The 136,998-nt window shown below is 55.1% G+C and overlaps 5 protein-coding genes and 1 long non-coding RNA gene across 14 annotated transcripts; 4 read left to right on the plus strand and 2 right to left on the minus strand.

The window, feature by feature from the left end:
- Positions 1 to 6,189: 6,189 nt before the first annotated feature.
- On the plus strand, positions 6,190 to 79,484 carry ELL (elongation factor for RNA polymerase II). 2 transcript variants are annotated; one of them, XM_004760945.3, is made up of 12 exons: positions 6,191 to 6,369; positions 52,793 to 52,840; positions 59,317 to 59,438; positions 59,884 to 60,047; positions 62,101 to 62,375; positions 65,825 to 65,949; positions 69,827 to 69,923; positions 71,052 to 71,526; positions 74,806 to 74,872; positions 75,136 to 75,307; positions 76,458 to 76,502; positions 77,152 to 79,484. In XM_004760945.3, exons 1-12 carry the CDS (start codon positions 6,235 to 6,237, stop codon positions 77,266 to 77,268), a joined length of 1,842 nt encoding a protein of 613 aa, XP_004761002.1. In that variant the 5' UTR covers positions 6,191 to 6,234; the 3' UTR covers positions 77,269 to 79,484. The 2 variants fall into 2 exon arrangements, with proteins under 2 accessions (XP_044937434.1, XP_004761002.1); XM_045081499.1 differs by lacking the exon at positions 62,101 to 62,375 and having other exon boundaries at positions 6,190 to 6,369; positions 59,849 to 60,047.
- Positions 79,485 to 79,576: 92 nt separating this feature from the next.
- ISYNA1 (inositol-3-phosphate synthase 1) lies at positions 79,577 to 85,684 on the plus strand. 4 transcript variants are annotated; one of them, XM_013060535.2, is made up of 12 exons: positions 79,577 to 80,065; positions 81,872 to 81,919; positions 82,603 to 82,731; positions 82,880 to 83,041; positions 83,342 to 83,474; positions 83,582 to 83,775; positions 84,004 to 84,153; positions 84,237 to 84,452; positions 84,584 to 84,748; positions 84,843 to 84,956; positions 85,030 to 85,247; positions 85,385 to 85,684. In XM_013060535.2, exons 1-12 carry the CDS (start codon positions 79,856 to 79,858, stop codon positions 85,584 to 85,586), a joined length of 1,941 nt encoding a protein of 646 aa, XP_012915989.1. In that variant the 5' UTR covers positions 79,577 to 79,855; the 3' UTR covers positions 85,587 to 85,684. The 4 variants fall into 4 exon arrangements, with proteins under 4 accessions (XP_012915989.1, XP_012915988.1, XP_004761001.1 ...); XM_013060534.2 differs by having other exon boundaries at positions 79,577 to 81,919; XM_004760944.3 differs by lacking the exons at positions 79,577 to 80,065; positions 81,872 to 81,919 and adding an exon at positions 82,383 to 82,496.
- A 217-nt stretch (positions 85,685 to 85,901) lies between these two features.
- SSBP4 (single stranded DNA binding protein 4) lies at positions 85,902 to 101,018 on the minus strand. Of its 5 annotated transcripts, none has more exons than XM_045081507.1 (18): positions 100,740 to 101,018; positions 94,002 to 94,074; positions 93,569 to 93,630; positions 93,394 to 93,478; positions 89,722 to 89,811; positions 89,165 to 89,230; positions 88,880 to 88,939; positions 88,725 to 88,794; positions 88,505 to 88,572; positions 88,351 to 88,418; positions 88,005 to 88,050; positions 87,866 to 87,901; positions 87,692 to 87,746; positions 87,530 to 87,600; positions 87,357 to 87,435; positions 86,918 to 86,946; positions 86,532 to 86,755; positions 85,902 to 86,275 (listed from the first exon to the last, which is right to left on the minus strand). In XM_045081507.1, exons 1-17 carry the CDS (start codon positions 100,769 to 100,771, stop codon positions 86,546 to 86,548), a joined length of 1,200 nt encoding a protein of 399 aa, XP_044937442.1. In that variant the 5' UTR covers positions 100,772 to 101,018; the 3' UTR covers positions 85,902 to 86,275; positions 86,532 to 86,545. The 5 variants fall into 5 exon arrangements, with proteins under 5 accessions (XP_044937442.1, XP_044937439.1, XP_044937445.1 ...); XM_045081504.1 differs by lacking the exon at positions 100,740 to 101,018 and adding an exon at positions 100,563 to 100,725; XM_045081510.1 differs by lacking the exon at positions 100,740 to 101,018 and adding an exon at positions 100,563 to 100,723 and having other exon boundaries at positions 86,648 to 86,755.
- Positions 101,019 to 113,270: 12,252 nt separating this feature from the next.
- LRRC25 (leucine rich repeat containing 25) lies at positions 113,271 to 117,015 on the plus strand. The gene is made up of 3 exons (XM_013060541.2): positions 113,271 to 113,392; positions 114,010 to 114,803; positions 116,580 to 117,015. Exons 2-3 carry the CDS (start codon positions 114,019 to 114,021, stop codon positions 116,716 to 116,718), a joined length of 924 nt encoding a protein of 307 aa, XP_012915995.1. The 5' UTR covers positions 113,271 to 113,392; positions 114,010 to 114,018; the 3' UTR covers positions 116,719 to 117,015.
- Positions 117,016 to 120,347: 3,332 nt separating this feature from the next.
- Positions 120,348 to 123,109, minus strand: GDF15 (growth differentiation factor 15). The gene is made up of 2 exons (XM_004760947.3): positions 122,782 to 123,109; positions 120,348 to 121,260 (listed from the first exon to the last, which is right to left on the minus strand). The coding sequence occupies exons 1-2, from the start codon at positions 123,023 to 123,025 to the stop codon at positions 120,617 to 120,619; spliced, it is 888 nt and encodes a 295-aa protein (XP_004761004.1). The 5' UTR covers positions 123,026 to 123,109; the 3' UTR covers positions 120,348 to 120,616.
- LOC106006617 lies at positions 120,946 to 123,585 on the plus strand. The gene is made up of 3 exons (XR_001180812.2): positions 120,946 to 121,026; positions 122,214 to 122,316; positions 123,470 to 123,585. It is a non-coding gene; the product is annotated as an uncharacterized LOC106006617 (long non-coding RNA).
- The last annotated feature ends 13,413 nt before the right edge of the window (positions 123,586 to 136,998 follow it).

Below are 136,998 nucleotides of genomic sequence, written 5' to 3' on the forward strand. Positions count from 1 at the left end.
GATTACGTTATTATTGGGCACAGTTAACTTTAAGATATAGAGATAATCTGGGTGGGTCTGACCTCATGGGTTGCAGATGAGGAAGCCAGAGAGACTTGAACTATGAGAGAGATTCAACATTCAAAATTCTTCCTCTCAAGAGAGGCAGACTCTTTATTACTGAGGTGGAGGGGGCCACGTGGCTAGCACCTGAGAGTGGCTCCCAGCCGACAACAAGGAAATGGGGACCAGAGTCCTACAACCACCAGGAAATGAGTTTCACCCACAACCTGAAGAAGCTTGGACATTGGGCGCCTGGGTGGCTCAGTGGGTTAAGCCGCTGCCTTCGGCTCAGGTCATGATCTCAGGGTGCTGGGATCGAGTCCCGCATCGGGCTCTCTGCTCAGCAGGGAGCCTGCTTCCCTTCCTCTCTCTCTGCCTGCCTCTCTGCCTACTTGTGATCTCTCTCTGTCAAATAAATAAATAAAATCTTTTTTTTTTTTTTTTTTAAGATTTTATTTATTTGTCAGAGAGAGTGAGCGAGAGCGAGCACAGGCAGACAGAGTGGAAGGCAGAGGCAGAGGGAGAAGCAGGCTCCCTGCGGAGCAAGGAGCCTGATATGGGACTTGATCCCAGGACGCCGGGATCATGACCCGAGCCGAAGGCAGCTGCTTAACCAACTGAGCCACCCAGGCGTCCCAATAAATAAAATCTTTAAAAAAAAAAGAAGCTTGGACATTGAGCCTTGGGATGAGGATGTAGCCAGTCAACCCCTTGCTTGCAGCTTCATGAGACCTCAAGCAGAGGACCAGTTAAGACATACCAGACTTCTGACTCACGGAAACTGCGAGATAATAAACATTTATTGTTTTAGACCTAAGTGTGAAGTGCTTTGTTATGCAGCAATAGCTAGCTAATGTGTATTGACAGCAGCTATGTTAGCAACTGCTGACTAACAAAGAGTGGGTATTCATCTCAGTGTGGTTGAAAAACACATAAATAAACTGCAAGCGACATAAATAGATGATAGAAAGGGATTAGATAGATAAATTATCAAAAACTCATTAATAATAATGATTTCTGGGGCATCTGGGTGCCTCAGTTATTAAGCGTCTGCTTTCAGCTCAGGTCATGATCCCAGGGTCCTTGGATCAAGCCCTGCATCGGGCTCCTTGCTTGTTGGGAGGCCTGCTTCTCCCTCTCCCACTCCCCCTGTTTGTGTTCCTGCTCTTGATGTCTCTCTCTCTCTGTCAAATAAATACATAAAATCTTAAACAAACAAACAACGGTTTCCATGATGTTACCATTTGCCGTTTGCTGTGCTTATCCCTATTTTATGATTGTAGGCACACCGAGGAGGGCAAGACAAGTCCCAAGCCAAATAGGGAATGAGGAGCTGATGAGGGTCATAGAGCTAGAACTTCTGCAATGAGCTTGGCAGGTGGAGTGCTTGTCCCGGGTCATCCCATGGTGATCAACCAGCTTCCTGGGGTTCCACTGGGAGCCACTGGGGCATCAAGCATAAAGTGGAGAAATGCTTGTTGTGAAGCAGCACAGCCCATGGCTGTGGTGTTCTTAATTCCTTCTCTCTTTGGGGGGGGGGCAGTAAGGAAGGAAGGGAGAGGGGTCAGTAGGGCCAGAGGGAGAGAGAGAGAATGTTAAAGCAGGCTCCACCCAGCACGGAACCCAAGACGCAGCTTGATCTCACAACCCTGAAATCATGACCTGAGCCAAAATCAAGAGTCAGACACTTGACCAACTGAGCCACCCAGGTGACCCCTTTCTCTTTTTAAAAATATTTATTTAAGTGTCTCTGCACCTAACCTGGGGATTGAACTCACAACCCTGAGATAATAAAATCACACGCTCCCGCAACTAAGCCAGGCAGGCACCCCTGTTCTTAATTCCCTTAACTTCTCCAAGCCTTGGTTTCCTCATCTGGTGGATGAGTCCAAACCACTGTATTTACTCCAAAAGGTGGTCTTGGATGCCAAGCACTGAACACAGAGCCCGGTGCATTTTAAACATTCAGTGTTACTACTGTTTATGAGCTAAATTCACAGAGGCTCAGAAAGGGGTCCTGCCTTTCCCAGTGTTATTACACAGTGAGCTGGTCAGCCCGCAAAGATGGCTCCTCCCATGTTCTCCATTCAGCAGTCCAGCTGTCTCTATCCTCCCCATCCTTCTCTCCAGACTGCCCACACTTCAGCCACATTATTCCTGCCCTTCTGCAGTGCAGGGCAGTGCAGCCCTGCCTGCTCCAATATTTATCTGGCCTAGCCCCTGGATAAACAGCTCGGCCCAGACAGCGGGCAGAGGGCTCAGTGTGTCTGAGCAAGTGCTGGCATCTTCCATTTAGGAGGGACTGATCCCAGGTGAAGGGTGGGGGATTCCAGAGTTTTGACCCTGGGCTTAGGCAGTCTGGAGTTGGAATCTCTGCAGCAGCGTGTGAAACCATTCTGAGCCTCATTCTCCTCATCTACAAAATGGGCTGATATCTGTGTTGGGAGAATTAAATGATATCATTTATTCATTCAGCACATATTTCCTGAACACCTAGTTCATGCTAGGTGCTGTGCTGAGCGTGCTCAATGAGGAAATATACAGAAAGGGACCTGGGTACCAGAGGCAGAGTGAAGGGGAATCAGGGAGGCTCTGGGTCAGAAAGATTTTAAGTTTAAGTTCCAGCCAGCCAGCTCACTGGTAGTCCCACTCACCTTGAGTCCTGAGTCCTAAGTCCCTCTGGACCTTAGTTTCTCCATTTGTAAGTGGAGATATTAATGGCAGGTATGGGAGAATGTTTCAAGGAATCTGTCATTGCCTTGGGCTCAGCATTTTATGGTTAGGGGGTAAATGAATAATAGTGCCAACTTGGCAGTGGTGGGCAGAAATAAGGAGGTCACCTTGGTAGAGATACATAGGTGCCTGAACTTCACCTTCCTCTCTTACCTCAAAATCTTTATCTTATGACCACTGTCTGTAATTAGATTGAAGGGGAAAAGAAAACAAGAACTTCCCACAGGTTAGGAGACCCAGGAGTCCAGGAGAAGCTTGCCTGGGCAAGTCAGTGCTGTTTTCCAGCCTCAGTTTCCCCACCTCTAAAATGAGAGATTGATAAAACTGCACAGTTCCTGTGGAAGAAAATCTGGCAGGTCCTTGAAAAGTTAAACATGGAATTACAATAGGACTTAGTAATGTCACTTGTAAGTATAGACCCAGGAAAAGGGAAGACATTCATCCACACAAAAGCTTGAACATGAGTGTTCACAGCAGCGCTACTCATAATAGGGAAATGGTGGAAACAATCCAAATGGCCATCGATGGATGAATGAATAAACAAAATGTGGTCTGTCCACACAATGGGGTATTACATAGTCATAAAAAAGGAATGAAACAGGGGCACCTGGGTGGCTCAGTGGGGTAAGCCTCTGCCTTCGGCCCTGGGTCATGATCTCAGGATCTTGGGATCAAGCTCAGCGAGGAGCCTGCTTCCCCCTCTCTCTCTGCCTGGCTCTGTGCCTATTTGTGATCTCTCTCTCTGTCAAATAAATAAATAAAATTAAAAAAAAAAAAGGAATGAAACATTGATATATCCTATAATGGGACCAGCCTTGAAAATACCAATCATTTTTTTTTTAGTTCTTTAAAAAAATTTCCCCCCCAATTATTTTTATTTTATTTTTAATTTTTTTTATATTTTCTTAATTAACATATACTGTATTATTAGCCCCAGGGGCTCATATGTGTGAATCCTCAGGCTTACACACTTCACAGCACTCACCATAGTGCATACCCTCCCCTATGTCCATAACCCAACCACCCTCTCCCTAGAAAATACCAATCTTGAAAATAAAACAGCAAGTTATTTTACCGGCAAAATAGTTTATTCAGGAATAGCAGAGGAATGGCAACTCAGGACACTCAAGCTATGACAAAACTCTTGGCAAAATGGAACAAAGAAGTTGAAACATTACCTCATGGAGGAGGAGGAAGTTGGAAGGGGCTGCTTTGGAGGAAAGTAAGAGTTCAAGGTAGTGACAGTTTCTCATTGGCTGAGTTGCATTAGGTTCGTTGGCTGGGCTATTGCTGGGCCAGGGGAAAATCATCCTTCATCTTGCCAGGGTAGCAAAGTAGACTCCTTCCTGTTGGGGTTTGCATTTGAAAATGAGTCAGTAGGGCACAGAGCTCCCTCTTCTGACTTCCTGACTTCATTTATTTACTGAGAGAGAGAGAGAGAGAGAGAAGGGGCAGGGAGTGACGGAGAGAATCTTAAGTAGGCTCCATGTCCAGTGAAGAGCTCAACTTGGGGCTTGATCTCACAACTCTGCGATCATGACCTGAGCCAAAATCAAGAGTTGGACACTTAACCCACTGAGCCACCCAGACGTCCCTGACTCGATTTTAAATGAGGTTGCCTTCATTCAGTTTCAAAAAAACATCATGCTGGGGCGCCTGGGTGGCTCAGTGGGTTAAGCCTCTGCTTTCAGCTCAGGGTCCTTGGATGGAGCCCCAAGCCGCGCCCCCCTCCAAGTGCCCCCCAGTCGGGCTCTCTGCTCAGCGGGGAGCCTGCTTCCCTTTCTCTCTCTCTGTGGGCCTTTCTGCCTACTTGTGATCTCTCTCTGTCAAATGAATAAATAAAATATTAAACAAACAAACAAACAAACATATGCTGAGTTTTTCACTGAGTGCCAGTCACAGAAAGTCACATATGGTATGATCCCAGTGATATGAAATATCCAAAATAAGTAAAAGCATAGACACAGAAAGTTGGTTAATAGTTGCAGGGGCTGGGAAGGGAGGAATGCAGAGTGACCATTTTGGTGGGTAGGGGTTTTCCTTAGCGGTGATAAAAATTTCCCCAAATGAGATAGTTGTAGTGGCTGCACAGTGTTCTAAATGTACTAAATGCCACTGAATAGTACACTGTATTTATTACTTATTTAAGATTTTATTTATTTATCTGACAGAGAGAGGTACAGTGAGAGAGGGAACATAAGCAGGGGGAGTGGGAGAGGGGGAAGCACGTTCTCCTCATGCCAGGCTGTATCTCAGGTCCCCAGGATCATGACCCCAGCAGAAAGCAGATGCTCAATGACTGAGCTACCCAGGCTCCTCTGAATAATATATTTTATTTATTTTTTAAAAAGATTTTTATTTATGGGGCACCTGGGAGGCTTAGTGGGTTAAGCCTCTGCCTTCGGCTCAGGTCATGATCTCGGGGTCCTGTCAAATAAATAAAAATCTTTTTTTTTTAAGATTTTATTTATTTATTTGATAGAGATCACAAGTAGGCAGAGAGGCAGGCAGAGAGAGAGAGGGAAGCAGGCTCCCTGCCGAGCAGAGAGCAGGACGCGGGTCTCCATCCCAGGACCCCGAGATCATGACCTGAGCCGAAGGCAGAGGCTTAACCCACTAAGCCACCCAGGGGTCCCCTGAATAGTATATTTTAAATGGATTTTTGGTAACTTATGATACCTAAATGCTTTCTTAAAATGCGAAAGCTGGACAAACACCATGTCTCAGGAACCTCGAGGATATAGAATTTTATTCTATTAAAACTGTACTTTTATCACTAGCAAAATTTACCTCCTCCCCAACATCCTTAATGCCCCAACAGCCCCGGGCAGGGAATCCCATCTGCTTACCTTAAGAGAAGCTCCGCCAGCCCCACCCAGCGTCCAACGCGCACTCGGTTTGCATAGTCACGCCCATTCACCCCGCCAGTAGCCGGCCCCGCCCCCCACGTGTTTTGCACTGGCCCCGCCCCCTTCTTGCGCTGGCTCTCAACAGAAACCGAGGACGAAAAGCAGGGAGCGATCTCATAAATAATGCATCACGTCAGCAGGCAGTGGGGCGTGGCTTCGGTCATTGCCTGGCGGAGCCAGGGTCATGAATTATGCATCTTGAGGCGGGGCCTGAAGGTGTGCGCGTGTCGGGGCGGAGTCCGGGCACGGAAGTTGTCCCCTCTGGGGCCTTGAAAGGTGGGGCCATCCACGCCTCATGAATATACAGCACCTCGGGGCGGTGACTGTGAACTTCGCCAGGCCTATAGGGGGCGCGACCAGCTGCATTCATGAATAATACAACAATCGGCGGGCCGTGCAGAGATGACCGTGGGCTTCACTAGAGCCATAAGGGGCGTGGTCAGCCGCGTCTCATGAATAATGCAGCGCGTCAGCGGGCGGCGGGGCGGGGCGGGGCTGGCGCGCCGGCGCTGGAACCGGGAAGGGGGGGCGGGGGAGCGATGGTCGCAAGATGGCGGCGCTAAAGGAGGCTCGGAGCTACGGGCTGTCGTGCGGGCGGGTCAGCGACGGCAGCAAGGTGTCCGTGTTCCACGTGAAGCTCACCGACAGTGCCCTGAGGGCCTTCGAGAGCTACCGCGCCAGCCAGGTGAGCGGAGCGGTGCCCGGAGCGACCGTCGGGGACGTCGAGGCGCAGGCCGGCCTCATGCGCCCCTCGCGGAGGCGTCCTGTCCTGGGGGCGCGGGGTCCAGTGTCCGGCGTGCTGCTCGCGGGTCCCTGGACCGACAGGTCGCGGGGTGAGCACCTGTCCGGCTTGAAGCTCGGGGAACCGCGTTCCCTCACGGCTCTGGGAGGTGACACCGGCAGGTGGCCCGGGGCGGCCAAGGGGCTCCGAGCTAGCGCATCTGGTCCGCGGTGGGGTGGGGGGGGGCGGTGTTTGCGACTGAGTGGGCACCTGGAGGCGTCCGGAGCCTTCTTGGCTCACCCAGCCTCTGAGCAGGAACTGAGCTATTCACCTGGCTGGGGGGTGGGGGAGAAGGTTGGGGAGGGTTGAGGTTTTTCTGTCCGGGTCCCAGGCAGGGTGGGTCAGTGGGGCCCCGCTGTTGGGACACCTGTGGAGAACCTGTTCCGTCTGTGTGGGGAGGCTGAGTGTGCACTTGAGGGGGCTTTAACACCAATGAAGCCCTTGAAATTGGGCTCACTCTTGGCTCGTGGGAAGGGGAGTTTGGGCAGAAACTGACAGCTTGTTTGCACCTCCCCTGCTCCTCGCAGGTGACTCTGTCTTACTGGACATTTTTGGAGAATGGGAGTGTTTTGGTTTGGGGGAGAAGCTGTGCATGTGTGTGGGGGGGTCGCTGGCATGGTTCCTTTCCCAGGCTGGGAGCTCTTAGTGGGCACCTGGGAGGGAGCTCTGGCCACCGCACCTGGCCGCTGACTCTCAAACTTCTCAAGGGCCAATTTGGGTCCATCTGGGGGAAGTTAGAGGCGTTTCACTTCTGCCACCTGGCCCAGGGTACGGGGGTTGTGGGGAGGCTGCTGTGCACCTTCTTTCAGGCTTGATTTGCGGACACATCTGGGGCCCTGGTCAGAAACCTGCTTCTTCCCGTTTCTGTTTGTCATGGTGCCCTCTTTGTCGGGACAGAAGTTGCAGGTGCCCAGAGTGGTCAGGGCTTGAGGGGAAGTGGTTTGGGAGCCCTTTTTCTTGTTGTCTGGAAAGTGGGAGCTTTATAGTCATGAAATGGCTGGGGAAGGGTCTGGTGTCGGGCTCAGGGAGGCCCTGCTCCCTGTGTGTGTGTGTGTGTGTGTGTTTGTATATACTGGGAATGGGGGGGCTGAGGGCGGGTGAGGAGAGAGACTAACTAGGAAGGAATGTGGCTTTCTTCCTGCCCCAGACTTGTTCAGCACCATTAGCTAAGTCGGGAATTTCTTCCCCTGTTACGTTCCCACCACTTTCCTGGTGCCCACCTTTCCCGTGCTTCTTCCCACTTTTTTGGGGCAGTTTCCTTCCTGTCCTAGTATCTTGTATCATAGTTTCCCATTGGTAGAAGAGGTCTTCTTTTTCTTTTTTTTCTTTTTTCTTTCTTTTTTTTTTTTAGAAGAGCGAGTTCTTCCCTTGTCAGAAGGATTCCTCAGGATGAGGCTAAGGTGCCCTTGCAGGTGAGAAGTTGGGGTGGGGGAACAACATACATTGTGTCCAGCTTAAGTTGCCCTTCCTTGTGGAATTCCAGTGTGGAGTCTTTTCCCTAGGCAATTCTGACTTGTCCTGCAGGAAGGCAGGCTTTCCTAGAAACAGCTGGGGGAGAGCTCATGAGTCATGTAAATAAGGTGAACTTGGTACCTGGTCACTTATGAGCCCCGCCCTCCCTACCATGCTGCCCTCGCTTGATCTAGTTGTTAGGAAGGCCCGCCTGTGTGTCCACCTCATGCTGTCACACGGCTATTTTTAATTTAGGGTGTTGGTTACATCCCCTAACTAAGCTGGATCTTCCTCATGTGAGGGTGAAGGTAACTGCAGACTCTAAGTAGCTCATCCCACTGGGAGCCCAGCTGTGGATATCAGCCAGGAGGGGCTCCCTTGAAGAACTTCTCCAGTCCATTTGGGGCATCTTGGCCAGCTGGGCTAAACTTTGAGGGTGACCTAGTTTGCATTTTTCTCCGAAGCTGTTTCATTTTTTTTTTTTTTTTAAAGATTTTGTTTATTTATTTGACAGAGACCACAAGTAGGCAGAGAGGCAGGCAGAGCGAGAGAGAAGGGTTGAAGCAGGCTCCCCGCTGAGCAGAGAGCCCGACGCGGGGCTTGATCCCAGGAACCCGGGACCACGACCTGAGCCAAAGGCAGTGGCTCAACCAACTGAGCCACCCAGGCATCCCTCGAAGCTGTTTCATATTTAACATTACTTGTTTGGACATTGTAGTGGACTGAGCTAAAGTCAGGGCAGCTTAGGTGCTTTTGGGTGGTGGGGATAGGAAAAGTGACTTGAAGAACTGGTTTGTGTGACCAGAGAAGTGTATGGGTAACAAAAGAAGAGGTAACAAAACCTCTTCCGCACAGCCGTCAATAGTGTCTGGAGTTTTCTGTCCTGTAGCACTGTGGTTATATGGTTTGCCAATGGCAACTTGTGGAGAGGATTTTTATTTTTACTTTTAATTGCAAAGAGGCTTTTGCAGATTCAGATGTGGCAGGGACTGGAGAGGAAGTTCCTGTGAAACTTTCTCTGTGGCTCAAGAGAGCCTGTAATCCTAGCTCTTGGAGGAGCCTGAGTAAAAGTCCTCCATGGTTTCTCTCTCCAGAGTGGTGTGGCATCTGAGCTGCCTTTGTGCAGACCTGGTGGCCAGCCTGGATTGTGGCAGAAGGTAACATATGCTGCCACCATTGACTTGGACTTCATGCAGTTTCTCTTTGAATTTAAAAAACTCAAGTGAGTCCTGATGTGGCTCCTCCTATAGATCTCCCTTTTCACTGTAATGGGCTACTTTTGGGAGAGAAGAGAGAGGAAGCATACACCTATCCTTCCAAGATAGTGTAATGTGCCTGCTCAGAGAAGTGTTCCCTGGCCACTCTGAGGAAGTGTCCCTTCCTGGGGCGCCTGCTCCAACCACCTGGGTATTTCATTTTTGGATTTGGTGGGCTCTGTTGCTTAGTGACCTTCTCCTCTCCTGGTTTATAAGCTCCTTGGTGGAGAGGAGCATATTGTTGTTCAGTAAAAACTGAGGACCCAGGGGAGGGGCTTAAGAAACCTGAGGATTGTAGCCTAGCAGGGTTTAAATCTTGATTCTATCTGCTTGAGGCCTCGGGCCAGTGCGTGGCCCTCTCCCAGTCCCGATCTTCCCCTTTGGAGGGGAGGATCCCAGTGTCCAACCCTCTCCCAGCTCTGGATCCTTCCTGTCCTCAGGATTGTACACATCACAATAGTTGACCCCTCCCAGCCCTGAGAGTCCTTCTGAGAGCGTCCCAGTGCCCTGTCCTCTTTGAGCTCTGGATTCTTCTCAGGTCTGGGAGGGTCCTACTGCCTGGCCATTTCTGAGCTCTAGATCCTTCTCTTCAAGCCTGTGAGGGTCCCAGTACCCAACCCCTCCCAGCTCCAGATCCTTTTCTCAGGGCTGTGAGGGTCCCAGTGCCTGGCTTCTTTCTGATCCCTGGATCCTTCTCAGGACTATTGAGGGTCCCAGTGCCCTGCCCTGTCTAAGCTCTGGCTCCTTCTTTTCTCAGGGCTGTGAGGATTCTTTTGACACATGTGTGGCCATCAGTGCAGCCCTGACACCTTCCCCTCCCCCTGTGTTCTCAGCATTTGGTTCTGTACCCAGAGCTGGTTCCCACCTGGAGGTTTGAATAGAGACTGTGAGAGACAGGGAGCCTGGGCTCCTGCATCTGCCTCGGTCTGATTGAGCACCTGGTTTGTATAGGGCTCCTGCTCAAGTGTGGGACATTCAGGAGTGACCAGAATGGGCCCCTAGCATCATGAGCTGGTATTCTGGAGGCAGGAGACATAACGTGAACAGGGCAGCACAGAAATTGGTACAAAGAACTTGTCAGCAGTCAGCATCAGGAAGGAAATAAAATGGGGTGATGTGAGGGTGCGGGGCGGTGTGAAAGGATACTGACTGAGAGAGCTGATTCTAGGATATGGCCAGAGCTGAGGTCTCCCTGGTGAGGGGTCCTTTGCAGGGAGGGGTGGGGGTTCCAGGCATGCTGCCTTCAAGCCTTAAGACACAAGAGGCTGGGGAGGGTGTTGGGGCATAGAGGGCGGCTGCTGGGGTTCTGTCTTGGGGAACGGTGTGTGGGGAGAGGAGATGGAAGAGGCCTGGAGCAACTAGCCCATGACTCTTGCAGAGCTGTGCTAGGGGCTGCTCGCCTGCTGCTAAGGGGGCGGCTGTGTGGATGTCATCTCGGGCACTGGTGGCAGGAGGAGCCTTAATTTAGCCTCTGTTCCCCTCCCACAGCGAGGCTCCAGGAGGTAGGCTTGTCTCCCCTTTCTGGGGTTGGGGGTGTGCACTGGGTCCTAAGCAGGGCAGCTTCTCACCAGCGCTGCCTGCTTTTCAGACTGGCCATCTTTAGGAATAGTCAGGGCTGCTCCTCTCAGCTGTGGGCCAGACCCCTCTAAGTCCTTTGTCCAGGCCTCTGTCATCTTGTTAGTGACCTTGGCAAGAAGGCTAGTTTATTGTTTTCCCTATGCATTGGGGGCAGTTGGAGCTCAGCGGGTCCTTTTCTACCTCTCCAAGATCACTCAGACTGCCTTCAGTGGCCTGGGCTGCTTCTTGAGTTGGGGGAGATCTTGGGCTACTGGGGTACAGCTAGGAAAGGGGGTCCCAGCATGGTCTCAAGTTCTTGTTAAACAACAGTGTTTTGGACTCCTGCAAGCACCGGTGACTTGAGTGGCCCTGAAAATTCCTGAGGTTGCTGTAGTGCCTGTACTGTGCCCCCTGCCCCCGATGGTGATAACCAACATCTGTGGATCACACCCCACATGCCAGCATGGGCCCGAGCTGCTGCACACACTCATCTCACCCCTGTCTGTCAGCCCTGCAGTGGGGAATGGTTCCCACCTCTCAGGTGAGGAAAAGGGAAGAGACTCTAGGATGCCATGTCACTGGAAGGAAATTCCCAGCTGGGTCGGGACTGAGAACCAGGCATCAGGCTAGAATGCCACGTATGGCTCCAAGCGCTACCCCCTCTGAAGGGAGGTGGTCCGGTGGAGTGGGCCAGCTGCAGCAGCCTGGCCCACTCGTGTTAGGGGCATGGCTTTCTGTCTTCTGTGCTCTGGCTGTAGGGGTTCAGTTTACATGTGTGTTTCAGAGTGGGCTCTTGGTAGTTCTGGGTGGGGTGAGTCCTTCCTCGAAGGTGTCTGTCTCATAGATGCTGTGGGAAGATGTATGAGTGACCTGACGTGTGGGGTAAGTGATGGACGTTTCTGCAAGGCAGCCAGTGACGCTGTGTGTGACGGGCCAGACCCCGCCTCAGCCACTGTGACCCTTGACTAGGCTTCCGGCTTGCGACACGGTGACTGTGGTGATCGTGTGTAAACAGCAGGCTGCTTGGCGGAAACCCACCCTCTGTTGACTCATCGGCAAGGCCAGAGTTCATCACCCTTGAAGCAGTTTTGACATCATACCCGGATTGTGACATCTCTGGGGAGTCTTTGAAAATAACACTGCTTCTCCCGTTCCGAGTAACTGTGGTTGTAGAGCAGACACGGGAGATCTGCTTCTGGGGCAGCAGACCTGCTTGATGCAGCCTGGCCAGGCCCACGCTGGCCCTACCTGTTGTGCCTTGGGGATTTGGCCTCCTCTGGATCCTTCATTTTTAGGGCCTTGCTCCCCTGCTCCCTGGCCTGGTGATTTTCCCTTTGGTCTGTGGCAACCATGGTCTGGAGTTGTCTGAGATCTTACTCCGGCGATGTGTGGCCGCTGAACAGACGCCAAGTGCCCAAAGGGACGCCTTTGAGACCAAGTGACCTCTGACCTGTAGGCGCAGTGAGTGATAGACAACTACAATGTGTAGTTTTGTCACTTTACTCTTCAGTAAAAAAGCTGGTATCCAAATGAACCATCTAGAGAGAGACCTCCTGTGCCCACGCCAAGTGGCCGTGCAGGAGTCTGATGCTAATTATATTCTCTGGGTCCGTCCCTCCCTGGCCACGTTGTGACGCGGATCTCAGCTGAGTCACCAGGTCACCGGGGCACATTTGTGACTCCCCGCAGCCATTCTGGGGGGGAGTGGACCTCACATGTTTGTGAAGTTCTTGGGGTCACCTAGCTATTATTTAAAAGTAATACATGTTGAGAAGTTTACTATAAAGGGGAGTATAGCTCAGCGTAGAAAACTTGCAAAATACCTGAAAGGAGCCATTTCCTGTTCCTATGGGCATGGCCGTGGGGCTGTTGTTGTCACCTGGGCACCTTCCTCTGTCTTGTGTCCGGGCACCTCATTATCACAGTGGTATCCACGTATTGTGTTAGATCTTACTTCTTCCCTGACACCCTTTTAACTGTTATTCCATATAATCGTAAGCTTTACGTTTTAGTGACTGCATCTCCCTTGCAGTGTTCACCCTAATGGGTCAGTATTCCTAAGTATATGTTCCAGGCATCACACAGCTGCTGGGGATTCCCATGTGCTGGGATCCTTGTCTGCTGTCCCATGCCGAGGGCTGTGCAGAGGCGCCGAAGGGCAGTGAGGGGCGTCCCTGCTGTGCCGGTGCATCAGAGCGGACCATGAGGGTGCGTGGGGCTGAGTGGGTACAACTGTATGATGAATTTGAGGCTTGGGAAACATGTGGTCTGGCCCGTGGTGTGGTGGATGGTCCAGGAGGGACAGGGCTAGAGGTGGGCCAGGGAAGGAGGCTCTGAGGGCCCGAGCTGGGGTGGCACTGGGGAATGGGCCAGGGGACAGGTGTGAGAAGTGTTTGGGCAGCCACCTATGGCTAGTTGGGGAGGTGGACATTTCTAACCTTTCCTGATTCTGGCCATGTGGCAGAAACATCTTCATACTCAGCTTTATTGTTGTGCCTGAGCTGGGTTTGTGAGAGTAGCGTTATGTGTGGCTTGAGATGTTGACAGTTGCCCCTGGAGTGACTCTGGACTGGAGGACGGATGAGGGCAGCTGATGGGAGAGCTGCTGCAGGTCGGTGGCAGGTGCCCGTCATGTCCCCATTGATGTCGAGGAGCCGAGTGGTGGATGTGTATACCCTGCCTTATTGATGCCGGCTCTGGAGCCCACACATTTCTGGGTTGCTGCTTTTGTGCTCAGACATGGGTGTCATGTGGTTCTTTCAAGTGTCCTGAGTGTAATTGGAAGGTGTTTTGAACTGATGTGGCAGCTCTGGAAGCCAGCAGCCCTTTTTTCCCCAGTTCTTAGATTGTGTTCTTTGCTCGGGGGTAGTTGGATGCCAGCTTTCCCTTATTGTGCTGGTGTGACCAGTTTCTGGGTAATGGGTGCTCGGGATATTGGGGGAGCCAAGGCTGGACGGAGGGCAGGTGATATGGTCCAAAGCATTGAGAAAGTTGGGTTGAGGGCCTTGTGACCACTCATCACTTCCCAGCTTTCTCAGATGTGCTGTGGCACAGGTGGCCTTGGATCACCCCATCCTTGAGAAGCTCCTGAGCTGCCTCGGATTGAGGACTGGGTTAGTCCTCCACGCCGTCGTGCCGTTGTGGGTGTTCTCACTGTTCTTTAGATGGGGAAACTGATGCTTGACTCGGGACACCTTTCCTGAATGTGTGCCCTTCCAGTGACCCCCAACTCCTACCTTGGACTGTCAGTGGGTGTCAGCTCCTCAGTGTTTGCCTTGCTGTCCTCATGTCCGTCTTAGACATCTTAGGGGTCCTAATAAGGAGGTGCCTCCCTCAAAGGATGCTGAGGACCAAGAGTTGGGGTCAGGTAGACTGGCTCTAGCTAGCTCCAGCTGACAGCCTGGAGACCCAGACTTCCTCCTGAGCTTCAGTTTCCCTGGGTTGAAGCAACACCTACGATGGTAGTAGGCACCCCAGGTCAGAGGGTCCTGCCATCCCATCCCGTCTTGTCGGTTCCTCCCCTGCCCCTCCCTGCCTTGTATGCATGTTACTATACCATAAGTTTAAAATATCCACTCATTTGTTTCTGTTGTTAAGGGTTTCTTTATTTATTTTAAAAAAGATTTTATTTATTTATTTGACAGATTACAAGTAGGCAGAGAGGCAGGCAGAGAGAGAGGAAGGAAGCAGGCTTCCTGCCGAGCAGAGAGCCCGATGTGGGGCTTGATCCCAGGACCCCGGGATCGTGACCTGAGCCACCTGAGTGCCCTGGCTTTCCCCAGATTCTTTATCAGCCTTTCTGCCAGGAAGCCCAGGCCCCTTGTGCATGTCCCCCTTCACTATCCCTCGAGCAGCCTCACCAGGTGGTGGTGATGGAGTGGGCAGTGGGCAGGGGCCATACAGAGCAGAGGAGGACCTAGGAAGTGCTGACTGAGTTTCTGACGAGACTTCTGACCTGGCCTGGGGGCCACTGCTGATGGAGTATGAGGAGTCAGGCCCAGAGCTGTGGATGCCATGGCTCCGTCTTTACCTTCAGGTTGCATGTGAACTCAGGGCTGTTGGGGAGTCACATAAGGGCAGTCTCAAGGGCTAAGCCCCCTCTCCACTGGAGAATGCTATTCCTTAGGGACGGGAGGTGGGGGTCTGTTTCCTCTATGGTCTACCTTGGGCAAGTGGAGCCCCAGTGTGTAACGGCTGAGTAACAGGGGACACCCCCTACATTTCCCCATGCTCCTTGGCCTCTTTCTGATACGGGGACACGTCCACCACAGCCCTTGTGTGGACATGTGCATGTGGCATGTGGCCTCGTTGTCCTGTTTATTAGAGTGACTTTGGATTTGGTGGTGGGTTGAGGCAGGCCAGGTGCTGTTCTGGGCCTGGGGGCTTCATGATGAGCAGGCTAGCCAGGCTCCATCCTAAGGTCCTCATATCTCTGGGGGAGGCCCATTAAGAGCATGGTGGTGGTGGTGACCATGGGTGATGACTTCTGGGGGGGAGAAACACAGCCGGCTGTGGGCAGGAGGTGCCGTGGGAAGTGGGGCAGGCGGAACCGTCTGGGAAGAGGCTGAGATTGCCGAAGTCTGCGTGAGATCTGAGAGGGTGGCCACAGGAGGGAGGCTGGGGTAGTAGGGCAGCTGGAGGGCGTGGGGGTAAGGGGTGCCCAGGCAGGAAGTTGGGGTTAATTTCATCATTTAGCTGACTGAGGAGTTGTGACTGCAAGGACCTAAGCGGGTATAGACAAGCTCCATCCCCTGTCTAGGCTCACTGTGGGGGTACTGACGCAGTGCTGATTTCATTCATGGATAAACATTTTTTCTGGGGGGTTCCATCCTGTGACTGGCCATGGTCAGGAAGGCCTTGGGAATGCTAAGACCAATCAGTAAGTCTTTATTGGAACCTCTTAGAGTCTTTCTTAAATTATTTATTTATTTATTTATTTATTCATTCATTCATTCATTCATGCTCCTTTCCTTCATTTTGTCCCCTTGTAAAGGGAGATTCAAGTTTCTTGGAGCCTTTTAATAAAAATGGTGGTGAGAGGCGCCTGGGTGGTTCAGTGGTTAAGCCTCTGCCTTCTGCTCAAGTTATGATCCCAGGGTCTTGGGATGGAGCCCAACAACAGACTCTCTGCTCAGCAGGGAGCGTGTTTCCCCCTCTCTCTGCCTACTTTTAATCTTTCTCTCTTTCTCCAAATAAATAAATAAAATCTTGAAAAAAAACTAGTGAGATATACATAACTTAAAATTACCATCTTAGCCGTTTTTTCCCCTTCTTAACCGTTTTTTGTTTTTTTTTTAAGGTTTTTATTTATTTGACAGACAGAGATCACAAGTAGTAGGCAGAGAGGCAGGCAGAGAGAGAGGAGGAAGTAGGCTCCCTGCCGAGCTGAGAGCCCGAAGCTGGGCTCGATTCCGGGACCCTGAGATCATGACCTGAGCCGAATGAAGGCAGAGGCTTTAATCCACCGAGCCACCTAGGCACCCCTCTTAACCGTTTTTGAGTGTACCGATCAGTGGTATGAAGTGTGTGCACAGCCGTCACCGCCATCCCTCCCCAGAGCTTTTTTGTCTTGCCAAACTGAAACTTGGTCCGCATTGAGCCATAACTCCCCCTTCCCTTCCTCAGCCTCTGGTGTCTGCTGCTCTGGTTTTCTGTCTTTATGAATTTGATAACATTTGGGATCTCATATAGCGGAGATCATATGGTATTTGTCCTTTTAAATTTTTTAAAACTTTGTTTGTTTGTTTATTTAAATAATCTTTACACCCAGCATGGGGCTTGAACCCATGACCCCAAGATCAAGAGTTGCATGCTCTGAGCCAGACAGGCGCCCTGGTATTTATCTTTTTATGACTGGTTTCTTTCACTGATCGTAATGGGTCCAAGGTTCATCTGTGCGGTAGCATGTGTCAGTTTCCTTCTGTTGTAAGGCTGACTAGTGTTCCATCATATGGGGTATACCACATTTTGTTTATCTTTTTGTCTGTTGATAGGCGCTGGATTGTTTCTATTTCTTGGCTGCTGTGAATAATGCTGCTGTGAACCTGGGCATAGAAACATCTGGTCAAGTCCCTGCCTTTTTTTCCCCTCCTGGTTTTATTAAGATATATTTGAGATCTAGCACTGTACACTGTATAAGGTTAAGGTGTATAGCATAATAATATGACTGACATATATCATGAGATCATGACCATAACAAGTTTAGTTAACATTTAGAATCTCATGTTGATACAAAAACAGAAAAAAAAGTTTATTTTTTTTAAGAACTCTTAAGATGTTTTCTTTCTTTCTTTCTTCCTTTCTTTCTTTCTCTCCCTTTCCCTTCCTTCCTTTCTTCTCTCTCTCTTGCTTTCTAACATTTTATCTATTTATTTGAAAGAGGGAGTGAGCGGCAAGAAAGAGCATGACCAAGGGGGTTGTGGGTAGGAGCAGAGGGAGAGAGAGAAGCAGATTCCCTGCTGAGAAGGGAGCCCTACACAGGGCTTGATCCCAGGACCAGTGGTCTTGACCTGAGCTGAAGGCAGACACTTAACCGACTGAGCTACCCAGGCACCCCTAAGATCTACCGTCTCAAGATCCACTCTTCACAGGGAGCCTGGGTGGCTCAGTGGGTTAAGCCTCTGCCTTTGGCTACGGTCATGATCTCGGTGTCCTGGGATAGAGCCCCATATCTGGCTCTCTGCTAAGTGGGGAGCCTGCTCTCCGCCCCGCCCCCCCCCCCGCCTCCTCTGCCTGCCTCTCTGCCTACTTGTGATCTCTGTCAAATAAATAAATAAAATCTTAAAAAAAAAAAAAAGATCTACTCTTCACAATTTTCCTGTATATCACATAGCCATGTTAACTGTAGTCATCAAGTTATGTATTACATCTCTGGTGCTTATTTATCTTATAACTGGAAGTTTGTAGCTTTTGATCCCCTTCCTCCATTTCCCCTCTCCACACCCCCTGTCTTTGGTGACCACAAGTCTGATCTCTTTTTCTGTGGTTTATGTTTTTCTTTTCTTTTTTAGGATTCTGCACATAATTGAGATCTTACAGATCTTTCTCGGTCTGAGAGAAAGAAACTTGAGTCCTTGAGTCCTTATTTTCAGTTCTTTTGAGTATATATCCAGAAATTGAGTTGCTAGATCATATAGTAATTCTGTTTACCTTCGAAAAACTGCTAAGCTGTTTTGCACAGTGGATGTCCCATTTCCCCTTTTACATTCCCACCAGCAGTGATTGAGGGCTTCAGTTTCTCCAGCCAGCCATCCTCACCAACACTTGTTCTTTTCTGCTTTTTTGTTTTTGTTTTTTTTTGTAATAGCAGTACTGATGGGTGTGAAGTGGTCTCTGAGCCTTTAAAAGTACGTGACTCTTCAGTGAGAGTTAAGGTCTGTTAGGATGCTGACACCTACTGCATCATTGATGGGCTCAGGAGTCTCGTCTTAGGTGACAGAGAGCTGGACCCCAGTGGAAATCAGGCCATGTTGGCTCTCACACTTGAGATGGACTTGGGCTAGTTTTAGGTTCTGCCCGAGGGAGGATCTTGATCAGGGTCACCTGGGTGCAGAAGGCAGGAAGGACAAGAAGAGCTGTTACCATACCCCAGCGCTCCCAGGGGCAGGACTTCTGTGTCCCTTCTTGTCCTCAAACAGGGGCCCTGAGGGTGATGGGCAAGGCTAGGTTCCGCCCTTTAGCACCTGAGGCTGCTGAGCCTGGCCATAAGTTCAGATGGGGCAGAGTTTGTGCTTTGGTGAATTTACCTCTTTGTGTCCCATGTTGAATCACAAGGTGACTGGTGGAAAATGGGCTTTCTTCCAGATAGGAAGTGGCTTGGAGGCCCCTCAGGTTGGGTGCTGCACTTTGGGGGGTATTAGACAGGTAGGGAGCTATACCTTTGGCTTGGCCTTGGGCCTGGGGTCTGTGCCGGTGCCCAAGATGGATGGGAAGCAGGAGTGTTTTTTTTCTGACCCTGTGGGCAGATGCAGTCCACTTGTCTCAGGGCTTTTGACTCCGGAGGCTGTGCTCCTTGCCTCTGTCCTGCTCCTGTCTCCCCTTCTCCTGCAGGATGTGCCTGTGTGTCTGGGGCTGCACACTTGCTTTCAGGCCCCATAGGTAAACATAGGCTGATCAGAGCCCAGCTGAGGGACTGGGCTGAGGCAGCTGTCCCTTCATGCTGCTCTTCCTGGCGGTGTTGGTACTGCTGGGACCCAGGGGCCTTTTGGAGCAGCATCGTCTCCTGCCATTGGCCGGAGGAGGATAAGTGGGCTCAGAGGTTCCCTTTTTTATTTTCCTCTTTTTCTGCACAATGACTTTTTGGAGGAAATTCAGCTTCCTGATATGGCCCTTGTGGTTCTCCCCACATCTGGAGGGGATGATTTAAGGGTCCTATAGCAACACTTACACTAAGGAGAATGCCCACTGAATGAAGTCAGGACAGCTAGGTTTGTAGTAGCTGGGGTAGAACATGAGCTTAGTATGGCTTTCCCTTTGACAATGGGTGCCTCCTGCCTGTGACCTCCCTACCATGTTGTTCTCAAGGTCCTGACAGGGATTGTGCACCTTGTCCCCATCCTGGCTGCTCTGTTTCCTCCCTCCCTTCCTTCCTAGATTTTATTTATTTGAGAGAGAGAATGAGCACATGCATGAACAGGGGGAGGGGCAGAGGGAGAGGGAGGAGAAGCAGACTCCCTGCTGAGCAGGACCCTGGGATCTTGACCTGAGCCAAAGGCAGGGGCTTAACTGACTGAGCCACCCAGGCACTTCTCTTTCTTTTTTTTTTCTCTTCTCTTCTCTTTTCTCTTTCCCTCCCTCCCTCCCTCTCTTCTTCTTTCTCTCTTTCTTTTATTTTTCAACATTCATTTATTTTTTTTAGAGAGCGTACATGGATATGAGTGGAGTTGAGGGGATGGCGGGCAGAGGGGAAGAATCTCCAAGCTGACTCCCGGCCGAGCGCGGAGCCTGATGCAGGGCTCTATCTGTGGACCCTGAGATCATGACCTGGGTCAAAATCAAGAGTCATCCAACTGAGCCACCCAGGTGCTCAGTTTTCTGGCTACTCTGTTTTCTGTACCATTAGTGGTAGAGCTTTCCCCATACCATAAGTGGTAGTGTGAGGTCTGCTGTGCCTGGTGGTGCTGCTGAGGCTGCGAGACCCTAAAATGAGGGCCTCAGCATGTTTGCTGCCATGTTAGGGGAGCAGAATTGGATAAGGATGCCAATGAAGTAGACTGTTACAGCATTCTCTTCTTTCAGTGCCAACCTTAGAATCTAAAACAAGTTGGTAAACCATGACCCAGGGGGCAAATCCAGCCTGCCAAGTGTATTTATATTTTATTGGGACAGAAGCATCGTTTATGGCTGCTTTTGCTGTATGAGAGCATCTGAGTCTTTGTGACAGAGATTGTCTAATTCTCAAAACCTGTGGTTGATTCTCTAGCCCATTACAGACAAAGTTCAAGAGCTGTGGTTTGGAATGTTGGGATGTGTGTGTGGCATGAGAACTGTTTGTGTTAGTGGAATGTGCTGTCCAGACCTCACAACCTGGGCTCCTGTGCTGTGACCTAACACCCTGTGGGTCTTGGCTTCCTGTCACATCTTGGCTGGACTGAGATCTTGGAGCATCCTTTTGGTCTGGCCCCTTCATTTCACTGATGGGATGTCTAGAGGATGCTGGCTGACTTGAGGGCCTATGGTCAGTGTAGATTAAATTGCCTCAAACCCAAGGGTGTCTGCTCTGGGACTACCTCCCCCTCTCCCCACCCCTGATTCCATGCAGACTTGCAATGCTTCCCACCCCATGTGCGAGTCCCTGGGGTTCCCAGGAGTTTTTCTCAGGCACATCGTCAAGACTGACAGAGCCTTTGGTGGGCCTGACTTTTTATTCGTGACCTGCTGGTGAGCTCTGGAAACACATTCACACATAGCCTGGCAGGAAGGGCCAAGCATGGGTGTCCCGGGTGGAGCTGGGAGGGCATGCATCTGCCTCCCATTGGAGTTAGGCTCTGGGGGCAGCATCCCCCTCCCCTCCCTTCCTCTTCTCAGCCTCAGTTCCCTGGGGATACAGTGGGACCAGTGTCATCTTCCAAGGGAGGATTGTGCTCAGTTAGGGGTTCGTTGTTTGTATGGGTGCCTGTCAGATGTGTGCTTCATGGCAGGAGAAACAACCAGATGACAGTGGCTTCGGATGGGTCCCTTGTGTGGAGACTGGGCAGCAGGTGTCTCCTGTTCCCTAAGAGTGAGCTTTCCATGGGCTGGGGGGCCTTGGTGAATCTTGCAGAGCTTTCTCAGCTCAGGATGAGTTTCATCTATAAATGGCTTCTGAATTAGATACCAGCAGCCTGAAAAGCCTGGAGAAGGCCTTCTCAGAAAGGCCTCTCTGCCAAGGGGCTGAGGTTTCTGGGTTCTGTCAGCAGAAATGGCATGATTTTGGTGTTCTTTTCTTTTTTTCTTTCTTTTTAAATATTCTTTATTTATTTATTTGAGAGAGAGAGAGAGAGAGAGAGAGAGCGGGTGCACATGATGGGGGTAGAGGGAGAGAGAATCCTGAAGCAGACTCCCCACTGAATGCAGAGCCCATGGGCAGCTTGATCTCGGGACCCCGAGATCGTGATCTGAGCCAAGATCAAGAGTCGGGCATATAACCTACTGAGCCCCCCAGGTGCCCCTGCTGTTCTTATCATTTGACTTTTTTTCTCCCTTTTCAGGATCAGGTGGGTGTTGAGCAGGTGTGGGCTGGGTGGGTGGGGGGTTACAGTATGGTGGGGAGGATCTGGCGGGGATTTCCCTGTGTGCAGGGAGATGTCTGAGGCAGAGACAGGTCACAGCTAGAAGAGTGTGTTCCTTCCTCCCCTGGTCACACTATTTTTGGTGTTGGACGCTCACAGATGTCTGCTTGTTCCAGTGAAATGTGCTCAACTCGCAGTGGATCTGGCAAGTGGGATGAGGACAACCAGCACTGTGTTCAGCTTGTCTCTAGCTCGCTTTGGCACTGGGTTGAGGCCTTGCTGGCTCCCTTACCTGTGCACAGGGTCCTGCTGGTTGGGAGCCTTGTGCACAGAGCCTCATGACCCAGTGATCTGTGCCAGTTCCTCCTGACAGGAAGTGGAGCTGTGTCAAGGATTCTGAGACAGGCTTTGGCCTAGAGTGTAGGATTGACGATACTGGCCCTTCCTTCCTTCCTTTAGCTCTGCCAGCTAGTGTCTCTGTGAGGAGGGTCCTGTCTTGTCTCTGAACAGATGAGGTTAATGCCACCACCCCATCCGCTGGGTGAGCGTGGTCTGGGAGAATGTGGCCAGAGGACCAGGTTCGCTTGTGCCCAGGTATGCAGGGCGAGGCTTGCAGGCTGTCAGCAGAAGTTGGGCTGGGCTGATGCTGTTCCAAAAAGACCTGAGGCTTTGGACCCCTTTCTCCTCAGGGGTGGATGCCAACTCCCAGGGGTCTGTACCCCAGAGCAGTGGCTCTGTTTAACATTCATTCTCAGATCTTCTCATGGCCTCGGCCACCTGCCTCTCCTCTCCTCTTCTCTTGGTCTCTCATGTGTAAATTCACTGAGGCCCCATGCTCTCGGGTGATAGGAATTAGTGAGCATGTGATCTGCTAGGCACAGCTCAGCTTTGGGGAGTGGCTGGTCTGAGTGCACATGGTATTACCTCTGTGCTCCCTCCTTGGGGCTCATGGTGCTGTTCCTGGGGTTCAGCCAGTCAAGAGCAAGCACCCTGTGTGTTGCACGTGTGGGCGTCCCTCTGCTGCTGTGAAGCTCAGGGGGCGGACAAGCTTGTGGGGGACGTTGCAGGCAGGTCACTGGGGGGTGCAGTATGTAGGACTCAGGCCGGGGGTGGTAGGACAGGATGCCTCACCTCGACTGAGCTGGGGCCGGTTCTGAAGCAGCCTGCAGACCCAGGAAGTTGCCACTGCCTGGAGTTCATGTGGATGTCTGGTGTGCCCAGGTTCCAGCTCTCTGAGCTGCTGTCCCTTGGACAGCTGAGGACCAGGGTAGGGGACAGACTATATTGCTTCCAAACCTTCACATGTATTGACATGGCTAGGTGGCTGCGAAGTTCAGAGCAGGACACAGGACAGGGAGGAGGAGGTGAGAAGGGGCTGGCTCTACAGCAATACCACCCTTTGGGGCTCAGATTACCACCCTGCGGGGTGGGGGTCATCATTATATCGTGTGTCTGTGTCTTCCTTACATGCTGTAGCCCCGGCTGTCTAGGAGAATAATTAAGGCCTGCGGTGTCTCAAAGTCAGGACTTTGCTCTTGGTTGAAACACTGGATGAAGGGTCTCCTGAGCACAGATGCCACAGACCCCAGGCCAGCCGGCTCCATGGGTGCTCAAGGCTGCAGGGTCTGTGTGAGTCCCCAGAACCTATTGATTGGACAGGTTGGTGGCAGGCCTCAGTGGTGGCTATGGAGGGCTTCCCACTGTGGGCGCTGTCTCAAGATAGCCCGCAGAGCATGTTAGAGGAGGGGTGGGGACACAGCTCCTGGGCAGACACTGTGGGGCTTTACGGGGGGATGTAGCCTGGGTAGCTCTGTTTGTGTCAAGTTGGGCCTAATGTTTCTTGTTACTTTTTAACCTATTGATTAAAGCTGTGGGTGGTGATGAGCTCATTTAGGCTTGACACATGGGGTTGGGAGGCCCAGAGACTGAGCTCTGCAAGCTGGCCACTTCTGGGGAGAGGAGCATCGCTGTTCTGAAAACCAGGTTCCAGGCTTGAGTGTTGGCTTTTCTTTCTTTCTTTCTTTCTTTCTTTCTTTCTTTCTTTCTTTCTTTCTTTCTTTCCTTCTTTCCTTCTTTCCTTCTTTCTTTCCTTCCTTCCTTCCTTCCTTCCTTCTTTCTTTTTTTTTAAGATTTAATTTATCTGTCAGAGAGAGAGAGAGAGAGGGAGAGGGGCAAGTGAGCACAAGCAGGGGGAGCTGCAGGCAGAGGAAGAAGCAGGCTTCCTGCTGAGCTAGGATCCCTATCTAGGACTCGATTCTAGGACCCCAGGACCATGACCTGAGGTGAAGGAAGACCCTTAACCAGCTGAGCCACCCAGGCATCCCAGGCTTGAGGGTTCTGAAGCCTTTAGCTGCTTCCCCTTGTCTCTGCCCCAGTCATAGATGAACATGACAGAAATCTGATGTGCACAGCAGTTTTCTGTTAGGAGTCTGGGAGGAATCCTGAAGTCTGCGGAAAATTTAGGGGAAATTCAGAAAACCAAGCCCCGTGTCATCGTTTTTACTCAGGATGTGTGTTGAGATTTGGGTAACCCAGAGAGTCACGCGATTACGCTTAAGAAACAGAACAGGAGTGGCATCAGTCCGCCCACACAGGCAGATCGCTTAACAGAGTAGCTCCCCTCCCTGTCCTGTAGCCACTTATGGGGCCGGGCCGGCCTTCCTTAACCCCTGTGCCACCCTGGCCCACCTGCACGGTGGATGAGCATCCCCCTACCCAGGGCCTGAAATGAAGCCATGTGTGCCCATCTTCACACTGTGGCCACCTGGTAAGTCATCCCAGACTCTCCAGCCCAGGTGAGGCCATGGGTGATGAGTAAGTGGGATGTGTACATGTGGGGTCCCAGTCAGGCCTGGGTATCTGGCCTCCAAGGTGTGTCCTTAAGCTTGGCGAGACTGCAGCCAGACCCCAGGTATGACCACGAAGCAAGCAAACAGCCCTCTAGCACCTGGCCTTGTGCTGGGCAGTGAGGATCCCAAGTGAGGAGTGACAGTCTCGTGGGCTCTAATCCTGCCTGTGGGCCAGGAGAGCTCCCCGGAGAGAAGATATTTGTCAGGACCTGAAGGAAAAGTGGTGTTCCTGGGCCATGAGCAGGTGGTGGGGAAGAGCCTATACCCTGAGGAGGCCTGGAAGGATGTGCTGAGGGAGCGCCTGGCCCTCTCCCTTGGGTACCAAGGTCAGGGTGGGAGGGTGGCCAGGACATGCTGCACCACAGGGCACCACATGATTCTGGGCTTCAAGACATAGTGCACCATGTCCACACCTGGAATGCTCTTCCTCCAGGTCTTCCTGGCCCTCTCCCTGGCCCTTCTATTTCATCTCTGGCCAGAGGGCCTCTCCTCCACGTGCCTTCCAGCACTCAGTGTGTCCCCAGAGGTCAGCTTCTGTCTCAGCATGCAGGGGTGCGGTGAATCATTTGTTACCGCATGAAGGTGTCGGGGGGCCACATCAGGGGAGTGACACAGGTCCTGTGTGATCTCCTGGCCCAGTTCCCCTTGCACAGTCTGTTCTGTTGTTCCAAAGGTGAACGTCTTGGTTGGGGCCTGGGTACGAGCAGCTCAGCTTCCATGGTGGACCCCTGGCGGCTCCTGGTAACTCCTCTGTAGAGGCCTCTCCATGTTCATATGTTTGATTTTGTTGCTGTTTTCCAGCTCTGCCAGATTCCTTTTCCAAAAAGAAAGCCCTGCCACCTCCTTTTCACTTGCATTATCCCGGTTCTCAGCCCAGACTGGTGGTGGTCTCTCACAGAGCATCGTGCAGGCGCCTCTGAAATGGCCTGTGGCAGCTTGGGCCCACAGGGCAGACAGGGTAGTCGGACGTGCCCTGAAACGGCTGTTCACGGCGTCTTTCTGGTCGTAGGCCTGTGCCTGGGGTGCTACACGTATTTTTACACTTTTCTTGTTGAGTTGAGTTTCCTTTTTACCAAGTAAACCCGGGTGTAAAGTGCTGGTTCATGAAGAAGGAGGCAGGAGTGGGGGCAGGGAGTCTCACAGTGTGGCCTGGCTCTGTCTAGGAGCTGGCGGCCGGTGGCGAGTTCTTGGCCTTGTGTGGTTGCGGGCAGTGCCTTCCCCTGCGGGGTGCTCTCAGTACGGAGAGCTCCCTCTTCCTTCCCGTGGGGGGGCCCTGGCCCGCAGCATCAGGGCTGTTTGCTTGGGGCCCCGGCCTGTATGTTCCCGCAGGCAGGCTCGTGCCCGGCATTGGCAAACCTGGTGAGGCTGCTGAGTGGTTTCCCCAGGCAGGGGCTTTGGATTCTGCATTTATGGTCTCTAAACTTCTTCCCTAACTTGGTTCAGAAGCAGAAAGAGGTCATTGGTTTTCCTCACAGAACACCGACCATGCTGTATTCCCCAGATGCTGGCACTTTGTGATGTAACAAGTGGCAAATGTCATCACTGACGTTTGTCTTCCTTCAGAGATCTGGTTTGGGGGCCTCCCATGTTTAGGGTACTAGAACGTCCTTGGTGAGGGACATTTACCTTTTCAACTCTAAACATTTGCTCCTAATTTAGCTGGTTGCAGGATTTTCTGCGGTGGTGGGGTTGGTGGTCCTTGTTTGCCGGATTGACTGAAGCCAGCTCTCTCTGCTTTCTGGCGGCCCTGCCTGGGGCACTGCCATCGTGGTACACTGGGGTGAGTGCCTGCGGCTCACCAGAGCTTCTGCCTGGAGCAGAGGCAACAGTCAGTGCAGACCTGTGCCTCTCTCTCCTCGGGCCTGTGCTCCTCGACCCTCTCACCTGAGATGCCTTCCATCCTCTCCTGACTCACTCCCATCATGCCCATACCCCATAGAAAATGCCCTGTCAGCAAAGATAGCTCTGTGGTCACGGCTCCCGGAAACCTCTCTACCCACAGCCACAGAGCCTGTCCTGTGTCCTTGTGGCTCATCACCCCAGGGTGGCTGCGCATGTTCCCTTGGTCCCCTGCTGTCCCGGAGCCCTTCTTCATTTCTGGCTGGACTGAGAGCGTGGGTTCTTTTTGTTTTACTTATAGCAGGGCCCAAACCCACAACCCTGAGATGACGACCTGAGCCGAAATCAAGAGTCTCACACTTTTTTTTTTTTTTTTTTAAGATTTTATCTATTTATTTGACAGACAGAGATCACAAGTAGGCAGAGAGAGAGGGAGAAGCAGGCTTCCCGCTGAGCAGAGATCCTGATACCGGACTCCATCCCAGGATCCTGAGATCATGACCTGAGCTGAAGGCAGAGCCTTTAACCCACTGAGCCACCCAGGCACCCCAAGAGTCTGACACTTCTGACTGAGCCACCCAGCTGCCCCGAGAGTGTGGGTTCTTAATGGAGGATATTGAGCCGCAGTGACAGGGGCCACTTCTGGGGCATTCCTATCCCACAGCTCTGGCACATTTGGTGGCCTAACACAGGGCTTCTTCCGCCGGTTACAAACCCGTTGTTTCAGCCAGCTGGGTAGCAGTGCCACTCAGTGCCACTGGGGGATGCTTACAGTGGCAGTATGCTGATCATGTGTCTCCCATGCCTAGATCACCCTCCCAGGGTTCCTAAGGGCTCTGCTGCTCAGACCCCACTGTGCTCTCCTTGGCTGCCGAGGGCCTCTCTTTGGCAGTCTCCTCTCCAGTTTCTGTACCCTCTCTGCCTCCCCACCCTCCTACCCATTGAGAGGCACATTCCCAGAGCCCAGGACTCTCCTCAGGACAGAGTGTGCGTGGGAGGGCAGCACACACCAGGCCTTCACTGCGAGCCCATGGATTGGATTGGACCTTTCTCTTCTGGATCAGTGGCTTCTGACTTCATGTTGCTTTTACATGTCCTAACCTGCTCTTGGGCACCAGCCAGGTGTGCCAGCCATACCTGAGGGAAGTGCTTGGGATTACGTTCCTCACACACATCCTGCTGAGGCCCGTGGATTCCACTCCGTGACTCCTGTCTGTCCTCGTCTGAGCAAGTGGCCCTGGCCTGAGACACTAGCCCAGCCTGCCCACACAGACCCAAGGGAGGGCCTGGCTCTGAGCTGTTGACCCATGGGTTGTGCCTTGTTCTCTCCGCCCCCTAGCTCCACCGTGCCTTTCCCACTTCCTCTTGCACACCAGATTATCTGATTCTTCCTAATTTTGTGGTAGTGCTGGGCAAAAATGATACCTCCTTCTTGTGTTTTGCTGATGACTTCTCGTGTTTTTGACAACTTACAGCTATCTTTTCAGTCTGTGCTGTGTTCATTGCCATTTCCAGTTGGTTGGTCTATCTTTTAATGGGGCTTTCTCCAGCACGGGTTGATCCTGGTTCTCTCTGAGTGCTGTCTGCTGGCTGAGAGGGTGAGGTTGGCAGCGTGGCATGTTCCTTCTCCCTGGTGTGACCCACCACGCTGCTCATGGAGCAAGATCCCCTCTTGCTGTAAGCTTTGGCCTCAGGTGGTGGCTGGAAGTGGCAGTTACTTCAGGGCTCTGCTCTGGTGAATTAAATGTGCGCAGTTGGCACCCAGCGGCCTTTTATCATTTCCTTGATCTTGACAGTGGACCCAGCTGGCTGGTGACTTTGAAGTACTCGGGCTATGTTGTCAGGCTCTTTTCCAGGGTCTCAGGTTTGCTTCACCTTATCTCAGTGACATATTAGTGAAAAAACTGACGTGGCATTTGGATTGAAAAATACTAAATTCTGTTTGACTCCTGATGGTTCCCAAAGTCTGTTCATACACATGTCACGCTCAAACTCACAACTGCTGAATCTTGGAAGCAGGGACAGGGCCACCGTGCTGGGCCATGTGAAGTGCTTCCTGTCACTGGGGCAGAACAAAGGCTCTGGAGGTTTGGGCACCTGTGCCATGCTGACCTCTGCAGGGACAAGGGTGCACTGTCAGCTCTGACCACACAGCCACTTCCCTGAAGTTCATGGTTCCTTCTCTGTCCCTTCATCCCTTCCTCCTGCAAGGACATTTCCCATTTCCACCTTTGTCAGAGGAGGGAGTTGGAGGAGGAAGGTGCTAGCAGTCCTTCCTGAGAAGACCGCAGTTGGTGTGCAGGATTTCAGATGTCATGATTGGAGGGTTGGCAGGGCTGCTGTTAAATCTATGGCGCCTCCACATGGTGAGTTCTCTGCATCACCTAAGGGGGTTTGCTCAGATGTCGAGTGCGTGCCAGACTCTTTGTGATGATAACCTGCCACATACGTGGTAGACATGGGGACATGAGCGTGGCCGCTAGCCATGTTTTCCTTAAATGAGCATCTATTATTATTAATTGCTTGCTATTACTTTGCTGAATATTGTTTAAAGTCGTTGATGTAGTTTTGAGAAAGGTTATCTGGTTCTTCTGATGGTTCTCTTGGTTTGGGGGCAGGGGCACTCCCTTTGTCAGGGCTTGTCCCATCAGCTATCCCTGATGGGGGCCTCCTGGGGCACCTGAGAGAAATGATACAGTGAGGTCATGTGCCTGTTCCCTCTTTATTGCCTCTCAGGGTTGAGGGTGTAAAGTTGCCCAGTCCTGACTGCAGCCATTGAAAGTCAAGAATGGGATCATTCCCATTTCACAGATGAGGAAACTGATTAGTGCAGGTATGACATCCATCATCACCCAAGGTCACGTGGTCAGTTAAGGGGTGGTCTCCCTGACTCCAGTGGCCTTGCCCCCTTACTTGCATTTCCTATTTGTTTGTTTTCTCTTCCCCGGAGAATGTTGCAGTGCTTTACTTTCCTGTGCACAGAAACTTGGAAGTGGGAGCTGGAGGTCATGTGTGTGGCAGAGCTGGTGTGTGTTTTTCATCCTTGTTTCAGCAGCCTGGTGAGTTCCATCACCAGCCCTGTGAGACCAAGCCAGAAGGATTCAGTTACCTCACTTAGCTCACACAGCTTTTTTAAATTTTACTTTATTTTGTTGGTTAAGATTTTATTGTGTAAGATTTTATTTACTTGTGAGAGAGAGAATGAGAGCGTGCTGGGGGAGGGGCAGAGGGAGGGGGGAAGCAGACTCTCCACTGAGCAGGGAACCCATTGTGGGCCTTGATCCCAGGACCTGGAATCACAGCTTGAGCAAAAGGCAGACGCTTAACGGACTGAGCCACCCAGGCGCCCCTGTCATACAGCTTTTAAATGGCCCATCCTGAAGCAGAAGTGAATCTTCTGATCTCAGCTTCTGGGCTCTGAGACAGAAGTTTCGCTTTTAATTCCCAGTAGCTGTCAGTGGCCTAGTGTGTCATTCCTGTTCTTGAGCCCTTGGTTCCCTGTCCCTACTAGGACTGGTTGAGATGCGGAAGCTGGGCAGGAGTGCTGCATGGGTCTAGATCTACTGTAAGGAAGGGATATGACACCTTCAGGCACTGCCTCAGCTTTCAAGGGAGGTCAGGCCCTTTCCCCCCAGCCCTGGGTTGGGTTTGAGTGTCCAGGGATGTAGAGCGGGGAGCTCAGGACCAGGGTGGTTTTAGTGCCTTTAACTTTGTCATTCCTGCCTGCGTCTGTGAGTTCTTTGTAACCCAGGCCCCTGGCTGTGTGACCTTTGCTCACTGGCTGGTGTGGTGGGCAGCATGGTGATGGTGTGAAGCCAGACCAGCCTCAGGCCATGAGGGAGGGCCTTAAAAGGCCTCTGGAGTTATCCATGCCTCTGGTCTTGGTCAGTTACAGGTTCCTAGCCTAGAAGTCCAGAAAGGGGTAGGATCATACTCTGCATCTCACTGCTGATACACGCAGCTGCCAGTGCCAGCCGTTTTCCCTTCCTAAATAGACCTTCTGGCCTCCTCCGGCAGACGCAGCTGGCCTGGAGTCCTGCCAGGTTTTGCTCTCGTGATGGCGCACATCATGAGCTGCTCCCAAAATTTAATTTCAGGCCTGAAGTAAAATGATTATCACGACCTTGGGTTGTCTGGGAGGGAGGCAGATCTTTTCTTCTAGATGTTTCTTGTTACTGATGTGATGTTTGTGTCCTTGGAAGACTTGATACTATAGCCACAGTGAGCCGCTGTGCTCCTCCAGTCACTGGGGCTTGCCTCACTGTTCCTTCTACCCAAATTACACTTCTACTAATGTTTTTATTTATTCTTACTTTTTTTAAAAAAGATTTTGTTTATTTAAGAGAGAATGAGAGAGAGGAGCATGAGAGGGGGAAGGTCAGAGGGAGAAGCAGACTCCCTGCTGAGCAGGAAGCTAGGCGGGGGGGGGGGGGGGGGGGGGGGGGGGTGCGGGGCTTGATCCCAGGATCGTGGGATCATGACCTGAGCTGAAGGCAGTCACTCAACCAACTGAGCCTGAGCCACCCAGGCGTTCTCTGGTAATGTTTTAAAAAGTTGTTCCTTGCATCTGACTTGGTTTTATTTATCTTTGAGTACAGGAAACACTCTGGTGTGGCTTGTAGTCTGGTCTGGTCTGGTGTGGTCCTGTGACAGCTGAGTGGTTGCAGTGGCACCTTACCAAGGCACCCTTGGGGAGGGTCGCTGGTTCTGGAGGGCGGCGTGTGCTCCATTGTGCACCTGGGTTGCATAAACGCTCCAGGAACTCCTGCCTCATTCAGAGTTTTGGCCAGCATTGTCTCAGTCAGCACTTGAGCCCTTCCTTCATATTGAGGATGTTTCTGGATGAAGCAAGGACCCATTCTGTCCACAGGGGCTGATATGTAGCTCTCCTTCCCTCAGGCCACGTATCACATGCTCCGGCATGGCGATCTCTGCTCATTGCTGTCACATTCTGTTGTTTGGCATAGGGGTGCCTTTAGGTGTCTGTGTGGGAACCCAGACTTTCTGAGTTGAGTCCTCCTTCCCTTGTTATGGGACACCTCTGTGGCTGTCTTGCCTGCCCTGCTCATTGGGTCACCTGGGTGGGTTAGAGATGGAAAAATAGGCCACATTCATGTCATTCCATCCTCCTGAGTGAGCTGTCGTGCTCCCATTTAATTGTCTCTGTTTTCCCCCCAAAATGAAAGGCCGCAGGCTCTGTGTTTGGGAGAGCCCAGAGTGGACAAAAGTGTCATGCTGCCTGGAGTCCAGGGCAAGCTCCGTGGAGGCATGGTTTAGAGAGGGTCTTTTCTGGAAGATGCAAGGCAGAACTTTCCAGCATGGCCTGGTAGGCAGTTCTGGTGACTGGTCTCTCAGCTGCCTCTCACCATCTTCTGCCTCTTTCCTCCTTTTTTTTTTTTTTTTAAAGGTTTATTTGTGTATTTATTTGTTTGAAAGAGAGAGACACAGCAAGAGAGGGAACACAAGCAAGGGAATAGGAGAGGGAGAAGTGGACTCCCCGCTGAGCCGGGAGCTGGGTGCGGGGTGTGGGGCTTGATCCCGGGACTCTGGGATCATGACCTGAGCTGAAGGCAGATGCTTAAGCGACTGAGCCACCCAGGCGCCCCTGCCTTTTTCCTTTTTAATTTTTCAGACAAATCTCTGGGCTTGTAGAAAAGGTTTGTCTTAATTGGTTTAAGCCCTCATTTTCTTTCTTGGTTGCCCTAGTGTTCTGGTCTCAATGCAGTAGGCGAAGGCAGCTGCTGCTTGCTTGCCTCTGCTTGTCCCTTTTGGCTTTAGAAAGCACACTGGATCAGAAGCAGCAGCAGCACGGTGAGATCACTGTGTGGCCAGGCCTGCTCACAGACGTGCTCAAAGTTGTACTTTTCATTTTGGGGGTTGGAGGGGTCTTAGCAGGAGGACTCATGAGGGTGGGACTGGGGCACATACTTGTCCCAGCCTTTCCTGGAGTCATCTCAGCCTGGCCAGTGTGTCTTCATGATCCTGTTTTCCAGAAGAGGAAACTGAGGCTTCAGGAAGCTTACCCATTTGCCCAAGACCATGAGGATATGAAGGGAGAGGCCTGGGTGTGTGGCCTGGCCCCTGGACTCAGAGCCCTGCTCTCTGCTCTGAGCTGCCTTCCCCAGCTTCAGCCTGCCTGTTGTCACCTCCATCCGTTGGTCATTGAAGGGTCTGGGAACATCTTGGGCAGAGAGGGCAAGGGGGCACCCACGTGCTTTAGGCCCTGGAGGCCATGCATAGTTGCACTTCATTTGGGTCAGAATGCTGGAGGTTGGTGTCAGAAGCCACCATGCTCACTGCTGAAAATTTGCTGAATTTTTTTTTTTTAAGATTTTATTTATTTATTTGACAGACAGAGATCACAAGTAGGTGGAGAGGCAGGCAGAGAGAGGGGGAAGCAGGATCCCTGCTGAGCAGAGAGCCCGATGTGGGGCTCGATCCCAGGACCCTGAGATCATGACCTGAGCCAAAGGGAGAGGCTTTATCCACTGAGCCACCCAGGCACCCCATGATTGCTAAATTTGTAAGTAGGTCACTGAGTTTATAAGATCACTGGGTTCCCTCTGGTCAGGACTGTGGGGCCCAGAGGTGAAGAGAATGATGTGCTTTCACACTGCAGAATGCTTGAGTTCATGCTGCTGGAGGTTGAGTTGTGGGCAGTGCACAGGTGCTCTCTGCTGGGGCTGTGGGGAGTTGGAGCAGAAGGGGTAGCCACTCCAGGGCGTACCATCTGTGCCCACCTGGAAAGCTGTGGGAGACTCCCAAGAAGGGAAGGCACAAAAGAGGCCAGGCAGGGGGTAGGCAGGGGCTCCCATAGGGCCTGCGGTTGGGGGGTGGGGGTGGGCGTTCAAGTCTAGGTGTCCTCTGTCATGTGAAGTCTTGCTTGTGTTCATGGTGTAGTTATGGCATTTCTAGTAACGAGAACCAAATATTCGTGCATTTGTCTATGTGTTTCCTGCTGCATGGAGACCGCTCACCCGACCACTGTAGGTCCCAGGCAGCTCCGGGGATGTCAGTGCCCAGCAGCCCTGGTGTGGATTAGGCTCTTGATGTTTCATGCCTGAGCTAGCGGTTTATGTGGCTCATATGGTAAGGCCTCACTCGGGCTTTCTGTAGCCAGGAGTAAATACTGGTTCAGAAAAAGCAGATTGTTGAGGCTGATTTTTTTATTTTTATTTTTTAGTTCCAGTTGACTTTATAAGTACCTTCCTAATGCAGCCCTCCATGCCTGAACCTTAGTTAAGGCAGGTTGTGTCAAGACAGCAAGTCACAGGCAGGGGCCTTGGGCTTTTCTGGACACAGATCCCTCTCAGAGACCCAAAATATGTAGAATTACCAAAGCAATGCGCTATGCAGACAGCAAGTAATGCGTTAACTAGAAATTTGTGACCTAGTAACGCATTTACTGTTAATGTGTTAAATGGTGAGATTTAATTGCTGCTACACATATTGTAATTTAGAAATAATGGTGAGTGAAATGACATTTGAAGGCACCGATACAGCTGTCGTCTGATGTGCCAGAGCATAGCAGAGTTGATGCTCCTCGTCCTACTGCACCGTTGACCCCTGACCCATGTGGGGACTAGGGGTGCTGACCCCGCCACACAGTTGCAAATCTGTGTATGACTCTTGACTCCCACAAAACTTAATAGCCTATTGTTGACCAGAAGCTTTACCGACAACACAGTCAGTTAGCATATGCTTTGTGTGTCATATGTATTCTTACAAAGTCAGCTAGAGAAAAGGAAATGTTATCAAGAAAATTATAAGGATGAGGGGTGCCTGCTTGGCTCAGTCGGTTAAGGGTCAGACTCTCTGAGGTCATGATCAGGTCATGATCTCAGGGTGGCAAGATCAAACCCTGTGTCAGGCTGAGTGTGCAGCCTGCTTGAGATTCTCCCTCTCCCCCATTCCTCTCTCCTTCCCTCTTAAAAAAAAAAAAGTCATAAGGAGGAGAAAATATATTTAAGTACTGTTACTGTATTTCTCAAAAAACAAACAAACAAACAAACAAAAAACCAGCATGTAACTGGACTCTTGTAGTGTAAGCCAGGGTTGTTCAAGGTCAGCTGTGTTTTTAACTAAAAAAAAAAAAAAAAAGCTAAATTTCAGTTAGTGGAAATACGTTTTTTTCTTCCCACTCAAATTCAAGAACACCCCAAATTCAAGCCATGTCCTGTGGACTTCCTCTGATGCAGTGCTCTTAGGAGCTATCCTGGTAGGGGCCTTTGTAAGCTGCTCTGACAGATGAAGCTTCTAGATTTCAGTCTTGGAACCAGGGCTCCTTAGAGAGGTAGGAGATGCTACTGCTGTGCTGCCCTGGGCCAGGTGGGGCCTGGAGCTTCTTGTGGTGCCAGGACTTCAGGGGGGACTCAGAGGAGGGCAGAGGTAGGGCCAGAGCCAACACCAAGTGCTCCAGAGCCAGCCTGGGGCAGTCTGAGCATCAAAATAATTAAGGACTGTAGTGCGCTGGAGGCCTTTACAAAAGGCACTCCTCAAATCTGTCTGTATTAGGGTTCTCCAAAGAAACAGAACCAGTAGAGAGCAAGAGGGAGAGAGACTTATTTTTAAGGAATCAGCTCATGCAGTTGTGGGAGCTGGTAAGTCCAGATTTGCAGGGCAGACTGGCAGGCTGGAGACCCAGGGAAGAGCTAATGGTATATCTTGAGTCTAAAGGCAGTCTGGAGGCAGAATTCTTTCTTTCTCCAGGATATCATGGTCTTTTGGGTAATAAGGACTTCGACTTATGACTTCGACTTAGAAGAGGTCTACCCACATTGTGAAGGATAATTTATTCAAAGTCTATTGATTTGAATGTTTTTCCCATCTAAAAAATGTCTTTGCTGTAGCATGTAGACTGGTGTTTGAGCAAACAGCTGGATTCTGTGACCTAGCCAGGCTGACCCATAAAATGAAGCTTCGCACTGCCGATGGCAAGCAAGGAAATAAATGATCAAGAAGGGAAGGCTCCTGCTTACTGTGGGATGCCGAGGCTGCTAGAGACGGGAACTCGGTTTTCTGGCCGCAGCCCTGAAGCAGTGGATGGCAGGGTGGAACCCAGACTGTGAGTTGGGAGGAGGCATCCTTTCTGAGCTGCACAGGGAAAAGGTGGACCGAGCAGGGCGGCCCTGCCTGGGCAATCAGTGTTCATGGCCCCATGAGAGCTGACGGACTCTGTGTGTTGAAGGTGGGGTGCCATGGAGGGCCACTGTCACCTTGAGGCCTGCAACTGGAATGCACCATGGGTTGCATGAGTCAGACCTGAAATGTACCACACTCTAGTCAAGAAAGGGGGTGCTGTCCCGAATTATCCCCAAACGGCAGTGCCTAAATGTCAAAGGACTGCTAAGAAATTTCCAGATTAAAGCTGGCTTTCAGGGTGGTGTGGCTCAGTGTGGTACTCTCCCTAGAGTGATGCAAGGAAACCACTGCGCCAGGTGGCAACATGGGAGCTGGACTGTGGTACGAAATGTCCTGTTACCTGTTAACAGGAAATGTCGTGCCTGGCAGCTGCCATTGGTTGTGGGAGAGTGCATTCACTTTTGGAAGCATGCCGCGTGTTCAGGGGTGACGTGTGGTGGTGTGTGAAGCTTGCTCTCGGGTGATCCAGGAAAGCAAGCGTGTGTCCCTGGGTTGGTCTGCATGTTGGGAGGCTGCAGGGAGAAAACCCACATGCTTGTGAGCACAGGGAGGGAAACCTAACAGCAGGCCAGCATGGGGTTTAAATGCGTTTGGGTGTTCATTGCACCCTTACAGCTTTTCTGTGAGTTTGATACTGTTTCTAGATCATGTCTAGGAGAGGGAACTGGGCAGTGAAACTTACTCCCTGCCTTTGGAAGCAGTGTGTCTCACCGGACACATGGTGTAGGTGGGGCAGCCTCTGTCAGCCTGGTGCCAGGCTCTAGGCCCTGGGGCTCTGATGGGGCATACTCTCCACCTAGGCTTCACCTTCACGTAGGGAGAGACCACTCAAGCACATCGGTCAGGGAGAAGCCCTCAGCTAGGGTCTGAGTGAGTGTGCCTGGCGGGAAGTCTGTCTGAGGAGCCCTCTGTTGAGAAGTCTGGGGGGTGGACCCGAGGACCAGTGCCGAAGATGGGGGTTCCCATGAGTGCTGGGTTTGGGAACCATGAAGGGGGCCGGTGTGGGCGCTCAGGGCTGCAGGGCAAGATTTAACGGATGCTTGTACAAGATTGGAGCCCCCATCTTGGGGGTCTGGGAGGAGCTGGGGGAGCTGGCTGGGGGGAGAGGTATAGTGCCTCCGGGTCAGTGGGTGAGGAGGTCCACTCAGGAGGGAGCATGGCAGGAGGTAAACCATGTGAGAGGGAGGTGGCCAGCCTGAAGTCCATCCGGGCTTGGACTGCCATCTCCAGACCTCTCCGTCACAGTGACGTTGTCTGATTTTACATACTTTAAGAACTATTCTTCTGAAACTCCAAGGGCTGTGCTGCAGCTGCTAGAGGAGCTCTGAGTTAGCGTCTGTGTGTCCTTACCTGGATCTGCAGTTTGCTCAGCAGAACTTGAGCTGCCTCCTGGTTTCTGGGCCACATCAGCTTTTGGCAACTACGTGATGCTCATCTTATCACTCTGATCCGAGATCAGGCACTTTTGTTTTTAGGCAGGTGACAAAACGTTCTGTAAAAAGCCCGTTGACAGTTTCAGACTTCTGGCTCATTCGTCTTGTCAGGGCAAGGCTCTTCCCCAGCCGATGGGTTAAGGAAAGCAGAGCTGCAGAAATGGGGAGCCCCCCCGCATAGCTCCAGCTGACGAGGCTGGTTAGCCGGTGTGGAAGGGTGGCAGGCGTGTCCAAAGCAGTGTGACCCCATTGATGTGGAAGGAAGGGCAGTCAGGAGAAAAGACAGATCCGAAGTAGCAGTGGGCCTGCTCCCTCCTTATTATTTTTAAGAATTTTCTGTTTCTTGGGGCTCCCGGGTGGCTCAGTTGGTTGAGCGTCTGCCTTCTGCTCAGGTCATGGTCTCCGGGTCCTTGGATGGAGACCTGCATGGGGCTCTCTGCTCAGCAGGGAGCCTGCTTCCCTGCCACCCCCACCACCTGCCTCTCTGCCTACTTGTGATCTCTGTCTGTCAAATGAAGTCTTCAAAAAAAGAAAAGAATTTTCTGCTTCTTTATCTGAGAGAGAGACAAAGTGAGCACAAGCAGGAGGAGGGGCAGAAGGAGAGGGACAAGCAGACTCTCTGCAGAACAGGGAGCCGAACGGGGGATTCAGTCCCAGGACCTTAAGGTCTGACCTGAGCCAAACTCAGATGCTTAACCGACTGAGCCACCCAGGCGGCCCTGCTCCCTCCTTCCTTGAGGAAGGTCCTGGTTCCAAGTGCGTGCTTGGCTGCTTACTGAGCAGGTGGTCTTGAATCAGTTGCCTGGTTTTCCTGAGCCTGTTTCCTTATCTGCCTGAAGCTGGCCCTGGAAATGCATGGCATTGTACACAGGAGGTCCCCATGGCCAGGCTCTTGAGGACCAGGGGGCCCTGGGCACTTGACAGAGCCCGTGCTGTTCTCTGGCCTCACTACACAGGAAGCGGGTATCACTGCCCCATGTGCTCTGCAGGATGAGCCCAGTTTGGTGGCACTTTTCACTGGGCAGTGTGCTCGCAGGGATGGCCATCCTTCTGCAGAGTAGCCTGTCAGTGGACCTTGGTGGATGCTTATGTGTGACTTACCCTGAGAACGGAACTGGTCCTTCTGTGTCGTGGGAGCCGGGTGGTGGGAGCGGGGTGGTGGCCACCGTGCATAAAGCAGCAGTGTGGGACAAACTTCCCTTAGCTGCTCACCTGCCAGGTGTCCTAAGGGGGAGTGTGGTTGAGGATGCTCACCCCTCAGATGCCCTTCAGCCTATCTGTCTGCGCTTAGAGGGGCCACATTCCGCTCCAGGTGGGTATAGCAGGCAGAGCGCCTTTCTTGGGATAGGTCTGGAGCCCATTCCTGAGATGACAGGTGGATGGGTGGATAGGCTCTGTTTCCTTGGGCTCCACAGCTCCTGAGCCTCCAGAGACTGAAAGTCCAGGTTATTCTAGGATGGTCTGTTCTGTTTGTCCAGGTGACAGCGGATCTTGTTGTCCCAAAGACAACAGTTAGGCCCCCTGGAAGCCAAGCCAGGACCTGAAGGGATCGATCTGTTCTTGGCTCTACTGGTGATGAAAGCTGAGCACCTGGCAGCCACAGGGGACCTCATTGAGGAGACATGGTGGTGCTCTGTGGGTGTAGGATGCAGGGTGTTGTTTGGTCCGGGAGCCTCCCTGCGGGACCTAACCCAGCCTGGCCTGGGCCAAGGAAGGTTCTGGTTCTTAAAAGTAAAAATGCACGGGGCGCCTGGGTGGCTCAGTGGGTTGAACCTCTGCCTTCGGCTCAAGTCATAGTCTCAGGGTCCTAGGATCGAGCCCCACATCGGCTCTCTTCTCAGCAGGGAGCCTGCTCCCTCCCACCACCCCTGCCTACCTCTCTGCCTACTTGTGATCTCTGTCTGTCAAGTGAATCAATAAAATCTTTTTTTTTTTAAGATTTTATTGATTTATTTGACAGACAGAGATCACAAGAAGACAGGCAGGTAGAGCAGTAGGCAGAGAGAGAGGAGGAAGCAGGCTCCCCGCTATGCAAAGAGCCCGATGCGGGGCTCGATCCCAGAACCCTGAGATCATGACCTGAGCCGAAGGCAGAGCCTTAAACCCACTGAGCCACCTAGGTGCCCCAATAAATAAAATCTTTTTTAAAAAAAAGAAAGTAAAAATGCATGGATTTCATGCAGCCTGCTTTGTGTCAGACCCAGTGAGGGTGAGAGCTTTCCTGAGATGTGCTGCTGGTAACTAGGGGCCTGTACCTAAGCCAGCTGGCTGCTCTGAGCCTGACCCCTGAACCCCAAGTCTGGCTACCTGCACAGTGCCTGTGAGCTTCTCCAGGAGAAGGAACACCACGGGCCGACAGAGCCAGGTATGCTTTCGGAGGCTTCACTGTACCCACCTCACGTGTGTTGGTCACATCTGCTCACTCTCGTTAGAGAGTAGGTCCAGTTGAACCCTGGGCCCAGTGCCCTCCCTCTGGTGTCAGCAAGAGTGTGTTGCCAGTGACTGAGGGACTCAGAACTGGCACGTGGGTGGGCCCAGAGCCTCAGACAATTTTGACACCTCTTTGAGACATTTGGAGTGTTCTGGCTTAAAATATTAGAGCTTCTAGAAAAAGAGAGGGTGACCCAGCTCCCTGGGGAGGTTGGCTTCTCCAGACAGCCCCCTAAAGCCTCAGGGATGTCTTTGGAGGTCTTAGAAGGGATTTCCCAGGTGAACCTCGCCCTGCATTCCAAGGTCAAGTCTCTGAACCGGACTTCTGGCAGAAGCAGCCTCCTTGGCACAGAGGCAGTCCCTGTTCCCGGGGCCCTGGCCGGCGAGTGGCGGAGTCCGCCTGCTCTGCATTCCTGAGCAGTTGGAATTTACTGCAGTGTGCTGAGAAAGCTGGCGCCGGGTGTTGAGCACGGCCTGGAGCTGACACCCAGGCTTGGAGGCTGGTGTTACCTGGAGGCTTCGCTGGGGCTGGAGGGGTGGAGAGGCTGTGGAATCCCAGAGCGTGCCCAGGAGACAGGGCTGGACCAACATGAGTGCTGAGGCTGGGGAAGGTCCCCGGCCTACTGCTCCCTACTTGCAGGTCCTGCTCTGTCTGTGACAGGGATGTCGGAGAATGACCTTTCACTAGGTACTGACCAGAGGCCCTGGGGTACCGCTGTGCCGCGAAAGGAAGAGAAGGCTCGGTTTGCAGCCATCACTTTTCCTTGTGATTTGGGCCCGCGTCTCCAGGGACAAGTTTGTGGCACTTGGCAGGAGGTGGGCTGTGAGACAGGACACGTGCAGCTGTGCCTGCTGTGAGATGCAGAGCATCCGGTAGCCCAAATCCCGGGCAGTACCCCCGGGGACCTGGGGACCTAGTCAGGCCCTCAGCTTGCTCCACTATTACTCGATCCTCTGTCAGTTGTCTGGGGAGCGGGGCTATCATGCCCCCGACCCCTGCCCACCGGGCTCTGGGCAGAGTGAAAGTTGACACTGAGTTCAATGCCTGGTGTGATGAGTTTTAGTCAAGTTAGGAAAGCCGAAGCAGCCCCCCCAGCACTCAGGCTCCTCATGGGGCTGTGCTCCGTGGGCTTTCTTGCTCGTTGATCTGGGTTTCCCATGGGTTTTCGTTGGGTTGCTCAAGGACTTTGTGAGAGAAACTAGTGGCCAAGGACACATCTTCCTGAGGTTGGCTCCTGCCTAGACAGAGGAGTCTTGGATCCCAGGAGCAGAGCGACGGGCTGGGGACTAGGGCTTCTGTACCTGAGCTTGCTCTGTCCCGGAAGGTGAATGGTAACACAGACAAGACGAGATTTGAGGTTGGGCGGTTTGGCCATTCGCCACCGTGGGGACAGAGGGGCCAAGTCTGACGTGAGGATCTGGCCCCTGCGTAGGCTCTACTCAGCTCTGCGGGCTGTGTGCATGGAGGGTGTGCAGCAAGCATCGGGGGAGGGATCGGCTTGATTCCTCTCTTTGAGGAAAGACAGAGGGGAAAGATGAAATAGTAATGAGACATAAGTGTTGAAAAGAGGGCCTGGCCCAGGCACAGGTCACATGACTCAGAGAGGTGGCACTGGCTGGAAGCTCACGATAGCTGCACTCCCCTGGGAGCGGGCCTGCGATTGTGGGAGCACCTTGCTGCGGGCAGTGTTTTCTGCGAATGGAGCAGGGCCCGGTGGCATAGAAGCACTTCGTTGTGAAGTTTTGTTTAGTGAATATTTGTCTCATCCCATCACCGTGGGGTTGTGCAGCTTACATAAGGAATTTGGATAAATTGTGAAATTGGATTAAGATCAGATGAGCCAATGACAGTGTGAGGCAGGCAGGGGCCCCAGGGCTGGTCTTCTGTGAGGCTGAAATAAGCTCTGCTTGCCGAGTGGGGACCCCAGCCCCTACCCCCTGCCCCGTGACCTCCAGCAGCCTTGTCTTCTCCTTGTGCCTCATTTTCCTCACTTGTAACAACGTTTATGGGCTACGTGAGTAGTTGAAGAGGGTTTTTTACGATGGAGGCTGGTTGTTATCACAAGTTGTTATGTTCAGTTTTGCTGCAGATTCTGCACCAAGCCTGTGACTAGCAAGTCCATGGAGCACCTGCTCTGGTCAGGGCTCAGATGTGGCGCACCCTCATCTGAGGGGAACATGCGCCAGACCCTGCCTTACGGGTCCTTCTGCACTTCCTGTGTCCCTGTGTACCCTGTGTTCTGATTCACTTGGTGTCCCCACTGTAGGGTCACTGCTTTGGGCACCAAGGGGTAATCGTTAATCGTGTTGGCTGACACACAAGGGATCACGAAACCCACTGCGGGAATGGTCTTGGGTCTTGGCCCCATGTGGCCCCGACCCAACTTGTTGGCCGCACCAGTGTATAAGTCTTGAAGCAGTGAGGGCTGTAGTTCACGGTGAGGGGCAGTTGTGGTGGGAAGACAGCACCCGGCCCACCCACTAGGGTCAGGAGGCGAAGTCCAGATGGTGTCTGAGCAGTCAGCATCCAGGGAGCATCCGTGGTCCTGATCTGAGTGCGCCAGACATGGGAATTGGAAAGAAATGCTTCCGTGGGGACTCTGGGAGAAGGGGGCTGGACCTGGAAGGTCCCAGGAGCTTCTTTTCTGGGAAAGAAGGGGAGAGTTGGTAAGAATGGCAATTTAGAAGATTTTCTTAAAATAGAACTATTTGAAGAAAGGAAAGGGGTAGTTATAACACCAAAGAGCAAGGCCCATAAAAGAAAAAATGGTCAGTGCCACTTCATCAGAATTAAGAACGTCTCTTTGAAGGACACTGTTTTTGGTTATAAGACGGAGAAGACAAGCTGTGGACTGGGAGAGACTTGCCAAAAGTTAACGTGATGAAGCTCTTGTAGCCAGAACTCTCAAAATGCAGTATTAAGAAAATGACCCATTTTTTTTTGTTTTTATTTTAATTATTTATTTTAAAGATTTCGTTTATTTGAGAGAGGGAGTGAGAGAGAGAGAGCACAAGATGGGGGCGAGTCAGAGGGAGAAGCAGACTCCCCGCCGAGCAGAGAGCCTGATGTGGGGCTCGATCCTGGGAGCCTGGGAGCATGACTTGAGCTGAAGGCAGACGCTTAACCCATTGAGCCCCCAAATGCCCTGACCGGTTTGTAAAAATGCTCTACAGCTTTGTGTAGCTTTACCACGAAGGTACAAGAATGGCAGATTAGTCCAAGAAAGACGTTCCACATTAGTGGTCCATAAGGAATTGCAAACTGAAATCCCAGTGAGCTCCCACTTCCCACCTCTGAGAATGGCTAAAATAAAACAGCCGACACTGCCCAGTGCTGGTGTGGACAGAGTGTGGCTGGACCACCTCACTGTTGGTGGGACGCAGAGTGATGAAGCCACACTGGGAGGTGGTTTGGCAGCTTCTTGTAAAGTTAAACAGACACTTACAAGAGGACCTTCCAGTTATGCTCTTGGGTAAAAAGAAAACTCATGTCCATACAAAATCCATGTGTGAAGGTTTATGGCAGCTTCATTCATTCGTCCCCAGAATAGGAGACAAGGCTTGTGTTCTTCAGGCAGCAAATGGATGAACAAACTGGTATACCGCAGGAGCTTAACAACAGCATGAAGGAAGGGACTTTGGAGACAGCAGCACAGATGTATCTCAAAGGCGTTCTGCTCAGTTTATGTGGTCAGTGGGACAACGGTCTGATAAATGTCCAGGACTCAACACCTAGAACTTGTGAATGGGACCTTAAATGGAAAAAAGGGCTTTGTAGATGGGACTTAAGAATCTTTAGATGGGGAGATCATCCTGGATTATCTGGTTGGGCCCCACATATAATCACAAGTGACCCTGCCAGAAAGAGGCAGGAAGGGGCACCTGGGTGGTTCAGTTGGTTAAGCCTCTACCTTCAGCTCAGGTCATGATCCCAGGGTTCTGGGATCGAGCCCCGCATCGGGCTCCCTGCTCAGCGGAGAGCCTGCTGCTCCCCTGTTTTGCTCGCTCCCTTGCTCTCTCTGTGTCAAATAAATAAATAAAATCTTAAAAAAAAAAAAAAAAAGGAAGAAATATGACAAAGAAGAGAAGGTGGTATGACCACATAGGCAGAGGTTGGGGTGATGTGACTATAAGCTGAGAGATCCCTAGGGGTCCCAAGAGGCTGGAAGAAGTGAGGAAGGTTCACCCGCGAGAGCCTCTGGGCAGAGTGCAGCCCTGCCCACACCTGGATTTCAGCTGGGAATGCTGATTTCAGACTTCTGGCCTGTAGGACTGGGAGAAGATACACTTCTCTTGTTTCCAGCCACCAGGTTTGTGTTTGTTACAGTGGCCACAGGAAACTAAGACCGTGTAATTCCATTTATGTAACCGGGAAGAGGCTCAACTCTAGGGGGACAGAAAACAGATCTGTGATTGCCAGGGACCGGGGTGGCAGAGGTTTGGAGTATAGGTGGGCACGGGAAATCAGTGGAAAGAAGATGGCATTTCTAGTCTGCCTTTCTTTGAGGACCCAAGAGGAGCAAACAGAACACGCAGAGGTGGGGGTGTCCGGGTCACAGTTTCAGGTGATTTGCATCTTTTTTTTTTTTTCCTAGTCCTCAATCTTTTCTAAACCTCAAACAACTCTGTACCTCCATGAATTTAGATAGAAATATGTGCTGTGCTGGCCATTGTGTAGTCCTGATTTACACCTGGCTCTTGGCCACTTGGAATCTCTTTTCTTGCCTTTATTTATTTATTTTTTAAGATTTTATTTATTTATTGACAGAGACAGATGGAACACAAGCAGAGGGAGTGGGAGAGGGAGAAGCAGGCTTCCCACCAAGCAAGGAGCTTGATCCCAGGACTCCAGGATCTTGACCTGAGCCGAAGGCAGATGCTTAACGACTGAGCCCCTCCTCTTTTCTTGCTTTTATGTGCCCCTCCGTGTAGTGATCAGTGTGTTGCCGTTCTCCCTGTCTTACTTCACGGAAATGGCCCCTCACTGTCCCAGACACTGTCTAAACTCTCCACAGCCTCGGCATCCTGCTCTGAGTCTGCCAGGAAGTTGCAGGGAGGATTCCTTGAAAGGAGTTTCCCAATTGTTTGTGCTTTACTGGAAAGGGGGGGAACAGTTGCCAGGAGGTCGGCAGCCAGGCCTTTTCTCGGGACTTAACTGCCCCCTTTCCTGGCCACATTCTGCTCAGGAGAGGGTGATTGATTGATAGCAGCCCCTGAGAAGTCCTGGTGCACTCCTCTTGTGCTTTGTCAAGACAGTCTTTAAGGAGGAACAGACACGCCTTCTTTTGGGTCCATTTTCCACAGGCACCTCTGTGCCATGGGGGTCAGGCCCTGCAGATTGCCAGGAGCATGTCTCTCCAGGCAGAGCTGACACCGAGCCCAACATGCACTTGGCAGCTGGGAGGGGTGGAGTTCAGTGCTGCTCCCAGGTGGGGCCAGTGGCAGGCCTCGTGGGGCTCTGTCCAGGTCAGGCCAGTTCTCACTTGTCCTACCTCTGCTGGCTCTGTACCCCTTCCCCAGGTGATGTGCAGCCTCTGTGCTTGTCTCTCTCACTGGCTTTGCCCCATGTCCATTCTGTGTGGCATGGGAGGTCTCGTACATGTGCACTTTTTATTTTAAACCCTTCACATGGGAATGCTAACGTGTGGAGGTGACAGAGATGAGAAGAACATTCGGCCCTCTGCCTTCGCCCTGCCTTGCCGGCTGTGAGAGCCTGGCCCTTCTGGTCACAACTCCTCCCCGCGCCCTCCCCACTTCTGTTTGTTTAGTTTTGCTGGTGCATTTGTAAAACAATCCCAGGTGTCTTTTTGTTTCGCACTGGTTTTTTCCAAGACCAAGTTAAATGTTAACAGACACTGACTGTTTGCAGACTGGTCTTCCCGCGAGCACCTGAGCGCCGCCCCTGGCGTCCTTGCAGGCTGTGTCCGCTGGAGCTTCACGTGGCGGGATCCGCGCTGAGCCACATGTGGTATGCCTGTCAAGTCTGGCAATTTATAGCACTCCATCCCTCTTCCTTTTGTGCCATCCATCTGTTGAAACCAGGTCATTTGTCCCGTGGGCTGTCCCACGTTATAGCCCATGTTCTGCTCTGACGATTGCTTTCCCCTTTGTTTTCCTCATGGCAGCCTTAGCTCAGGGCTCTGGGCTTGGCACTGCTGATGCTGGGGGCTGGGCCTCTCTGGGGTGGGGCTGCTGGGGGCACAGCATCCTGGGCCCTGTTGTACCTGATTCCAGAAGTGCCCTGCTCCCCAATCAAGGATGTCTCCAGATGTCACCTGTGTCCCCGGGGCACGATCACTCACCAGAGAATCCTGAGAGTAACTCCTTGCCTTACCCAGGGTGCTTCCTGGACTCAGGCGGGTTTTGAAAGCTCTGTCCTGTGGCTCCACCCGGGAAGCATTCTTCTCCGTTGGGGGCCATAGGGGGATTCTGGCCGTGGTTAAGTTCTCACTCGCCCTCTCCTGGTGCTAGTGTGGTGGGGTCTTGAGCAGGACTCCGTGCCCTCTCCCACGGGGCTGTCTGTTCCCTTGCTCTGCCTGCTCCCTTTGTCTTCCTGCCCACATCAGCACCTCTGGGATGCCTGTGGGAGCTGCTTGGGCCAAAGACCGCAGGCTGTCCTGGGGTGATGCCTCACTGGCCGCCCCCACTGGGCCTCCTGACTCATGCTGGGCTCTTGGCTGAAGCACAGCACCAGCAGTGACACTTGTCCCACTGAGCTCCTGGTTTCAAACCCCACACATGCCCAGTCGGAGATGGGGTTCTGCTACACAGGGTCCTGATGGGGCCAGCAGGGGCGGGGGGCGGCCCTCCATGCCTGCTGCAGTCACTGCGGTCACTGGGGTTCTCAGTCCCTAGGGCGGATGTGACCTCTGAGCTTGGGGTAGGAGTGACGTGACCCCCTCAAAAAGGTCTGCAGAGACTAGAGGCATCGTGTGTAACTTTGCCAGCCTGAAGCACAGCCCACACAGGCCCTGAGCGCGACACATGCAGACAGGTGGTACCATGTGCCAGAAACTGTTCTAGAAAGTTACATTACCTGGTGACTTGCTTGTCACAGTCTGTGTAATAACGCAAAAGCTGCCAGGGCAACAGGGAAATGGGCAACACCCTGGCTAGTCTGTTGGACCCTCCTGGCCTTGCCATGTTCACTGCCTTTTGCCTTCTGTCCTGCTGAGGAGGCAAGGTAATAGGGTGACAGGGCTCCCCTAACAAACGGTATGGCCCTGGTTCCGTGAGCTGTCATCCCCTGCAGGGAATAGCCAGCTAGAAGGCTGTGATCGGCCATGTTAGCATGGTGCACCCATGCATTGCCAGGGTGTCCCAGCTGCTGGGGGCTGGGCCAGGCCCGGCGGGTCCAGAGGGCGAGCGTGGGTCCCACTGAGAAGGCATCTCTGACAAGGGCTCTGGCTGTTTGCTTCACAGACACTGTTGGTGCCACCCCTTGGGGCAAGTCCATGAGCCTGGGGAAAGGCCTACAGCTGCCACACTGCCACTGACTTCCATTTGCACCATGTTTTCTTACCTGGGGTCACTGTCCCACCTTCCCTCGGCAGCCCTGCAGCTCCACACCAGCCGCTGCCCGCCCTTGGTCAGTTCTACTCTCTGGCCATGTGCGCCGTACCCCTCACTTGATCCTTCATGTGCAGTCATGGCCATGTGGTGGTGTGGTCTGTGTCCAGTTGTCCCGCCCTGCCTGCCATGCTCTGTGGGCCTGGCCTGGGACCCGAGGAACTCAGGAAGTACCCCTCGAGTACGTAAAGGGCCGAGTGGTCCCACCATGCTAGAGGTGCACAGACAGTGTGTCCAGCAGGCAAATGTACAGAGCCTGGCTGCTCTATTACCCCAGAGCCATGGTTCAGGGAGGTCAGGGTTAGCTTGGTGCTGGGGGAACGCAGCCCTCCAGTTAACCTTGTGCCTCAGGTCATATGGTGGCAGGACCCTGGCATAGTTTGAGTCCATCTCCCCACCCCGCCCACCCCAGTCCTTGTGCCCTGTAGCCACATTTTCAGGGCTGCACTTCCAAATCCTGTACTTCGTCACTGTTTACGCCCTCAATAGTCCATGATAATCTGTAGAAATGTAACCACGAGACAGTCTTCCAGGTTTATATGCACACTCCCTGTGCCCTGGTGCTCTTAAATCAGTGTGCAGATCCACACATCCATCTGGTGTCACTGTCCCTCCTGAAGGACTTCTGGAACCTTCCTTTGCAGTGCAGCTCTATTGCAGAGATGCTCTCAGACTTTGTGTGCCTGAACAAGCTTTTGTTTCTCCTTCTCCTTCACTGGATGAGGAACATTGCTGGCATTGGCATTCACTGTTCTTCCCTCGGTGTTTTACAGATATCCTTCCCTGGTCTCCAGGCTTGTTTCTGACACTTGGCCTTGTGAATCTTACCTTTGCTCCTTGGTTCGTAGCATGGCAGTCAGTGGTCAGACGGTTTTGCTTATGGTGTTGCTGTGACACGGTTCTTTGTTTTCCTGCTGGTGCTCCTTGGATCTGTGGAATTATTGTGTTCCTCACATTTGGGCCATTCTTTCCTCGGATACCACGCTTGCGGGATTCCAGTTACGCATATGTTGGAACTCTTGGTACCATCATCCCACGGTTCTGTAGACTTCTGTCTGTGTATGATTCATCTTGGATAGTTTCTGGTAGTTTGTCATCAGGTTCATAACCTTTTCTTCCACATTGTCTAATATCATTCCCACCTCATGAGTTTTTCTTTCCAGATATTTCATTTCTCGGCTCTAGAAGTTCCATGTGGCTCTCTCCTCATGCCTCATATTTCTCTTCTCACCAGTTCAAGTTTCTTTAAAGTCCTTGAATGTTTTCCAAAGGTAGTAGTTGCTCTGAAGTGAAACCCTTGTCTTTCAGTTCCGTTGTCTCTGTTCTTTGTGAGTCTGTTTTCATTTGCTGAATTTTCTCCTGGGTTAGAGGTGGGTTGCATTTTCCTATGGCTTCACACATCTGGAGGTTTTGGTTTCGGATACTGAGTGTTGTGAATTCCATGGGGTCGTGTGGTGGATTTCGTTGTCTCGAAGTGCGTTGGTTCTGCTGCTTGCTGCTGGGATAGCAGCCAGTGGATCAACTGATCCTGCGGAAGCTTGTTTCTGAGATTTTTTTAGTAAAGGGAACTGAGTGAAGCCTTTACTTGAGGGCCAGTTTTGCTCCCTTGCTGAATGGGGTACAACGAGGGCTCCCCTGGACTAGCAACACATATGGACATCTCCTAGGCCGCATCCTCTGGCCCTGGGCCCTGCCTAGGGGGATTGCCCCCGAGCCTTCAAGGGGAGCAGCTCCAGGCCCCAAGTGCAGGCTCCAGGAGAGGCTTCTGCACTGCCCCCTCCTCCGTTTTGTGCCTCTGCCCACACATCCGGTGCCTTCAGCCTCCCCAGCCCATGATCTGGAAGGTTTCTTAAGGCAGTGAGCTGGGCAGGCAGAGACTGCCACAGGGGCCTACAGCATTTGGGGTTCTCCTGAGCCTGCCTGCCCCACTCTGAACCTGACTCAGAGGGAAGGTGAAGAATTGATGAATTATGCAGCCAGCTTTATTCCAGTAGGTTCTTGGAGGTGATAGGCTTGATGTGTTTTGAGTCATTCAAATTAAATATATTTGCTTTATAATAAGTAGCCGAGAACCTTTGTTTAGAAAAATAAAAACTTTACTTTGATCTAAAAACAGATTAACATTGCAAGTAGCAAATCTCCCCCCATAACAGAGTGTGTGCCAAAGGCCACTTGAGTGGATGTTAGAGACACACAAGTGGTTTTAGTACATTTTAGAACTCTTTAGAGATTTCTCTTTTCTTAAGCCTTTTCATAACAATTTTAATTTCGTTACCCTTCATTGAAATGTTGCTGGGCCTCTGAGCTGGGAGTTTGTGGCAGGTGGGGTGATCACATGCCAGTGTGCAGGACCACTCCAAATCAGATTCCTGTAGCCCCAGGAGAGGAGCCCCAGCTGGGACCTGTGGTTCCTCCTGGAAATCTGAAGCGGGGCAGGGGGCGGTGGGCACAGTGGTGAGCAGATGCCCCATGTAAAAGAGTTTGCACAAAAGGTCAAGGTAGTCTGCCCTGGGGTGGAGGAGCTGAGTCAGGCAGCCTCATTAACCCCGATTACCAAGGGTGGGTCCTGCTGGGCCTGTAAATGTGGCTAGGACTGTGACCAGCTGTCCACTGCTGGGTGGCATGGCCTGAGAGCCATTAGAGCACATCATGTCATCCAGTGAGTGTGAGAGCACTGGGGGCTGCTTCTCCCTCTGTTCTAATGTCTTAGCAGGTGGGGCCTCTATCCCCCTGCCTGCTCAGGCTAGTGGAACTTAGCTGGGTCCAGGCCTGGTGACTCTTTTTGTTAGGGGCTATGGATGGGGCCTGTGGGTAGTCAACCAGGTATGTATGTGATAGGATACGTGAACGGCTCTGCTGTTGACAAGAAGGGCCTGGTTCTCCTGCTGAAGGGAGGAGTCACCATGAGAACCAGGGGCCTGGTTCCATGATGATAGGCCGCGTGGGGACATGTACTTGGCATTGTTGAGAAAGCCTGGGCTTTTGGGTCTCTCTGCCAGCTTCTCCAATGGGTAAAGTCATGGCTCTTGGGGAATGAGTGACTGCAGGAAAGCAATCTTCTTGATAACTTGCTTGACAGCTTCCAAACCAGTTAAACGCTTCACCAAATGGCCCACGGGGAGCATGCGGTCCAGGGGGAGGGTGGCCCACCACACCAGCTGGTGGGGGTGCTGGTTGTTGGTGCCCAGGCACTGCTGGGGCTGCCCTGGTGGGGTTCCTTCTGGGGAAATGTGCCCTTTCAGGTTCCTCCCTGTTATTACTCTAAATCCAGACTTGCATCATTACCATTGTCATGGCCCCTGTCCCCCAAGCCCCTGGAGCCCACAGGCCTTGCCCTGTGTTGATAGCAGACACACACGGCCCTTGAGTTAGCCCCAGGCTGGCTCACATGGGGGTCTGGGCCTGCAGACCTTGGGGTCCGAGAAGCCAAGCCCCAGGAGCTCTCTGTCACTGTGGCATCCCGTGTGTCTGCTCTGGGCTTTGTGCCTGCTGTTCTCTCTGCCAGGAGCAGCCTGCCTTCCTGTCCTTGACGATCAGGTAAGGTAGGTAGAGAGTTCCCGAGGACTGCTTTGCCTTAGCTGTGGTGTTCTTGTATCTTCTGCTGTTTTCTTCCATCTGCTCTATATCCTGCACTGAAAATGGTTAACAGAATGGAATATCTCCCCCGGGTGTTCAGGAATCTTCTGGGTTCAGGTGATTGCCCAGGAGTCTGCAGAGAAAGACCCTCCGTGAGCCTGAGGGCAGGTCGCAGCTGTCACGGAGGTGTGCTGAGGGTCGGTGGAACTTACCCATTTTAGGTGTAGAGTCTGTGAGTGTTAACACGGCGCCCTAGACCTTGCCTCCTGCAGCCACTCCCTTCTCCCGCCCGTGGCCCAGGCACTCACTGATCTGCTTTCTGTCTCTTTGGTTTTGCCTTTCCTGGACATGTATGTGAGCAGAGTCATATGGTGCAGGGTGTCCTTTGTGGAGGTGTGCTTACTTACTTACTAGGCAGTGGCTTTGAGGTTTATCCATGTGTCTACCCGGAGTTTGTTCCTTTTCTTCGGGGTAGTATTCTCTTGTTACCTAGTCCGCCGGTTGGTGGATGCTTGGGTTGTTGCTGCCTTTTGGATCCTACGAGTAATTCTGCTGTGCACATATGTACATACGTTTTCGTGTAGACCTATATTTTAATGGAAATGCGGGGTCATACAGTAACTGTGTTTAACCTTTTTTTAGAAGCTACCAGACCCATTTTCCACAGTGGCTTTGCTGTTTGAGCTCCCACCGGTGTGTTGAGTCTTGTCTTTGTTAGTTTAGCCATCCTGATAAGTGCATGGTATCTCCTGCAAAACCTGCATCTTCTAGTGAGCTCATCGGCCACCTGCAGGTTTTTCTTTTTGGTCTCTGTCTTTAATCCAATCCCAAGCAAAGACCTCTTAAATGTTGTGTCTCCAAGGGCCCAGGCCAGGCCAGGGACCCCACGGGTGCTGTTTCTTATTCTCTGAACATCAGCACAGAGGGTGGTCATAGCTTATAGGATGGGTCAGCTGGTCCTGAGCCTGCTTTGGGGAAGCCTGGCCTCTGTCTTCGAAGCACAACAACCCTCCGAGGCAGGGGCTGGTTTCCAGTCCTGGAGCCGGATGAGGGGCTGGAGGATGTCTCACGTCTGACAGCCTGGCAGTGAGAGGTGACGTGCTTTGGAAGTGTAGACTGTGTAGGAAGTGTCGGCTGGTTTCTAGGGTGTCAGATAAGTGCTGGTGCTTGGTGTGGTCTCTCAGGACATTTGGAATTCTGCCCCAGGTTCACTAACAAGCTGCTGCAGATGACAAGAGTCCTTGAGATTTGGCAAAAGAGCAAGCTCTTGGTAAACAAAGTGTGGGTTGGGGGGAGCACATGTGTGGCTTGTGTGGGCTGTGCCTGCCTCATACGCCCACAGCCCTCAGCCGAGCCCCTAATGGACCCATGCACGTCGAGAGGTCAACCTGCCCGTTGGTTGGTCCTTCCATGATTCTAGAGAGCTGCTTCACCCACCCAAGGCCCGTGGTGGGCCTGACAATCTGGGTGGGGAGCAGACAAGTAGTCACTCCAGACACCTCGGGTCTAGGAGTGTGGGGACCGGCTGGGGGGTGCCTTCTCTCACTGCCAGTCAGGCTGGGGTGCAGACCTGAGGGCAGACTCGGATGGAGATGGGAGGCCCAGCCATCTGGAGGAGGCTGCGGAGGACATTGGGCACAGAAGCAAGGAGGGGTTTGGAGGCAGAGGGAAGGGGTTCTTATGACAAACGAGGGCCACACCATGGGTTGATAATGTGTTGTACAGAAGGTGGGTGCTCGGGTCCAAGATGGGTGAGAAAAGTTATGTGCGACCCTCCATCTGGATCCACGTTCTTTCTGAAATTCTAACAGAAGGCCGATCTCTGAATAGCTGAAGCTTAAAGTATTTTGAGTTTTTATGTATATTTTTTCTTGTGACATTTGGAAATTCCGCCACCCCAGGCTCAGTGACAAACTGCTCTGAAGCTGTCATGTGTGGGTGAGCAGGCCTTGGGCCCTGTCCTGGGAGCCTTCTGGTCAGCGGTGCTCATCCATCGTGATTCCTGGGGGTGTCTCCAGGGCAGGGCGGTCTGGGCTGATGTTGATCTGGGGGAAGAGTGAGGGGCTGCCCATTGCTTGTGTCTCCATTCTGACCTCTCATCTACCTGCCCCCATGCCGTCCAGGAACTCCTACTGAGCCTTCAAAATCCTGCTCCAGAGACCTTTCCTGTAATTTTTAGATGCGTGTGTGTTTTCTCTTGCCTCTTCTGAAAACACTGTCCTTACCCTACTCTTTTTTTTTTTTTTTGAAGATTTTTTATTTCTTTCTTTAACAGAGAGAGAGATCACAAGTATGCAGAGGCAGGCAGAGAGAGAGGGGGAAGCAGGCTCCCTGCTGAGCAGAGAGCCTGATGTGGGCCTTAATCCCAGAACCCTGAGATCATGCCCTGAGCCGAAGGCAGAGGCTTAACCCACTAAGCCACCTAGGCACCCTACCCTACTCTTTCTAAAACTGGGAAGTGAGTCTTGGATTTCGAGATATCTTTATTGACATTTTCCCATTTTGCTTTTTTGCAGGAGTCTGTTTCACTGAGACCATCAATCCGATTTCAAGGAAGTCAGGGGGTGAGTGTTCTTTGTGTTAAACACATCTGGAATTGTGGCAGCGTGGTCTCTGGCCTGTCGTGGCATGCTGGGTGCAGAAGCGGGCTGGGGGCAGCATTTTGGTCCCATCTCTGTGTGTCAGGGCAGGTGCTGGGCCGAGCTAAGGTCTGCCAGGTTGGTCCCACCTGGGCTATACCAAGAGGCTCTCTGGGGTGAATGCAGCTTTTCTGTCCAGCAGCCCCTCAGACTCCCCTTTCTTCCTGTAGCCAATGCATAGCTGACTCCCAGACCCCCAGGTCTCTATTCTGATCTCATCTCTGCACTGATTCAAAACTGAGGTGTCCCAGGGGCCAAGCAGGCCTGGAGCTGTGGCCTCCCCAGGACCTGGTTTGTTGGTGCACCTGGGACCATGGGTGTCTGATTTTAGTACTGGGCTACTGATGGGGGAAGGGGGTTGTTATAGAAACTGAGCACTCCATGTTTTCTGAAATGCATTTATTTCATTCTAAATGACCATCTTACAGAAAAATTGGAGAATAAAAGAAAGGATGAGTTGTCCACAATCCTTGCCCCCCAAGGCTTGGACATCTCCCACCCCCATCCCCTTATCCCTCGCATACCAAACATGCCTTGGAACATTTCAGGTTTTTTTCTGGTATTTGTTGTAATTCTTTTTTTTTTTTTTTTTTTTTTTTTTTTAATCTGAAGTGTTGCTGCAAGTGTCTGAGTCAGTTTCCACCTGACAGCTGGCCGGCTGCCTCCTTATGGAGGAGGTCTGTGGGTTTCACCCCCTGCCAGCATGCTGTAGAGAGACAGGGCCTGTAGAAGATCCCTGTGTCTGTGTGCAGATGCAAAGATACCAGAAGATACATTGTAAGGCATTGTCTCCCACAGTTGTGGGGCTGGTGAGGCTGAAGTCCATCTATGGGGCAGGCAGGAATGGACACTGTGGTACACAGGAGAGTTTCTTTGTCCCCAGGGAAACCTCAGTTTCCCTCTTAAGGCCTTTAGCTGATTGGATGAGGCCCACTCAGACCATTGAAGGTCTTTTTCTTAAAATCAGCTGGTCGTGGATGTCACCACATCTATAGAATACCTCCATCCAGATTAGCGTTCAAGGTGAAAATCAGCTGGTCGTGGATGTCACCACATCTATAGAATACCTCTATCCAGATTAGCATTCAAGGTGTCACTTGGGGCTGTGGCCTGGCCAGGTACATATGTGAACTGAACTGACCATTATGCCAAGACCTGTCAAGGTCAGCAAGACTCCCTGAAAGGCCCCAGACTCCCTGCTCCCCACGCAGTGCCTCCTCTGGGACATCCACACCTTTGTTGGGCCCCTTCGGGAGTCTTGTGGCAGCTTTCTCTTTGTCTTCCCTGGGACATTTCCCCAAGAGCAGAGGTCAGTGTTGGGGGCAGGACTCCCTGGGCTTGCTGCCAGGCTAGCCTTCATGGCGCCCTCTGGTGGCCAGTGTTCCTGCTGCGCCCTCAGCAGTCAGGGAAAGAAGAGCAAGTGGATCCATGGAAAGAGCCACTGAGTTCTGTGGCTTATCTAGTGAGCAGCATTTTCTGGTCAGCAAGACACCACACGACCACTCACAAAAGGCACAGAAGCACCACGAGGTCCTCTTGGGCCGTGCCTTGTGTTACCGAAATTTCTGTGCAAAGTCTGAGAGCCACATCCATTTAACTTGGGGGTCCTCCACCTCAGATTTAGAATCGTTTTACCTGCTTTTTCTTCTTTTTGGATTTTTCTCATGTGTTACAGAGTTTCTAGAGGGTTCTGAGGGTACAGAGGTCCCGTGCTACAGCTCCGGGCAAGCCAGACCACGATTCTCTGCTAGGAGGCTGTTCTCTGTGCAAGCCTGTGTGAGGGCTGGAGGATGCCAAATGGCGAGGAGGAATGCTATTCTTTCCCTGCTTGCCGTGAGGTGTCAGGCACTAGGTCTGCCATCTGTGTTCTCTTAAGCTTGTCCTTCTCCTCCTGGGCATTGATGGGATGCGTCCCCTCCTCCCTGCCAGTTGTGACGGGCTTGGCATGGTGCTAGGCACATAGCAGGCCGCATCCACATAGTCACCTTGCTGCGGGAAGACGCAGGGCACCCGGGCTCTCACCTCCCGCTTCTGGTCGCTCAACCGCTTGTGGATAGCTGGGGCTGGAGATGAACCAGTAAGGTCGGCTGGACAGTGGTCAGTGGGGTGGGGCTGGGCAGGCTCATTCATTTTTCATGGTACGTGGGCTGATTCCATGTTTGGCTCCTTGTAGGGTGACAGGGACCCTCCTTCCCAGAGCCCCATGAAGCTAACAGACTGAAGATTGAGACCCCATCTGTGGGCTCCTGAGCTCAGGGAGCTTGGCCAGTTCTTTTCACCATGCCTCATCCTCCTTGCCCAGGAGATGGGCTCTCTCCCTCAGGGGTCATGTGCGGGCCATTAATGAGGCCTTAGGAGAACCAGTGTCCTCCCTGCAGCCTGGAAGAAGCTCACTCAGCCTCTTATGTGTGTCCCCCTCCATGCACACAGCCAGCATCAGGCTGTAGCATTGGGTGCCGCCCAGGTGGGGAGGGTGCCATTTGGCCTGGCCACTTCCCTGCCTATGCTTACAAGCACCATGAGCCCAACCTGCCCTGGGAGGTGTGCAGCTGGGCCCTGGTGTTGGCTGCTTCCTTGGAGTGACTAATGGCATTTGCCACAGCGTCCAGAGAGCCCGGCCTGCCTGTGGCGTTTTGGGCCTCTAGGGTGTCATGTGCCCTGACAAGATGTTCATCCTTGTTTCATTTGCTGGGTACGTGTTTGTGTTTGGATTCTCGGCCTTGTCCTAGACACTACGCTGGCTGACATGGGTCCCTCTGGTCTCTGGTGGTCACTTCTAAGTCATTAACCTCTGACAGCTGTGAAAAGTCAGCTCCAGAGGGGAAGAGAAACCCCCACCTGGCCAGCCTCACCCTGAAACTCTTCAGTTGATGAAAAAAGAGAAGTTGGGTCGGCATCCAGGGCTGTGAAGGGTCTTGGCATTTCCCTGCACAGTGCCAGGAGCCTTAGCTGCACTTTCTAGAATGAGGTTTGACAGCTCTGGTAAGAAGTGTTTGACCAGTTTTTGTGTGTGTGGCCAGGAGCCGTCTCTGCAGGTAAGAGCACATACAAGATTGAACCACTAGGTGCCTGCTGCTGCGTCATTTGTAACAGGGGCAATTTGGAAACAGTCTAAAAAATTTCTAAAATGGGGAGTTTCTGGGGTGCCTGGGTGGCTCATTGGGTTGAAGCCTCTGCCTTCAGCTCAGGTCATGATCCCAGGGTCCTGGGATTCAGCCTCGAATTGGGCTCTCTGCTCAGCAGGGAGCCTGCTTCCTCCTCTCTCTCTGCCTGCCTCTCTGCCTACTTGTGATCTCTGTCTGTTAAATAAATTAAAAAAAAAAAATTATAAAATGGGGCGTTTCCGAGTTGGGGGCCAACCATGTGCCAGGGTTGAACAGAGTGCAGGGGCTGTGTGCTCCCTCTCCTGAGCCTCCAGACTCAGTGAGCGCTTGAAGGCGAGGCTTTTGGAATGCAGGCAGGTGCTTACTATGCATCCTGGGGCTGGAGCTGATGGAGTGAGTGCCCCTGGGCAGAAGAGAGTGCTTTGCTCTTGGAAATCCAGTTCAGCAGTGGTAGTTCTCTTTACCCAGAATACATTTTATTCTGAAGCTTCCTTGGGAAGTGACAGTAAGTAGGAAAACAAATGAGGTGTACAAACTCCTCTGGCCAGAGAGAGAGAAGCTCCTGGTCGGTTGGCGTTTGGGTTCCTGTACATGCCTGTTGCCCTCGTTCTTGTCCAGATGGAATATCAGGTGCTTTCCCCCACCAGTTTTTGCCCCCAAGACTTGCTGTGTCTTTTCACAGCCCTCACCTGCACCACAGATGAGGCCCTGCAGACCGGGGCCGGTGCGGGGGGTGGGGGGACCCGCAGAGGCAGGCCCCGCTTGGGACAGATTTCAAAGGCAGGAACCCGTGCCCCCTTGCAGACCTCAGAAGCACTCAGGGCCACAAAGGAAGGATAGACCCGTTTGCTGCTCCAGGTCTGTGTGCACAGATGCTCGATTAGGTTAATAGTGACCTAACCCAGAGTCCAGGCTGTCATTAGACACACCCAAACCTGCATGCTCAGGCCAGCTGAGGGCCACATCATGTCCCCCATGGGGCAGTTGAGACTCGGTCTGGAAGGCACATGGTCCAGCCAAGCAGGGCTGAGTTTCAGGCCACATCCTGGAACATGTGTCAAGCACTTTGATGACCCAGAGAAAGCCATGCACTCCTGGGCTGTTCGTGCCCCGCTGGCTAATTTCCCTGCCTGGTTCCCCGTGACTGGTAACCAGTAACCATTGTCATTTGGGGGCTGGCAAAGCAGCCTGTTAACCAGGGGATTCCACAGGCCGTGGTAGTGCTGGGAAGGAGCTGGGACAGACAGAACGGGCCACCCCAGGCCCCTGGCAAACCTCCCCTCTACTTTCCTCCCTCCCCGACTCGGGTGCTCCCCGCTTTGTCCCGAAGGATACCAGAGACATCAACACGTGTCCTCCCCTGTCATGGGCAGCATCATGTTCTCGTCCATCAGTTTCAAGCCCTGGGATCCTTATCATCCTATGGCTCCAGGAGCTACACAAACCCACTTCTAGAATGAATTTTGAAAGTGGGCATACCCACCTGCATGGTAAAGGTTTAGGTGGGGTAAAAGAGTCAGAGTGAAGAGTCCCCCACAGGCCCTACCCACAGAGAAGCACGGTCACTTTGGGAGTCAGACCTGACCTCCTTCCCTCCTCTTAGGGGCGTAGCCCAGTCACTGTCCTGAGCAGACTGAAAAATGCCACCTGGGGAGGCCATGTCTCCACCAGAGCCAGGATGGGATAAGGGAGAGGTTCAAGAGTGAGGTGAAGAAAGTGCCCCCCTGCCCCGCCATGGCAGCAGGTATCCGGCTTCACTGGAAGCTGCTTTTGATTTGCTGACTTGGTGGCGCGTGAGTGTCCTATGGCATTTTGGGCCACTGCGTCAGTGTGCGTCTGGCTCTGGGTGCATCTCCTGCAGTGACCCTTAGCAGCCTAAACCTTGGCCTCTGGGCAGCGTGTTTTCTGCTACTTCTATAAAGGAAATCAGGAGTCACATCCAGGAAGGGATGAGTGGAAGCACAGGGTAGCCCCATGTGTTGGAAAGGAGATCCCATATGCGGGCAAGACAGGCCCCCACTGCTGGGTCTGGGAGCCACTCTGAGCCAGGCTGGCTCTCACTGTGCATATCCGGACCTCTCCTTGGGGCAGGGACTGACTGTATGCTGGGCAGGTCACTCAGTATTTGGGGACCAACTCTAGGCCAGGTGGATATGCAGGTTCCCTATGGGTCCATGCACCACCCTGAGGGGAGAGGCAGGAGGCCGTGGAGCCAGGTCAGGAGCAGCATCCCTTCTTATGGCCTGAGCCACTGCGTCCTCAGTGTCAGGCTGAACTGCCCTGATTTACCCATGACAGTGGAGCAGGGCTGGAATTCAGCTGTACCACGTTCAGTCCGGTGCTGATGAAGGGTGTTGGCGTGCTCACTTCATTGGAGAGGAAACAGGGCTTGGACATACCGAGGTGGTTTGGCAACCTGGGGATGAGACCGGAATGTGGCCTGCCTATCCCCTTAACCTCCATTTATCACTCGTGCCCCCTTGTTCATTTGCCAGCTGTGATGAGCTCTAGCACCCAAAACCCAGGGATTACTTTATGAGGGGTGACCACTGGTGACAGGGCTCTAGAGGCCCATCCTGTACCCTGAATATTGGCCAGCAGCCAGAATATGGGGTCTTCCTACAAGTCCCTCCATAGTCCCTAGGATCTCACCGAGGGAGGGTTGGTCTGGAATCCTGCAGTGGCCTCTGGGCACAAGGCTGTCCCACCTGTGCTGAGCCCTGCACCTTGGGTGGGATCATTGCTGTCTGTCTGTCTGTCTGCTAGCCAGGCTGGCCATCCTTTCTGCAGAGGCACTGCCCAAAGTGAGGTTTACATTAACCAAGACACATCCTATGTCACATCTAACCATGTTCCTGATCTGTTGGGGTGAGTGCTGCCCATCCGTGAGCCCCTCAGGGCCTGCCGGGCAGTGACAGACACTCAGGTGGAGTCTGCATTGCACAGGGGAGCAAGGATTGGGGCATCTTGGCTGCTCCGTGTGCTCTGATGGCTCCTGATGCCCATCTTGTCTCATTTCATCTTCACGCACGTCCCAGGCCAGATCTGCCTCATATGCTGGGCAGGAAGCTGGGTCATGGCCCAGATCAAGCTGGGATTTCTGCCTCTGGGTGTATGTTAAGCACTCTGTGCTCCTCAGACTGAGATGCCATTGCTGCTTAGAAAGCGCTAGCACATTCTCATTGTGTCAAGTTGTGGGATGGTCGGGGGTCCAGTGGATGGGCCATTCCATGGTTCCCCACCCCCCATGCCCCTGTGTTGTGAACCTCCCAGTGATGTCTCCCGTTCTCTGCACAGCACATCTCCATCCCCCAGCCTGACTGCCCCACAGAGGCACGAACATTCTCCTTCTACCTCTCCAACATTGGCCGTGACAGCCCCCAGGGCAGCTTCGACTGCATCCAGCAATATGTCTCCAGGTGAGGTCCCACCCAGGCCCAGTGCCCCCTTCTTTTTCTTTTTCTTCTTCTTCTTTTTTTACATAAGTTTATTTATTTAAATAATCTCTACACACAACATGGGCCTTAAACTCAGGACCACGAGATTGAGAGCCGCATACTCTACAGGCTGAGCCAGCCAGGCTGGCCTGGTGCCTCCTTCCTTTCTCTGCATGAGCCTTGCTGCTTATTTCACTGTGTCTGGGGCACGGGTACAAGTTCTGGCCTGCTGCTGCGTCTGCCCAGGGGCCTGAGTTCCCTTGTTTCTTCCAGATCGAGATGTGCCATGTGGAAACATGCTGCTCAAGTTAGCCCTGACCCCATTTCCCAACTGAGGGTCATGGGGTGGGGGGCGGCACGGGCTCCTAGACCGCCTGTCCTTGTCATCCCAGGAGCTCACCTTGGCTCCTGGCCCCTTATCTTACAGCCACGGGGATGTTCACCTGGACTGCCTCGGCAGCATCCAGGACAAAATCACAGTGTGTGCCACCGACGACTCCTACCAGAAAGCACGGCAGAGCATGGCACAGGCCGAAGAGGAGACACGGAGCCGTGGGGCCATCGTCATCAAGGCTGGAGGCCGCTACCTGGGTGAGGATGAGGCCCGGGACTCCCACCTGTCGGGGGCTCGTGCCTGCTGGGCACCTGTGGGGGTGGGGAGCAGGAGAGACTCAGGGCCTGTCCTGGCCAGGAGCTGGAGGTATGGGTTGATGGGTATGGCCCCAAGCAGGGTGAGCCAGGTCGTTGTTGGATCAAAAAGGAAGGTCCCATTACACTGGATGAGTCAGCTGGGGGCTATGACATCTGTTCATTGCCCAGTTTGGATAAGAGCCCCAAGAACTCTAGGAATTCCAAATCCACAGGCCCCTCTCCTACGCTCTGGCCTCAGGGATCTCTACCCGTCAGAGAGATAGTGCTCCTTGAAGGTTGCGGTTTATCCTCCTCTAGTGGCCACCTGCCTGCCCAACTCTTCCCCAAGACCAACACGGCCAGTGGCAAGGTGCACATGGCGAGAGGTACCCTGTGGCAAAAGGCCTGCTGCTGGGTTGGTGTCAGTGAGGGGCTATCGGGTCGCACCTGGGAAGGAGATGTGTTGACCCCCTGCCGGATGAGAAGCCCCTGGCAGTGCATCATCTGTTTGGAAACAGTTTTGGTGAAGTTGAGACACCCCCAGTGTGGAGAGTGTGTTTACTTAGGAAGCTCTGTGGCTGCTTTAGGCTTCCTAGCACCTAGGCATGGACAAATGCACGAGTCATCAGGATTCAAGGCCAGAAGGAAGGGTGTTAGGCCTGAGGGAGACACGAGGTGGCTTACAGCAAATGGCTTTGGGGGCTTTTTTTTTTTAAGAAAAGGTAGGAGGATTTCAAAGACCCCACCCCCCAAAGGAACACGTGATTTCACTGGCTTGGCGGTGGGATTGACTGTGGACAAAACCCCAGACGTCCTTGCAGGAGTCTGTGCTGCCAGTGAACGCTGCATCCGGGCGGACGTGGCTATGCCTGCTGAGGGAGCCTATGCTCTGGGGTGTGAGCCACTGCTGGGGACAGAGCCCACCCCCCACCCCCCAGAACCTCAGCCAGAATCCCAGCATGCTTCCCCTGCCTGCTGTCACCTTGATGTGCAAACATGAACGTGCTTACACATATTCATAAATTTCTAGTCCTTTAGCCTAAAACTGGGACAGAAATGTGGCTTCTTTGGTCACTGAGGGTACAGCAAGAGTTTTGCAGTGGTTTCGGTTCTGGTGGAAACACTTATCTCCTGGCCTCTGAAGACAGACATGCATGTCCCACTGTGTCAGGCCTCTCGCTGACCCTAAGCCTGACCCTGAGGATTCTGAATGCATTTCTTCCTGTGTTAATTTGACAAATGAGATTTAAGGGATGAGAACAAAAACAACAAAAAGAAGTCCTCATGGAGAGCTTTCTGGCCCAAGTTCATGAGGCATGCACCGCCTGCCCTTGGCCATGCATGTTCCTCAGGGGTGATGCCGCTGTCCAGAGTGGAGTTCACAGTTTCTGAGCCGAGGCCCCTCCATCCAGAGCAGAGCTGGAGTCTGTTTGCTCTGAAAGGGTGGGGGGATCTGGCTGCTGCCCCTGGGACTCTGAGCATAGCCATGTCTGCCCAAGAAGTGCCTGATGGGGCTGCAGCCAGGGAGCTGCTCTTACCCTGGCATCTCCAGAGAAGCTACCCAAGCGGCCCGATGCCTTTGTTCAGTCCTCCTTTTTCATAAAAGTGAATGGGGGATCCTGTGGGGCCAGCACAGTGCTGTGATGTGTAGGCTCTGGGGATACCTGTCTCTGACCATTCAGGAACCCTACTCTTTTTACTTTTGGCCCCTTCTCCCTGTAGTGGTTGGACTGCCCATGATGAAGTGTAGCTCCCGCTTCTGACGCTGGGGGCCCTGTAAGCCCCTGCTGAGCTGTGTGCGGTCAGCAGGTGGTGCTCTCAGCTGTCCTGGGTCTCCACTGAGCCACCCAGGCAAGGCCTAGCTCAGACTGCCTTCCCCTGGGGCTGGCGGCCATGGGTGGGCATCCTCGCATTCGTTCAGAACTTGGCATCCGCCCCAGGCAGAGGGACACTGAGGGATACCCCCTCACCCCCTCACCCCCTCACATCCCTAATGCCTTGGCTCTTGTTGCAGGCAAGAAGGTTCAGTTTCGGAAACCAGCCCCGGGGGCCACGGACGCTGTCCCCTCCCGGAAGCGGGCGACCCCCATCAACCTGGCCAGTGCCATCAAGAAGAGCAATGTTGGTGGCATTAGCGGGGGCAGTGGGGTGTCTCAGAGGCCCTTTCGCGACCGGGTGCTTCACCTCCTGGCGCTGAGGCCCTACCGGAAGGCCGAGCTGTTGCTGCGGCTGCAGAAGGACGGCCTGGCCCAGGCGGACAAGGATGCGCTGGATGGCCTCCTCCAGCAGGTTCGTGCTTGCCCGGGGCCAGGTTGAGGGTCCAGTCAGCCTTGAGTGGCTTCTGCACCGGGTCTGGACACAGGGTGGCTTGGGAAGGGCCCTTCCCGGGGTCTCTTCCAGGAGTGTCAGCCTGCCTCAGAGCCTCGGCCTTCTCGGTTAGGACATGCTTAGGGCTGTCACGGACATGTCCCTGGTTGTGGTGCTTGCTGTCCAGTGGCCTTGAGGTTGGTCAGCGTGAGGTCAGCACCCTAGTCTGCACCATCTGCGAACACACAGGCAGCAGGCACAGCACACAGGATCCTGGACATCAGTTGCCCAGTTATTGTAGAGTCCAGAGAAGCCTGGGTAACCTCAGAGCTCAGCCTCCTCAGTCAGGCAGCTTCCCTGCCACTCGACAGCCGCAGCCCTGGGCAAGGGGCTTCACTTGTGGACCCTTGGGCTGCTGTGTGTGGCCACAGCTTGACTGCAGCACCTCGGGGTGAGAGGCTGAGCTGTGGGGGGAACGTGATGTCAGCAGATGGAGCCTGCTATTACGGAAGAGCTCAGGCCTCGGAGCAAGAGCTGTAGGCCTGGCCGCTTCCCCTACGCCCTTCCCTGTCTCCCAGAGCCTGTGGAGGGAGCTGGAGGACCCCTGGGAAGGTGAACAGCTTGTTCTGGCCTCGCCACGTCAGCTGGACCATGCAGCTGCCTCGGGGCCCTGCCAAGAGGTTCACTTGGCTGGCAGTGGACAGTCCTGTCCTGTGGAGGAGGCATGGTTGAACCTCGAGGGGTTCTGTCCTCCAGCTCACTTGCCCCCCTTACATCCTGCCTCAGATGCTCTGGGCATGCAGACAGTGCAAAATTCACATACTGTGATAATGAGTAGTTGTGTTTGAAGATGAGCTATGGGGCTCACTGCCCCTTGTCACTGGGACTCTGGCTTCAGGGGCGCCACTTGCCGGGAAACTCTGGATATGGCCTCTTGTTTTAAGGGTGCGTGTGAAGGCAGGAGGGAGGTGGGCAGAGGGAGAGAGAATTCTAAGCAGGCTCCATGTCCAGCATGGAGCCCAACATGGGGTTCGGGCTCAATCTCATGACCCTGAGATCATGATGAAATCAGGAGTCAGCTGCCTGACCAACTGAGCCACCCAGGTGCCCCTGGATTTGACCTCTTGAGCCACTCTCCCCCGCCCGGAGTAGTGCAGGTAAGGACCAAGCTGCGCAGTTCTCCCTCAGAGCATACGGGTCGGCTCAAGGCCTGTTTAGAAGATAGACGTGTAGCTTCACAGCTCAGAAGTTTTCTTTGGCAGAGGGGCCTGTCAAAGCATCCAGAAAGCTCCAGAACCAGGAATGATGTTCTGAGGGGGTTGGTTTCCTTGGAAGGTCACAGGTGTCAGCCTTATCCGTGGGAACTCAAAGGAGGCACAGTGGAGGCCCTTCCCCTGGGCTGGAACTCGGAGAGAATGAGGCAGGGCTGGCAAAATGCCGGGTCTTTAGACGTGAGCCAGCATTGTCCCCGGGTGTGCTGTAGCCCACACTGCTGGCCGGTCAGGCTGCCATCAGCCCCTACTGTAGCATTCTTGGAAGTGGCCCTTGCTCCCATCATCCTCTCTCACCCTGTTTGTGCCCAGAATAAAGAAGAAGCACATGAGCCCCTCAAAAGCAGAATGTGGAACTTGGCTGACCAAGCACACAGTTAACATCTGAGATTTACCCTCTGAGCAACCCTCAAGTGCAGCCAGCAGGCCAGGCTCGGTTTTTGAAGAGCTGGGGATCTGTTGGTACTGATGTCATTCTGCCTGGGGTGCCTGCTTTTCTAACCTCTGAGATGCTGCCGTTGCTCCCAGCCCTTGCCTGGGATCAGAAAGGCCCCGTGCTGGGCTCCGGCTTCTCTGGTTGATTCGAATTCAGCAGCCTTCTGTGGGGCAGCTTATCTGGTGTCTGTGGGCAGAACATCCCCCCTTGTGTACTCTGTTTTCTTCTGAATGGCCCCGTCTGCTTTGTGCTTCTGTATTTACTACCCAGCATGTCCTCCCTGGGGGCTGGGTGCAGTAGCAGGACCCCAACAGCTTGAGGAAGGGGAAGGTCTCAGGGGATACTGTGGGCTGGTCATTTCCAGCCCCCCCACCCCAAGGGATCAGGGATTCTGATGAGCAGCACAGATGAAATCACACTCTTCAAAGGCACCTTCTCTCTTCCTTCTATAAGAACATCTGTCTCCGGTGCTGGCAGGGCCTCAGAGAAGCCTGGAGGCTCATCCTCTGTGGGGGGTGAGTGTGGATGGGTGGGTGGCTCTTCTGGAGAGCATTTTAGCAAACTGCATCAAGAGCTGTAAAAATGTTCAGAGCCGTTGACCCACTCATCCCAGTTCTGGGAAGCTGGCTGAAGGAAACCGTCACCAGCGTGGGAGAACCTGCACACAGTGGTGTCTGTTTAAGCTACAGAGAAACTGGAAATGGCATCCAGTGCAGATGCTTGGTGGAATATTACTCAGCCATTAAAAAAAATGCTCCTTGTGGAAACCCTTGTGACCTGGAGTCCCCTTAGAAGCCCGTGGTAGTGAAAACGGCTGCTGTCACACCAGCTCCCCCGCAGTTGCGTGCTGTGGGCCCAGCGAGGCTGGCACAGGGGCTCCCGCTTGGGAGTGGGACCTGAACTTCTTCAGGTGCCCTTAAGATCGACGTTCTGAGTCCATCTTTGCCATCTTGGAGACAAGCTCGGCCATAGTTAATCAGCCTGAGCAGGGCTAGCTGGCTGCGGGGAAGATGGACTTAGCCTGGTCCCTGGGGGCCCCAGCTCCCCGACCTGCTGCCATCTCTGCCACTGGAGTGCATGTCCAAGAGGGGGTGTCCGTCTCTTCAGACTGCTCTACTGGAATAACATAAACTGGGAAGCTTATGAACAACAGATGTTTACTCCTTGCGGTTCTGGAGGCTGGGAAGTCTTACAGTCAAGGCACCATAAAATTGGGTGATTGCTGAAGACCCCCTTCCCGGTTCACAGACTGTCTTCTCACGGTGTTACCACATGGCAGGGGTTGGGAGGGAGCTTCTGGAGTCTCTTTTACAGGGACACTGGTCCCATTCATGAGGGCTCCACCCTGATGACCTGATCACCTCCCAGAGGCCCCACCTCCTAATATCTCATTTTGGGTGCTGAGATTTAACATGAATTTTGGTAAGACGAAAACCTTCAGTCCATAACAGGGGAGGCCGGTGCTGGGGTCCTGGGAGTGTAGACGGCAGCCCCGCCTGCTTTGGAGCCGAAGTGTCTTCCAGCAGCTGTAAGACCTGGGTGTCAGGACCTGGTGTTCGGATCCTTTTGCAACCTCAGGCTTGTTGCCCCAGTGTGCAGGGGATTGGGGGAGTGCTGTCCTCTTTCCCCTTGTGTGTCTCTGCCCCCCAGCTTCCATCACCTACTTTCAGTAACTTCTGCCTCTCCTAGGCTTCCAGCAAGGTGATCCTGTCTCTGTCTTACAGGTGGCCAACGTGAATGCCAAGGATGGTACGTGCACATTGAAAGACTGTGTATATAAGGACGTGCAGAAGGACTGGCCTGGCTACTCGGAAGGGGACCAGCAGCTGTTGAAGCGGATGCTTGTCCGGTAATGCCACCTCCCGTGCCTGGGCATGTCCCCCCACCCTGGTTCTGGGACAGATAGCATCCTGAGGGAGCTAGGGTGGCCTTGTATGGTCCTGAAGGTCATAGGGCCCTTGAGCAGGATGGAGGGGATCTGTGGAGACTCTCTGGCATCTTTCCCACTACCTGGGACACCTCAGGGCCGGGCCAGCACCTGCTGAGTGGAGTGAAGGGTGCAAGTCACGCACCAGAGCCCCATAGTGCCCACACAGGACGCTTCGGTCCGCTCTGCTTGTTCCACACTTCCTTTCCTGTCAAGCGCCCTTCCAAAATCTGCGCAGCCCCACAGGCTTGAGCTACAGGCCGCCTCCTCTTTAAAAGAACCTCCCAAGAACTTGAAGCAGAGAGAAACAAAGCAAAACAAAACTCCCCACAGGCGTGATTAAGTAGCATTAATTAAACACATTCCCTTTCAGATTAATTGGGACCCAAGGTCAGGAGTGGCCTTGGTGGCTCCAGGGAAGAGTGGTTAAGTAGGCCCCTGCCTGGCTCAGGCGAGCAGTTAATGATTTCCTTCTCTGCCGATGCCTGACGGGAGCGCAGGCTGTGAAGCGCCACTCGGAACTGGCTGATAGACTAATTAGTCTTTAAATGATTTCTCAGGGACTTGAGTTATTTATGTGGTTGTGGTTTTTTTTTTTTTTTGAAGCTCGGCTTTTTAAAGCAGTAATTGCATGTAGACTTGGGGCAACTCTAGGTGAACCCGGAGTTCCTCCTCAGCCCTGCAGGGCACTCCTCCCCAAACCAGTACCTGCTTCCAAACTAGCCTGGGGTCACCGCTCCGACTGTCCAAAGGTCATGGGGGGCTTGAGGAGCTGTTCTCAGCAGAAGACCGCTCCCACCCCCATCCTCTTTCTGGCGTTTCCTGTTGCCACAGCTAAACGCGCCTGGCGTTGGTTCTGTCACCTACAGGTGTTTTAATCCATCAGACATTTTTGGACAGAGTCTGGTGTTGAATTGGTCAAATTTACCCACTGAAGTGCTCTGAGGTGACAAGGCGCGCATTAGGGACACTGCAAGGCTATTCCTGCCCTCCCTTCAGAGTCTCTTGCTGGGTAGCTGCTTTTCTCAAAACCCAAGGGCCTTGGCCGCACAGAGTGCTCCAGAAGGAGCATGGCCGAGACCAAGTAGCCTTGTTGTGTGTTGGTGTGTAGGTGGGGTCAGTAGGAATCTCGGCTCTGGAGCTTTGTCATTCCGGGCTCCTCCTCCCTGTTCCTTCCTGCTCCGCTGAGTGAGCTGCCGGGCCTTGTGTGAACCCAGGGCGCTCAGCCTTCACCTGGACCAGCAAGGCCAGTACCGGGGCCCTGCTTGGGGATCAGCCGTGCCAGAAACCACTTGTTGCCAGCAGCACCTGCTGTCCTTGGAAGCTTGGTCCGGTTGGTGTGCAAAGGTCACCGTCGGCATCCTCGATGCCAGCAACCGCACTGAAGGTTACCCAGCCACCCGTCTACACACTTTTTTCCTTCAGTTTAGGTTGTTCCCTCCCTGAAGAAAACCCAATTTATAGCAGTTCTTGAAGCCTCGCAGCAAAAAGGAAAAATAAGGCCTTGGGGTATTTCTGTCGCTGAGGATTAGTATCACCCAGAAGCTGGGCTGCCTCCTTTTCCTACAGCTTGTTCAAAATCATACCTGACCTAAGTATGCTGATGCTTCCAGGGTTAGCCTGGGCCCCTGAGGCTCGGCTCTACGTGGACACCTGCTGCCACCACCATTTTGATTCTTCCTCTGTGTTTCTGTTTCCCGTGTGTGGGGCTGCTGGGGCCCGTCCTGTCCCGGGTGTTCCAGGGCTCTGCGAGGCCTCAGCAGCCGTGCCCAGCCCTGTAGTCACTTTCCTTGTGTCTATCTTTCATGCCAAGGCCATACTGTGTTGACTATTATGGCTTTGGAGTAGATCTTGAAATCTGGGATTGTGAGGCCTCCAGCCTTGTTCTTCTTTCTCACAATTCAGTGGTGTGAATTACATTTTCAGTGTTGTACAGCTGCTACCTGTACTAGTTCCAGAACACGTGCCCCAAAATGGAACCCCAAATGTCAGCAGATACTCCCGCGCCCCCTCCCCCCAGCCCCTGGCAGCCATGAATCTTTCGGTCTCTGTGGATTTGCCTGTTCTGGATGTTTCCTATCAATGGGATCTTTGGGACTTTGGGATTTTTGGCCTTTTGTGACTGCCTTCTATCTGTGTACGGTTAGGGTTCACATAGGCCATAACATGTATCAGAGCTTCGTTCCTTTACGTGCGCTGCGTGGGGACCTGGTGCACGTGGAGATCCGCCACAGTTGTCTGTCTGCTGATGGGGCCATCTCCGCCTCCCGGCATGGGAGTCCGGGGTCCTGTGAACATTTGTGTACGAGAATCTGTATGGACATGGATTCTCCATTCTCTCCAGGAGGAGTGGAATTGAGGTTTTTGCGAAACTGCCAGACTTTTTTCTACAACGTCTCCCGCTCTAGCGACACACACAGAGGTTTCTAGTTTCCCCCACTTTCTTACCAACACTTGTTCTTTTCCGTTCTTGTTTTGTTTTATTCCAGCCCTCCTAGTGGGTGTGAGGTAATATCCCCTTGTGGTTCTGACTTGCATTTTCCTGATGACCAAACACGTGTACTTGTTCGTGTGCTTATTGGCCATTTGTTTATCATCTTTGGAGAAATTCTATTCAAGTACTTTGTCTTTCTGGGGATACTGAGGCTGGTGTTTCTATAGTGGATTTAAAGTTTTCATTTGCTTAGAGAGTCTCTCTTTGCTTTCAGATGCTTTCTCTTGTCTCTTTTGGACTCTGACATTTGTTACCTGGAGGCCTCGGTGCAGCCCTTCAAGGCTTTGCTGAGTGGCTCTGTCCCCTCAGGAGGGCTGCCGAGCTTTCTCTGCACCCCCCGTGGGCCCCTCTGTTTCCTCAGTCTCCTAAGGCCACACCTCTGTCCATCCCATGGTCCAGGTGTGGCTAGAGCAGCCTGGCCTCCTAGGACACTGTGGGTTCCTTCCCCACAGCCCCAGAGCAGAGCAGGGACAGTCCTGCAGGAGTCCCTTCTGTGAGGTCTCTGAGCCTCTGAGCTCCGGGCCGGGGGGTGCTGTGGCTTGGGGCCCCATGTCTGCTTTCAGCATTAGATCGTGCTGCTCTCTCCACGCACTGCACCGGGCTGGCTGTTGGGCTCCCGTGAGACTCACAGCCTCGGAATATGAGAGGGGATCAGAGGGCGGCCTCAAGCCAGGGTCCCTAGTGGGGCCTCCATCTGCCCTTTGAGTGTCACGGTGTCTCTTTTCTGGTCCCTGGCTGCACTGTTGTGCTCGGGTACCGGTAGGCTGGTGACTGCCCCTGTCATCCTTGAGGAGATACTGTCATGTTGGCTCTCAGGAAGGTGGGACCTGAATCCAGGAGTCCTTCCTGTGAGGCTAGGGCATCACAGTCCCCTGCAGCATCTTCTAAGGTTTCTGCAGTAAGCATTGTTAGGATGAATTATTGCTTTTAAAAGGAGGGGTCAGTGCTCAAGTGTGCCCAGCTTCCACAGGGACGTAGCACAGAGCTTGAATATCCAGTTAGTTTTACTCGGGTCTCTGGTCTCCACAGTAACAGGTGTCTGGGTGAGCGGGCGGCCCACTGAGCCTTCTCTAGGCACACAGGACTCCGGGTGGGCCATCCTCCAGGCTGTGGGTGAGCCTGGGGGGCGGGGGTGTTCGGACTGCTCTCTGCCCGCCATGCCCTGAGGTACTCCATGTACTTGGCCCTGCTCTGGTTCACTGGGACAGCGGGCCCACCCTGAATCACTCTTGTAGGAGACACAGTGTGGCATCAACGGGAAGGCAGGTTGTGGGGCCGTACAGCTACCCCGCCTCTCCTCTGTAGGAAGCTGTGTCAGCCACAGAGTGCCGTTGGCCTGCCCGGAGACCCTGCTGCAGCCAGTCCTCCCAGGGAACATGGAAACTCGGCCTCACCCCCTCAGGTAGGAGCAGTGGGCCAGGCTGGGACAAGGCGCGGTGGCCGTGAGGGAGGAGGGTGGGCGAGGGGCCCGTGGGCCAGGCCTGAGCTGTGTTAGGGCAGCCCATGAGGCCCTTCCTTCAGAGGCAGGTGTTTTCTTCGGTGAATGAGCAACTGCCCGACCTTCCCCAGACTGGGCCTGGGCCCTCCGTGCAGCTCCCTCGAATGTTTGTAGGTCTTGTGGCCAAGGGAGGGCAGGCTCCCGGATTGCCCTGAGCCCAGTGCTCTGTGTACAGCAGGCATGGCAAGTGCACTGGCCTCCCAGGGCTGTCATGAAGGATCCGTAGAATCGAGCAGGCCAGCTGCAGGTGCAGGGCCTTGTGAGCCGTGACCACTGCTGGTTCAGTCAGTAGTCAGGATGGGTGCTCAGGTGTCCCCACCTGTGCGCTCTGGCTCGTGAGTCCTTCACCCTAAGTCCCTTATTTCCCCCTTTCCCAGCGTATGTCCAAGGCCCTGAATCCTCCTCGTGGAGAGGTCAGGTCTGTGCCTGACCTGGCCCTGGGCCAAAGTAGAGGGCTGACAGCCTCCTTACCCTGTTCCCCCACCGATGGTGGCCCCGCCACCTTGCTCTCTAGTCATTTCCCAGGGTCTGGGAGATCCGTGGTCTGGCCTCGTCTCACATGCCTCAGCGTTCTCACTTGTGGAGTAAGGCTGCGCCTGCACCGTGTCACAGGGTGTCCCTTGGGGATGCAAGTAGTCTTGGGTCTGGTGGGGGGGGTGTCCCAGCCTGAGGGGCTGCTGTGTGTCCTTCAGACTTGGTCCTTTCACCATCCCTATCATCCAGAGATGACGCCGAATACTGCCAAGTTTCAGAGCAGTCTGTAGAGACGGCCCTTCTTGACTGCTCAGCTGGCTAGTTCCATGATGCTGCCCTTCCTTGGCTCTGTCCTCAGGGTGAGCTGAGCCTAGGTTAGCAAAAGGCTGGTTCTTTTCTGGGTATGCCCCCTTGTGGCCAGAGTGGGCCTTGCAGTTAGGCCCCAGGTTTCCTAGGGCCTCCTGAGCTCAGGGCCTGTTGCTCCCCACCTACTCCTCAGGAGACATCTGTGGCTCCAGACACAGTCTCCCTTTTAAATTTGTTTCCCTACCGTTGCAGAAACGATCACAGCCTCCTGACTTCACCGACTCCCTGGTCAGCAAGAAAACCAGGATATCACATTTTACCCAGAGAGCTCAGCCTGCCATCAATGGGAAGCTGAGTGCACCCCACGGCCGTGAGGCCCTGCTGCCCACTCCAGGCCCACTAGCTGGCTCAGACGCCCACCTGCCCCCACGGTTGGAGCCCCCGAGGACCCATGACCCTCTAGCTGACGTCAGCAATGACCTGGGTCACAGTGGCCGGGACTGTGAGCACGGGGAAGTGGCCGCACCGGCCCCGACTACGTGCCTCAGCTTGCCCCTGCTGACGGACTGTGCCCAGCCCAGCAGGCCCCATGGTGGCTCATCACGCAGCAAATCCAAGAAGAAGTCCAAGAAGCACAAAGACAAGGAGAGAGCAGCTGAGGATAGACACCGGGCCCGGTTGCCAGACCACATGCCCAGCCCCCTAGGAGCCCCACCAGATGCCCCGGGTATGTACCAGGAGGCAGGCCTGGGGTGGGGGACTCTGTAGGAGGACAGTGCCAGGAGCCTGAGCTCCAGCCTACCCCCACCATTGCCCAGAGAGGGACTCTACCACCGCAAGAGCCCCATAGTGGTATGCCCTGCACATTCAGTTTCTTTGTGCCATGTGTTTGGTTGTTTGTTTTTTAGGATTTTATTTATTTATTTGAAAAAAAAGTGAGAGAGCATGAGCGGGGTTGGGAGCGGTTAGAGAAGCAGACTCCCCGCTGAACAGGGAGCCCAATGTGGAGCTCGACCCCAGGACCCCGACAGCATGACCTGAGCCGAAGATAGACATTTAACCAACTGAGCCACCCCGGCGCACCCATGCCCAGTGTTTTTTTTGTTTTTTTAAGATTTTTTGTTTATTCACTAAAGAGAGAGGCAGAGAGAGCCCAGGCAGGAGAAGAGGCAGAGAGAGGAAGAAGCAGATACCCTGTTGAGCTTAGAGCCCGATGTGGGGCGTGATCTGCAAAACTGGAGATCATGACCTGAGCTAAAGGCAGATGCTTAACCATCTGAGCCACCCGGGCGCCCCTGCACCCTGTGTTCTTATACAAGGTTGTCTGTGAAGGTCCCAGCGGTCTCAGCCCTGCTGTGTGTCAGGCCAGTGCTGGGAGCACAGAGCCTCTGACCTGGGGCCCGTGGGAGGAGACAGTCCACCCAGAGAGGAACTAGTTCCGGGCTCAGCTCTGGTTGCTGGGAGGTCCCAGACACTGAAAGGGAGCAGGGTGGAGCTGGGGTTCAAGGAAGGCAGTGGGGTGCAGGGCCTGGCTGGAGTGGGGCAGCACCTGGACTGCCACAGGCCTCATGTAGCCTGCTGACTGGCAAACATTCAGCACGTGGAGACTGGGTTTGGGAAGCTGTCCATAGAACAGCAGGCAATAGGAGTCAGAAGGAGGTCACAGAGTGGGAAGTCGAGAGATCTGGGATCACAGCAGCAGGATGAGAGGGGTGTGGGGCCAGCTGGGGCTGTGTGCTGAGCCAGAGAACCTTTGTGAGGCCCAGAGATACTGTGGAGGTATATGGACAGGCCGGACTTGGGGTGGGAGTAGGGATCTTCACCCTCAGAGCCTGGGCTACCTTGAGTTTGTAGCCCAGGGCTCCTGAGTGGAACAGCCCATGTTGCTGTTAACCTGATGGGCATGGCGTGGCCACAGAGCTGCGGCTGCAGACACTCCTGGCTGTGAAACTTGCTGCTGCTTTCAGATCAGTTCCCCCCAAAGGATCCACCCAGGAGGCATTCCTGGGGCAAGAACAGAGCTGCTTTCTCCTGAAGGCTTTTCAATGAGTTGTTCACCTGCTCTCCAGAAAGGCGTTTGCCAGCCCCTCCCTCTGGCTGGAGGGCAGGTGTTGGCAGCAGCGGGGTGGGGAGACAAGGCCTGGCTCCCCGGAGGTGGTCCTGTCTGGAGAGACAAACTCTGAGCAGGCCCAGCCAGGCAGCACGTCCTGTGCTAAATGGTGAAAGCAAAGACCCATGTTCCCCCAGCAGGGCCCGGGAAGGGAGGAGGACATGTGGCACTCAGCTGGCTTCAGATCCTGTCTAGGGCACATGGGCCTGGGCATCTTGTCCCCAGGTTAAGGTGGGAAAGTGAGATTTGGAATCAGCACACCAGGGAGTAGGGGGCCCAAGGAAGAGAGAAGGACAACTAAGGTACTAAAAGCAATTGTTTTGTCCATCTGAATCTCCGTCTCCCAGGCGCCTCAAATGTAACAGGAATGGCCGAGCACAGAGGCCTACCGCCCTGTTCCCGGATGCCTTCTGGGACGTCCTCTGTGTGCTCTGCTGGTGGGGGCAGCCACACATGCTGGAACCACCCACCTTCCTTAACAATGGCATTGTTCTTTGTGCACCATGCCCCTCCCTCAGATGCGCTGGAGAAGGTTCCAGGGCAGCATGTGAGGAAGCTTCCTTGCATCTGTGTCTCATGTGGGAGGGACGGCATCAGTTGAACCCACTCCTCCATGGGCCACCGTCCAGGCCCTGCACCATGCTCATCTCTGCCCCAGGCAGACGCAGCAGCCTGCACCTGTCCAGCGGATGGCTTTCCTTAGCCACCCCTGTGTGGATGCCAACCTGGACCTTGTAGCCCCAACTTGTGTTCCTCAGGGCTACCTGTCCCCCGTGCTACCGGTCCAGCTCTGGGTCCTCTGTCCATTCTCGTGCCTGCTCCCCGCTCTTGCTCGGTCTGTCTCCCCCTCCTGCTGCCTCCGTGTGCCTTCCTGGGCAGGCTGGTGTGCTGGGTGGGGAGCCTTCTCCTAGTGGCACCCAGCCCCAGGGAAGCACAGGAGAAGCTGGTAGAAGGGGCAGGAGGCAGCTGCGGGGAGGGTTCCCTTTAGGCCCCAGCCCTGCCGTGGGAACCATCTCAGTGGGTTTGGTGGGGGCTGAGCCCTGAGGTTTGCCTCAGGCTAGAGCTCGAAGGTGGCTTAAGTGCCAGGAGAATATGACCCTGAGCCTTGGTTTCTCTGTTTGTTCTCTCACCTGGTAAAGATTCAGAAGGGCTAAATGAGGCTGTGTTGACTGGGCCCACAAATGGCAGAACACTCTGGAAGGCGTAACTCACACAAAGCATGTGTGGCAGAAGTATGGCCTAAGCTCTCACATGTGTGTTCATTGGGCTACAGCCCTGAGAGGTGGGAAACATGCACTCCCTCCATTAGTGGGAGTCCCGGGGCACAGGGATTCCCGGGGGGGTCCACTGCCCCTCTAGGGACACACGCTGTGTACTGACAACATGTGGCACAGTGACAGAATCTCTTCTACGCTGGGAAGAAAGGCCATTGGAAGGAAGCCCCTGGGAAGGCTACATTGTAGTTCTGGTCAGCTGTGCCCCCAAGTGGCATGGACAATCCCATGTCCCACAGTCCCACCTCGTGGGCGGCCTGGGGTGCAGGCTGGAGCCAGGGCTCTCCCATGCAGCCCTCTGGCTCTGTCCGCTTGGCCAGAGGTGGGCAGGTGGGTTGCTTATCTCCAGAGTAATGGTCTTTGCCACGCAGTTCGCAGAGCCAGCGGTGTTGCTGACTAGCTCAGGCTCTGGGCCTGCAATGAACTTGTACTTGCTTGCAGCTCCTTGCTGAAAACCTGCACATGGCACCGTCATGCTCTCTGCACATGCTATGCTCGGCTGTGGTGCTGCCAGGTCCCGTGAGGCCCCCTAGGTGGCCCCTGACGGGCCTTCTCCCTGCCTCTGCCATCTGCTGCCCCTCCGTGTCCTTCAGACAACAGACCTTTTGATCTTTCTTTGTAGCTTTGAACGGGACCTGCAGCAGCTCAAGTGTCCCCACATCGACCTCAGAGACGCCCGACTACTTGCTGTGAGCACTTCCCTCGCTGGCCTAGCGCCTTCTCCCCACCCTGCCCTCTGCCCTGCGCTGCAGCTGGGCCTCTGGAGGACTTCCCCGGGGGCGGGGGTCGTCTTGGGCCACACAGCCTGTTCCAGGCCCAGGCTCCTCCTGGAGCCGGGCGGTTGCCCCTGACGTTGGCGCCCGGTGGGGCCAGGCGTGCAGCCAGGGGCACTCCAGCCTCTCCCCCCGCAGCCCCCTGAGCCCTGCCGGGCCCCTCTTTTCTGTCTCCTCAGAAAATATGCTACCATTTCCTCCTCGGAGCAGCGCCAGAGCTACAAGAACGACTTCAATGCAGAATACAGCGAGTACCGCGACCTGCACGCACGCATCGAGCAGATCACGCGGCGCTTCACGCAGCTGGACGCCCAGCTCCGGCAGCTGTCCCAGGGCTCCGAGGAATACGAGGTAGGTAGCGCCCCGGCCATGGCCCCCAGCCCCCCGCCCTGTTCCCTGCTCCCCACCCCTGGTGGGGTGTGCTAGTCCCTGCGCTCTGCACCCTGCCTGGGTAGGGTGGCAGGTTTCTCGTGGGTGCAGCCAAAGCCAAGACTTCCAACCCCACCGGTGGCCCCAGAGCCTGGCCACTACCTCTCCCAGGTGAGGAGGGCTGCCTCGCTCAGCCCGTGTTTCTCCCTGTCGCAGCCTGGCAGGCAGCTGTCCCTAGCTGCTGGTGTGCTTGGTCAGTCCTCCAGGGCTCTGCCATGGGAGTCCACGGGCCCTGTGCAGTGGGGACACTGGAGACCGGCTCCACAGGCAGGAGATGGCCCCCCACCTGGGGAGTCTTGTTCAGAGCCCCTGAAACAGCCAGGACCTGTAGGGTTGGGTCTGCTGTGCAGCTCACAGCCGATCTGTGCTATCGGAGCCACAGGGCTGGGGCTGGAGAGTCCCTGTGGCTCCTCCCCCTCTGCTCAAGCTGACCCATGTTGGGAGCTCCCTGCTGGGAGGAGTGGGGGCAGTGCTGTTGGTCACTCCCCTCGGTCACTCCCCTCATGCCACCTTTCAGAGTTAGTCTGATTAATTAGGGTGTTGGGGTTGTGGGGACCTCTTTGGTTTCCAGAGGAAACAGCTCATAGTTGGAGGAGTGATGAGGGTTCCGAGGGTCTGGGACAGAGGAGTCCTGGGGTCTTGCTCTTCTCCCTCCTGTAGCCCCCACATGGACGTTCCTCAGTATCCCCCTGCACCCCCAGGTGGTGGGGGGGGGGCTCTGCTCTTGGCCTTGAACAGTGGGCAGGCCAGCTGGGTGTGAGGGAAGGAGGCAGCCCGGCCTGCTCTTAGCCTCCTCCCTCCCACTGCGTAGGCCACTGTGTTTGTCCCTGAGGCTGGGCCCCTGCCCCTCACTCCCCTGGCCCGGCTTCCTCCCCCACCTCCTGCCCTGCTCATCCTCCCCTCCCGCACCACCCCCAACCCCAGCCTGGCTCTCTTTACTTTGTCAACTTCTCTCAGGCCTACTGTCTCAAGGCTGGTGGTGACTCTGCAGGTCACAGGTTATCAGACAAGCTCAGTCTGGGCCTCCTGCAGGCGAGAGCATTGTTCGCTTTCTCTTTTGTTTCTCCTCCAGACTACTCGGGGCCAGATTTTGCAGGAATATCGAAAAATCAAAAAGGTAAGTTTCCACCCCTTGTGGGGGGTGGGGTGGGGTCAGATGAAGATGGCTCAAGGTGAGCCGCACTAGGGAAGGGCCTTGGCTAGGTCTCCAGTCCTCAGAGCAGCTCCTGCCTCCCCCTCCCCCACCATTTACTGCTGAGAAGCTCAGCGCATCCCTTCCCTGGCAGCAAAACACCCTCCAGCACTCCCACTCCTCTGTGGGTGCAGCCCCCAGGCTCTTTCCAGCTCCCCACAAGGACAGGGGAGGAGCTGAAGCTCCCTGCCCCCCTGCAGCAGGAATGCACCTTCAGGGCTCTCTCAGTTCTTGCTCTGAAGGCCGCTAGCTGTGGGTTCGCCATGTGTGTGCCCCTGTGTGCCAGGCCTCCAGTCCAGGAAGGAGACTTCCTGACAGTCTTGCCTCTGGCCGCCCTCATCCTGGCAGTGACTCTGTTTCCCAGGATGGGGCTTGGGGAGAGGCACCAGCCCAGGGCTCTGGCCTGAGGTAGAGCAAGGGTCCTCGTCCTTGCGTGGTAGGCGCTGGCCTGCAGGCAGGGGGGTGGGAGCCCAGGGCTGCCCGTAGGCTGGCACACGAGGCGGCACTTGGCCCTGCTGCGCTCTGGGACGCTGGCTGGTGGGGGATGTGGCTCAAGTCTGCCTCTCTCTTGCAGACCAACACCAACTACAGCCAGGAAAAGCACCGCTGCGAGTACCTGCACAGCAAGCTGGCCCACATCAAGAGGCTCATTGCCGAGTACGACCAGCGGCAGCTGCAGGCCTGGCCCTAGCCTGACGCCAGGGCGCCGGAGGTTCTGCGCGGCCTGCTGGGCCAGCTCCCCTTGCTGGGCTGACCCTTCTGGACAGCGGGGGAGTGGGGGGGCTGGGCGGGGGTGGGGGAGGCTACAGAGCGGAAAAAGAGATTTATTTAAAAAAATAAACACAAGGAAGACATGTTCATCTGAGCCAGCAACGCCGGCTTTCAGGGGAGCCCCCGCAGACTGCGGCCCTCAGCTCACCGAGGAAGGTGGGGTGGCCAGTGTCTCATCCCACGCCCCCAGCCCCCCACATCTCCTGGGGAGCCCCCACCCAGGATGGGCTCTTCAGGAGGCCCACCTCCTCTCCAGCCTGCAGCCCAAGGGGTTTCAGTGTCCCCTCCTGGAAAGACTCCAAGGCCAGCCTGTCTGCCTTTTCTAGTTTTATACAAAGACAGCCACTTTTAGCTACTACTTAGGAGACTCGTCTATTTTTGTATGAGAGAGAAAGCATCTTTTCTAAACCTGTGCCTCCCCTCCTTGGATACCAGGGTCCAGATGCCGCCCTGTGTCCTGCCTGCAGTATTACAGATGCCATCGCAAAGTTCAGAGCTGTTCCTGAGGGCTGGGGGCCGGGGAGGGTGGGGCGCAGGGGCTGCTGCCGGCTGGGCTGGCCTCCCAGGCTGTCCTCCTGGGCTGGTGTCTGGCTGTGTTCCTGCCCTGGCCTCCCCAGCCCTCACGGCACCCCCAGGCCAGGACAGGGTTTCTGCTGTACCGGGGTGGAGGCCCGCCCAGGGCTATTTCAAGAACTCCAGCTGGCCCGGAGCAGCTGCGGGAGCAGAGCGGCTCTTGGCCCACCGGGCCTGCCCTGCTATTTCAGGCCCTCAGCTGTAGGGGGTCACTGGGGCTTTTCTGGGCTACGAGCTCACATTGCAAGAGCAGTGTCGGATTTTATTATGTTCTCAATTTCCCCCTTTGCTGCTGCTTTTCTTTTCGCGCTGAGACTGTGTGGTCTCCATGCTGTTGACCTCGCTCTGTCCCTCAGTCCGCTTGTGGATCTTGGGGTCATCTTAGCAGAGCCACCGCAGGCTTTGCACTCAGGGAGGAGCTGGGGGTCAGGGGGGTCGGGGGACCCCCCACCCCCCCACCGAGAGCGAGCTTAGAAAATGTGCCCTGTCCGCCCACTCTGGGGGCATGGGCTCCATGGACACCATAATTGCTGCTTAGTAGCTGTGCCTAGTCCAGTGTCCCCCAGAGTGTTGGGGGACCATGCACACGCATGCACCTGTGTGTGCGTGCGTATGCACGTGTGTGTGTATGTGGGAGGGGACCCTGCCGGGTTGCAGTGGGGCCTGAGGCGTGTGTTCACATTCAGGGCCACAGTCCATGGAGCCACCAGGACTGGGGAGGCAGAGGGAGTGGCTGCAACCTGGAGCCTAGGGCTGGCAAGCTGGGGGGTGCTGGGGATGCGGCCGCCCACAGGAGTGAGGCAGGGAGAGCATGAGTGATCGGCAGGCAGGTCTGTTCTTCTAAGCCACAGGGAGGTCTCCTGCTGGCTTCCCAAAGAGCGGCGCCGAGTGGAGGCTCCCCTGCAGCGTGCCCGGCCCAATGGTGCCTTCCTGGGTGCCCCTGGGATGCCCAGAGCACCAAGGCAACTGATCCTTCATGTTTCAATAAGTGTTTTGTTTTTCATTTGGGATGGAGTGGGAGGGCTGAGCGGACCCCAGGGACCCCCGAGCTCCACATATAGCCGTGTCGTGTGCGCAGACTGTACCCAGCCGGACAGGCAGACTCGGGTGAAGGATTATTTAAGCAGGCTGCAGCCAGAGGGCTGACCCAGCCCTCTGCCCTGGGAACCAGTTCAAGGGACTCTAAGTTGAATTTCCTTTTTGTTGTTGGCTTTTTGTTGTTTTTTTGTTATTGTTGTTTTTCTCCTTTTAAGGAATTATGAAGCTAAAAAAAGTATTGTGCTTTGGGGGATGATGGACAAAAGTTCTAGCTGATTAAATATGGTCTAACTTATTGATATTGTGTCCCCCCCCCCCTTTTAATATTGTACTGTGGAGAAAAACTATTTTGAGCCATGGAGTTGGTGTTTACAAGAACTTTTCACTTTTGCCAAAATGTTACGATTGAAAGGCATCTGCGTCTTCAGTTTCCTAATATTTTCTTAAAAGATCTAGTGTCCTTTTTGTACACTAAGCAGGTGAATGCTGATTTTTTCAACCTACAATAAATTTCACTGAACCGAACCCCGCAGCCCCAGGTGCTTGGGTACATTTGTGTCTGTCCTAACCGGGGCCTCCTGGCCCCCTGTGGGGGTGGGCTGGGGTCGGGAGGAGACGGGGCGCTGGAGCAGCCGTGGTGTTGAGCAGGTATGAGGTGCGGGTTAGGGCGGGAGGCAGGGAGGCGGGCAGGTGGAGACTAGCCGAGACGCAGGGGCCTTGCTAATGCGAGGCATGAGGTCAGACTGCCTGGTCATAGGTAGGAAAGGATGAAGACAAGCTATGGGGCTAGTGGGGAGCCACGGTAGGTATAGGGGTTGGGCTGTGTCCTCAGGTGGTAGACCAGGTCCAGCAGGGGCCTTCCAAAGTGCCACAGCCCCCAGGAGTAGTAGGGACATATGGGGCCAGGGGAGTGCCCTTCCTTGGGGGTAAATGACCTGTGGGTGGGGAAAAGGGCAGTGATGGCGCTGTTTTATTGTTTCTTCCCACCAGGCCAGCTCGCAGGGGCTGCCCCTGTGCCCATGATGGGGATGGGGAGGCCAAGGCCCAGTGGGATTCCCCAGGCCCAGAATGCCAGCAGGGATGGCTGTCCTTGTCCCATGCTCCAGGTGAGGAGATGAAGGCAGGGGTCAGGGTCCTGCTTTTGAAGGACAGGGTGGGGGTGGGTGTTTATTTTAGAAAGGAAAAACAGACAAAGAATAATAAGCCTGGGATGAAAGGGGTCCAGGGGTCAGGGGCTCTGGGCCTTAGGCTTTTGGACAGCCCCGCTGGCTCCAGCCTTGGCCTGAGTTCTAAGGTGGCCTGGGAATCCAAGGGGCACAGGAGATAAGATCAGGCGGGCCTGTGGGGCAGGGTGTACCCTGCTCCCTGGGCAGCCTGGCTATCCGTCCTATCGGGATAACATCTCTATCCCCACAGTCCAGGGTCCAGGGCCAGTGTCTGCTTCTTTGTACCCTGTCATGCCTTAGCTTTGCTGTGGCCACGTGCTCCCCAGGTCCTTCACCAGACTCCCCTGCAGCCCCTCACGCTGCCCGGAGGCACCATGGCCATCACGCCCTGAGCGCGCCTCAGCTGCAGGAGGTGCCCCCAGCACTCTGATCCCACGGCCCCTTCTATGTGCTAGGCTCTGCATGGGCACTGGCACTTGGTGGACATAGCCCTGCCCCTGCCTTCAGTAGCCTGTGTTACGGTGGGGACAGGGATTCCCCCGTCCCTCCCAGGGAGCACAGTACCTCTGTGTCACACACCCAGGCAGTCCCTGCAATTGCTGTCCGGTGCCCCACTGACTGTTCTGTTTTCGCCCTTCTCCCGGCACCTCCCACAGGCTGCCCCGTGAATGCTGGGGCTCCCCAAGCCTGGGTCTTGGGGCCTTTCCAGTCTCTGCACATTCCCAGGTTACCTGGCACTTGGAGGCACAAGTGTCTTCCAGACCGCTGGCACCAACTGGATTTCAGTTCTTGGAGCTGGTAGCAGAGCCTGCAGGCTAAGGGCTCAGTCCCATGAGACCGCCCCCCACTCCAGGCACCTGCCACAAGTCTCTGGCCACTGGCTATCAATCAGGTGTTCCCACGGCTCCCTCCTAGGTTTGCTCGAATGGCTTACAGCACTCAGGAGAACACTTCAGCCACCAAACAGGAGGTAGATGCTGAAGGCAGGGTGTGGGGTATGTCACCGGGCGCCCATGCCCTTCTCCAGGTGTGCCCTCCCACATTTCCTGTGTTCGCTCAACCTGTGTGGTTTCGGGGTGTTTATGGAGGTTCCATTACATAGGTGTGATGAAATCGCCAGCCTTTGGTTGTTGCACTCCATCTCCGGCCAGAAACTAGGGACAAGACCCAAATACTTATTGCACAATATTCCCTGTCCCCAGCCTTGAGGGCCGGCCCTGGTCCCCAGACTGCTGCTCCCCCCATCCCACCTGGCCACCTTTTCACCTACCCCTGAACCCATTCCCCCCAGGTTTTTGCATGGGCAGTTCTTCATGTATCTTGATAAAAGATGTGTCATGTCTCAAGACCCCTTCCAGCAACCACCTCTCCTAGGCAGCCTGCCCTGCCAGACCAACTTCCAGGTTGCCTCTGGCTTGGGGTGCCCCAGTCTACTTCCGGCTCCCCCACACTGGAGTCCCTTGAGGTTGAAGCTTGGAGCCCCCAACCCCCAAGGCCAGGCCCATGTTTCCTGCGAGTGTTCCCAACTATCCACCTTTTGGGTCAGCTCCAGTGGTGGAAACTTTCCAGCCGGAGGAGGCCGCTTGTTTTGGAAAGTTCCTGGGGGAGCCGCCCCCGCCCTCCCCGCCGGGTTCCCACGCTCCCTTATCACTGGGTGCTAGGGGGGCGCAGTGCTGTGCATGCCTTGCTCCTCCCCAGCTGACCTCCTTGGTCCTGCCCCCTCCTCCCTTCCCCTCCTCTCCTCAGGGAACACTGGCCCCTCCAGCCTGGCTCCGCCAAGCCCTCCTGCTACAGGTAGGGAAACTGAGGCCTCGCAGTGCCCCCTCCAACACACCATGTGAGCCAGGTCGGGAGTGCCTGGTGGGTAGTACGGCTCAGGAAAGGGGAGGCGGAGGTGGCCTGGGCTGGAGGACTAAGCCCCGGCTCAGCCTTTGGCCCTACCTTCCACAGCAGCATCTCAGACCCAGGTGCCCAGCCCCACCTCCTGCCTGGTGGCTGGGCCTGGCTCGCTCTCTCGCAGCCCTAATGTTCTCTTTTGTAAAATGAGGAAAAGTGGCCGTGCGCCCTAACTGGCTGTGATGCGAAGCGAGTCCACGCGCCCGATGCGGGTGGCCGGGTCTGTAGCCCACGTGGATGTCCCGCCGCACCCGGTGGGGCGGGAACCCAAGGGCAGGGATGGCTTGGGCCTGCGGGGCCTTGAACCCCAGACCTCCGAGTACTAGGCGGGCGCGCCCCTCCTCCCTGCGCGCCCCTCCTCCTTGGCGCGGGTGGGGTGAGGGGCGGGGCGTGGGCGGGGCTGCGGCTCTTTTCTCCGGAGTTCGCGCGCCCCGAGCCCTCGCCTACCGCCACTGTCCGAGTTGACTCCGCACCGGTGAGTGCGGCTCCGGGACGTGGTGCGGGCTCTCTGGGGACCGCGGTGGGCCCGGTCTGCCGGCTCTTGTGTCCCCGCTGACCTTCTGCCCACCCTGCGCCCCTAGCTCTCCGGGATGGAGGCCACAGCCAATTTCGTGGTCGAGAGCCCCGACGTGGTCTACGGCCCCGATACCATCGAAGCTCAGTACGAGTACCGGACAGCGTGTGTCAGCCGCGAGGGCAGCGTCCTCAAGGTAGGCAACGGACCCGGGCTGGAGGGTGGGAGCTGGGGGAACCTGGGAGCCGGGAGGGGACGGGAATTACCCAACGTCGAAGACTCTGCTCGGACAGTAAGGGAGGAAGGGCCTGTGACCGCAGACTCACTGCACTGCCCGCCCCTAGGTATACCCCACGTCCACGCGCTTCACCTTTCGGACCGCTCGGCAGGTGCCCCGGCTTGGGGTCATGCTCGTCGGCTGGGGCGGGAACAACGGCTCCACGCTCACCGCCGCGGTGCTGGCCAACCGACTGCGCCTCTCCTGGCCCACGCGCACTGGCCGCAAGGTGGGGGGGTCGGGTGGGGCTCGGCCGGAGTCCCTGCAGGAGGGGGAAGGGCCTTTAGGGCGCGGAGCTCTACGAAGGAGACGACCCATGGGGACAGAGCCTAAAGTGCCCTCGTGCTGTCCTGGGTGTGTGTGTGGGGGGGGGGTGGTCTCCAAAGGGGGAATGGCTTCTGCCTTGACTCGGAGCACAGAGCTGAGGCGCCCAGAAGAAAGGCGGAGCTTGAGGGTGCTAGGTGGGGCCGTGGGGGCTGGTGGTTCACGCCACGCCCCACCTCACCCCGCCCTGCCTGCCGCCCCCCAGGAGGCCAACTACTACGGCTCGCTGACGCAGGCGGGCACCGTTAGCCTGGGCTTGGACGCCGAGGGCCAGGAGGTGTTCGTGCCCTTCAGCTCACTGCTGCCCATGGTGGCACCCGACGACCTCGTGTTCGACGGTGGGCGGGGCCCTAGGCAGGGGGTTGGTGTGGGAGGCGGGGTCTGGAGGGGTCCATGTTCTGAGTTGGGCTGAGTTTGGGCGTGTGTCGTCCCCCGCCCCCCCCAGGCTGGGACATATCATCGCTGAACTTGGCTGAAGCAATGCGGCGCGCGCAGGTACTGGATTGGGGGCTGCAGGAGCAACTGTGGCCGCACCTGGAGGCGCTGCGCCCGCGGCCCTCTGTCTACATCCCCGAGTTCATCGCAGCTAACCAGAGTGTGCGCGCTGACAACCTCATACAGGGCACGCGCGCACAGCAGGTGCGGCCCTGCCCCAAGCCCTGTATCCCTTGCCACTTGTTGCTCTTTCCTTCCGAGCCTGAGTTACCACCCACCACCCCTCCCATTCCACGCCCCTCACCCCTTATTGGCCTTTGTCTCCTCATTCCCATTCTGAGGTTCCAGACCTCACTTTGTACTTGGGGAACTGAGTATCCCAGACCTCCCCAGGTCGAGGGTCCTGTACAATCCCTTTCCCTCCCCACCCAGCTGGAGCAGATCCGTAGGGACATCCGTGACTTCCGGTCCAGCGCTGGGCTAGACAAGGTCATCGTGCTGTGGACAGCGAATACTGAGCGCTTCTGCGAAGTGGTCCCTGGCCTCAATGACACCGCTGAGAACCTGCTGCGGACCATCCAGGTGGGTGCACCCAGGGTTGGAGAGAGGGGTCAGGACCCGTCCCAAAGGATCCCTCCCTGCTGATCCCCCGCCTGTGTCCACAGCTGGGCCTGGAGGTGTCGCCCTCCACTCTCTTCGCTGTGGCCAGCATCTTGGAGGGCTGCGCCTTCCTCAATGGGTCCCCACAGAACACACTGGTGCCCGGGGCACTTGAGCTCGCCCAGCAACGACGTGTCTTCGTGGGTGGTGATGACTTCAAGTCAGGCCAGACCAAGGTCAAGTCCGTGCTTGTGGACTTCCTCATAGGCTCTGGCCTCAAGGTGCGTGGGCCTGGGGGGTGCACAGCTCAGGAGCGGGGATGGGGTGGGCTGGACCCCAAGCACCAGGCTTGTGGCTGCGGGGCTTGTGGCCCTGGGGCCTGCAGCTGCTGTGGGGCCCCTTGTTCCCACAGACCATGTCCATCGTGAGCTACAACCACCTGGGCAACAACGATGGGCAGAACCTGTCAGCGCCGCCACAGTTCCGCTCCAAGGAGGTGTCCAAGAGCAGCGTGGTGGACGACATGGTGCAGAGCAACCCAGTGCTCTACAGGCCCGGCGAGGAGCCTGACCACTGCGTGCGTGGGCCATAGGCCTCTGGGGGGCCGGGGGCAGGGGGGAGCCCCTGGTGGAGCAGGGCAGGGCCCCCCGTGACCTCATGCTGCTCCCCAGGTGGTCATCAAGTACGTGCCATACGTTGGCGACAGCAAGCGCGCGCTGGACGAGTACACCTCGGAGCTGATGCTGGGCGGCACTAACACGCTGGTGCTGCACAACACGTGTGAGGTGCGGGGCCCGCCAGGGCGGGAGTGGGGCTGCCCACCGGCCCCACCTGCCTCCTAACCCACCGGCCCCGCAGGATTCCCTCCTGGCTGCGCCCATCATGCTGGACCTGGTGCTGCTGACCGAGCTGTGCCAGCGTGTGAGCTTCTGCACGGATGCCGACCCAGAGCCACAGGGCTTCCACTCAGTGCTGTCGCTGCTCAGCTTCCTGTTCAAGGCGCCGCTGGTGCCGCCGGGCAGCCCGGTAGTGAACGCGCTCTTCCGCCAGCGCAGCTGCATCGAGAATATCCTCAGGTGGGCCCTGGCTTTGAGGTCCCCATCAGAGGCCCGCACATCCGCTGGTTGCCTCGGCACAGGGACTGGAGGGCCTGGAGGCTTTGGGGACCCCGGCCTCGGAGTCCAGCCCCACTCAGTCCTGACCTTTCCCCCAGGGCCTGTGTGGGGCTCCCGCCGCAGAACCACATGCTTCTGGAGCACAAGATGGAGCGCCCCGGGGTCAAGCGAGTGGGGCCTGTGGTAGCCACCTGCCCTGTGCCTTGCAAGAGAGGAGCGGCGCCCACTGCCCCCAATGGCTGTACGGGTGATGCCAATGGGCTCTCACAGGCTGACGCACCCCAGATGCCCACCACTTAAGGCCATGGCCATCCTCCCCCAAAACTCTTGCCCCACTGCCCCCTCAGGACCCAACCCTTCCAAGACCCCTGAAGACAATAAAGCCAGTGCCACTCTCAGCCACAGCATCATCTGTGGGTTCTGGGCGCCTGCGACCTAACCCTAGCCACCCCCCCAACTCCAGCCCCATCTCCCATCTTTCTCATGGTAGACTCCTACCTACCCTTCCCAAACTGATGCCCCAGCTCTTGAAACTTACAGAACCCTGAGGCCTCTGCCTAACCCCTGATGGGAGGACGTGGCCACAAGCCACAGCGAAGAAATCTGGAGACCAGATACCAAAAACCAAAACCAAGTTACATTTATTGATGGGGCCCACCCCTGCCGTCCAGGGGAAAGGAGGTCCCCAAGAATCCCCCGGGGACAAAATAGAAATAGCGGGAAGGGCCTATACAGGAAAGAACGTCTCTGAGGTCCTTGCGTTTTGTTTTTTTATAAAATGAGAGTCCTTCGTGTGGGGCCTCCAAGCTGTCCAATCCTTCAACTGGATGGAGTACAGTCGCCCGAGGTGTGACCTCAGACCCTCACCCAGCAGACTGCCCCAGGCCCTGGGCCTTGGTCCCAGGCAGGGGCACTGGGCAGAAGCCGAGGCCGGCAGTGGGCAAGGGGCTGCTGCCCCATCACACGCTCATGGTCATCCCGGGCGAGTACTGCGGAGAGATGAGGGGGTGGCGCGCGGAGGCGGGCTCAGCTCTGGCCTACGCTGGGACCCGCCCCCCGGGGAGAATGGGGGAGGGGGCGGGGCGGAGGGAGGGGAAGAGAGGAGTGGCGATGCGTGGGGAGACTGCCCTGGGGTGTGGGTCCCAGGATGGGGTGGGGACAGGGAGGAGAGCCGGTGAGATTAGGGCGGGAGTGGGGGAGGGAAAGAGAGGGGGGAGGGGAAGGATGCCGCGGCCGCCCCCCCACCTGGCCCGCCGCGGTCACGGTCTTGCTCTTGCCCCCCGGCCGCCCCGCCGGGGCCTGCCCGCCAGGCCCCTCCGGCCCGACGCCGCCGCGGGGGGGGAGTCGACGCAGTCGCTTACGCTTTCGCTCGGGAACGGGTGCAGGAAGGTCCCGGCAGCCGCCATCTCACCGTCGTCCCGCGGGGTGCCCGGGGCGTTGCTCAGGCCGGCCACGGCGCCGGGGGAGCTCTGGGGGCAGCCGCGGTCAGCGTAGGATTCCCCGCCCCGCGGGCCGGGCCCTGCCCACGGCTCCGCCCAACCCCGATTAGGCCTCCCAGCTCTGACCCAGCCCGCATCCCCGCACCCAGGGAGTCCCAGGTTCCGCACCCACGCAGGACCGCGGCCCCTCACCTTCGGCAACCCGTCCATATCGCCCGAGCCTGTGGACCAACAGACCGCGGACCGTGGCTCAGATGTGCCTGCGACAGGCCAGCACCAATGCCCCGCTCCCCCCAGCCCAGGGTCAACTAACCCCTTCCTGAACTTGCTGCGTGGCCCTACCTCCGTCCCTGGGCCCAGCCCGCTGGGACCCCGCTGGGGGTCTCGGATGGAGGGTCGGGACAGGGGTCAGTGATGGCACTCTTGATTTAGTTGCTGGAACTCCCCACACCCCGCACACCTTCCGCCACTTCCCCCCTTGCAGCCCCTGCCAGTGGACTTGGGGCGCAACCGGGATGCCAGCAGAGAAACTGGGGGGGTGGGGCAGGAGCATCCGCCAGGGGGCGCAGAAGGCTCGCAAAGTAGCAGGGGTGGGGAGTGAGGTGTGTGTCTCTACTCAACGCCCACTCACCCAGGGATCCGTTCACGTGGTGAGGTTCCATCGCACTCATGGCCGCCATGGGGCCCTCCGGACCAGGGCCAAGCGGGAACTGCGGGCGGGGGGCAGTGTGGGACTAGGGCCATCAAATCCCCGGCGGGGCCACCGCCTGCCACAACACCCACCCTGGAACCCCCACAACTCACATTAGCCCTGCCGGCGCCCGGCCCAATAGGGTTCATGATAGTGTACATGTTCTCGCTGGAGTTGGTGGAGTCTGGGGGAGATACCGGAGCGTAAGGGGAAGGGCTGCGAGGAGTTCTCCAGCCACGCACACCCCTCCCTGTACCCCGCCCAGGCTGCAGCACCTCCAGGGCTGGGCATGATGGGTGTTCCAGGGGGCCCACCTCCTCCTGGGGGTCCCTGCGCAAGGAAGGAGACAGAACATGAGAAAGACCCCCCCGCCCATCTGCCAACCACCACCCCTGCCCCCTGGCTAGAGTGGCCCAGCCACTGCGTCACTCAGTCACTCAGTCACTCACCGTGTAGCTGCCGGGGGAGGAGGAGGAATAGGGAATCTGGGGAGAAGGGCAGCCATGAGAAGTTGCCCTGCTGTACCCCCACACCGCTCATCTGCTCATCCACCCACCACCCTCCCGGGGCAGCCAGCCCGCCTCTCACCGAGTTTCCACTGGGGCTGGCCCAGGGGCCTCGCACTCCAGGGCCCCTAGAAGACACAGTGGGTGGATCCCAGGGTGAGGCCAGGTGGTATACAGCCCCCTACTACACATTTCGTGACCTCCCCCACTCTGCCCCACCGTCCCCCAAACAGGGCCGCAGAGCAGCCCATGTTGGCTGAGAGTTGGTACCCAGGGATGGATTCCAGTTAGCCTCCGAATCCCATCCTATCACTCACTGGCCTTTGGGCCTCAGTTTACCCCCCAATACAGAGTAAACCACCAGAGCGGTTGTGCAGACTGAGTATGCCCCAGCAGCGTCAGCCCATGAAGCTGGGTGCTGGCCTTACATGTTCATGGTGGGCAGGCCCGGGCCAGCGAGGGAGTTGGGTGGGGGCCGCATGCCACCTCCGTAGTTCTGGGAAGGCAAAAGCATGTTGAATGCAGGCCAAGATGTCGGGGAAAGCCCCGGAAGCGTACCCTCTCTCCTGGCCCAGCCCTTACCTGGGGTCCAATGCTGGCCATGCCCCGTGGAGGTGTCACTCTCTGCATCGGGCCCAGGCTAGGATGTCCTGGTGGGGAGGGAGGCAGGAGGAAGGGAGCTCAGGCCAGGAATACTCCCCAGTGTGGACATGCACTGGAGGGGGGTGGCTCTGCACCAGCAGGCAGCAGGGACAAGGAACTTGGAGCAGAAGGTGGCAGCAGCGGGAGCTTCCCTACTCACCCTGAGCACGCGGGGAGGGTTCCATGGTGCCAGGGAGGAGGGGCTGGGAGCCGGGGAGCCCCACAGGAGGCTGCAGAGGGGGTGTGGCAGCACTGAGCGTGGATATCCCCGCGCTGGCCCAACTCCTGCCCCCCCTCCCCTCATCCCTCTCTCACCTGACTCGGCATCCGCAGGGTGGGCCGGGGGCCCCCTGGGAACCGCGGTGACATGAAGGGCTGGAAGAGGTGGGCCGGGGATCAGCACCTCCCACCGCCCGCTCACCCCCCAAAGCTACCCCATTCCTGCAGCCGCCCGGGCCCCCAGCCTGGACAGCCCCCCTCCTCCAGGACCAGCCAGCAAAGCACAGCCAGCCAGTGCCTGGTGCGTGAGTGCGGTGGGGCTGGGGGCTCCATCTGCCGGGATGTGCGTGTGCAAAGGGGCAAGGCATCACAGGTCCTTACCTGAACATGAGGCCCCATCATGGGGGCGTTGGGGTTGTGGGGGGGTTGCTGGGAGCCGGGGGGGCCCTAGGAGGACAGAACCAGGTGGGTTGGGAGGAGCGAGGTCCACCGAAGCTTCACTGTTTTCTGTGGCCCTACTGAGCATGGCCAGGGAGGGTGAGGGGACACCATGGAGGTGGGAGGGTGGGCCAGCCCTGTGCTCCCCCGAGGGGAAGACGGGGTTTGGAGTGAAGGGCCCTAGGGAACAGTCACAGGCAAGACCCATGGCTCAGAGAGCCATGCTCTGAAGCCCTTAGCAACCAGGCCCACACTGGCCAACCTCACAGAGACGCCTCCCTCTCCTGCTTTGGGGCCCAGCCCAAACGGTCCCACCCCTGCCCTTGCCACCAAAGCCACCACACAAATACCCACCTCTTGGAAAGCCCCCGACCCACCTGCAGCCGGCCTGGGCCTCTCCCCTTAAGATCCACCGCCCCCCACCCTCACGGCCCATGCCTTCACCCTCCAACATATGCCCACTCAAGTTGGAGAACAAGGGGCACCGGCCCTGGCTGTACCTGGAAGAAGCCGGGGGCCATGGGGCCTGCTGCCATCGCGTCGTTGGGGGCCATGCTCCCCATCACAGGACTGGGGGCCGCTACAGCACTCTGCAGGGGTGAGGAAGACCAGGAGAACTAGCTCTCTTCACTTTCTGCTGAGTGCCCCCTCCTACCTGCAAACAGCCCACTCTGCAGAACAAGGAGCCTGGGCCGTGGGATCCTCCACCCTGGTGAGGGTGTGAGGACACCTGGAGGCTTCTCTACATGAAGGAGGAGCCGCTGCCCCAGTCCCCAGCCCGGTGTCAGCTGCCCCCACTCAGGGCTGCTCCTTTGTCCTCAAACCTGCTGTGTGGACACAAGCTTTGCCTCTTGGCAGCACCCAAGACACTGGCAGTGGTCGGGGCCCTGCCTGACGCCACCCACAGCCCAGGGAGGAGGCCAGAGACTTGGGGATCCCAGCTCCTAAGGAGTCAGTCCCAAGCCTGAGGATTCTGGGGGTCTGAAGATGCCAATGACCCAGGACCTCAGTGGGCACGTGCCCCCCGCATCTGGCACGGCTCGCTCTTCCCATCGGAATTTCACATCAGACTAGTGGGCGCGTCATCCCTGACTCTAGCCCCAGCCCCACGTGCCCCAGGTTCTCCTGGCTGGGAAGACGGACTAGCTGGACTCCCAGCTCTGCCCAAGACACCCAAATAAACAGAAATCAACTGGCAGCTTCAAGGTGAACCTCCCTCCCAAAAGGCTCCTGCCGGGAGCTGCGGGGGCAGAGCACCCCCCTTCCAGTCAGGAGGGTGAGGAAGAGCAGGACTAGGGGGCGGGGTGTCCAGGCTCCAGACCTCTCTTCAGTTGGAGGAGGGGAGAAGACCGGGTGCTAGACAGGGGAGTTCCCATGTCAGCCAAGGGTGGAGATGCTGGTGGCAGGCCAGAGCTGGCAGGGGGACAGGCTGACAGGCCACTTCCTCTGGTAGGTTCCAAGTCCCAGGCTTGTCTGCCTTTGGGAACAGAGGAGGGAGGAGGGAAATGGAGGCCTAGTCTACAGGGTAGAGGGAACACATTAAAGGACAGGGAAGGAGGACTCTGCAAGGACTGAGTAAAGACAGTACTTCTGTGGGGGCCCCTCCTCTCTTGCCTGCTGGATCATCTGCACCCACTCCACCCCCAACGGGATCTGAGAGGGAGGGGATGGTCTGCTTGGGACACAGCTCTTCCCGGCACTGACCCAGCCATCACATGGGGATGCTCAGGAATTTGTAAAACTGCAGCCACTTCGGCTCAGAGAAGTGAAGCATTTTGCCCACAGTCACACAGCATTTCCTGCTCCAAAGAAGCAGGGAGAGGGCCCCTTGGCTGGGTCAGAGCAGGACCCCTGGAGACATACTCCTCCCCTTGGGTATTGCAAGCTGCCCCTTCTCAAAGATCAACCTCCAAAGGTCTCCTACCCAGGTCCCAAGCTGGGGGGGCGGGGGACACGCCTTCCCTGGCCTATGGTGACTGAAAACAATCCTAGGGCCCATCACCAACCTTTTGAAAGCCCAAGAGATCCTAGGAGTGGGGGGATAAAGCTCTCACACCCTCCAAACTGCCAGGTCCCCCCTGCCTCCACCCATTCCCCCCCACGGACACACACAGCCTGACAGCTGGAGCGCCTACTGTATTCTCAAAGGCGCCTGCCTCAGTGGCTGAAGGAGGCACTTCTGAGCCTTCCGTCTGTCAACTCCCCCCAACCTACCCCACAGAGAGGATGGGAGAGCAGTCCCCCCTTTCAAGCCACAGCAGGCGCCAAAGCATTTCCTGGTCAGGAGGGAGGAGGGGGGGCAGCCGCTCTCTGGGCTGCCAACGAGGTGTGGGGGCAGGGAGAAGATGGGGTATCCCACACTCACTGGGGCTCCCCAACTCTAGACCCAGAAAGGTTAATACAGGGCCCACCCTCACTGGCGGGTGGCCTGCGCGAGACCCCCCCCCACGTCAATCATCCACCCGGAGACGCCCTGGCCCATCCCGCGTTGCTATGACGATGGGTTGGGCGCGCTAGCGTTTCCTGGAGACGCCACAGTCGGCTGCCGGGAGGGGTGAACTGAGCCCCCACTCGGAGGGGGCCCCCGACCATGCGTGGGAGGCAAGCACGGTGCTCCCCCCACGTTAGAGCAGAGGCCGGGCAGGATGTGCGCCCGCAGCTACAGGGAACCCGTCACCCGGGGCCGGGGCGCTCCCTTCCCCCCCACCACGCCCGCTGTGCCCGCACTATCTCCCCCGACGCACTCCGTTGCCATGGTAACCGTCGCGCTCCCAGAAGCGCGCTCCCGCCGACTGTGCTCTGCCTTCCTGCCCTCCCCAGAGGGGCCCTGAGAGGCCGCTGGGGGGGGGGGGCAGAGGAGAGGCCGGGCTAGGGGTGGGGAGGGAAGGGGGCACCAGCAGGCTGGAGGGGGCTAGGGCCCGACTGGGAATGAGCGCCCACGCAGAGTCATGCACGCACACAGCTCAGACACCCCTGGAGCCCCATTCTGGCAGAAGAGGGACCAGGGTGGGGGGCGGGGGCGGGAGGGACGCTTAGGGGCAGTGGAACCCAGTGGGGACCCAGGCTCCCAGGCACACTGTACAACAGGTGCGGAGCGGATTCCGGACATGATGACTACCCCTCGTGGACTGCACCCCGGCTCTAGAAAGGCGGTCACTTGCGGGGTGGGGGGAGGAAGCGCTTTTTGTGGGGAGGCGGTGCACGACCTTGACCAATTGCAGAGCGATTGGTCGGCAGGACGGGCCACGCCCTGGGAGGCCCTAGAAGGCACAGCAGGGCACAGCAGGGTGGACTGCTCAGGCAGTGAAGCCGGCAGCTGTAGGAGAGTGGGTGCACAAGGGGGGGGCTCGAGGGGAGAAGGGAGAACTCGCTTAGAGCTGCACCGCCCCTAGACGCCAGCTGAGCTGCTGCTTCCCCCTTGAGTGGGCCCGGAGGCCCCAAGCCCTTCCTGCCCAGCCGCAGACTTCTCTGGGAAGCCAGGTGGCCAAGCCCCACAGCCAGGACCAAGAGGATAAAGGCAGGGGCAGCCATCTGCTCCCCATGACGACGAGATGCCACAGCCCTTTCATGTTATTCCCCTCCTCTCCAGATAGGCCTTGGACCCGCACTCAACCTGGACAGAAACTGAGGCCAAAAAGGTGGGGTCAACAGCCCCAATCACCAAGCAAAGTCAGGAAGTATCCCTGTGCTGGGCCTCTACTGCTGGAGGGTGCCCCTGCCCCTTAGCCAAGCCCACAGCCCCAGGGGCTCAAAAAGGCTGGGGTGGGAGGGGCTATGCCATGGTGGGCCCACCCCCCAACACACACACACACACACACACCACCACCACCCCACCCCAGGGCAGATGGGGAGGCAGAGCTCCCCACTCCCGGCTCCCAAGGGATTCAGATGAGGAGGAGGTGAGGTAGGGCTGGGGTCAGGAAGGTGGGGGGTGCTGTGGGGACCCTCAGGAGCTGGGTGCAATGGAAGGAGCCTCCCCCACCCCATGAGTGACTCTAGACTGAGGGCATAGGGAAGCCCCAGAAGTGGCCAACATCCCAGATTAAACCCCAACACCAGACCCACCTGCCCACCCCAGCCAGCCTCAGGCCATGCAGGCCCCCAAGGCCCCAGGCCCTGAAACTGGCCCATGCCCAAGAGCCCTGATCCAGGTCCATGGGGCAGGGACTCACGTAGTCCTGGAAGGCCTTGGCCTCATTCGAGTGCTCACACGCCTCTCTGCGGTCAGGTGCTGCACAGTACAAGTCCCAGAACACGCTGTGGGCGGCAGGGGGTGGGGGGGAAGATGGTTTCCCTAGGCGTCCCCACCCAGTCCGGCTCCATACCCCCCACCAGCCCCACACGCACCACCACCAGGAATGCAGGAAGCCTGGGGGCTCCCCCAGCGTAATGTTCTTCTCCCATCGGATCTGCAGGGGAAAAGCAAGATGGTGAGGGGGACCTGCTGCCCAGGCCCGCCTGACCTGTTCCAATGTGAGGCAGCCCCAGCCCAGCCTGGTACCTGGGGAATGGGGAACCAGCCACCCCAAGCAAGGGTGCGGGGCAGGGGACAACCGGGTCAGGGGCAGAAAAGTGGGCACAGATCCTCAGATGGCCAGACAGATGCCCTGATCCCAGCCCACGGACCCTGACCCCCCCAGTCCTCAGTCCCCAGAGCCAGCAGAGGAGCAACCCAACCCCACCACTGGAGCCCCAGTGGAAGGGGGTGGAGAGGACGCCAGGGTATGGGTAGTAAGGAAGGATCCTGCCTGGGGGGCTCTGCCTGGCAAGGCTGGCTTACCTCGGAAAGAAAGGTCTGGGCTGACTTCTGGGCACCGACGTGCAGCAGGTACTCGTACACATAGAGCGCCAACCTGCAGGCAGGATGCCGACCAGTTTAGGCTCTCCGGAGGCCTGCAGCTGTCGCCACAAGCCCCTCCCCAAGGGTCCCCGGGAGAGGCCTCGGTGAGCCCTTTCGTGACACCATCCTCAGCCTCACTCACCGCCCCTTACTGGTTCCCCAACTGCCCTCCCGCCATCTCTCAACTGCCCCCCCCCGCCATTTCTCCCACCCTGACGTGACGCCTTCATCAGGTGCTCAGTCCCGCCAGCTCCTACATATTCATCCACACCCAGCCAGCAGGCCCTTCATCTAGGCAGCACTCCTGCAGTCCCCGACCCCTGACTTGCAAGCCACCCCTTATGTTCAGTTCCACATCCCCTCATGGGCCAAGTCCTGGCCCTGTCCTCCCAGTGTTGAGACCCCAGAACAGCCTTCATCCCCCAGGACGACCTGGCCAGGAGAAAGGGCTCCTGAATGTCACACCAGATTAGACCCTGGGTGGGGTCTCCCAGTGGGGACCTGAGGCCATGTGGCCAGGGCCCAACACCTAATTTCCTTCTGGCTTTCTCTGCTAGGGAAAGAAAGGTGTCCTCTAACCTGAGGTCTTCCTCCTCTAGATGCCCCCATAACCCCATTTTCTTTTTCAGGTCAAGAGCCCATCTACCATTGGGGCCATGACCCAGCTCCACCAGCCCCGCAGGAGTAGTATGGACAAGTGAGGGCAGGTGAGGGGCCACCGGGCCGGTGGTGCCACTTGGCTGCTATGGCACTGCCTTGTGGAAACACAGTGCCCAGTACTCCTGGATGGACCAGCCTGGCTGCTACATGCCCCTAGAACACAGCCACCTTCTGACCAGCAGGGTCCTCCACAGGCCACACAGGAATGCTGGGCCGTCTACACCATCTTCGGAGCTTCCATATCCTTGGCCCCGACACCCCTCCCTCATCAGTCCTCCCCACCAGCAAGCAGAAATACTTCCTGCCGGGGCACCTGGGTGGCTCAGTGGTTTGGTCTGCTGCCTTCGGCTTGGGTCATGATCTCAGGGTCCTGGGATCGAGCCCCGCATCGGGCTCCCTGCTCCGCAGGAAGCCTGCTTCCCTCTCTCTCTCTCTCTCTCTGCCTGCCTCTCTGCCTACTGGTGATCTCTGTCTGTCAAATAAATAAAATCTTAAAAAACAAACAAACAAACAAAAAAAACTTCCTGCCTCCTGGGGTCACCCACTTCCCAACCATCCACAGTTACTGGCCCTTCCCAGTGCTCCCAGGAACCTACTGTCCATCCAGGCCCCACATAGGCTGAGAGGGTAGGGTCTAGATCCAAGACCGGGGGGCTCCCCAAGGGTTGCCCTGAGCTAGAAGCCCTTCCAGGACGCCTCTCCACTCAGTTGGCTACCCTTCCCTGGCTGAGGGCCCCATCCTAAAATAACCCTGCTTTGACTCATGTTCCTGTTCTCTCCCACCTTCCCAGCCAGGCTTCTTGGTCCTCACATCCCCGCTCCCCATCAGATCACCCCCCACTTCCTCAGCTCCCCTCAGACCTTGAGGAGGCAGCTCTTGCCATTCTGTCCCGGCCCCTGCTCCCTGCTCCCCACCACTGCTTCTGCTCTTACCCTGGATCCTCTTCCTTCCTCCACCCGTTTTCATGCATTCAACACTCGCCCAGCACATTTGTGCAGTATACGTTACAGACACATGAACCCCTGGAGGCTACCTGAGGAGTTCTATGGTAGGCAGGAAGGTAGTGTGTGCTAGGGGAGGACAAGAAGCAGATGTTTGAGGGACTGGGGTGGGTGGACCCAGGGCAAGGTGTGCCCCCCACTCCCATTGCACCAGATGAGTTGTGACAGCCACCGACAGGACAGGGCACCGTGGGGCATAGCTCATGGTCGCTCCAAGTGTGGGTTTTCCTCAAGACCAGCTATTGACTCGGCCACATGATCACACTGCTCTCTCAGCCTCCCTGGCCCCACAGCCTCCAGGTTTAGCTGCCCAACTCACTGCTAGGATTCTCTTCCTTTTCAAGGAGAGAGGCGGACGAGAGATCCAGCCAGCCCCTCACCCATTCTGGGGGTCACTGCAGGAAGCAGGAAAGTTTGGGGGTGAGATGCCCAGAGATAAGGGAGTCGGATGGGATGGGGGAATCAAGCTAGGCAGGTGTAGGGAGAGGGACAGGGAGACTGCAGTCTTGCCCTTTGGGCATTCTGGCTCAGAAAGCTTCCTGAAAAAGTGACCCTTGGCTCCTACCACATCCACCAAGGACTCAACACCGCCAGCCATCAGGTCCTCCCACATCTCCCTTTTGCCCTCAACTGTTCAGAGGTGGCAGTGACCCAGGATGCAGGACCCCACTCCTGCCTGCTCCCCCTCCCCCTCCACTAGCCCTGCCCCAGCTCAACCCTGGGCCCTAGCTTCTCGCTGGGTAGCATCCTCGCCCGCTTTGATGACATCTTTGTGCAGATGCCCAAACTCGCGGTTCACATGACATCTTCAACATGCTTCAACAGTGGACTATCTTCAACACGCTCCCCACGAGCTTCTTCCTTTCCCACCTCCCCTGTCCCATCTGACTTGGGTAGTCTGGCCTTGACTCATAAAAAGATATACACAGGTGCATGACTATCCACCCAGCCATCCCCCTGAGATCACTGCACTTACTGAATGTCGGGGAAAAACTTAAGGAAAACACTCTCTCTTCTGCTTTGGAGCCCTCCTCTTGCCTTCTCTACCACACTGGGTCCAGGCCACTACCACCTCTTGCTTGGATTTCAACAGGGCTCCCCCAGGGGCTACTCTCTCCCCAGCCTCTAGAGTCTCCACATACACATGTACCCTACAGCACTCCTTCAGTCCTTCCAATGCCCCAGCACACGTACAGTGGCCCCCCCTCCACCCCAGGGCCTTTGCACAGGGAGTTCCCCCACCTGGGGCACTTCCAGCTAAAAACCTATGTGGCTCAAATGTCCCCTGGCACAGTCTTCCCTGCCACACCTCACCTCCACTTGCCCCATCCACCCTCCGACCTCCTTATTTATCCCCTTCTGACACAGGTCTCTCTGCTCACTGCCCGCAGCTCCTTCTGAAACAGCTTTGGGAGGGCAGGGACTTGGTCTCTTTAGCTCACAACTGAACGTACAACTGCACCCGGGGCTTCCTGCGCCCCTAGCTACCCCAGATGAATGAACAAACCAACATGGGGACTCCCTCCTGCGAGAACAGGATTGACACAGGCAGTCAACTGGTAAGCACCAGTAAAAATCAAAATCAGCTTAGTATTTTGATGTTAAGGATTTGGGAGTTTTATCCCCAAAGCAAAGAGAAGTCAGAAAATATTTTAAGTTTTGTTGGTTTCTCTTAAGTGTTCGTACTCTCATTTTTACCAGGATAGAGTCTCAGGGAAGGACTGTGAGCTGTTTTGTTTTGAGGAAAAACTTTTGAAGCCTGGACATTAGACCATGCTGTTTGAGACACACAGGAGCCTCCCACCTGAGGTGTCCTGCCCAGCCCTGATCTCAGTTATGGGGAAGGGCCTGGGCTCTGAATCCAAATCCTGGCATTCCCACCCCTAACCAGGCTGGCAAATGACCTGTGGAACAAAGAGCACACTTATGGGAGGGGCTTCTGCTGTAAGAGGACAAGTGGATGGATACGGGGGAGTGTCCCCAGACCCCAAGTGTTCACAGGAAGAAATGCACGAAGGGTTGCTCAGGTGACAGAAGGGGACATTAGAGCCTTGGAGACTACAATGTGGCCCCACCACTGAGCAAGAACTAAGGCAGGGGCACCTGGATGGCTCAGTGGGTTGACCCTCTGCCTTCTGCTCAGGTCATGATCTCAGGGTCCTGGGATCCAGCCCTCCAAAGGGCTCTCGGCTCAGCAGGGGGCCTGCTTTCCCCTTCCCCTCTGCCTGCCTCTCTGCCTGCTTGTGCTCTCTCTGTCAAATAAATATATAAAATCTTTAAAAAAATAAAGAACTATGGCAGGTAACAGAAGTTCTGAGCACTAGTACAGTGTCCTCCTCCTGCTTAAAGCCTCTGGACTTGCTCCTGGGGGCTGGGAGACGCCCTCTACTCAGGGCCTTGTATCCCTTCCCAACAGAGGGACACTCCAGCCCACACATTTCTTTCCCCAAGCCCCTTCACCCTGCTACCCTCAAGGCCAGGCCTTTGGGTGTCTCCTCACCATCTGCCTGGCAGCCCCCATGCTTGCCCCTTCTCCCAGCCAGTGGCCTGGGTGATGTCCCCCACTCACAAATTCCCCCTCTGTCTTCCTCCTCCTGTTCCTTCCTTCTTCTCAAGCCCTTCCTTGGAAGCTTCCCTGTGTCCCCTGGCTCTGCTCAGCCTCCAGGACTCAGTTCAGGGATTCTTTTCTCAAGAACCTTTCACTCATTTGCCCTCCAAACAAGGATGCCCACAGCCACACCTGGAAGCCCGGCAAGAGACAGAGCAAACCACAAGGTGATTCCCTCACCTGCTGGGCTACGGAACGAACTACCTGTGGTCAGGTGCCCCTTCTCAAAACCAATCCCGGCAAAAAACACAACACACCAACCACGGTTGTCATTTACAGAACTATTTAAACCTACCTGGCAGGACTTCACATCGGCAGAACCTCTGGGGCCACAGAGGAAAGGATATAAAGGGGACTAAGGGGACTTCCACTAACCCTGTGACCTTGGTCCTCTTATTTAAAAAGCCTCGAAACGAAGGACCAAATGCAAGTGCTAGTTAGTCCTGGGTGGTAGGTGCCCTCCAGGCTGCCCTGTAGGCTGGGAATGTTTATTATTGGATTCACCATCCATGCACCCAGCAGGTACTCAATCCATTTTGGGGACAGGCTGTCCCAGACCTAGTGCTGAGATGAGGAGCAAGAAGTGGGCCCAAGACAGGGACCCGGGAAGGAAGAAGGGCAGGAGGAGGCAGGACTGCCAGCCGGGAGAAAAACAGCACCACAGAGGGGCATCTGGGTGGCTCAGTCCTTAAGCGTCTGTCTAAGCGTCTGCCTTTGGCTCAGATCATGATCCCAGTGTCCTGGGATGGAGCCCCACATCAGGTTCCCTGCTCCTAAGGAAGCCTGCTTCTCTCTCTCCCCCTTCCGTGCTTGTATTTCCTCTCTCACTGTCTCTCTCTCTGCCAAATAAATAAATGAAATCTTAAAAAAAAAAAAAAAAAAACCAAAAACCAAAAATAAAAAAACCAGCACCACAGAGCTGAGGACCTGAACAGTGTAGCCTCCCCACACCCCCATTTCACAGAGGAAGAAACCGAGGCCCGGAGACAGGAAGTGGCTCCGCTGGTGGCTGCCTGTATGGGGTGCCCTCCCTGCAGCCTCTCACCCCTGTCCTTGTGAGAATCCTACAAGGCCGGCTGTCCATATTTCAGAAACGGATGCTCAGAGCAACCAGCCATCCTCTCCAGGGTGCCCTCCCCCCTCCTGCCTTCTGAGATCTCTCCCGCGCCCCAGACCCAGAGACCTCCCTCAGCAGATCGCTTCCTCTCCAGGGTTCGGGCACCCCCACGGATGAAATACGGGATGTGACCATCTGGTGTTTTCTAAACTTTCTTTAGCAGCAGAACCCTATCTCCAAACCAAGGCTCCGATGGGACCCTCTCGAAGCAATGGACAAGCACAGGACGGGTCTGGCCACCCAGGGGGGCTGGAAAACAGGCACGACGGGGCCTTTAGCCCCGGCAGGAGGTGTTTTTGCAGCAGATCGTAGAGTCCTCCCACTGGGGAGTGTGGCCTCCCCTGGGGACCCACCCAGCCGCCAGCGCGGGGGCCGCCAGCCCGGGGCTGGGGCCGCCAGCCCTCACGCCCTCTCCTCGCGCAAGCTCTTCCCGACGTGCAGGAGTCCCCAACTGGTCAGAACCCCACCCCACCCCATCCACGGCCCCAGCAACTTCGCTGGAGACCGGGAGATGCCGCTCCCGGGCGCGACCTCGCGCGCACGCGCGTCCGCAAACTAGCGCACCCAAGACTCGACGGTCGGGAGGTCGCGCGCCCCCTCAAATCCTGCGCCCTCGAGTCTCGCACGCCCCCGCAATGTCGCGACCCCTCCAGCAGGTCGGGTCTCCGCAGCCCTCGGGATTCACGCGCCCCCTCAGATCTCGCGAACCTCGGGGCTTCCCGCGCCCCTTCAACTCTCACGACCTCTCTGCTCTCGCGCACCCCGCCCCCTCCAAACCTCACAACTCCTGGCGCCCTTCGCGCCCCCCAGAGTCTCAGCGCCCCCTCAAATCTCGCGAACTCTCAAGCACCTCACATGCCTTCGATCCAGCACGCTCCCACATATCTCGCGACCCCTCGAGCCCCTCGGGCCTCACGCGCCCCTCAAATCTCGCGCCCCTCGGGTCTCGCGCGCCCCCGCAAATCTCGCGACCCCTCGAGCTCGCTCGGGCCCCGCACGCCCTGCCCCCGCGCCCACGTGCCCCGCGCGGTGCCCGCCGGCATTGGGGCCCACGAAAGCTGCGCGGCCGCCGAGCCCCGCCCCCGGCTCCCGCGGCCCCTGCCCACCGACTCACTTCTCGCGGGCCTGGCTGTCGGAGGGCACCGCCGAGCCCTTGCCCCCCTTGGCGTACATGCTGCTCGGAGCCGCCGCCGCCGCCGCCGCCGCTGCCGCCGCCGGGGCCCACACCTGTCAGGCGGCACCGCGGGCCGCGCTAGCGGTCGCCATAGCTACCCCGCGCCCCGGGCCTCACCGCCCCGAGCCCCGCGCGGGCACCGCGGGCATCGTCCGCGCGGGGGAGCTCCAGACTGCCAAGGCGGCGGCGGCGGCGGCGGCAGCGGCGGCAGCTCCAGCTTCAGCTCCAGCCACGGGTTTTATTTTCTTCCTCTCTTCCCTCAGCGCGGGCTGTTCCGGGAAGCGCGCGCCCCCTCCTCCCGCCGCGCGCGCCCCCGCCTGCCGCCTCCCTGCCGCCCGCGGGCGCCGCTCTTAAAGGGGCGATGGCGGGCGCGCGGATGGGTCCCTCTGTGGGGACCGTGGGCCGGGCGCGCACGCGCAGTGCCCGCCGCGGGAGGGGGGGGCGGGTACACACACGCAGGCACGGGTGGGGACGGCCACCTGGGGACACGCAGCAGGATACAGTCGATCACGGCTACACGCACACTCCCTCAGATAGGACCAGCCCCCCAAATTGTACGCCCAGGAACACAGCCACACACAGTTGCAGCTACACTCTCGGACACCGAACTACACACATAGATCCACACAGCTCCTGGAACAACCGGTGAGAGTTCCATAAAGCAATAGGCAGTCACGGGGGTACCACCCCGCAGAACTACCCCCACGCAGCTTGAGAGGGAACGCCACACACACAGCTCACCCAGGGAAACGTTGTCATATACACAGAGGTATACACAGTGGCTATCAGAACAGCAAAACACACAGATCACCACTCACACAGACACACAACCAGAGAGACACACTGAAACTCAGCTATGCTGCAGCTTCAGACAAGTTGTGGAAAGAGTCCATTCAGCTACTTACGATCACCCTGGGCCACACAGTCACCCTGGGGAACACAGTCACAGCCTACGCGGGGCTCCACGCACAGACCTGGGGTCTCCCAGTGCCACAGATGAGTCAGTGTCACACAGGCATATGGCTTGTGGACACTCACACACATGCAACACAAAGACAACCACAGGAGGGATACCTGGGTCACATCCTGGGAGCCGCCCTGCCCGGCCCCACAGTCACACCCTCTGTCAATAGTAGCCCCTGGGTGATTGTCAACTAGGTCATTTCTTGCTGCTGTTTCTCAACTTTTGTGTTGGCTCCTGTAAATGGGGCCCATCCCACCTTTAATTGCCCCTCTGCAGGAGTCAGGAATCCATTCCCCCTCCTGGGGCCCTTCTCCCTCCAGAGGGTGTGAGATTGGGGAGGGGGGGGGGAAGGGGGGGAGACAGACGCAGAGATAAGGGCCCCAGGGCAAGGGTGCTTGGAAGGGGTGGCTACCTCTGCCCCAGACCTGCCTGGAACGAGGATGGGGGAGGCAGACCAGTTGTGATTCCAAGTCTGGATGTTTCTGTGAATACTTGACATGGGTGTTCGTTTTTCCTGTGCCAGACTGCGAGTGTGTGTTTGTGTCCGTGTGTGAGCACGTGGTTCCTGTGAGTGCACGTGTGCCTCGTTATGCCTGAGGGTTGGCAGGTACCCAGTGAAAGGTTGCTGTCTGGTCTACTGGCCCTGGCTCTGTGGCCAGTGATCGTGTGTCCTTGGTGCTTGTGGGGCCCCGAGTGACGCCGCCAGTTTGCGTTCACAAGTGTGTGTGCATTGCGTGCGTGTGCCTGTGCTTCCGCGCGTGGGTTGATTGCTAGCTCTAGGTGGTTGGTGGTTGTGAGCTAAGGTTTCCTGCGTGGTGCGTGCGTGTGTGCGTGTGTGCGTGTGTGTGTGTGTGTGTGTCTTGGGAGTACCCCCCGCCCATTGCGAGCTGACCCCGTTATACCTCCCTTTTAGAGGCCGCACCCCCCAGTGGGGATCCCCGACCGACCGTCAGGCCTTTTGGCGGCCGGGACGTCGGGAGACGCTGGGGTTCCAGACAGACGGAGAGGAAGGGAAGGGCCAGGCTGGCCCCAGCCCCGCCTCCATCCCGAGGGGCCTCGGCCGGGGTTGGAAGGGGACGCCAGCCCTTCCCACTTCCTGTCCAGCCGGTCGTCCCCTCCCCCAGCTTCCTCTCCCGCAGCACCCCCGCCCCCCACCCCAGAGCCCGGGCCGGCTTAGAGGAGGGGCCTGTGCTGCGAAGTCGTGGGGGTGCGGCCGCCAAGCTTCTGTAGGGCCTCCAGCTGGGAGCGTCAGCGCCCCAGACGCCACGGGTGGACATGGGCGTTAAGGGGACCCTCATCGGAATACCCGCTCCCAGTACCACTCTCCAGCGCCTACTTTCAACAAGACAGGGTGCTTCACCCAAGTCACACACTGAATTGGTGACAACTGTGACACCCAAGGCCCTGCGGACGCTCCTCCTACCACCCCCTATTTATCTCCCAAAGCTCCGTGGCTCCCCAGGATTCTGTGTCCAGCGTGGGTCCCTCGCCCTCTCTGAGCCACGGTTCCTTGAGTCGTTGAATCCAACCTCCCACAAACATTTATTGAGCGTCTATTGTATGCAGGGCTCTGGGGACCCAGGCAGGACGCGTTGCTACTGTTTGTGGAGCAGAGATTCTGACGGAGAAGGCTGACCGTCAAAAGCTGGCGAGTCAGTAGGATAATTTCAGGGAGTACCGCATGCTAGGCAGAGGGAGGGGTTCTCGGTGGAGAGGACCAAGCAACGGGCGAGTGGGCCCGGATCCCGGAGCAGGGTGGAGGAGAGGGGAGAGAAGGAGGGAGACGGAGGCGCGAGCTGCGAAGGGGGAGGCGCGGCCGGTTGGAGAGACAGGCGCCGTTCTCATGGCAACGGGGACGGTTCTCCAAACAGTCTCGGTGCCGGCGGAAAAGTCCGAGAAGAGCGAGCTCTGGGCCCCACGCGGCGTCAGGGAAGCTGAGCCGCAAGCACACCCAAACAGGGCGCACGCCCAGCAAAAGCCGAACCCACAGAAGAGGCCCCCCCGCCCCCGCCCCCGCCCCCGCCCCGATGCGAGGGAGGAGCATGGGAGGGGAGGAAAGTTTTGTTTTGTTTAGTAAGGGGAGGGGTGGATCTGAAAGATCTCAAAGCAAAATGTTCAGACTGCAGTCACAGAGGTGCAAAGGCCCTGAGGTGGGTGCACGGTTGAGGTGTTGGACGCAGAGGAGTGCAGTGTGGCTGGAGCAGGGGGAAGAGGGAGCCGGATCACTCCCGAGAGGACGGGTTGAGAGTTGTTCCAAGAGCAATAGGGAACAACGGGAAGGTGTGTAGCCATGAGGGGCTGGATAGGCAACAGGATTTTTCGGAAGCTCCGTGGGGCTTCTAGGTAGACTAGAGTGGCATGGAGGAGGCAGGAGGTTGCCCCGGTAAGAGGCCCAGGCAGACCGGAGCTCTGAGCCATGGCACGCCCGGGAATTGATTAAAGGGCCCGGGTGGGGACCGCAAGCAGAAAAGGCTAAGCGTCTAGGATGGATCCCAGACCGGCCATCTCTCCACCAGCTCCCGATCGCCCCCGTGTGGCTGCGCGGGCACTGCAGCCTTGAGCCGATTCTCTCTGCCTCTTGGGATTACCACCGGACCGGGGCTGTTCCTGGGGGAGCCTGAAGCTGGCTGTGCTTGTAGGACTGGAGGGTTGCCTGGAGGGGAGGCTGTCCCTCCCCATTTTGTTCCAGTCCTTCCCACCTCACGGTCTTTGCCCTAGCTGTTCCTGCTGCCTGGAGGGCAGTATGACTCCAGGCTTAGCCTATTCTAGTTCCTTCTCCGTCCCCCCATCTTCTCCCTCCTTCCCCTCTTTCTCCTCCCCTCCCTTCTTCCTGCCTTCCTTGGGCATCTTCCCTAGATCCCGGACTCTGTCTGCACCGGCCTTGGTTGGATTTGTCACTGTTACGATAAAATGATGCATCAGATAATCTGAGGGCAGCCTCCGCCTCCCACCGGATTTGTCCTCCCTACGGACCCAGCTCTGGCGGCCGGTGAATATGTTGCAGGAGTCGCTCGGAAGTCGGCTTTGGGTTTTCCTAATGATGGTTATTCCTCTCCACTGGAGATGGAAGCAGCGCCCCCCACCTCCATTCCCATTAAAGAGGCAGGCGTGGGGAGGGGCCGGGATCCTCAGGCGGCTCCTGCAGCCCCGCCCCGGCCCTGCGGGGGAGGCGGGCCACAGCTGGGAGCAGGGTCTGGGCCCTGAGATGTTTCCTCGCAGAAGCTGTAATTACGGGTAATTTTCTAACTGCAACACAAAAATTAAAACCCAAACAACACCGGGAAGGGAGAAGCCGCAACAGCCGGTGAGCGCTAGAGCAGGGGTGGGAGTTCCCGCCCTGGCGGGAGGACCAAGGCCCCCAGTCCCTCAGATAGGGTAGGATCCTTGAAGAGGCAGCAACCCCTTGGAGTTTCAGGTTCCTGTATTCCCAAGACGATTAACCAGAGGCAGAAGTCCTCGGATGGAGGATGAGCCTGGGTTTGAATCCTGGCTGTGCAGGTCCCCTTGTGAGTCTCTGAGCAGGGGAGGACTGAACTCCCAAGTGTGCAGAGCTGGGAGGAACCCAAGCGAGAGAAGGGACCCAGCAGGACCGGGAGGAGGAGCCCCAACCAAACCCACAGCACCGGCCCTTACCCCAACACCTGTGTCCATCCTCCACAAGCCTTAGCCTGAGCCAGTAAACTGCCCTGCTTCCAGTACTTTCTGTGGGCTCCGGCGCCCACAAATTAAGTCCCTGCCTCTTCTTCCTGCACTTGAATTCCAGAGCCAAACCAATCATTAGAAACTGGTGTACTCAGCCCGGGATCAGAGCATCCCTGGGAAATCCATCCTGCAGCCTCATTGGAGAGGCAGCCTCTCTTCTCCCCATGCTATAGAATGGGGAAACTGAGCCCTGAGAGGTACTGAGAGAGTCACATGGGTGACCCAGAGGCAGCACTTCACCCACTGTCATGCCTGCCCTGCCCTGCCTGCATCTGGGAAATTGGAGGCATTTTGTGGAAACCTCAGGCCTGGGGGGAAGGAGGAGGGAAGAGAGGAATGAAGGAGGGGAGAGCCTGTGGCAGCTACAGAGAAAGTTCTGCAGATAAAACTGAGGCTCAGCACAGGGAAGCAACTTGCCTAAAGACACACAGCAAAGAGTGGAGGTCCCACGTTGGGGTGCACTGGCAGCATCCCTCCCTTACCTCCCCTCTCCAGAGCTCCAGTCTCTTCCTGTGGCAGAGGAAAGAGTTTCCATGGCATCCTAAGGTCCCACTCTCTTTCTGGGAGGTAAAGTGGAGGAATCTTTTCTTCTCCATTTTAGGAGTCCCTCAGCTTAATAACAACATTGGGGAATGGATGCTTGCTAAGCACCAGAATTTGGGTATTTTTTGTCCATGATCCTGTTGTATGCATCCAGTTCAACCCGACCCCAGGGCCTTTGCATGGCTGTTCTCCCTGCCTGGGACACCTTTCCTCCAGCCCTTCCCCATGTCCTGCTTCTCTTCCTCCTACAGGCCTCAGCTCCAGCAATGTCTTCTCAGAGAGGCCCTCCAACCTGGGTCACATTGGATTTTCCTGAAAATGTTGATTTTGCACATTGATTTTGTATGTCACCAGTAATCCATGAGGCCCACGAGGGCAGAGAATTTGAATGTTTTGTTCAGTGCTCAGAGCAATGCTTGGCACACAGCAGGAGCTCAATAAACACCTGTTGCTAAACAAATGAATTAAAAATTACCACTGTCCCCTCTGTGCTGGGATCCGAGGCCACCAGTGTCCTCAGGGGTCTCAGCCTGACTGTGACACAACTGTCATTACCATCCTCCCATCATTACTGTCCTTCCTAGAGCCAGAGCCAGCTGAACCAGTCCAAAGGGCCAGGGACCAATTTTCTGTCTCTGCCAAGGCCACTGGCACCTGCAGTCCTGAGTATGGCCACACGAGGACAGCAGAGACTCACCGCACCTGCTCCCAGGGGCAGGACTTGCCCTGGTACCCCTTCAGAATAGCTCTTGAGACCTCAAGTTTCAGGCTTGGAATGTTGTCAGCTTCTCTTGACCTTGTCCATGCCCCCAAGTTGGCTTCCAAATACATACTTATATTTTTTACATGTTGAATTATTTCATAGCAAAAAAGGAGACAAATACAGAAAAACCCCACCCAGTTCCCCTACAACCTTAAGAGACTTCCCGTTTTGAACTCTGACCTGTATATCTTTTGTCTCCCCCCTTTTTTTTCTGCATTTCCCCCCCTCTGGCGGTCTTCCTTGCTTAACCTTTTCAAAACTGTGAACCACCCGTCTTGCTCTCCAAATCCCCCCACACTGTCCTTAACTTTTTCTCCATGGAGCTATTACTTCCTAACCGCTTTTAAATTTGAAAATTTACGGCTCATGGTGCCCTCCCCAGTGGAACAGCAGCTCCTCAAGGTCACAAGTTTTGCTGCATTCAGTAGGCACTCAGTAAATATTTGAGGAAGGAAAGAAATCATACCCAAAATAAACAAATAAAGCCTAACAAATAAAGTACCTTCTTAGGCCACAGCTGCAGAGAATCGCTATCATGAACTCAAGTCCAAATCCATGTCTTTGGGAGTGACATGGAGATTCATTGGGTGCCTTGAAATAGTTCTGCAGCCGCCCTGCCCCCCCCCCACCCCCGGTAGATGCAGACAAATGCATCTTGTGTTTGAGCACAGTGTAGCCTCATGGTCAGCCCCACAGATTCCGGGCTGACCTTCAGTTGCTGTAGAGCTTTGGGCAAGCTACTCAAACAGGCCATGCCTCAGTTTCCCTGTCTGTAAAATGGGGGAAGGTTCTTATCTGTTCCAATGAACTGGTAATGACAGTTCCTATCTCAAGCGGTTATCCTGAAGATTACGTCTCTCTTTTTTTAAGTTTATTTTTTATTTATTTTGAATAATCACTACACCCAATGTGGGGCTTGAACTCATGACCCTGAGATCAAGAGTTGCATGCTCTGGGCGCCTGGGTAGCTCAGTCAATTGATTATGCCCTCCGCTCTTCATTTTGGCTCAGGTCATGATCTCAGGGTCCTGGGGATGGAGCTCCACGTTGCATTCCGTGCTGAGAGGGAAGTGTGCATCGGGATTCTCTTTCCCTCTGCTCCTCCCGGAGCAACAAAGCAGGAACTCTCTTATCTCTCTAAAATGAATGGATAAATCTTAAAAAAAAAAAAAAAAAAAAAGGAAAAAGGAAAAAAAGGTTGAGTGTTCTACCACTGAGCCAGCCAGGTGTCCCAATCACTCCACCTGTCTTAATTTGAGGTCCCTGAGAAGCAGGCCCTAAAAACAGAATCGGGGAGCTTAACTGTTTGGGGAGGTCATTCCTCGCAGCCCCTGTCCCGGCGCGAGGAGAGAGAGGGAGCCCTGCAGGGGGCGCCAACCAGCACTCCCAGGGACGGGGCTCCCAGGGGGCCCTCTGAGCCACAGGCCAGAGCCCGCCTCGGTGAGGTCCTACCGGAGGTGGTGAGGAGCTGAGGCATTTCTAATCAGCTCGCCTTCCGTCCTGCGGTTGAGGACTGTCCCCAGGAGAGCCCTGCGGGCCAGCAGCGTGGCCTCCCCCCGCCGGAGCAGCCCTTGGCTAAGCAGCGAGCAGTGGACGGTGCTCGCTGACCTTGACCGCAGCCGCCTTGGTGCCCCGTTTTGTTGCCGCCCCCCCCCCCCCCGCAACCCCCCCCCCCCGCCTGCCCCGACTCTTTCTGCATCGTTAAAAATCCAGCTTTAACCTTCTGAATTTGATGTTGGTGCATCGATGGGCCCTCATGTACCCCTCCCCCTCCTCCATGAGACACTCAGCCTGCGTCTTCAGTCGCACATGTCCCCCGTGCCAGGCGTTCACATCTGCTACTCGGCCCTTCGCAGCCGCCCCACGGGGTGGTTTTCACTGTCCGGCTTTTACAGAGGAGGAAGCGGGGGCGGAGAGAGATGAAGGCACCGGTTCTGGGTCATGCGTCGGTGAAGTGGCCAAGCCGACCTTAGGCAGTGTTTGACGGACGCACCCCTGATCGGCGGTCACCAAGTCGGCCCATAGTCCAGGTTTGCCCCTAAGTCAGCTCTGCGGCCCCAGCTGAACCCTGGATTGTCACACCTGCCCCTGGACCTGATCTGCTGGCTCCAGAGCCTCTGAGACACCTTAAGATCCCCAGGCCTCTAGGCGGCCTCCACTGCTGGGCTGGGTGGCCTGGCACCCTGCCCTCCACCCTCCCCCAGGTGAGATGGGCCCCTCAGGGCAGCCCAGCCTCCCGGGGGTGCTGGGGAAGGATGTCTGGCATTCAAAGGTTGCACTTTGAACTTGTGGGGAATGGAAATGCCAGGACAGCGGCCCCAGAGCTCCAGAGAAGGGGACAAGTGTGAGATCCAGGACCTGGATGGGAGGTGGATAGTGGGGGAGGGCAAACCCTTGATCCCACTTCAGCAGCCCAGTCTCCAGCATACTGGGGGCAGGGCCCAGGCTGAGGCCTCACCCAGCACAGGTAGGTACATGGGGGTCAGAGGGTGTGGGGCAAATATGGCTAAATTGAAGGGGCTGTGGATTGGTGGCCCTGGATGTAGTTTATCCCCAGAAGCTCTGTCTTTGTCTTTGTGAGAGGTCTCTTTGTTTTCTTGGCTATTTTGGGGGGTCTCTGAAGATCTCTAAAGGTCTCCGAGTACCCTGGCGTATTGGGGATTCTGAGCTGTTCTAGGTATCTCTGGGGATTTCTGAAGGTCTCTAGGGGTTCCTAAGGACCTCTGGAAGTCTCTGTGCTGAGAGACTGGCCCTTCCTGGCCCTCAGGCTTTGTTTCAGACCCAGGCTCAGGGCATGTCAGGCAGGGAGGAGGCGGAGTATAGAGATGTGCCCTCTGGAAGCTTCTGGTCCCCCTCAGGCAGTGGAGCCCATAGCTGCCCTGCTTCCCATAGCCTGGCCATGACCTGCTAGGGCAGCAGCAAAAGGACCCAGGCCCCAGGCTCATCAGACGGCTGGCATGCTCCAGAACCCAGGACCACCCTACATGCCAGCAATTTCGAGACCCCCAAATCCCAGGACCTAGGCCTCCCAAACTTCAGACCCCTGTAAGTGTTCTAGACTCCAGGTCCCGCAGGTCCCCCACACCCACCTCCAGAACCCACTATCCTAGGCCCCAAGCCTGCCTCCCTCCGCCACCCCCCTCCCACATAACCCCTGTGCCCGGCAGTTCTCATTTCCTCATTTCCTCCTCTTCTAAGAGGCCTTAGTGCTGGTTGCTGCCTACTCCACCCAGGGTGTGGGATGTGGGGGACATCCACCCACACCCAGGCCTGAGGCGGGCTGCTGCCCCTCTGTCCCTCTTATCCCAAAAGCCTGAATGTCTTTATGTGTGTTTATTGGCTGAGTTCAGTGCTGTAATTAAAAAACATAGGGGGTGATGTTCTCCTGCCATCTGCCTGCTGCTAAGAGGGAAGCATGAATATTCGTTTTTCCAGTTTCATCCAAGGTTTCTTTAGCCAATTGAAATCTAGGAGTTTATTTTTTGGCCTTCTTTTTTTTTTTTTTTTTAAAGATTTTATTTATTTGAGGGTGCCTGGGTGGCTCAGTAGGTTAAAGCCTCTGCCTTCAGCTCAGGTCATGATCCCAGAGTCCTAGGATCGAGCCCCACATCGGGCTCTCTGCTCAGTGGGGAGCCTGTTTCCCTTCCTCTCTCTGCCTGCCTCACTGCCTACCTGTGATCTCTCTCTGTCAAATAAATAAATAAAATCTTTAAAAAAAAAAAAAGGATTTTATTTATTTATTTATTTTAAGATTTTATTTATTTATTTGACAGACAGAGATCACAAGTAGGCAGAGAGGCAGGCAGAGATAGCCGAGGAAGCAGGCTCCCCGCTAAGCAGAGAGCCTGATGTGGGGCTCCATCCCAGAACCCTGAGATCATGACCTGAGCCAAAGGCAGAGGCTTAGACCACTGAGCCACCCAGGCACCCCGGATTTTATTTATTTGAGATAGAGAAAGAGCCCAGAGGGAGAGTGAAAGGGAGAAACAGATCGACTAGGGCTCCATCCCAGGACCCTGGGATCGTGGCCTGAGTTGAAGGCAGATGGTTAACCAACTGACACACCCAGGCGTCCCTAAATAAATAAAATCTTAAAAATAAATAAATAAAAAAGAATTACCACCTTCCCAGCTTGCTTCTCACTTTTATTTTCCTCTGCATGGCTCCTTCTACCTGTGTCCCCTATTTTCCCGGTAGATCCTGCACGTCGCTGGTTTCTCCAATGGCTACAAGAAGCTCATGAGGACAAGGCTTTTTGTCTGTTTTGTTCAGACAAAAACTGTGTGCCTGGCACACAGTAGGTGCTTCATAAAGGTTTGTGGAAAAAGATGAGTGAGTCTTCCCTTCTCAGTTCATAGAGCACTATCATTTTGTTTTTATGACTCTGAGACATGCCCCCCCATGGATGAGCTGTTTTTCACCTACCCAACCCCTTAGGTTGCCCCCCCCCATAACAACAATGTTACAGTGAATCATCTCTTAGCTGTGCTATCTTTTTGTCTTCCCTCTTTTTAAATGGTGCAAAAGACACTTAACATAAAATTTACCATTTTAGCCATTTTATAGTGAACAATCCAGTGTTTTGCAAGTACCACCAATATCTAGTTCCAGAACATTTCCATTGTCCCAACTGGAAAACCCTGTCCCCAGGAGCGGACCCTCCCCACCCCCCTCCGGCCCTTCCCCAGCCCCTGGCAACCACTAGTCCCGCTTTCTGTCCTCATGGATTTGCCTGTTCTGGATGTTTCCTATCAATGGAGTCACAGGCTATGTGGTCTTTTGTGTCTGGCTTCTCTCGCTCAGTGTTGTTTTCAAAGTTCATCCATGATGTAGCGCGTGTAAGGGCTTCGTCCCTTTCTATGGCTGAGTAACATTACACTGTATGTCCATTTACTGCTGCCCTTGTTGCTTTGTAAACATCAAGTTATTCAGGAGTGTCCCAGAACTGGGCTGCTGGGTCAGCAGGCACAAGTGTTTGTAACTCTGGTGGCCTGTGTCATTGTGCCTTCCACTGGGACAGGGCCCCAGATGCTCCTGCAGCAGGGCACGGGGCTGCCACTGTCCCCACAGCCCCTCTAGCACCAAACATTATCACGCTTTTGAAGTTTTACCAATCTAAAGGGGAAAAACACACACAGTACCCCAGAGTCGTGCTTTGTAATTTTTCTGTGCGGAGTGTGTACCTTTGGGTGTGTTGGATCAAAGATTTGCAGCTTTCTATAAAGTCTCAGTTCAAAACCTTTGGTGAATTCCTCTGAGCTCGAAGATGTAGAGGGGCAGAGTTTGAGGAGAGGGGAAATCGTGGGGGAGTGGACTTCCACTTCCCACAGTCAGGGAGAAGGCTCTAGCATTTATCCCATTTTACAGATGTGGAAACTGAGGCACAGAGTGGTTGAAGTTGCATTGTGAGCCAGGGTCCAGGATGGATTTGAACCTGGTGGGCCTGATGTCAGGACCTCGGTGAGGCTGAGACCCTCTCTAGGCCCTTAATCTCCTCCTTAATCTACTTTTTTTTTTTTTTAAGATTTTATTTATTTATTTGACAGAGAGAAATCACAAGTAGACTGAGAGGCAGACAGAGAGAGAGAGAGAGGGAAGCAGGCTCCCTGCTGAGCAGAGAGCCCGATGCGGGACTCGATCCCAGGACCCTGAGATCATGACCTGAGCCGAAGGCAGCGGCTTAACCCACTGAGCCACCCAGGCGCCCCTTAATCTACTTTTGTTACTACTGCTTAGGTCTGATTCAGGCCCCCCTCCTCCTCTGGGACTCTGGCTTCCTCCCCAGGTTCCCCATCTCTAGACACCAAGCTCACTCCAGAGGAATCTTACAACACAGTACCCCTCCACTGCTCACACATCTTCCTTGGCTCCCCATGGCCCTGGAAATAACATCCCAGTCTTCAGCCTGGCTTCTGAGGCCAGCATTGCCCACCCCCTGCCCACACCACCATCTCATCCTCTTAACCCGGCCACTCCAGCCACTCCACTCCTCAACACACAGTTCCAGGGGCCTGCTCTCTCAAGCTGTGGGGGGGCTTTGCTCCTGTTGTACTTCTGCCTGGAATCTTCCTTGCATTTGTTTCTGTCAGCTACTGTGTGACTCATCCTCCAAGCCCCAGACTCAACCGTCTCGTTCCCCAGGGCACCCTCCTCACAGCCCCCTCCAGCATGGAGGCATCCCTGTACCAGAACAGAAGCTCTGAGGCTGTGGGGGAGGCTAGTAGCTTGGAGAGTCAAAGGCAGGTTTTAGGAATCCTTAGCAAAACCCCACTCACGTGTTGATGCCCCAATTCTAATGCTTCCTCCTCCAGGAAGCCTTCCAGGACTCTGTCCCTCTCTCGGACCTGATTGACACCACTGGACAGGGTGTGTCTGGTGTGTGTCTAGCTCTGTCCGCTCGGAGGACTGGGTGCTCCCGCAGAACCTGGCCGTAGAGGCCTTTTGGAAGTCAGCCTGGGTGATTGTAGAATGAACACAGAATGTACGGGCTGGGCGTCAACTGAGCTGACACCAGGAAGCGAGTTGATGAGGTAGCAGTCGGTTGGTTGGGGTATTAATGGGGGACATTTAGTCACTGGGTTCCAGCAAAAGAGAAGCAGGTCGCCCCTCCCCCTCCCGTGAGAATCCTGGGCCTCAGGCCTTGCAGGGGGGCGGGTCTCAGTGTCTTCATTCTTCCCCTCAGCATTGCACCCGGACACCAGTTCCTCTTCCCTGAGTCGCTGGGTGCAGATCCTGAGGAGAACCCCGGACCACTGCGGATCCGCGGAGGGTGCCGACCACTTCGGCCCCCACGTCCAGGTGAGCCACCACGCAGCCCCTCCCGCCCCAGATCCTTCCAGCACCGCCGAGGCAAGAGCGTGGCAGTGGGACCAGAACGAACGCGCTAGAACTTGGGTCCGGGAAGGGACCTCAAGCCAGACTGGAGGGGCTTCCTTACGGCAGCCCCGTCCAACCCCAGCCCGAGACTCCCAGCACCCCGCAGTTTTCTGTGAAACAATTAGCGCGGCCCCCTGCAGGCCGTTTCCGGGGCAACCTCTTATTTTGCATATGGTCCCGTCTTGACCAATGAGGGCGCCTGAAATATTCGTGATGGGGGGTGGGGGGGAAGGGGAGACTTAACCAGAAGGGATTCCAATGGGAGAAGGGGAGGGGCTGACTGGACCGGGTTTTCCTGCTTTCCAGCACCATCAGGCACCGGGATTACGTACCCATTCCCCAGAGGGGGCGACTGAGGCCAGAGGCTAGAGCCAACCAGAGGGGCGCCAAGCGAGGGCCCGCGTTTTACCATTTCAGAAACAGCCTGGGCCACTCTGAGATGATAGTAATAACAATAAGAATAATAATAAAACACAGGCGGTGAGGGTGAGGTGACCACAGGCTAAGGTCCGGGCCTTGATTCTGGTGTCTCTGCCTAGGTTGCTTGAATGGGGGGCTCCCTGGCGTGGATGCTGTTGTTGCCACTGCTCCTGCAGGATCCAGGCAGCCAAGCATTTTCCTGCAACGTGTCGTCTGGGAACATGGACTGGAACACAGAGTTCAAAGACACATGCCTGAATTTCAGTGGCCAAGGCCTCAGACTGCCCCAGAACCAGTCTCTGCAGGCCAGGAGCCTGCTCCACCTTATCCTGTCTGGGAATGGTCTTCGAGAGCTACCACCGCTCTTCTTTAAACTGCTGGGAAACCTGAGTGTCCTCGATGTGACGAACAACCCACTGGAACGCGTGGATGGGGAGCTGGCCCTGCGCTGTACGCTTGACCTGAAGGCTGACTGCAGCTGTGTCCTAGTATCCTGGCACCAGATCCGACAGGACAACTGCTCTGGCTGGCTACCTCTCCAGTGCTGGGACACAGCTACTGGTGGCTGGCACAATGTCTCCTCCTTCCTGGAGGCTGGCTGTCCCCCTGGCCTATCCTTATCGGTCATCGGGGCACTGGTGGCCAGTGGGAGCCTGCTCCTGGGGCTCGCCATTGCTGGCCTAGTGCTGGCCTGGAGACTCTGGGGCCGTGGGAGGATCAGTAAACGGGACGTGAACAAAACAAGGGCTGCTCAGGATGGTTCTCGGTCTGGCTCTGGCAAGCAGCCGAGATACAGTAGCCGGGGCCTCAGCCCTAAGCCCCCAGCAGCAGCCGTGCCCAGACCCTGCACCCCCGACTATGAGAATGTGTTCGTGGGCCAGCCAGCTGCCGGGCACCAGTGGGCCGAACATGGGTGAGTGATTCAGATCTGTGAACCAGATGGCCGGGGTTCAAATCCTGGTGCCACCTCTTGTAAGCCAGTCGATTTACCTCAGTGCCTCCGTTTTCTCATCTGTAAAATGGGGATAATAACAGCCCCCACCTAATAGAGTTGGGATAAGAATTAAGCGAGTTCTTGTATATGAGACAAGTTTCCTCCTTCGTGACCTGCAAACTTGAGTTTCTGGTGGCCAAGGATGGGGAGAGAGGAAGCAAGTGTTCTAGGCAGAGTAGGGGCTTTGCAGAAGTAGTCGGTGGCCTGGGCTTAGATCCTGTGTGACCCAGGGCTATCTCTGAGCCTCTCTTTCAGTCTCTGTAAAATGGGGACAGCTCCCCTTTCCACATATCCCTTTGACACTAGAGAGGCTCAGAAAGCTGTGTCCTTCTCTCCCCCACAAAGCCCTGATACCTCCAGACTTGGCTGGACTTAGCTGGATGGGTTCAGCTTTTCCAGGTTGGGTGAGGGAATGAAAGGAGTTGCTGCAGGAGGCAGCCCCCACAGGGGTGAAGGCCTGGAGGTGGGAGAGAATGGAGACTCTTCTGTGAATCAGTTTGAGAAGGCAAGACCTGAGAGCTGAGGCTAGAGGGGCCTGGGAGAATCCAGGCAGGAATGGAACAGAGTCATGGATGGGTGTGAGTAGGGGAATCCACAAAGTGGGGAGGCTGGTGGGAAGCTGTGGGTGAGAAATGAGAGGATATGCAAAGCAGATGCAAATAGGGCTCAAAGGCAGAAGTGGCCTGGAGGAGGGAGTCCTATACACTCATCTCCCTAAGGTGTCTTGGGCTGTGATGCTCACTTCTGCCTCAATGTCACCAAAGCCTCAGGATCAGTCTCCACCAAAGGCATTGTTTAGAACGGGATCTGTCATTCTCACCCTAGTTGTATCAATGGAGGCTCTGGGAGGCAGGGGAGTGACTGGCCCAAGATCATAGCAAATGTGAGGCAAATGTGAGTTTGATTTCTATTCTTATCTGTGGACAAGCTTTTATGTGTTTGGGTTGGTTTTTTTCTTAAAAGATGAGTAGTTGATGGGTATCAGCTACCCAACAGAGAATAGAGTTAAAATGTTCTAGAAGCAGGAGAGTTTTTTGGGGGGGGGGGCTGGAGGGGTTAAGAGGATGTTCTTCTCTGCCATATACAGTTAGACATCACTAAGAAGCTATCTTCTCCTACACCAGTTCTATGGATTCAGAAACTAAGACTCCAATTTGTTTTTGTATTGAGGTGACAAAGTGTCTTGTTTCAGAGAATCTAATGAAAACAACTCCCAGCTGAAAGGGCACTGGTTTGGCCCTAGCCACTGTGTCCATGTCTTTGGTGTGACCAGAGCTTCTGATTTTTGAAAAGGAAACTGAAAAATTAGAGTTAAGATTAAAAAAAGAAAAAAATCTAGACTTCAATGTAAAAAGTGAGCAACTATCTCAACTTTAAGGAAGGAAACAATTTGACCATGGGCTTGAGGTCCTCGGACCAGAGCATTACAATGCTGAATCCATGGAATCTTCCATGGATTCCATTTGTGATGGGGGGTAGGGGGGAAGGGGAGACAACCAGAAGGGACTGAATCCCTGGCCCCCACCTCTTCTCCTCAGACAAAGTTGGGAGGCTGGGAGAATACTGCCGTGTGCCTCAGTTTCCTCCTATGTAAATACTAGGAGGGGACTCAGGCGCCCAGAGCTTTCTTTGCCTCTCAAAGCTGACGTACCTACCCCTAAGAGCCCCACTCCTCCTGTCTATCCGTCTCCCCAGGGCTCATCCATCAGAGGATAGCGACTTCTACATGAACTACGAGGGCCCGGACCATGCCTCCCAGCCTGTCTACTGCAACCTGCAGTCATTGCGCAAGACCCCGCTGGATGAGGAGGAGTATGTGATCCCTGGGCGCTAAGCCTCTGATGCCCTGAACTCCAGCCTGCTGCCTTCTATGTGACTTCGGGGCATTCTGACTCTTCCCTGGCCTCAGTCTTCCCACCTGAGGAATGGGGACAGGGAAGGACCGTCGCTGAGGCCCCAGGGAGGTTCTTCAGCTCCCTCTCCAGCCCCTGCTCTGCTTCTCAGCTCCCTAAGCTGCTGGAAGGGGAAGAGGAGAGGCTCCGGTATGGCGACAGGAGGGGTCAGTTCGTGAACTCTGTCATCACCCTTGGTGTGCAGACTGAGCTTAATAAATGCCGTAGGGCTCACAAAGCTGCTGGCTCAGGGCAAGTGGGTTCTTTGAGGTGGGGATTCCCTAAGCTCCCCAAACCAGATTCTCTGAGAGATTCCCGAATTGTTCCCCACTCTTGGTCCGTCCCCTCTGTCCCTTTCAGGCCCTGTTCCCAGCCATTTGGTACCCCGGCTCAGCTCCCAGGGCAGCCCACACCAGCCCAAGGGATCATTATAACTTATGCATGGGACTGTGCCCTTCCCCTGCTCACACACCCTCCGTGGCTCCCCATTATCCTCCCCCAGGACTTCAGCCTAGTGGTTGAGGCCTGCGTAATTCTGCCCTACTCACCTCACTATCACTACCCTCTTCTGTTCTTCTGGTCTAGGCCTCCTCACCACCCAGCCCACCTCACTCCTGAAATTTCCATTTGCCCATGCCATTCCTTTTGCCCAGAATGCCATCTCCTTCCATTTTTTTCTCACTCTTAAACATCTTTTATTTTTTTTAAAGATTTTATTTATTTGACAGAGAGATCACAGGTAGATAGAGAGGCAGGCAGAGAGAGAGAGAGAGAGAGAGAAGCAGGCTCCCTGCTGAGCAGAGAGCCCGATGCGGGATTCGATCCCAGGACCCTGAGATCATGACCTGAACCCACTGAGCCACCCAGGCGCCCCTCACTCTTAAACATCTTAATACAGATGCAGAACCCTGGTCTGAGTGTCAGAAGGCATGGGTCCAAGTCTGGACTCTGCCACTAACAGGCCCTTAGTTTCCCCATCTGTACAACAAGGCAACTAGTCGCTGTAGCTGCTTTAGCTTAATAAGCTGAGATGTCTTAACTCATCCTTCAAGGCCAGGTTCAATGCCACTCTACTGAGGCCTTTCTCGGTTCCTCCTCAGGCAGAGTTAATCACTCCCAGAGCTCTGTGTATTTCAGGACTTTTTTCCAAACTTGTGCCTCAGCTGGGTTTCCTGTCAGGGGCTCCCAGCCTGGCTCCTGTCAATCCTCCAGTATAGGCGAGACAGCTGGACACAGACACCCTCGGTCCTGAAAGGTTAAGCCTGGGCTGGAGGGAGGGATGGGGCCAAGGGCTCCAGAGGGAGACAAACGAAAGAGTTTGGAAACGGCTGTGCATAAGAAGGAAACATGGAGTGGGTTTTGAAGGATGTGTAAGTGTTTGAGAAGTGGAGAGGACACGAATACTGGGCAGGGGGACCAGCTTGGTAAATTGCAACTAGAGATACGAATATGCACACAGGTATTACAATGTTCAGCAAAGGCAACAGCTGATATTTGGGGAGATGCTTACAGGGCATCTGTTAGCTTTGGGGGACCCTGGAATTGAGCTTAATTTTGAGCCTTTCTTGGGTTCCCCAGAACTTGGGAATGATCTGAGGTGGGAGAGGGAACCTGTAAGGGTCTTTAGCTTCCTTGAACCCCTGCATCCCCACCCTAGACACTGTTCTAATGCCCACTATTGTCCCTGATCATTTGCCTTCTTCACCTCCAGGGTAAATCAGATCCCAGCCCTCCCCAGCTCCCAACCCTTCACATCTACCCTTGGTTCTTCAAACACACCCACACCCCTCACCACCACCGGTGGATTCTGGCCCCCACCCACCCCACTGGCCCCATCTTCAACAGTTTTGCCTCTGAACACTGAACTCATTTCCACCCCAGGGCCTTTGCACCTGCTGTTCTGACTTCCACAAATGCCCATTCCCCACCTGTCCCCCGAGTCCTGTTCTTCCTCCAGGTCTCGGTTCAGATGACCCCCCCCCCCCATCTACAGCACCTCTTCACTCATTAATGCATTCCCCAGGTTGACTCCTCAGCACAATTCCTACCACAATCCACCACCTTCTTAGTATTTCTCTTTGTACTCACTTGTCTTCCTCACTCAACTGGCTCAGATGGAATGCTTTTGCCTGTCTTGTTCCTCCTGTGTCCTGAGTGGCCTAGTCAAGGTCTGGCACAAAGCTGTCATTTGCTAAATACATTCAGGGGTACTTACATTCAGGTCTGCCTCTGGGTGGCAGCATTCACAGGCTACACACCTCACTCACTGCTGCAAGCAGGTCCCCCAGGCCCCATAACCTTTCCCTTCGGAGATTCTCAGGGTGGACAGGCAGGTGGCTGTGGGGAGGGGGCGGACCTGGCACATCTCGGGGATTCCAAGATCCTAAGCAGAAAGACTAGATAAAATGGGAGATGCCATGTGCATGAAAATGTTCTTCACAACATATCTATTTCCTCCCTTTATTTTTTTTTTTCTTTTTTAACTGATTGCTTGGAGTTACTTTTCCAGTTGGTGCAGGGCACCCAGTTATGGGGTGTCAGGAGAGCATGCATGTGTCTTGGATAGTGAAGAGTGGGGTTCTCTCAACTTCCTTTTTGGTGTTTTGCTGTTTTGATATTAAAAAAAAAAAGAAGAAAAAAAAAACTGCTTCTGCTTGCTGCAGCCGGCCTTGTCTGGGGGAGGGGAGGTGAAGAGAGGGGAAGGGCTCTGATGAGCCCAGCGCTGCCTGAGGCCTGGTGGCTCGGGGTGGCCACAGGACTGGGGTGGGGAGTTGGCTTTGCCAGGCTGGCCACGGAGCTGCTTCCTCATGGCTTCCAGAACCAAGTCACAGGTGATTCTGTTTCTGGAGGCCTGGAGAGATCCTGAGAGTTCTGGGGACTCTAACACTGAAGCCATGTATGGGAGAGAGGACTTCCTGAAAAAGAAGCTCGCCCACCAGTGACCCGGGTCAGCTCTGGGGAGACCAGGGTGCTGAGGGATGGCTTCCCCAGGGTACTCTGCACTTCCGCGTGAGCTGTTGCTGAAAATGGATCACAGATAGCGCTGGTAATGACCATGGGTGGTGACCAGTGAGCAGCTAGAGGGGATGGCTGCCATGCTGTCGCTTGTGGACTGGTGCAAACCAAGCACAGGCAGAGCCCCATAACTCCCAGCTGTCCTAGCTGCACAGGCGGTGCCCCCCACACCACCCTTGCTCTTTTTAAATGAAAGAATAGAGGTACCATTAACATGGAGGGAGATGCCCCAAATAGAAGTGATGGGACTCTTCTGGGTTGGAGGCAACATCACACACGATACACTTGGCTGCAGATGGACATGACTCGGGCTGCCTGTGTTTGGAAAGGTGACTCCAATGCAGAGAGAGGCAGAAGGACAGTAAGAGACAGGTGCCCTGTAAGAACTGAGGCCAGGGAAGAACGCCTAGGTGGCTCAGTGGATTAAGCTCTACCTTCAGCTTGGGTCATAGTCTCAGGGTCCTGGAATCGAGCCCCCAATAGGGCTCTAAGAACTGAGGCCAGGGAGGGGAAGATTCCTCCCAAGGTCACCAGCTCCATCCTGGACACCACGGGGTTCAGGTCAAACACCTTCACTTTTATTACCACAGTTTTAAATAAGTGCACACCGTCAGACTAGCCCTCCCCAGCCCTCCAGTCCCCACAGAGAGCATCCCAATAAATTAATAATAAATACAAACTTATAAATACAGAGGTGTGGGAAGGGGGGGTTGACAGCAGAGGTGGGAAATCGGGTATCTCAGGTCCCACAAACCCATTCGACAGACAAGGATCTCTGAGGTCGCTTCCATTGCTCACGAGCCGTAAGTAAAAGACCAGCACCGCTCATACACAGTGGCAGTCCTTGGCTACGAGATCGTCGAAGGGCGTAAGCGACACGCGACCGTCGCTGTCTTGGTGCAGGAGCACCACCGGCTCATAGCTTGCGGGCACGCAGCATGGCGCAGGCGCGGCGTCGGGATTCAGGCCGTGCAGGCGCGCCTGCATCTGCGCGTGCGTGTTAGCCGACCGGAACTGGCTTGGGCACGCGCCAATACACATGCGCACGTCTAGCTCGCGAGGCGCCACCACCCAGTTGGCCCAACCCAAGTCCTCGAGCGACGCGCGCAGGCTTTGCAGGCGGCAACAGCGTCCCTCCCCGAGGGGGCAACCGTCTCCGGCGTGCGCATGCGCGTCGCGGCGCCCCCTGGCCGCGCTTGGCCGCCAATGCAGCTCAAGCTGGGGACGTGCGGAAGGTAACGTTGCTCGCAACCGGTTCAACCGAGGCAGCAGTCGTAGGTGTAGTGCGGAGGCCCTGGAACCTCCAAGGCTGAGCTGACGTTGCAGCGGCCGAGTCACGTCCCACGAGCTGGGCTCCATCGGCGACAGCCTGAGCAGCGCCTGATGCAGGCGGGAGGTTGCGGGGAGCCCCTCGGTCAGGTCCGCCAGGGCGATGCGCAGGTGCAGGTGGCCGCCCGGTCCCAGTCGCACTGAGGAAGAGAGGAAAGCCAGTCAACCACGGGCCTACTGTGCGCCAGGCGCGGAGTGCCCATTTCCTCCCACGCGCCAGGCAGCATCCCACCTCAGGGCCTTTGCACAAGCTGCTTCCTCCTCCAAGCACACTATTCCCCTGACTGTCAGCATGGCAGGCTACATATCCCCCCAGCCTGCCTAAAATAGGCACTGCCTTATTTTCTTTTATTTCATTGTGTATCATTTCATCTCCCCTCCTGAATCCCCTCAGGGATTTCTGTTTGCCTGGTTACCATCATGTCTGGCATACAGTAGGTATTTAGAAAATACTTGATGAAATTAGGACACCTAGGTGGCTCAGTCGGCTAAACCTCTGCCTTTAGCTCCCAGGGTCCTCGGATGGAGCCCCATGTCAGGCTTCCTGCTCAGCTGGGAGACTGCTTCTCCATCTCCCTCTGCCCCTCCCTAGCCCTGCTTGTGCTCTTTCTCTCTCTCTCTCAAATAAATAAAACTAAAAAGAACAAACAAACAAACAAACAAATAAACAAACAAAGGCTTGCAGGATTAATGTCTACATGATATTTAGAGGGACTAAAATCCAAACACTGGTTCTGCCTCTTGTGGCAGTCAAAAACATTTCACTGAAGGCCTACTAAGTGCTGGGGTTAGCTACTTTGTTTTCAACGCTGTGCGTCTTGGTTTCCATATCTGAAAATGAAGGATATCTGGATCCCCAGGATTCTCAGGGCCCTAGGCTGGTGCAGGTGTTGGAGATACTTCGGGGACTAGGGTTTGAGGGCCCTGGACTCACTAGGCTCAGAAAGGACAAGAAGAAGATTACCTGGAGTCTCATAGCTCTAGTAGGATTAGGGTGCGATAGTAACGCTCCCTTCTGGCCTGACACTCCTCCCCTAACCCCTCCCACTTTCTAGCATAACCCAGATCTCCTTCTGCTCTCTCTTCCCCCTAGATCCTCTGTGGATGGCGAGAGAATATCTCCTCCCTCTCTAAGGCACATGCCACATGCGACTTGAGCGATGCCGTGTCAAGGGATTGCGTCAGATCTGGAACAAGTACAGGCACATTCCATCTACCCCTGGGCTGTGCTGCTCTCCTCTGCTCCCCCCACCCCTTTTGTCCACTCTGCTGGCTCCCCTGCACCCACTCTCCTGGATTGTACGCCCTCCCCCAACCCTCACATCCAAGGATAAGTCCCCCCCCACACACACACACACCCTGCCGCCAGACTTTGTCTCAGGGCATTCCAGTCTCTGTGGGATTTCAGAAGCATCCCTGGCTTCTCTGAGCCTCAGTTTCCCCATCTGCAATCTGTAACATCTCACTTTGGCCAAGCCTCACCTTGTCTTGGCATAAACCAGGCCACCAGCCTCCCGTCAGCCCCAACGGGAGCTGTTCTTGTCTGTTTCACAGATGGGGAAACTGAGGCTCGGTGGCAGGCCTGGGCCCCTAGGACTCAGAACCACTGGTTAGATGATGGTAGCTGCCTAGGGGACAGAGGTCTCTTAGATTTCACTCACGCTTTGGAGTGAGTATCCGGACTGGAGCTGTAAGGTTGAGGTCAGAGTTTGAATCACCCCAGCTTTGGTTCAACCGCAGCCTGGTCTGCAGGTGTTCGTAGTGTTTCCGAAACTCCTGGGCTCTGGAGATGTCCATACTGGAGTGTGCGTCTGAGGGTCCTGGAAAGGCTGGGAGGCGCTCCTGGGCCAGAGACAGGGCACCTCCCGAAGGCAGCCATGAGAACATCAGCAGCACTGGCAGCATGGGTGAGGAGTGTGGTGCCCTTGTCCAGCTGTGCCGAGCTAGCTGAGCTCTGAACTGAGACACCGGACGCTGCTGGACTGGCCTTTATAACCCCCGGACTTTGTCCGCCCCCGCCTGCCTGGTCCCTTCCGCCCTGGGTGCAGAGTAAACACTCCGGGGACCATAGTTGGCGGAGTCTTGGGCTGCTTTTCAGGGGGAGGCCCTTCTGGGGGGATTTCTCCTGGAGAAGCAGGGGTACCCTCCCCCTAGAAGCCTCTCTGAACCTCAGTATCCTCTTCGATGAGATAGGGACTTCCAGCTTGGTGGGCTGGTGGAAAGAATGCTTTTGTGAAAAAAAAAAAAAAAAAGACTTAATTAGCTACCAACTATATGCTAAATTCCACAGCAGCACCTTAAGTGGTGGTGTTCTCCCTCATGGGATTCTTGCTCTCCCTTCTTGGTTAGGACCAAAGACTGAAGATGTTGAAAAACAAAGGAAGCAGAGGAGAAAGGGACAGGAAGAGCCAGAAAATACAACCTAAATCAAGTCAGTCCTCTCCATCCTGTCTCCGTTTCTTCATCTGGAAAATGAGAACTGAGACTTTCAAGTTCAAATGAGGTAGAAGGGACAGGGCCAGATACATAGGAGGTATGTAGTTAACTGGGTGTGTTTGCAGTCACTCATCCTTAGCTGGAACTCCAGCTAAGTTAAGTTAGAACTTAACTTAGGGGAACTCCTACTTGCTCCTCAAAACCCTACTCAAAAAGCCCCTTCTCTGACACTACCTTCCCAGGCTCAGCTGGGTGCTCCCAACCCCTATCCTTTCCCCCAGCCCAGCCTTGACCTCACAGCCCTGGGCATGTCTGTGCTTTGCTCTGTCTGCCCCAGAGTGGAAGGAGGCCCTTAGCCAGAGCTGAAGCTACTCTGCGACCCAGTCTCTTGGCTCTGGGCCCAGAGCAAGTTGGCGGGGAATTGGAGTCGGGGAGGGCTGGTGCGTCAGATCCAGACCCCAGATGGTGGACGGCCAAGGGGTGCCCCAGAAAGACTCAGGTCTTCCCCTCAGAGCCTTCTCCAAGGTTCAGGCCCCCTGGCCTCACCCCTCGTGCCTGCATCTAGCTTCCTGGCCAGAGAGAAGACAGAAAGCTGTGTGAGATAGATGGAGGGGGTGTGTCAAGTGTGATGGAGTGTGCGCAGGTGAGAGACACAAGGATGTGCTGGGGGGCGCACACAGCAAGTCCCCCCTGGGCGAAGAGGGTCAGGCCTTCCCCAACCCCAGAAAGCACCCACTGGGAAGACTCAGTCCCCCCTGAGTCTCAATCTCAGCCTCTGTGAAGTGGCATCATCACCCAGCTATGGGTCCCAATGTCCCCCCACTCCTGGCTCCGTGATGCTCTGGGCCTTCAGGTGCTTTGTAAACACACTGGTTCCCGCCCCGTCACTTCGATCCTGACGGGGGCTGTTGGGAAGGACAGCCTCTTGTCTCACCAGCTTGGCACACACAGTAAGTGCTTAGTAACGGGGCTTGGACCGACCAGACAAGGCCCGGGGCCACTTCACAGCCACACTGCCGTGCCCTCTGCAGAGGCCGGGCCCTGAAGGCAAGCCAGAGTGCTGAGTAATCCGAACTGGTAGGGACAGGTCAGCAAGGGGCACCAGTGGCTGGACCTGACCTAACCTGGGGGTTAGGTGGGGCAAAGGGGGCACTGTCCTAATAGGCATCCTTGCAAGATCAATGGTGGCGAGACGTCAACTTTCCGTAGCCTCTGCCCTCAGACACTGTTAACACACTTTTCCATTACTGAATAAGAGAACCAAACCAAGAGGAGGCAAGGAGGTGCGTAAGGTCGTAGGGGCGAGTCCACGCTGGAGACCTCACATATATCCAACCCCTGGCTGGTCATCTGTTTCCCCGGCATTTCTAAGCCTGGGATAGGATTCTGAAGTTCCCTGTGTCTACGACTGTTTCCCGCCACCCTCCCCCCGCCAATTTCAAAGCCTTGTGAAGAGTTTTCCCTGATCAGGTCCCAACAGATTGGACATTTGTCAGCTCCAGAGAAGCTGGCCTGGGTTGATGTTCTGGCCCACTTCTCCCTGGCCATGACACGCGGGACAAGGGGCATCAACTGGCAGAACCTCAGTTTCCCCATCTGTAAAACGTGGTAACGGCACTCTGTGTCAGGGTTGTAGGGAGAACACACAGGGAGTGAGAGTGTCTGTACAAGCTGTGTGTCACCCTGATCGTGATTCAGATTCCAGTGCCACCCACTTTGCTGTGTGACCATAGGCAAATTACTCAAACTCTCTGTGCATCAGAACAAAGGCCGTGTGTTGTGAGGAAGGAGAACGTTCAGTACAGAACTCTTACCATTCTTAACTCGGTGCACTCATAAGAGCCGCCACAGACTGGGCACCAGGTCGCATACCAAGGACAGGAATCCCACGGTTTCTGGGCCCCCTCTGTCCGCTGCCACTCCCCCTAGGCAGATGCCCCCCCCCCGGCAGATGCCCCTTGGTGGACACTAACCTCTCACAAAGATGCATAAGAAATCACATATTTCAGGGGCACCTGGGTGGCTCAGTGGGTTAAAGCCTCTGCTTTCAGCTCAGGTCATGATCCCAGGGTCCTGGGATCGAGCCCCACATCAAGCTCTCTGCTCAGCAGGGAGCCTGCTTCCTCCTCTCTCTCTCTGCCTGCCTCTCTGCCTACTTGTGATCTCTCTCTGTCAAATAAATAAATAAAATCTTAAAAAAAAAAAGAAATCACATATTTCAGCTGTTTTATTAGCTTTCTGGGGTGTAATTTGGACAAAGCCCACTGGACCCTGGGGTCCCAGTCATGGGGGTTTTGGACAAGGCACTCACAGGAACTCTGGGCCTCAGGGAGAAGGCAACCAGAGGGGCCAGGGGCCAGCCCCTTCCTTGGGCACAGAAGACGCTGTCACCTGCAGCAGGACAGTTTTCCTGAAAGATTTAGGAGCAGCTAGAAACCTGAGATGTTAAGGGAGCCCCAGAAACACAGCAGGTACCTCCAGGGCAGGCCGAAAGTCAACTCTGTTCCCCAAAATCTCCTCTAATGCCCAGGGATACCACCTGCCTTGAGAGCAAAGAGCCCAATTTCAAACCAGCTTTCCCGGGGATTTCCTCAAGACAAAGTATGTGGGCCACGAAAGCCACTTGCTCCGGACCCCACCCCTCAGACGCTTGGGTGACTCCAGCCCAAGCAGTGAGGAGCCACGGCCACCTCCCAGAGCCTGGGGTTGCTTCTCTCTTTCCCATCTCATCCCGTTTCTCTGTGTCCATACGTATGGGGGACGCAGGCACTTCTGTGGGTCTCTGGGCAGCTGAAGGGATGCTTGGTGAGGAGAGGGAGGAAGAGAAATGGATTTGGGGAAGAAGGAACAACTAAAGGCTGGACTGGAGTCCCGCGAGATCTGTGAGGCCTCTACCCTCAGCTTGTGACCGGTGAGCCTCAGTTTCCCTGTCTGTAAAAGGAGATAATGGCAGCCCCTCACACGGTTGGAAGGAGGACTCATAGGCTATGACTGAGTCAGGGGACAACGTGCACTCAGCATCTGTTAGGAATTAAGTTTCAAGTCAAGGCCATTGGCAAGTGCCCTCCTGACCCAAAAGGTTGCCATTCTGACCTGTGGGCTTGGGGCCAAAATGGCAGCATTATGGTCAGGCTAAGAGAAATATCCCAAATGCTTTTTACTCGGTCTTCCTGGTGGCTCCGGCGCTCCAGGGGCCAGCATGGTACACCCAGGTTGGACAAGGAGCTGAGTCCCAGGCTCCCGGCCCTTCAAGGACTATAGGAATCACAGTGGGCTTGGCGCCACTGGAGACAGTGGGAGTAGGGCCTGGATAAAGCAGGATCTCTCATGGGCAGGAGAGATGCTAAGCTGGAGGTTTCCTATGGAGACAGAAAGAGAAACTGGCCACTCGTGGGCCTCCTTATGTGCAGGGCACAGGGTACCAGACCACACAGGATGCCCAGTTTCCAGATTCCTTGGACCCTCAGGATCCCTAGACAGCTCCCCACCCAGGTCTTGAGGACAACTGCAGAGTGGGCCTGTGGTTTTAGGGCCCTTGGCCTAGTTGCTAGGCTACTCTGTCCGAGAGGACAGAGGTTTACTTGGAAATACACAGTCTGGGCGAGACCAAGGTGGGTTCAGAGCCCTTCCTGGAGCCTGACACTTGCCCGATCCCCCAAATCCTCCCCCTACCCCAGGATCCTAGGTAGCCCAGTTCTCCAGGGCACCTTCTGCTGGCAACTTTAGCTGCGTTTGGCCCTCGACTGCCTCCAACCTGGAACCAACCTGACATGCAGATCCCCAGCCAAGGGCAAGAACCATGCCCTCCCAGGGTCGGCCTTTCTGGGTTCCGCAGGTGCTGTGTGCTTTCAGGAGAGTCGCTGGCCCCTCTGGGCTTCTGTTTTCCCATCTGTGATCAGGATGGGGTTATAACAATCCCATGTTGGCCGAGCCCTACCCCATCTGGCCACAGATGAGCCTGCTAGCTCCTTCATCGGTCCCAGTGGAGGATAGAATATTGCTGCCGAGGTCACAACTGGTTCAGCAGTGTGTCTCTAAGACACAGAACCACTGGTTGCATGTGGGGACTGCCCGTAAAGGTCTCTGAGACTTCATCCACACTTCAGGATGCGGCTGGGGTGTGAGTCTTTCAAGTTCTTGGTCAACAGCAGCATAGTCGGGGTGTCCTGGAAGTGTTTCGGCAACTTCTGGAATCTGGGGACATCCAGCCTGAATTGCATCTTGGAGGGTCCTGGGAAGGTCCTGGGCCAGGGATAGGGCATGGCTCCCGTGGTAGCCCCCCAGGGCGTCGGCAGCATCGGGGATCAACGTGATGGTGTTGATTCCTGCCCTGGCATGGCTGTGCTCCTTACTCTCTGAGCTGGGACTGACACTGTAGGACCAAACTTCATAGTCTGAATTTACCCATCCCAGCCCGCCCAGCATCTCCTGCCTGCCCCGGCGTACAGACTAAACTTAGTCAAGCGGTCACAGCGGGGCCTCGTTCCAGGGATGTATTCCCGATGAAGCTGGGGAACCACTTGGAACCTCAGTATCCTCCTCCCTAAAATGAGAACATCGTCTCAGCCTGGTGGACTGGTGGAAAGAATGCTTTTGTCAAAGAAGACTTAGTACAGTGTCATTGTGTGCTAAGTTCCATGGCAGGAGCTTAAGAGCTGGCCTTCTCCCTCATGGGATTCTTGCTCTCCCTTCCTTTCCTGGTTAAGACCAAAGGCTGGAGATGTTGAAAAACTAAGGAAGCAGAAGAGAAAGGGACAGAAAGAGCCAGAAAATACAACCTTAGCCAAGTCAGTCCTCTTCATCCCATCTCCGTTTCTTCACCTGGAAATGAGAACTGAGACTTACACTGCAGAGAAATTCAAACGAGGGAGAAGGGACAAGGTCAGGTACATAGGAGGTATGTAGTTAACTGGGTGTGTTTGCAGTCACTCATCCTTAGCTGGAACTCCAGCTAAGTTAAGTTAGAACTTAACTTAGGGGAACTCCTACTTGCTCCTCAAAACCCTACTCAAAAAGCCCCTTCTCTGACACTACCTTCCCAGGCTCAGCTGGGTGCTCCCAACCCCTATCCTTTCCCCCAGCCCAGCCTTGACCTCACAGCCCTGGGCATGTCTGTGCTTGGCTCTGTCTGTCCCAGACTGGAGGGAGGCCCTTAGCCAGAGCTGAAGCTACTCTGCGACCCAGTCTCTTGGCTCTGGGCCCAGAGCAGAGCTGGTAGGGAATTGGAGTGCTTGGGTTTAGGTCAGGGAGGGCTGGTGCGTCAGATCCAGACCCCAGATGGTGGACAGCCAAGGGGTGCCCCCAGAAAGACTCAGGTCTTCCCCTCAGAGCCTTCTCCAAGGTTCAGGCCCCCTGGCCCCACCCCCTGTGCCTGCATCTAGCTTCCTGGCCAGAGAGAAGACAGAAAGCTGTGTGAGATAGATGGAGGGGGTGTGTCAAGTGTGATGGAGTGTGTGCAGGCGAGAGGCACAAGGGCGTGCAGGGCAGTGGGGGCCACACAGCAAGTTCCCCCTGGACGAAGAGGCTCAGGCCTTCTTCCACCCTTAGCATGCACCCACTGGGGAGACTCGGGCCCCCCGAGTCTCAGTCTCAGCTTCTGTACAGTGAGATTATCACCCAGCTTCAGAAGGGTCCCAAAGTGTCCCGAGGGATACCCCAGCAAGCAGAAGGTGCTTAAACTGGCTCCTGCCAAGGCCACTTCCAGCCAGATTGCAGCTGGTTGGGAGGTTGGACCCAGCCTCTTTCCATTCAGACCCAGTGGCTTTCTAGAGTTAAGAAAGCCAGGGCCCTGGCGGGAGGTGGGCAAGTGCGATAGCAAGAGTTGTAGGAGGCAATCCCACCAGGTCCCCTCTGGCCATGCAGGCCCTTCTCTGCGTCTTGTCGGAAGGCCTAGGTCCCCGGGGACAAAGAAGTTGGAGGCCTGGAAGGGTTTCTCCGAAGACCTCTCTACTTGCCCCCTAACTCTCCTAGGAGGCTGTCAGGTTTGAGGCTCCGTGGAAAAGTAACAGATGGCTCAACATTTTCAAGTGAATGGTGGAGTGACATGTGGCAGTTGTGCTGCTGTCACCTCTGTTTTTTCAAGAACATTCTGACCACCACCCAAAGTAGACCCCGTCCCTCTGAGCAGCCACTTCCCCTCCGCCTCCCCCAGCCCCTGGCAAACACCAATCAGCTTTCTGTCTCTCTGGATCTTTCTGGTCTGGACATTTCATATTAAGTGTGCTGCAGTTTCCAATGTGGTGGGGTGAGGGGTAGGGCTCCGCACGCCAACAATTCTCCAACAATGGGTGTCCTACAATGCCACTTAATCCTGAAACCACCTACCTGGGTCAGATCCCACAGATTCGGGGTTCCATCCTAGAAGACTGTCTCCACTTCAGATGCCCAGAGCTCATCCAGGAGTCCTGGATGCGGTCCCGATAGACTGGCTTTAACCAGAGGTTTCTAGGACCCCCTGTCCTTGGGTTCGGTTGCTTTTCCAGAGCATCTCACAGAGCTCAGGAAACCTGTTCATGCACTTACTGATTTATGCAAAGGATGTTAAAGGATACAAATCAGTAGCCAGAGGAAGACATGCATAGGGCAAGGTATGTGCAAGGGGTACCCTCTCCCCAAATCCCCATTTCGATCAACCTGGAAGCTCTTTGGGGAGCCCCACCCCCCATATTTAAAAAATATTTTATTTATTTATTTGAAAGAGAGAGAAATCACAAGTAGGCAGAGAGAGGCGGGGAAGCAGGCTCCCCGCTAAGCAGAGAGCTCGATGTGGGACTCAATCCTAGGACCCTGAGATCATGACCTGATCGGAAGGCAGAGGCTTAACCCACTGAGACACACAGGTGCCCCCACCCTTTGGGTTTGTATGGAAGCTTCCTCACGTAGGCATGATTAAGTCATTGGTGGCTTAGGCCTCCAGCCACTCTCTCCTCCCCTGAGGTCAGGGTGGGGGTTGGGACTGAAAGTTCAACTCTCTAATCACAGGGTTAGGTGTCTTCCAGAAGTCAACCACAGGAGGAAAGTAAAAGACCTCTTTGCAGCCCTTGGGGCACCTGGTTGTCTCCTTTGGTAGAGCACTGAACTCTTAATCTCAGGGTGGTGAGTTCAAGCCCTATGGGGGGAGGATGGGCATGGAGCCTACTTAAAAAAAAAGCATACAATTACACTCTGATCATAGGAATTCCAAGAGTCAAAAACCAAATGCATATTTCTTATTGTGAGTGACAGTGTCACATGTAAATGTGGAATCATACAACAGGTGGCCTTTCATGCCCGGCTTCCTTCACTGAGCAGGACGTTTTCACTGTTCACCCGTGGTCTAGGGTGTGTCAGGGTTTCATTCCTTTTTACGGCTGAGTAATATTCCACCAGATGGACAGACCATGTTGTGTTCATCTCTTCATCCACTGATGGTCGTATGGATTGTTTTCACCTTTTGGTGACTATGAACAGGGTTGCTGGGAACGTTCATATGCAAAGATATGAGGCCCTGTTGGGGGAAAGGCCCAGAAGTGGCATTGTTGGGTCAAATCGTGATTCTGTGTTTAACATTTCAAGGAGTGACCTGAATATTTTCCACAGCCTCTGCCTTCCCCTCCCCTCCCTTTTAAAAGATTTTATTTATTTATTTTACAGAGATCATAGGTAGGCAGAGAGGCAGGCAGAGAGAGGGGTGGGGGGGGGAGCAGGCTCGCCACTGAGCAGAGAACCCAATGCGGGGCTCGATCCCAGGACCTTGGGATCATGACCTGAGCTGAAGGCAGAGGTTTTAACCCATTGAGCCACTCAGGTGCCTCCCCTCTTTTTTTTTTTTTTTTTTTAAAGATTTCATTTACTTATTTGACAGAGGGAGAGAGAGATCGCAAGTAGGCAGAGGCAGGCAGAGAGAGAGGGGGAAGCAGGTTCCCCACCAAGCAGAGAGCCCGACATGGGGCTTGATCCCAGGACCCTGAGACCATGACCTGAGCCTAAGGCAGAGGATCAACCCACTGAGCCACCCGGGCACCTCTGCCTTTTTCCTTTTAAACTTTTTTTGAGCTATGACTTCCATAAAAGCAAAAGAAAGCCATTCTGGTGTTTGTCTTGATGGCATTTCGCACACAGTAGGCCTGTGGGACCACTTCCCAGATGAGGTTCCAGAACATTCCAGGCCCAGGAACCCTCTAGGCCCCCTCCTGTCACTCTCCCCATCCCTGGAATAACAGCCAGGCCCACTTCTGTGACTGGGGACGAGTTTGCCCGATTTCCAGCCTCTTATAATACAACCAGCCCGAGTGTTCTCCTCACGGCCCGTCGTCTTTCACCCAACGCCATGGCCGAGACACTTGTTCTTTCTCTCCCCTGTGGTCCATCCTTTTCCCTTGCTATGCCCATCCAGGAGAGGAGCTGTCACTTTACAAGCAGGACCAGTAATTCATGTATTTCTGGAATTTCCCAATGGAACACAGCGCCACGGAGGGCCTGGGGGATCCCCAGGGACAGGGAAAGGGGGACATAAGCTCTGTGGTGTTTCCGGTTCACCAGACTCTGGAATGCTGACAGCCAGGCCCATCTGGCTCCCTGTTACAACATCATTAGCAGATGACCTCATAGCCAGCCCCGTGGCCAAGCCGGGAGGGGCAGTGGGACGGACCGTGGGCAGCCGGCCATCTATGAGCTCAGCAGCCCGGGACCCTGCATTCCTCGCTGGCAGCTTCCGTGGGTCCTCAGGGGCCAGTCCAAGGTGGGTGTAAACAGCATGTAGGCCAGGGGTCAGGCCGTCCCTGCCACCAGGCTTGGCCCCAAGCCGCCCAGAATTTTCTCTCATCACCTACTCTTGGCCATAGTCACCCTCGTCAAACACACACAACACACAACAGAACACACACCCACTTTTATTGTTTGTTTCTTGTAACAGGAGGCACACAGTCACGGCAGGAGGTCCGGAAGAGGCAAGAAAAAAAAAAATCAGGTTATTTGAAAATTTCCTCTGAGCTCACAGGACAAGGGAGAATTGGTATCCCAAAACGCCCCTCTGGGCCACCAGGCACCTGTGCCATCTAGAGGGTTCTACAGCCAGCCCTGGGGTCAAATCCTGGCTCAGGCCTCCAGATGCCCAGCAGATCTGGAAGCATTGCTAACCTCTTCCCAAGGTCAGTTTCTCAGTAGTACCCACTTAGAGAGTAGCACTGAGTAGATGAGGCTTGAGAGGAGTTGTAATCCCAGTATTTTAGAATTAATAACTATCATGAGGATGGGTGGTTGGGCGGCAATGTCTGCTTTAGCCGGAGTTGGGTTGAGCGAGGCCCGGGCAAGCTTGTTCAGAAAGAATGTCTCCTTCCAAGGAACTATTTATCGTTAAACCCCAGCTTTGATGTCCTATCTTCCAACAAGCACTCCCCCTTCTCTCTCTGGGTTCCCTCAAGCTGAGGGGCCTCTCTCTGACACTATGCTGCCGGAACTCTGCTTTGACATGAACAGTATTTTGAGCTCAAAGCAATCAAAACCCAGCGGATTCAGACAAAGCTCACTTCCTCTCCCTCAACTGCTTGCTTGTACCAGGAAGAGGGCTATTTTTTTTTTTAAAGATTTTATTTATTTATTTGACAGAGAGAGAGAGACAGTGAGAGAGGGAACACAACCAAGGGGAGTGTGAGAGGGAGACGCAGGCCTTCCGCGGAGCAGGGATCCCGACACGGTGCTCGATCCCACGACCCCGGGATCGTGACCTGAGCCGAAGGCAGATGCTTAACGGCTGAGCCACCCAGGTGCCCCTGCCTGGAAGAGGGCTATTTAAAAAAAATTCTTTTAATTTGGGCACCTGCGTGGCTCAGTTGGTTAGGCAGCTGCCTTCGGCTCGGGTCGTGATCACTGAATCCTGAGATCGAGGCCCGCATCGGGCTCCCAGCTCTACGGGGAGTCTGCTTCTCCCTCTGATCTTCTCCTCTCTCGCTGTCTCTCTCTCTCAAATAAATAAATAAAATTAGGGGGAAAATTTCTTTTAATTCAATTTAGTTAACATACACTGTATTATTAGTTTCAGGGGTAGAACTTAGTGATTCATCAGTGGCATATAAAACCTGGGGCTCGTTCCATCCAGTGGCCTCCTTAATCCCCATCACCCAGTTTCCCCATCCCCGGACTCACCTAAGGAAGAGAACTATTAACAGAGATTCCTCTCCACCTAAGCAACTCGCCTACATAATAGGGCGATCTTTGTTTTCCAAACATGTCCTCCCACTTTCCTGCTAGTGGTCTTTCTCCCCTTTCCTCCTCAGCAACCCCCCCCCCCCCCCCCCCCCGCCCTGAGTTCATGTCATCATGGAGTTGCCTCGCTGTCTCTGGCACTCCCATGTCTGTGTGGATTCCCCGGACATATGCATGCTATTAAATTTTATTTTCTCAGTCCGCCTGGGTGGCTCAGTGGGTTAAGCTGCTGCCTTCGGCTCGGGTCATGGTCTCAGGGTCCTGGAATCGAGCCCCGCATCGGGCTCTCTGCTCAGCGGGGAGTCTGCTTCCTCCTCTCTCTCTGCCTGCCTCTCTGCCTACTTGTGATCTCTGTCTGTCAAATAAATAAATAAAATCTTTTAAAAATTTTGATTTTCTTCTGTTAATCTGTCTCATGTCAATTGGATTCTTAGTCCCAAGAGAGGGACCTTGAAAGAATTCTTCCTCCCCAACACTTGGCCGCGTCCCTCCAAACTCTGTTTCCGTCTTTACACGGCTTTCTCCTCTTGCCTGTCTCTCCTCTTCCCTCGCTAAGGACACCTGTCATATTTAAGGCCCACTGTAAATCCAGAGTGATGTCATTCCCGATTTTAACTCATCCGCAAATGCACTTTTGCCGTCTAAGGTCGCATTCACAGGGACTGAGGGGTGGATATCCAGATCAGGTATGGTCCAGAAAAGGGCCCTAAAAGCAGCTGAGAGACATCCACAGCAGCCAATGGGGGTGGCAAGGGCTTGGGAGGGGGATGCCTACTTCCGCGGAGTGTGGAAGAAAGAAAGAAATACCAAGGGGCACATTTCTGAGCCTCTATCACATGTCAAGTGCTTAAGACACATCTCTATAAAACCCGAGGCATTCGATGTGTGTCTCCATTTCACAAATGAGACCCTGAGGCCGGAGAGGTGGGTTTGCCAAGGTCACAGGGCTGGCAGCCAGTGGGGTGGGGGCTGGAGTCCCTTACAGCCAAACCCAAGCCGGCTCTACCTCCCTCAGCATCCCTAACATGAGGGTATATGGCCGCCCTGAGGTTGAGCTTGAGATGCGGTGGGGAAGAAGAAGATTCTCACCCCACCCTTCCGAGTTCTTGGCGGAGACCTCCTATAATAAAAGACAGGTTAAGAAGAGAAAAACCGAAGTTTAACATGTATACCTCAAATATACACGAGAAAGACCCAGGAAAACAGGAAACACCAATTTTAGTATATGTGCTGCGAAGCGACCCAGGAAAACAGGAAACTCCAGAGATGACCCAAGCCATCACCTTAAATACCATCTCCAGCTAAAGACAAAAGAAAGCTGTTGGGGGTGAGGCTTCAGGTTGGCTATGAGCTTCTCCATTGATAATATTCTCTTGTGATTTGGAGCCAGCTTTCTTGTCCTGCTACAGAGAGGGACACACTCTTACAAATGGAGACCCTCCTTATAAATGTAAATTTTCCTTACAAAAGGGTCACTTCTACGCTGCTTTTTCAGAGCTCTTCCTGCATTTGCAGTTTCTCAAAACAGTCCTTATGCCAAAGAGGCATTTTCTGCCGTGCTACCTCCGGATGGGAATGATACACACGTACTGTGGGGTGTATGATGGGCTTGCAATACTTGGGCATTGTAGGACAAATCCATGCTCAGGGAAAGGAGACTCAAGTTCAAATCCTGATTTTTGTCAGTTCCTGGCTGTGTGATCTTGGGCAGGTGTCTTGACAAATACTACCTTAACATCTATCACAACCAGGGGGCTCCTTTCAAGTGGCAAGAGAAGGCTCTGGGTATGGAAGGAGTAGAGAAAAGGGAACTCCTGCTGGGAGACATGGCCTATGCAAAGGCCCTGAGGTTGGAAACTCTCACACAGACAACCTGGAGGTGACGCCCTGGCTCAGGAACTCGAAAGCAGACCCAGGCCCGAGAGGCTGCTCAATGCAGACGAGCCTGTTTGAAACCCAGGTTTGGCTTCTCCTCAGCTCTGTGAGCAGGTGAGCTCTTTACATCCTAGATTCGTTTTCTTGTCAAGGGCAATTTTCCTCACCTGGAGAGCTTTATTTGTGACTCTTTGGGACCAAGGTAAGATGAAAAATCTGTGAGCATGTAGAGGCACCCCGAAAACTACCCAATTGATGGCAAGGGCGGCTACTTGAGCGAAGTCAGTTTCATTATTAAAAAAAAAAAAGACAGGGGCACCTGGGTAGCTCAGTGGGTTAAAGCCTCTGCCTTCGGTTCAATTATGATCTCAGGGTCCTGGGATCGAGCCCTGAGTCGGGCTCTCTGCTCAGTGGGGAGCCTTCTTCCCTCCCTCTCTCTCTGCCTGCCTCTCTGCCTGCTTGTGGTCTCTGTCTGTTAAATAAATAAATAAAATCTTTAAAAAAAAGACAAATTTTTTTACTGTGTAAAAGACATACAACATAAAATATATCATTTTAACCATTTCAAAACGTGCAATTCAGTGCATTATAGCACATTCACAGGGTGGTGTAACCACCACATCTGTCTAGTTCCAGAATCTTTCATCACCCCAAAAGGAAATCCCATCGTATTCACTGTTACCTTCCCATCCCCTGCCCCTGCCAACCACCAATATACTTTTTGTCCCTACAATTTTGTCTCTTCTAAACATCCCATGCAAGTGGAATCATATAATCTTTATATTATATTTTGGCAATCATGACCAGTGCTGCTGGGAACATGCCCCTACAAGGTTAGTCTGACCCCCTGTGTCCAGTTCTCTCGAGCCCACACTGAGGAGTGGAATTCCTGGGCCGTGTGATGGTTTTATGTCTAACTTGCTGAGAAACTGCCAAACCTTCTCTTGTCAGTTTTATCTTCGTTATGGAAGACTTCAGATATACCCAAAAGTATCAATACTAAAATAACAAACACTCACCTACCTCATACCCAGTTAAAGAAACAGTCCCCCTAAGAGTTGCAGCCCCTGTACACCCCCCATTATCCATCCACCATGCCCTCCTCTCCAGTCTCAGGGAACCCTCTCTCTGCAAATGGGATTTGATCATCCCCAGGCCTATTTATATACTATTATATATATATTTTTAAGGGGTAGGCTTATTTAAAACTTTACCAGCAAGGGAGGGGGGCCTGGCTGGCTCAGTCAGTGGAGTGTGTGACTCTTGATCTCAGGGTTGTGGGTTCGAGCCCCATGTTGTGTGTAGAGATTACTTAAAAATGAAATCTTAGGGGCGCCTGGGTGGCTCAGTGGGTTGAGCTGCTGCCTTCGGCTCGGGTCATGATC

The sequence above is a fragment of the Mustela putorius genome, unplaced genomic scaffold, assembly GCF_011764305.1.
Source record: "Mustela putorius furo isolate JIRA1106 unplaced genomic scaffold, ASM1176430v1.1 tig00000095_pilon_pilon_pilon, whole genome shotgun sequence".
In the NCBI taxonomy this organism is placed as follows: Eukaryota; Metazoa; Chordata; class Mammalia; order Carnivora; family Mustelidae; genus Mustela; species Mustela putorius.

What these genes read in the sequence shown, in the direction of transcription:
- GDF15 (XM_004760947.3), bottom strand. Translation starts at nt 123,025, where the DNA reads ATGCTGCCAGTGCTGCTGATGTTCTCATGGCTGCCTTCGGGAGGTGCC. An exon ending in CCGGATACTCACTCCAAAGC is followed by an intron (nt 121,261 to 122,781) that starts GTGAGTGAAATC and finishes TCTCTTCCTCAG; the next exon opens with TGCGACTGGGACCGGGCGGC.
- LRRC25 (XM_013060541.2), top strand. Translation starts at nt 114,019, where the DNA reads ATGGGGGGCTCCCTGGCGTGGATGCTGTTGTTGCCACTGCTCCTGCAG. An exon ending in CACCAGTGGGCCGAACATGG is followed by an intron (nt 114,804 to 116,579) that starts GTGAGTGATTCA and finishes CCGTCTCCCCAG; the next exon opens with GGCTCATCCATCAGAGGATA.
- ELL (XM_004760945.3), top strand. Translation starts at nt 6,235, where the DNA reads ATGGCGGCGCTAAAGGAGGCTCGGAGCTACGGGCTGTCGTGCGGGCGG. An exon ending in ACTCGGCCTCACCCCCTCAG is followed by an intron (nt 69,924 to 71,051) that starts GTAGGAGCAGTG and finishes CTACCGTTGCAG; the next exon opens with AAACGATCACAGCCTCCTGA. An exon ending in GAGACGCCCGACTACTTGCT is followed by an intron (nt 74,873 to 75,135) that starts GTGAGCACTTCC and finishes CTGTCTCCTCAG; the next exon opens with AAAATATGCTACCATTTCCT.
- ISYNA1 (XM_013060534.2), top strand. Translation starts at nt 81,629, where the DNA reads ATGTTTCCTGCGAGTGTTCCCAACTATCCACCTTTTGGGTCAGCTCCA. An exon ending in AGGGCACGCGCGCACAGCAG is followed by an intron (nt 83,776 to 84,003) that starts GTGCGGCCCTGC and finishes CTCCCCACCCAG; the next exon opens with CTGGAGCAGATCCGTAGGGA. An exon ending in TGCTGCACAACACGTGTGAG is followed by an intron (nt 84,957 to 85,029) that starts GTGCGGGGCCCG and finishes CCGGCCCCGCAG; the next exon opens with GATTCCCTCCTGGCTGCGCC.
- SSBP4 (XM_045081504.1), bottom strand. Translation starts at nt 100,621, where the DNA reads ATGTACGCCAAGGGGGGCAAGGGCTCGGCGGTGCCCTCCGACAGCCAG. An exon ending in CCCAGACCTTTCTTTCCGAG is followed by an intron (nt 93,631 to 94,001) that starts GTAAGCCAGCCT and finishes TTTCCCCTGCAG; the next exon opens with ATCCGATGGGAGAAGAACAT. An exon ending in TGGCCAGCATTGGACCCCAG is followed by an intron (nt 88,419 to 88,504) that starts GTAAGGGCTGGG and finishes TTGCCTTCCCAG; the next exon opens with AACTACGGAGGTGGCATGCG.